The 144,179-nt window shown below is 42.9% G+C and overlaps 1 protein-coding gene and 1 pseudogene across 2 annotated transcripts; one reads left to right on the top strand and one right to left on the bottom strand.

Annotated features, from left to right (window-relative positions):
- Positions 1-16,349: 16,349 nt before the first annotated feature.
- MTR (5-methyltetrahydrofolate-homocysteine methyltransferase) lies at positions 16,350-117,055 on the top strand. Of its 2 annotated transcripts, XM_035008527.1 has the most exons (33): positions 16,350-17,308; positions 20,759-20,973; positions 25,130-25,219; positions 27,389-27,458; positions 29,221-29,313; positions 30,712-30,818; positions 32,289-32,348; positions 33,109-33,203; positions 43,115-43,215; positions 44,552-44,613; positions 45,855-45,922; positions 48,044-48,123; positions 51,147-51,259; positions 54,532-54,672; positions 57,126-57,311; positions 69,491-69,670; positions 71,615-71,731; positions 72,010-72,150; positions 77,914-78,003; positions 79,256-79,408; positions 81,181-81,288; positions 82,421-82,521; positions 88,784-88,851; positions 89,434-89,554; positions 96,914-96,995; positions 101,201-101,299; positions 102,356-102,431; positions 105,498-105,653; positions 106,888-107,084; positions 109,783-109,983; positions 110,729-110,921; positions 111,984-112,096; positions 112,537-117,055. In XM_035008527.1, the coding sequence occupies exons 1-33, from the start codon at positions 17,275-17,277 to the stop codon at positions 112,621-112,623; spliced, it is 3,798 nt and encodes a 1,265-aa protein (XP_034864418.1). In that variant the 5' UTR covers positions 16,350-17,274; the 3' UTR covers positions 112,624-117,055. The 2 variants fall into 2 exon arrangements, with proteins under 2 accessions (XP_034864418.1, XP_034864417.1); XM_035008526.1 differs by lacking the exons at positions 16,350-17,308; positions 20,759-20,973; positions 25,130-25,219; ... (4 more) ...; positions 33,109-33,203; positions 51,147-51,259 and having other exon boundaries at positions 43,179-43,215.
- Positions 37,399-37,519, bottom strand: LOC118013037 (annotated as a pseudogene).
- Positions 117,056-144,179: the final 27,124 nt, after the last annotated feature.

Here is a 144,179-nt window from a genome sequence, read left to right on the forward strand (position 1 = left end):
GACATCTGAAATTTTTTTTTTAAAAGCTCCATGGAGTATTCTAATAGCACTTAATTGAAAACCACTGGATTAGGGGCTCCTGGCTGGCTCAGTCAGTAGAGCGTGTGACTCTGGAACTTGGTTGGGGTCATGAGTTCGAGCCCCATGTTGGGTGTAGAGATTACTTAAAAATAAAATCTTTTTAAAAATAAAGAATAATGAAATGCACTGGATTAGAGGTAAAGGAAAGGATCGGCAGAATAAAAAAATTTAAAAGATTTAGAGAGGCTCTTACTGGGAAGGTAAAGGGGACAAATGGCCAAACTCCGGCACCATCTGGTTGGTGACCTAGAAATGCCAGGTAAGGACTTAGTTTGAGATGGGTACATTTGGCCTGGTATTCTGCCTTGTTGCGTACCTGACTCATGCATGTTCATGAGTGAAAAAGCTGGGGATGAGCTCCCTCTGGCCCTTAAGTGAAAAGACCAAATCTAAATGCTACAAAGTTAAAAACTTGTACTTTAAGGTGAAGTTGCTAATTGTTACCACAAGCTGACAAAAATTCACCCCCAACCCACAGTTTCCCAGCATTATTTGATAAGAAGGCACTGAGTGTGCCCAGCTGTGTCCTTGAGCTTTCTTAAATACCCAGCAGCCTGGGCAGGGATTATACTGTCCTGTCTGGGACATTTTCATGGAACCAGCAGAGAAGGAGATGTTACGCATTCATTAATAACTCCATCCTTGAGAAACTGACAGACCATCATTCTTTTGAAACTGGGAGCTGGAGGTGGTTGTGAGTTGTCAATGGGAACCCCTAGCCAAGGCATGATGTGTCTTTACGGGACAAGCTACCAGAGATGGAGAAAGATTAGCTATGTAAACTAACTGTAAAGAGAAAATGACTTTTTGAATACTCAGTGTGAACAATGAGATGGTATGATGGTCAGCATTTCAGTGTATAGTTTCAAAATTACCTAGGTGACCAGTGCCCAAAACCAAGGAGGGCAGCCCTCATCAAAATCACCTCCCTCATCACAATTACCTTACTGATGCCTGGACCCCACCGTAGAGCACTCAGATCAGAATATTTGATCGCAGTGGAGGTGGGAGAAGCCAGTCAACGGTACTAGTCTTTTCCCTCGATCAATCCAATGTCCCATTGAGGCTGAGCACCCCAGCTTTTTCGGAACCTCGGGACTCTGGTCTGCTCCATGACTGTTGCCAATGGGATATGCAGACAAATACAAGGAAATCCATGCATGGGAGTAACAGTGAGTGCCCGTAGGGAACCAGCCTTCTCTCTAGCCACCGTTCCCCCACACACCTCATACGCACCCAACCCTGAGCAGTGTTACCATTACATTCAGGTGTATGATTCATTGAACCAAATTTTGTACTACCAATAGTTACTTGGTAAAAATTTAAAATGACATAAATAAATAGAAAGATATATTCATGGGGTAAAAAAGGAAAATCAGAGCATCAGTAAGAAAGATTAACCATCTAAATGGTGCTTTTTTGGTCCTGTATTTAAGCAAAAGCAATTCTTTTCAGCTATGCTCAAGAATAATCGTTAGAATGAGTTAGCTTGTTAGAAAAGCACCGCCCAACAACCAAAGCATCAGAGGCCAGCACAGGAGTGTTTTCTGAGACAACCACAGTTTGCAAATTTCACCAGATGAAGCCTGTGGTCATTTTTTACATGACTTCTCTAAGCTGTGGTGTGTATTACACAAAACGGTATTTAAAAATATAATTATCCAGGCATATAAAATATTCTAGTGGCAGTCTTGAACTTGCTTCATCTTAGAAAATATTTAGGGGCGCCTGGGTGGCTCAGTCATTAAGCGTCTGCCTTTGACTCAGGTCCTGATCCCAGGGTCCTGGGATCGAGCCCTGCATCGGGCTCCCTGCTCTGCGGGAAGCCTGCTCCTCCCTCTCCCACTCCCCCTGCTTGTGTTCCCTCTCTTGCTGTCTCTCTCTCTGTCAAATAAATAAATAGAATCTTAAAAAAAAAAAAAATTAGTATGTAATTTCATGTTAGCAATAAATAATAAACAAATAAAACCTATCCTAGCTACCAGACCAATTAATTTTTAGCAGTCCATCCTTACTCTTTCACTAAATACTTGGAAAAAGTTTGATCAGTATGTCTAACAAAATCAATGGAATTACTTCTTAATTTTATACATGATTTGTATTTGTTTCCAAACACCAGACTTCAGGATACAGATGTATCAAAGGAGTATCATTCCTTTTAGCTTTTGGAATAATTTAAAATTGTAGCTACCTATTATGTTGCATAAGTAAATGAGAAAAATTTACATAATGAACAATTTCTATTAGCACCACAGCATTTTAATCTTGACTTAACTGCTTTTACAGGATTTGTTGCATCCTTTATCTCTCAGTGGTTTTTATTCTATTGCTCAAAATGTGTTAACAGTTTATTTGAATGGAAGAATAAAGTCTGATTTTTTTTTTTTTTTTAATGACAGGAAGTAAGACTGATGTAGTTAACCATTTAGCCTGAATTTGGTAATTGGGTTCCATGGAGACATTTTCCATTTTTTCAATTATCTAAAGCTGCAGCTCCGATGTTTTGATGGAAATACAATTAAAGCACATGATAAAATAAAAGCATTTCATTTTCAAAGAGATACTGGCAAAAGTGTGTTGAACAATTGCCCCCAACCCTTCCTGAGTATAATGGACTAAACAAGGAGTCTGTAAGAGAAAGACAGCAAGTGTCACCAAGAGTCGGTTTTTAAGGCCAAGGGGTGGAACGCTACAGGCGAGAAGACATCTGGGTTCCTGTGTGACAGATTCGCCCCAGTGATGTGGGCTGCTCGCCTCAAGACTGCCATAGGGAAAGAAACACACTTGTACATTTGACCCTTAAACATACCCGTTTGAACTGCGTGGGTCCATTTATATGCAGGGTTTTTAAAAATATATATAAATATGGTACAGTACTATAAATGTGTTTTCCTTATGATTTCCTTAACATTTTTTCTCTGGCTTACTTTATTGTAAGAATACAGTTCATAATGCATGTAACGTACAAATACGTATTAATCGACTGTTATTGGTATGGCTTCCAGTAGACAGTAGGCTATTCGTAGTAACGTTTGGGGGGAGTCAAAAGTTCTATGCAGGTTTTCAACTGCACTGGGTGGGGGGTTGGCGCCCTTAATCGCCATGTTGTTCAAGGGTCAACTGTATATGCTTTAAGCCACTGTATTTAGGAACTCTATTTTAGCGGCTTAGCTTTACCCAAATAATACAATAGGAACCTTGACAGTTTCCTGACCTGGTTGCACAGCTATATTTATGGTATTTTATTTTATTTTATTTTATTTTATTTTATTTTTAAAGATTTTATTTATTAGAGGATGCATGATCATGAGTAGGGGGAGGGGCAGAGGGGGAACAAACAGACTCACCACTGAGCTGGGAGCCCGACTTGGGGCTCAATCCCACGACCCTGAGATCATGACCTGAGTCAAAGGCAGACACTTAACCAACTGAGCCACCCAAGTGCCCCTAGTTATGGTGTTTTAGATTCTACTAAACATTTTCACATTTTTTTCTGTCAACTCATCTTTATACATATTTAATAATGGAAGATAGTGACATTTTGTACCAAATTCAGCATGTCCATTCATTCAATCCATCCATTTACTCGTTCATTTTACAACCATGGCATATAATTTTAAGCACAATTTTCAGACATTCTTTGTTTTCACATGCTTTTTTCCTCTCTTTTCTACATGGTTTTACCATCCAACACCCCTCTAACTCTTTCCCATCAGAGTGAATGTAAGCAGTTTTGCTGACACAGGATACTTTTATTTCTGGGGCTAAGGTTCTTTGTCTTTCTCCTGTCCCCACCCATCCATTTATTCTGTTCCAAATAATAATCTCTCTTCTCTTTCGAGAACGTTGTTTTATCAAAAGAGACTATGTGATATGGATCTTTTTTTTTTTTTAGAGATTTTATTTATTTGAGAGAGAGAGAATGAGAGCGAGCGAGTACATGAGAGGGGGGAGGGTCAGAGGGAGAAGCAGACTCCCTGCCGAGCAGGGAGCCCGATGCGGGACTCGATCCGGGGACTCCAGGATCATGACCTGAGCCGAAGGCAGTCGCTTAACCAACTGAGCCACCCAGGCGCCCCATATGTGATATGGATCTTGAAGGATAAGCGTGCCAAATGTCTTATCTTCCACTTGGATCTTCCATTAATGACGTCACTTTCTTATGGGAAGATGGCATCAGTGGGGAAAGGCTGCTGGTCAACCTTGCCTCACTCCTCGCCATCTTATTTTTTTGGTCCCTGATCACTCAGTGTGTTTGGGATGCTGGTTATATTGGCACATCATACCACATACACCTCGGCCTGCCATTCTGTTGTACTCTTGCTTATCGCAGTGCTCCTGAACCAAAGACATCAGCCACAAGTGTTAAGGCTACTGCCTGTTCCCTCCTTAAACTGCAGTGGGCCTCGGGCCTGGGGTCCACATGGTAGTCCCAGCCCCAGGTCTCTCTCCTCTCCAGCTGAGAGGTTTACTTTAGGATTCCTCCAGAAGCTCACATGCTGAAGGGAATCTACACATCTGAATCCCAGTGGGGAGCTCTATGGGCACCAAGTTTTTGCCATGGAATTAAACTTTTATTGCTGCTTCTTCCGATATCTGATGGCCCCCAAGTGGTTATCATAAAGCCAACCATTCATCACCCCCACTTACTTTTGATACTCATGGAAGGCTGTGGGTAGAGTCTGGATAGGCAGCTGAGGATTTGTGAGGCCCAGCAAATCTGACAGCAGGCGTCAGGCATATACCCTGAACAGTGCTGGCCCTTTGGTCAACTCTTCCTTGTCTGCCACCATAACTAATAAAATAAGGACTGTTCTGTCACATACCTAAAATCCTCTTGTGAAACATGCTTTGGGAAGTACCAATTTAAAGATATAAACAAGATTTCAGGAAATTATGGCCCAGAGATAATCTCATCCAAATCCCTTCATTTGGTAGAAACGAGTCTCAGAGAAGAAAGGTGACACCCATTTTCACAGCTGCTCCTCACAGCAGTCCCGTTGAATTGACTATTATCCTCATTCTGCAGAAAATTGAGCCCATCATGGTTAAGTGACTGTGATTGCCCAGCTAGCAGAGTTGGGACTTCCAGAACTATTCTTATCCATTACCCCAAGATGAATTTTGAAGGTAGGCAATTCTGAATCTGATTCTAATACCGCACATAGGGCCACATTCCATTTCCTGCTGGGGTGGACTGTAAGAGCCATTCTTCTTTTACAAAAAATCCACACTTTTTCCCCACCAGGCCGGGTGTCCGAATCACCCAAATCCGTGTGATGCATGAGATGTTCCATACTGAGCGGTTCAGGGAAAGATAAATAGATAAAATATTAAATGGAAATATGTGTGAGATTTGCAAAACCAGATGAATCCCCGGCCTACTGGAGTATTCATTTAAGCAATAAACATATAAGAAGCAGACTGTTTGCTTCAGATGTATGAAAGCCCTTAAGACTCTAGATTTAAACACTAAACTTAATTTAATATTTACATTTATGTCCTAACATATGTACACATTCAAGATTATTATGAGGTTAAAAACGAAACAGGTTACTTAGAGCTTGGAGATCAGGACCAACCAGGTCTCTCAGACAATGCAACCCAGTAGTCTTTCATTAAAAGTCCAGTGTCCAATAAGATCACTGAATTGGAAGTTCTTTATCCCCAGCAGACCGACCACAAGTTTTTAAAAACAGGGGCCATGCCTTATTTCTCTTAATCCCTACTGCTTATCACAATGCTTGCATAAAATAGGCATTCAATACATCTTCATTGAATGAATAATGTCTAAGCTTCTTCTAAGTATGTTTTCTTTGGCACAGGATACATGGCCACAGTCCGTGCTTGCACCTGCTTTATGCCAATGCCCACCACTATTCAAGACTTGACTGCCTCCCTCTGTTCTGGGGCTTGGGCCGCCAGGTATTTCCCAGAGACCATGGCTCCTGGCTGATGGCTGTCTCCAGGGCAGCTCATTGGTGGAACAGAAAGGATATATACTCCAGAGCTCACTGCTCACTGCCAATTTCCTCAAGGTTCGTTGTGGCCAGAAATGAGGAGGGCCGACTAGTGAATGAAGGAGGGGCCTGCTGAGAGGGGGTGTTAAGAGGATTGGTCAGTGAGCAGTGTGTAGATGGAGTGACTGGGAGAGAGCCTGAGAAAGGCCAGCAGCACCCACCTCCACCCCCCATAGAGTGCTAGGCAGTTTTAAGACAGAAAATTCTTTCATGTATGCTAGTAACAATCATTCCAAGATCTGCTGACATTAAAATGAAGACATATTTTGAGAAGGTTGTTGTAAGAGCCCAAGTGTGACATAAAGGCCTGGCCTAAGGCAGAGAGGCAGAAGAGCAGAGACACCTCCACAGAGTTATCCAATCCTAATTTGAAACCTCTCAGTTTAGGGTCCCTGCCTAGTTTTATCTTTTTTGTCTAATGTGCACAAAGAAGGGGGGAAAAAAACCAAACCCATGATTATCTGAATTGAGACTGAAAAAGAATATGGTAATATTTAACACCCTTACACGATAAAAACACTCATTAAAATAGAAACAGTAGGGTACTTCCTCAAGATGATAAAGACCATACGAAATAAAAAACTCACAGCTAACATCATATTCAATGGTGAAAGGCTGAAAGATTTTCCTCCAAGATCAGAAACAAGGCAAGGATGTCTGCTTTCATCCCTGCTATTCAATGAAGTACTGGAAGTTCTAGCCAGAGCAACTAGGCAAGAAAAAGAAAGAAAACACATCTAAACTGGAAAGAAAGTAAGATGATCTCTGTTCACAGATGACACAATCTTCTATGTTGAAAACCCTAAAGAATTCACACACGCAAAAATAGAGCCAATAAATGAATTCAGTAAAGATTCAAATACAAAATCAACACCCCCAAATCAGTTGTATTCCTATACATTTGCGGTGAACAATCTAAAAAGGAACTTATGAAATGATTGTATTTGCCATAGCATTAAACAGAATAAAATACTTAAGAATCGATTTACTCAAGGAGGCAAAAGGCTTGCACACTGAAAACTATAAGACACTGCTGTAAGAAATGGAAAGATATCACACACCCATGAATTGAAATATTGTTAAATGTCAATACTACCTAAAACTATGTACAGATTCAATGTAATCCGTATTAAAATCCCAATGGCATTTTTATAGAAATAGAAAAACTCACCCTAAAATTCATCTGAAATCTCAAGGAAACTCAAATAACCAAACTATCTTGAGAAAAAAAGAACAAGGTTGAAGGACTCACACTTCCTGATTTCAAAATGTACTACAAAGCTAAACGGTGTGGTACTGGCATAAGGATAAACATTTAGGCCAATAGAATAAACTACAGAACCCAAGAATAGACCCTCACATGTATGGTTAATTGATTTTTGACAAGGATGCCAAGACCATTCAATAGGGAAAGAAAAGTTTTCAACAAATTGTGGTGGGAAAATTTGGATTTCACATGCAAAAAATAAATTTGGACCCTTATGTCACACCATATGCAAAAATTAACTCAAAATGAATGAGAGGCCTAATCTGTATAGCTAAAACTACAAAAATTTTGGAATAAAACATAGGGAACATAGGGGAAAATGTTCATGCCATTGCATTTAGCAATGATTTCATGGATATGGCACCAAGAGCACAAGTCATAAAATGAAAACATATGTGAATTGGACTTCAACAAAACTGAAAACTTTTGTGCCTCAAGGGACACTATCAAGAGAGTGAAAACCCACACAAATGGCGCATCTGATAAGGGATTAATATCCAGAATATATAAATATAAATAATACAACAACAAAAAATAAACAGCCCAGTTCAAAAATGGGCAAAGGATTTAAGTAGACATTTCTCCAAAGAAGATAGATGAATGGCCAATAAGCAGGAAGGTTGTTCAGCATTACTAATCTTTAGAGAAATGCAAACCCAAACCACAATGAGATAACATGTTATTCCTATTAAGATGGCTGTTACCAATAAGATGAAAAATGACAAGTGTTGGCAAGGATGCAGAGAATTTAGAACCTTTCTACATTGCTGGTCGAAATGTAAAATGTGGCAGCCGCTATGGAAAACGGTTGGGAAGTTCCTCAAAAAGCTAAACGTAGAATTACCATATGATCCAGCATTTCCAGTTCCCAACTATATACCCAAAAGGTTGAAAGCAGGGCCTGGAGCAAATACTTGTCTGCCGGTGTTCATTGTAGCATTAGTCATAACAGTTAAAAGGTGGAAACTATCCACGTGTCCATGAACAAATGAATGGATAAACAATGTGTGGTGTATTCGTACAATGGAATACTATTTAGCCTTAAAAAGGAACAAAGCTCTGATATATGCTACAATGTGGGTGAACCTTGAAAATATTATGCTAAATGAAATAACTCAGATACATAAAGGACAAATATAATTCCATTTACATGAGGTACCTAGAGTAGTCAACTTCATAGAGACAGAAAGCAGATTATAGATTACCAGGGACTGGGATGAGGAGGAATGGGGAGTTAGTGCTTAATTGTTACAAACTTTCTGTTTGGGATGGTGAAAAAGTTTTGGAAGTATATAATGGTGATGGTTGCACAATACTGTGACTGTAATCCATGCCACTACTTTGTACACTTAAAAAAAGGTTAAATGGCAAATTTTATGTTATATATTATAACACAATTTTAAAAAATTATTAATGTAATATACCAAAAACCATTGAATTGTATGCCTTAAATAAGTGAATTGCATGGTATGTGAATTATATATCTCAGTATAGCTGTTTAAAAAAAAGAAAGAAGAGACAGCACAGCAATCAGTTTTGAGGGGAAGAGGTTGTGATTCAAGAATTTCATAGGTAATCAGCCAGCCGTTCAAGCATATGAGCAGTCAAACATATGGCAGAGTTTAGAACATCTGTGTGCCCTTCTTCAATTTCTTGTGACCAAGGAATACCCTTTTCCAAGGAAGCTGCCTTGGGCCTTTTTTATAATAGCCCTATCCCATTCACGAGGGTTCTACTCTTATAACCTAAGCACCGTCCAAAGGCTGCCCAACTCCCAATACCATCACATCAGGCATCGGTTCTTTGTATTTTGAATGTACATCTTTCTTTCCTCTAGTCAGGAGCTTTTCATTTCTATTTCCCTTATTCCATTTCTGCTTTGTCTTATTCATTTATAATCTGTCTTCATCTGTACTGCAGGATCTTTGGGGTAAAAATCCTATTTTGAAGATTTTATTTATTTATTTGAGAGAGCGAGCCAGCAGAGGGAGAGGGAGAAGCAGGCTTCCCACGGAGCAGGGAGCCCGATGCGGGGCTCGATCCCACGACCCTGGGGATCATGACCTGAGCTGAAGGCAGACGTTTAACTGACTGAGCCACATAAGCGCCCCTAGAAATCCTATTTTGAACATCTCTGTATTCCCCCAAAGCCCCTGACATAGTACCTATCTACTTCCAGCACTTAATTAGTACTTGTTTTATTGAATTTTCTAAGGCTCTGCTGTCAACATTAATTATACATTTTGATAGTCTGAATAATGCCATAGGTTTCAATTTCTTTGAAATTAAATTAGCTCCTAGAAAAAAAAATTCCAAGATTTAACACACTACAGAATTAACCCTGCAATGTAAATTGAAATGTTTGACACATAGAATGAATAAGTGATTCTTGATTAAATATTTACTTGAAGAAAAACATAGATTGTGTAACGCTGTCAGGCAATATTTCATTTTTGAGAGGCGTCCAAATTAATGGCTTTAATAAGGACTTTATATCAAGGTCCTTGACACCAAAGGGTCATCCAAGTGGAAAGCTACCCCAAATATTATTAGAAGTACATGATACTTACACATGGGTATTCTCAATCACCTACCAGGTATACTATTGTTCTACTTTATTATTTTATTATTATTTTTAAGATTTTATTTATTTATTTGACAGAGAGAGAGAGAGCACAAGCAGGGGGAGCAGCAGCAGAGGGAGAGGGAGAAGCAGGCTCCCTGCTGGGTGGGGAGCCCGATGCAGGGCTCGATCCCAGAACTCTGGGACCATGACCGGAGCAGAAGACAGACGCTTAACGACTGAGCCATGCAGGTGCCCTTATTGTCCTACTTTAAACGGAAAGAACTATCCCAGCATGGTTATCTGTCTGCAGAGAAGGACTAGTTGGTCACCAGGCAATAGTTAGATGACTCTGAAGGTTAGTGTTGTCAGACCATGACAGCCGGAGGTATGCTCTCTAGTATACATACCCACTGCACCAGAAACAAGGGTAAAGAGCCCACTAGCAAGATGGACGTTCCCGAGTCCCTTCTCTGTGCCTCCATTCCTCACCCACACTCAGCCACACCCAGTCCCCCCCATTTTCTGAGGAACACGGTGTTTCTCTACCAGGATTATCACCTTCCATTAAATTATAGTCACCTTCATCTGGGGATTATTTTGCTTTATTTAGTATTAACCCTGTGAGATTTATCTTACCATTGGAAAACAAAAGAATCATATCTCCAGTTTTAGAGAATGATTATAGCTTTCAAGTGATATCCTGGTAAAAACAAAAACAAGCACACAAAATTCTCTCTGTGCCTTTTCTAGAGTCTGCTGTGAAATCTGAGCTAGCAGTGTTCATTTGATAAGGTCTGAAAAATGGCGACTGCCATGTTTCTCCAGGAATTCATTCTTTTTTTTTTTAAGATTTTATTTTTAAGGAATCTCTATACTCAATGTGGGGCTCAAATTTACAACCCCGAGATCGAGAGTCTCATGCTCTACCAACTGACCCAGCCAGGCGTGCCCCAGTAATGTATTCTTGCAAACATGTATTCACTTACCACTGTATGCCCAGGTACTAGATGTTGCTGTAGATGTAGTTAGGACAGAACCAGAAAAAGTCTGTACTTAAATAAGACTTTCTTGGGGCCCCTGGGTTGCTCAGTTGGCTAAGCGTCTGCCTTCAGCTCAGGTCATGATCCCAGAGTCCCAGGAATACGGCTTCCTGCTTGATCCTGCTTCTCCCTCTCCTTCTGACCCTCTCCCCACTCGTGCTCTCTGTCTCTCAAATAGATAAAATCTAAAAAAAAAAAAAAAAAAAAGACTTTCTTAAACTGAATAAAAGACTTAAGTATGCAAGGCAAAAGGGCAGACAGGGTAGCAGGCAAGGTACCTGACCTACCGGAACTCATGAAGGTCTTGTACTAACACTCTGGGGATGATGTTTGTGATCTTCCTTTGAACGTTACATTTTTATCTGGCCCTAAAAGCCACGTACGAGTATCTCCCATTGAAAAGGTAGCATATTTAAAATTTCAGGGTTTCGGGAATGAGGATGGCATTTATTTAACTAAGAAAGCGGTAACATTTTATAAACCCATGTTATATTTATTGTAAATGAGGGCCAGGGCATCTGAGTGACAGCTGAAATTATAAGCAATTTGGGACATCCAGTTTTCTGGGGAAAAGGCTGCCCACAGGGAAGTCTTGGCTTAGTGACAAAGTGTACGAACGCTGAAACCAGTTTTTCCAGGTTTGAGGACCAGCTGCGTGCACTGGAAATGTGACCTTGGGCAACTTGTTTAAGTTCTCTCTCTTCTGTCCTTTTCTTTTGGGTTAATCAGTAAAGCAAGGCAAGTGGAGAAGGTACAAAGAAATCTGTAACTGGTGATCAATTACGGCTGCACTCAGACCAGTCAAATTCTTTCCCTTGGTTTTTTCATCCTGAAACAAGGGTAGTAAGAGCACCTAGCTTATGGAGATCCTCTTCCATGGCACTAATCTTGCTTTATAATGATACATGTGATTATCATTCTTCCTAGGCTCTAGGCTGGAGGGCCTGGGTCTGTCTCATTATTTTAGCTCCAGTGCCTGGCCAGTGTCAACAAATATTTGTTAAACAAAACAAATAATAACGCCAACAATTCATAGGATTTCAACAATTGGATCTTTTAAAAAATTATATCTATATTTTAATATTTATCTGAGAGAGTGAGAGAGCGAGCGAGAGAGAGAGCATGAACAGGGAGAGCGGCAGACGGAGGGAGAAGCAGACTCCCTGCTAAGCAGGGAGCCCGATGCTATGTGGGGCTCAATCCCAGGACCTTGGGATCATGACCTGAGCTGAAGGCAGACGCCCACCCAACTGAGCCACCCAGGCACACGCAATCAGATCTTTATATGCCAGTACACATCTGAATTGGAACTTGCGTCCCTGCTTCCCAAGTATGGCCAGAAAATAATATTTTAAATCACCTCTATTTTAAAATTTGCCCTTTAAAGGAAAACAAGAACAAAATATTAACTTGGCTAAAATTGCCGAACTTTTTCAGCACTGAACCCTAACCAATTTCTTTTTGTAGTTATGAGAAAAGAGTTGGTTCCCAATGAAGTCTTTTCAATTTAAAAATTATTTTCTGATTTCACTCCAGGTCTATACAATAAGTTTCGACTTCAAAGATAAGACTTCAAAAAGTGTTTGTCAGGTGCCTCCTTATATCTCATTTATAAAAGTGAAAGTTTAGCAGTTAGCTAAAAGTTTAGCTCTCAGTTCATCATCTTAAACTGATTAAATACCACCTTCCTGTCTATTAAACAAAAATGATTTGCTGTACTCCTAGGCAAAACCAAACCAAACCAAACCAAACCAAATCAGCCATCCCCCCCAAAGCCCAAAACTAAAAATCCAAGACAAAGCAAATTTTAAAAAGCCAGAATCTGGGGTGACTGGTGGCTCAGTAGGTTGAGCATCTGCCTTTAGCTCAGGTCATGATCTCGGGGGTCCTGGAATGGAGCCTCATGTGGGGCTCCCTGCTCAGCAGGGAGTCTGCTTCTCCCTCTCCCTCTGCTCCTCCCCCTTTCCCCCCAATTGTAAAAGCAAAACCCTCCACACTTTGCTTGGATTTTCTGAAAAAGTTTTAAATATCCTCTCAATTAAATCCACAAATGTTCTCCTCTTTGTCTTCTGAATGCTGATATTTTCAGTATTTGGAATTAAGTTTTTGTTCAACCTATAATTTACTGTGTTGGGCTCTGGCATGGGGCTGCCTGGGTCCCCACTCTACTGCTCTCTAGTTGTACGAGCCCTTGGATATTTCCTTCTTGCTTAATTTCTGCCTCTCTAAAATAGGAGCAAATATATGAATCCTATTTTATAAGAATGAAGATTAAAATAAGAGATGGCACGTAAGAACTTAAGAGTTCCATACACAAGAGCCAGTATAACCATGTAACCAGATCAAGCCCATTTTTTTGTATTTCCTTTTAGTCAAACGTGATGTCTACATACGGTGCTGGCGTAATTAGCCAGGTCGAAGATGAGCTACCTTTTGATGACTAAGAATGCTTTTGGAGGGGCGCCTGGGTGGCTCAGTGGGTTAAGTGTCTGCTTTCGACTCAGGTCATGATCCCAGAGTCCTGGGATCGAGCCCCGCGTTGGGCTCCCTGCTCAGCGGGGAGTCTGCTTCTCCCTCTCCCTCTGCCCCTCCTCCCCACTAAAGCGTGCTCTCTCTCTCAAATAAATAAAATAAAATAAAAAAGAATGGGGTGCCTGGGTGGCTCAGTTGGTTAAGCCACTGCCTTCGGCTCAGGTCATGATCCTGGAGTCCCAGGATCGAGTCCCGCATCGGGCTCCCTCCTTGGCGGGGAGTCTGCTTCTCCCTCTGACCCTCCCCCCTCTCATGTGCTTTCTCTCTCTCATTCTCTCTCTCTCAAATAAATAAATAAAACCTTTAAAAAAAAAAAAGAATGCTTTTGGAGTTAGTGCAGCAGGTGGAACGAATTGAGCCAACTGACCTCCCCAGGTGCCAAAGTCCTACAGATAGAGAGATGGTAATTCTCTTCATTCAGGAGAAAAGGGGGAGCAAGGCCTCTGTAGGGCTATTGGTGACAATAAAATAACTTCAAATTTCCTTTGTATTCTTTTTTACTACCTTGTACTTGGCAACAATACTGTATATCACAGACTCCATAAATTCAGTTCAATTACTACAATCCAGGTGGGTTATCAAAGTGCTTGTTGACCTATGTGACTCTGGGAGTGGGTCATAATCTTGAGATTATGAAAGGATTTGAGGGAAGAAGGACAAGGTCAAGAGTCTTCTGGGGAAAGCCATGGTCACCTTGACACCCTCCAGGGGTAGCAATCCCTTATTCCAGAACTGACTCTCAGTTGACATTCTTAAGACTCTGACTAGCAGGACACCAAAGCAACCCAATGGGCTTCACACACACAATCAAGCCCATAGAATTTTTTTTTTAAGATTTTATTTATTTATTTGAGACAGAGAGAGAGAGTGAATGTGCACAAGTAGGGAGGAGGTCAGAGGGAGAGGGAGAAGCAGACTCTCCTCTGAGCAGGGAGCCTGATGTGGGCCTTGATCCCAGGACCCTGAGATCATGACCTGAGCCAAAGGCAGATGCTTAACCAACTGAGCCACCCAAAGCCACAGAATAATGTATAAAGCTAGAATACAGTTTACTTACTGGCGTACAGTAAGAGTTGGAGATTGAGGTTCATCAATCAGAGCTTCTTTCTATGAAGACAAACCCGCTGGGAGAGAACCCCAGAACAACCAAAAAACAACCGAGGGGTTTTTGGAGTTGTACCTCTACATACTGGATGTGTGATGGATGAGCCTAATGAGATGGTGAAGATGAGGGTGGGGGGTGGGCTAGCAGATTTTCATCAAAATAAGATAATAGATGCTTTACTACAGAAATAGAGAAATTGAGGCTTTGTCTCAGTGGTCCTACCTCATCTACAGATGCAATTGTATTAGTTTCTTAGGCCTAGTGTAACGAAGTACCACAAGATGGGTGGCCTAAAACATCAGAAATGTACTGGGTCGCAGTTCTGGAAACTACAGGTCTAAAACCAAGGTGTCAGCAGGGCCATCCTGACCTCTATTTTTGCTGTCACATGGCTGTTTTTTCCTTGTGAATCTCTTTCGTCTTCCAACAAGGACACCACTCATGTTGGACTAAGGGTCCATTCTCCTTGGACCTCATCTTAACTAGTTACATGTGCACCAACTCTATTTCCAAGTAAGTTCCATTCTGAAGTACTAGGGTTTAGGCCTTCAATTGCATCTGTTGGGGGACACATTTCAACCCATAACAGTATTCTTGGAACTTTTCTTTAAGTTGTGCAAGTTTCTGTACTAGGAATTCACGGCCCCTTTAGTCTTACTTGCTACTCTTTTAAGACTAAGAAAACCCTAGGTCTGGTCAGTTTTAGCTGACAAAGCAAATATCTGATGGCTTGTTAAACACAGAGTCTGATCCACAATTCCTGCAATTTCTGCTAAGATAGAGGATACTAAGTAACTAGGTACCCAAAAGACTTTTTTTTTCTCTCCCCCTAAGGGACACCTCAACAAACAGTGAGATAGGTGATAATTTAAAACCTTACAACCTTAACAAGATCCTCAGCTCTTTAGGGCCATTCTATCCCTCCCACGCTCTTCTTTGTTCCATTCTCCCCCACTCCGCTTTTTCCATCTCCGAGTATCACCATTTTTGGCAAAGATGCTATACACATTATTATTATACTATTTTAGATATAAAAAATTGAGTTAGAATTACATACAGTAAAATGAGAGTGGCATGCAAATTTGTACTTTAAAATAAAAAGATCAGTAAACCTCGCAATTTGGTCTCAATTTTATTTTTCTAGATTCATTTGCTTTCCTCCCCTCTACCATGCTCATCCTTACAGAGCTGTCCTTTATTTCAAATTCTTTCAAATGCTGTGTTCTACTCAGGGAGTTTCTTCCCCCTGGAGAGCTCTTACTTCAAGTCCCAGTTACTTCCTTGAAGCTTTCCCCCAAAACCCTTAGAGTAATGCAGTTCCTTTTTTTTTTTTTTTTTAAGATGTAATTTATTTATTTGACAGAGAGAGAGACAGCGAGAGAGGGAACACAACCAAGGGGAGTGGGAGAGGGAGAAGCAGGCTCCCCACCGAACAAGGAGCCCATTGCGGGGCTCGATCCCAGAATCCTGGGATCATGACCAGAGCTGAAGGCAGACGCTTAACAACTAAGCCACCCAGGCGCCCCTAATGCAGCTCTTTTGGCACACTGTATGTGGTTCTCATTTTTTTCCTGTTCAATTGTTAGTTTTAACTAGTTTGTGAGTTCTTTCTCCAAGACAGCAGCCCCGGGGGGTGAGATGTAGATTGTCTTTCTTTGCATTCCAAGTGCGTAGCCCAATGCATGATACATAGTTATACTGTCAGTAAGTGACAATTAACACGCACATATGCACTTAAGAGTTTTCATAGAGCGTTCGCGCGATCTCATTTTCTCCCTCCTACAATCTTATAAAATAGCAGTTACTGCCACCCTATCATTTCCTGCTTGTAGTGGTGAGACTCAGGTTAATTATCTTGCCCCGCACCAGTCTGTAGCAAAACGTGACTAGAACTTGGTCTTGACTCCAAATTCCCCGCTCTGGACACCACAACAGGTTGAAACCAGCGCCCACTTCGCACCACGACTTAAACTTGGAGAGGCCACGAAGGCCGCACTGCCGGATATCGGGCTTGGAGATGCGCCCAGCCTCCGCAGCACTTAACAGTTTTGGGCTCCGGCAACACTGACTGCGTGGGACCTTGGACTACATCTCCCAGAGAGCCCTGGGGCAAACCCTCAGGTGATTGGTTAAAATGGATCCGTCAATACCCGCGACGTGCTCGTACAGACCAATCATAGGCCGGAAGGGGCAGGACCTCCCACGCAGAGGCTAGATTGAGCGGAGAAACTAACGTTGTAAGGTGTCCCAAAGCCCTAGGGGCTGAGATCCTCGGTCCCGCGCCCCGGGCGCCACGTCGTCCTCCTCTTCGGGTCCAGTCTGCGCCTTTCCCGCGACCCGACTTCGGGTCGCGCGTGTGTGGCCGCCAGCCCCGCGCCGAGGACAAGCCGGGTGACCGGGAAGAAAGCACGTGTTCGAGCGTTGTAGCGGCCGAGGGCGCGCCTGTCATCCCCACGCCGCGCCCAGGTCCCGCGGGAGGTCCCCCGCGCGGCGTGCGGTGCGCGGAAGGCCCCGGGCGCCGCGGGCTCCGGGGCCCTCGGTGCCCCCAGCGACCTGGGCCTCTGAGGCCGGTGCTGCCCGGCGTCGCTCTTGGCCCTGTCCTCCTGTGCAGAGTGCGACTTCCCGGCTTCGCCCCTGGCCTGCGGAGGAGGAGACTCGGCGGCATGTCACCCGCGCTGCCAGAGCTGACGCCTTCCGGTAACGCTGCCACCCGCTCTCCGCGGTTGGGTTGTTTATTGACTCCTGTTGTGGGCTCCTAATCCCTGGGGTCATTTTCCTCGCCACCTGGAGAGGCGCGCCAGGTTTCCTCGCGGGCGGGAGGGCGGCACCTTTGAACTGGCGGAGGAGCCGGGAGGTTCCACGTTGTTCTGCTGGATTCCTTCCCCACCTGCACCCCTTCCTCCCCAGACAGACAGACAGACAGACCATCAGCAGCCACGAGGCACTGCTCTCTCCCCGCGCGCCCGAAACACCTCTTCATGTCAAAGTAACTTTGCAGTTCGGTGCAGCGTATTCCAGCGGGGCGCGATGAAAGTTTTGCCCGAGTTAACGTTCTCAATTCAATACATATTTATTGAGCACCTGCTGTGCTCATACAAAAAAAGTTCACGTGTTGAGGGACGGATAAGGAAACCCAGAGAACTATTTAAAACTTACAGGAAACGATTCTTTTCCGGGGTTAGAGCAGTCGTTCTGCAAACTCCAGTGGCATAGAATCACTGTGTAAAATGAGCAGTGAGTCGTGATGCGGAGTAGCAATCTCAAGTGATTCTGATGTGGATGGCTCTGAGATTAATGAGAAAAAACGAGTTTGGCTTAAGAACTGACAATAATTTCAGCTTTATAATGAGATCTGGGCCTCTAAGGTCATCCCTGGTTAAAATCTGTGGTCAAACATACCCATAAAAACATGTGAGGTATGAGGTAGGAAAAGTAGAAAGAAGAGAACCAGTCCTAAGTAGACAGAGTATAGCTGGCTGTGGGGGAATGAGGGTGTTCAGCTTGGCGGGGGGTGAATATTGAATTCATAACTCAGAAGGAAATTTATCAGAGGTGAGCCAGTGACCCTGTTGATTCTAGGGTTCTGATGTGGGACTGGTAAAATTGTTCTTGAAACCAGTGGAAAGGTGACTGTGAAACATTTTATCACTGTTGCTATAAAAGAAGAGGTAGAGAGGCAGATCATATAGTTCTTTGAATAATATCTCTGCTTCATGACTTCTTGCCTTTCCATTTAATTAAAAAAGGAAATACGCGATTTCCCTTTCATCTAAATTTATCAGCAGCAGAATGCCTTGGCTAAATGGGGGAAATGCAGAGCTATATATTTTTGTTTTCACTGTGAGAGATGTTGGGGAGAATCTGCTCTGTTAAGAACCTGATTAGTCAGGAGTAAAGTGTACAGAATGTTCGGTATGCGATGAACCGAATATAGATAAATATGAGGGTGTTTAGGTTATCATTGTTCTTCATGGAAGATCTCAGTGACTGCTCACCTTACCAAGGGAAAGGAGAATTGCTAAGGTGGCTTACCCTTATGAGAAGGTTCTGGAGGGGCAGCAGTGATTAGAAGCCAGTGAATGATAACCCCCTACTGGAAAAGCTTGGGGAATACATGAGGATAAGAACAGTGAACACTTAAACCAACAAATCCGGCAGGAAGACCTCTTAGTTTCTCTAGAAGGGAAATCTTATCCCCTAAAGGATAAATAAGCATGTGGATGATGTAGAAGCAGGGGATTTTTAAGGGCCTCAGTTGGAGGGGAGTTTTGTATCCAATGCATGCAATTCCCATTTTATTATGTATCCCATTTAATCTCATTTTCTTTCTTTTTTTTTTTAAGATTTTATTTATTTGACAGAGAGAGAGAGAGCGAGAGCAGGAACACAAGCAGGGGGAGTGGGAGAGGGAGAAGCAGGCTTCCCGCGGAGCAGGGAGCCCGATGTGGGACTCGATCCCAGGACCCTGGGATCATGACCTGAGCTGAAGGCAGACGCTTAACGACTGAGCCACCCAGGCGCCCTTAATCTCATTTTCTGTTCACAGTTCTCTTGCTCCCACAGGTGGCCTGTTTCCCATATTGCTATGTATTCATACGTTTCCTTGTACTCTAGTCTGTGTATTTTTAATTTATGTAAATAGTATCTTGGTAAGTTGACGATTTCTGACCCTTTCGCTCAGCATTCCATCGTTATCGTATAGCAGTGCAAGTGTTCCCCACCAGTATCCACCACATTTTACTTGGCCATTTCCCAACATTGTCTCCAACGTGCCACTCCTACAAACATCCTCTTCAGTGTTACTGACGGATCAATCTGAGATTTTGTTTGGGAAATACACCTGGGATTGAGATTGCTGGGTTTTCTGCATACTTAATTTTTACCAAGTTCTGCTAGGCTGCTCTCCAGAATGGCTCTGTCCAGCAAGCATCCTGGAGGGTTCAGGTTTTCTTTGGCATTATCCAGTTTTCTAATTATTGTCCATCTACTGGGTGCAAATGCGTATCATCTTGTTTTAATTCATATCTTCACTCATGAGTTTGAGCATCTCTTCATATAGTTGCTGGGTATTATTTTCTTCTTCCTTGACTATTCGTATCTTTGTAGGGGTTCCTTGTGCATTATAGCTGTTAGTCCCTTTGAGTTTTAGACATTGCAAAATCTTCCCCCAATCCATAATCTGTTTATTATTTTTGTTTATGGTAACTTTCATTTCATAGGAATCCTTAGTTTTTATGGAATCAAATTCATCTTTTTTTTTTTAATATTATAGTTGGGCTTTTTGAGACTTAATTCTTTCTCTATTCTAAGTAATGAAGATATACTATATTTTATTTTTCCTTTTTCATGGGAATATAGTTTTATGGTATGTTATAATATTTAGTGGGTCAAATAACCTCTTTCTACTTTTTCAAAGTTAACTTAGCCTTTTCTGGACTTTTAGTCTTCCACATAAATTATAGAATATGTTTGTCAAATTTCTAATAAAAAATCAGATGTTTTGTTTAGAGTTTAAAAAAAAAAGCTTTGATTTCTTGCATATATGATGACTCCTTTCACAAGATCTCAGAACTTGTATATGTAGGGGCGAGGTTGTTTTATGGTAAATACTAAACTGTCTTAAAGACCAAAAATAGTTTATATTTCTGGATTGAGAAGTGAATACCATAGGGACCCCATGGGAAAGTGCTTAGATTTTTTATGAAAATGGGAGGAGGAATAGAGGCATGCTTTTCACCCTCAGACCTGCAGTGGGTACAGACAGACCTGCAGTGGGTACAGACGTGCGAATCTTCCCTAAGTGCAGAGAGAAGGAAAGTAGCGTAAGCCAAGCTGTAAGAGGATTATGAGGTGGAGGGTGGGGTGAATTTTGGAGCTCCCAATAGAAGACTTCTTTGAATGGGATTAGGTAGAATCTCCTACAGAGGGAGAAGGATTTGGAGCTAAAAGAGAGCAGGTCTGGGACAGTAGATGTGGGCTGTGTTGAGGGTAGCCAAGAAAAGCTGACCAAGGAGGAGGCTCCATGTTAGGAATTTTCAGGGACTCCAGTCACCATAGTTTCTGTGGCTTTCCAGTAGTTCTTAGAAACCTTTTCCACACATCTTTTCCCCCTGGTTTTGAAAGTCAGATTTTTCACTTTCTTTGAAGCAGGTGTGAAGAAAAGCCTGCAGGATGAGATTGAAGCCATTCTGCGGGAGAGGATCATGGTGCTGGATGGAGGGATGGGGACCATGATCCAGCGGCATAAGCTAAGTGAAGAAGACTTCCGAGGTCACGAATTTCAAGATCACGCCAGGCCGCTGAAAGGCAACAATGACATTTTAAGTATAACGCAACCCAATGTCATTTACCAAATCCATAAGGTATAGTATCCGCCGTGTCTCCTGTTCTCAGTCCATTATCCTATAAGCCGCTCCGCATATTGAGGGCTCTAGAAGGTACAGAAGAAAGGGGTGATTTGTTCACAAAGAAGGCGTTGGGCACAAGATAAAGGTCTTGCACTGCGATGAGCATTCAGGATAAGGAGATGAGAAAGGTAGTTTGTCTGCCTTCGAGACAGTTAAACTCCAGTGAAAGACCATAAAAATCTTGGGCAAATTGGGCTTTTCACATACACTACTTTACCTAAGTCACCACAACAGTCCCGATAAAAACCAAAAGGTGGTGGTTATTCTCATTTTGAAGATTTGGAAGTTGAGGCTCCCAGAGCCTAATGTTAGGGAGACTTCCTCACTTGAAATCCTACGTTCTTTCATTCCATTTTTCTGTCTCCAATAAAAACGGTTAGCCGGCATAAAGAAATGAGGAACTGGGGGCGGTAGGTTTTTAAAATTTAGAAATAAACACAGAACGAAATTGTTTGATAGGTTATCATCATAATTTCATAGAATTAAAACCAGAAGAGATATTGAGGTGATTGAATCTGTTTTCCTGGTCTGGATTCAGTTAGGACAAAGTGTATTTACCAGTGAAGTGAGAAAGTTTTATTTTCTGGAGAAGGGCATTGCTGTAGGTGTGTTCAGGCTCTTCTTAAGGAAAAAAAAAAAGTCATTTAAACAAATCACTTTGTGATTAAATGATCCATCGGGAATGGAAGGGATCATTCTCTTGCGTGGTCAAGACTTTGTTTTAGGTTACATGCAGAATGGCGTTCATTTGAAGAAAAGCTAAGAATGCCTTTCCTTTGCTCATAATGGGAATTCTAGGTCCTAGAAGATTGAAAATTGGTCTTGAAAAGGTGTGGTTCTGCCAAAAGAATGGTAACTGTTTCTGCTAGGCCTTGAGAATATGTAGTTAAATCCTATTATAAAATCCTAGTCGATTGGGAATGTCATCATGGGTATGAATTGCTTGGTATGGTTACAAATACGCTTTTTTTATTAAAAAAAAATTATTTATTAGAGAGAGCACAAACAGGGAGTGGCAGGCAGAGGCAGAGGGAGAGGGAGAAGCAGAAGCAGGCTCCCCGATGAGCAAGGAGCCTGACAGAGGGCTCGATCTGAGGACCCTGGGATCATGACCTGGGCCGTAGGCAGATGCTTAATGACTGAGCCACCCGGGTGCCTCCCATATAGGAGGCACTCAATAGAGAAAAGAATCCTTGCCCTGTGTATTAGGTAGGCATCTAGATGGAACAATGAGGTTCCCATGATAGGTACATGAAACAAAAATGGCTGTAAATACAATAAAGTATACCTGGGTGACCCATTTCTGGGGGCGCATTTACTAGCTGGAGATATGGAGAGCATGTCGTGTTCATGGATGAAGAAGGTAAACAGACTGTTTTTTTCACACGTGGCTATTTCTAGTGGAGCTAGTGACCACAGATCAGATCCCCTGGTGTTTAATTTTAATGGAATGTCCAAGTTATATTTGTAATGTAGGTGCCTGACAGTAAGCTGCTTTGGTGGTAATGTAAATGCCTGACATCAGGCTTTGGGTTGCCAAGATATCCATTTCAGAGACATCTCTCTTGTATTAAACATGACGCTGCTACTCGCTGAACAACTAGATAGCAGGCTGCTCCCACCCATGAGTTCCACTCTTGGAGAGACCTGGATGACCCAGACAACTGACTGTTCTCATTTTTCCCTTTCCACACCCTGATCCCCACTCTTCCGTTTTAAATTCAGTAAAGAGTGAAACTGTGAAACCCTAGGTGCCCCATCCTTGTACCCCCCAAGAAGGCAGAACCCCATGTCTGTGCTCAGCACCCCCACTGCCCATCTGCCCCTCGCCCTTTGAAGCATGGCCCTGGGCATACCTGTACCCTCCAGGACTTGTGAGTAATACACCTTTTTCTCCCAAAAGTTCCCATGGTTGTTGCTGACATACCACAAGGGCTGGTGTCACCACACCTTGGGCTCTGCCCAGGGAAACGTGTGTGGGAGCTGTCCTCAGGGAGTGTGGGTGAGCACCTCAGGCATTGCTAGCCCATAGCGGCTCTCTCAGGAGACAGAAGTCAGAGCCTCTGTTAGCATCTACAAATGCTGTCCTTCACATCCTCCTTGACTCCTGACAGCGTTCTCCATGAGAGAAGTGAGGAGTAGAGAAATTCAGTAGCGTGCCTCAGATCACACGTTTTTTAAACTGGCAGGAATAGGTTTGGAAATTGGCAAGAATAGGTTTGGAATAGGTTTGGGATAGAGGGACGTCCTGCCTGGAGTCCACAAGTGAGGATATTGAGCCAGGAGAACAGGCACAGAGAGAGGATGAAGAGCTAGAAGAAATCCCTACATACTTACCTGTAGAAAACTATACAGTATGGAAATTTTCAAATCTACACAAAATTGGAGAAAACTGTGAACTTAGAAATTTTTTTCCCTAATTTTAAGACAATACGTGTTTATTGCTTAAAAAAAAAGTAGATAATAAAAGAGGGATGCCTGGGTGGCTCAGATGGTTAAACATCTGCCTTCGGCTCAAGTCATGATCTCAGTGTCCTGGGATCAAGCCCCACATCGGGCTCCCTGCTGAGCGGGGAGCCTGCTTCTCCCTCTCCCTCTGCCCTGCTGCTCCCCCTGCTTGTGCTCTCTCTATCTCTCTGACAAATAAATAAATAAAATCTTAACAAAAAAAAAAAAGAAAATCATAAAAGAGAAAATCAAAACCAGGACATATCAATACCAAGACATAACTACTATCCATTCACATATTTTAACTTACATTTTAATCTAGTATTTATACTGGGATTTTAAAAATTAAATTTTAATTATATTCCTTTGTACTGTTTTATAATTTGCATTTTTATCTGTATACATGAGCATTAAATATTCTGAAACATGGTTTAATAACTTCATAATGTATTCTATGTATATATTATTAATTACTTAACTAATTCACTTATTCCTAAGCATTAATGTTTCCAGTTTTTCTTGTTTTTTTTTTAATTTAATTTGCTGTCATAAAACAAAACCCATAGATGAGAATAAATTCACTTTTGACCACTACTCCAAATTTCTATTTTTTCTCCTGAGATAACCATTTACATTAATTGCTGTATGTCTTTCCAGATTTCTTTGTTACGCATTTACATATATATGCGTACATATATATGCGTACATATATATGTACATATGTATATGTGTATACATACTTACCTGTAGAAAACTCATACTGTTGTATACATGCATGCTTTACACTTAATGGTGTCCCATTTTACATATCAATCAATTTTGGTTTCTACTCAATATTTTTGGAGATCTTTCCATGTCAGTATATGTAGCTATACACAATGTTTTTAACTGCCACAAAGCATGTTATAAAATGGATACATTCTAGCTTATTTAGTTTTTTCCAGTGGTGGATGTTTAGGATGTTTGTGACTTATTATAAATATGTGTAAATCTTGGTTTTCATTTCCCAGCTATTTTGTAAACAGGTGTTCATCAGTTGGGGAGGGGTTGGGTTTAGTCACTATTGGAAAATCAAGAGAGTTGAGGGATTCCAGAGTGTTCATCGCATTGAGGTTGTGGAGGTGTCGTCCAAAGAGCGAAATGAGGAAGATGGGTTTCGAACAGGGAGGATAGGAAGGCACCGAGATCCTCAGGGTTCTAGAAGGTGTGCCGATCTGGCTCAGAGGGACCCGCAGAGAGAGAGACTGAAACGATTACGGGCAGGACTGGGCTCTCAGACGTAGAGCCGTTGCCAGTGGGGATCAAACTGTGCTGAGGCTGGAGAGCGCCATCCTGGGTCAGAACCTGTGTCATCACACAGCCATGCCATGGAGCTGGGTTCTAGTACTTTCCATGAGAAACTGGAACTCAGGGTTTAAGGAACTTGATTCCATTCACCCAGCTTAGCATGTGAACTGTGTCTGAATTCAAGCTCTGCGTTTGTTTATTTATACCACATTCCTCTCTCTGAAAGCCTTGTATCATTTTGCATCTCTGGCCTCTAGTGCAGGGCCTGCACTTAGGGAGCAGTCACAATGTGTTTGGTGGGGATGAACAGATGTGTTTATTGCTGGGCGACAGGGGCTTTGAAACTCCGAGCACTGACATTGCTATCTCGTTGCAGGATTACTTGCTGGCTGGGGCAGATATCATCGAAACAAACACTTTTAGCAGCACTCACATTGCCCAAGCAGACTATGGCCTTGAACACTTGGTAAGAATGCCCTTGTTCTCAAACTAAGATGTTTCTGGGCATTTACTGCCTTGATAGTTGCTGGTGAGAAAACCATCAGCCGCTGCAGCGTCAAGCTGATGCCTGTGGTCAGACTGGGAAAGCGCTTTGAATCTCTCTGCTTATGAACACAGCAGACCATTCATTTCTAACTGATTTCTTTTATGGGCAAGTAATCAGGTAAAAATGATACTTATTAAGCAGTGGCTGCTGATAAAGGCGCAATGATCAGCTGTGTGTGCACCCTTTTTATGACCTGGGTGGCAGGTTTTTTTTTTTTTAATTGTGGCAAAACACGTGCAACATAAAATTGACCATCTTAGCCATTTTTAAGTGTATGGTTCAGTGGGATTAAATATATTCATGTTGCTATGCAGCCAGCACCACCATCCATCTCCAGAACTCTTGTCATCTTGTAAAACTGAAGCTCTGTACCCATTACATTCAGTAACCCCCGTCCTCCCCTCACCCCCCTGGGCCCCAGAAACCACCCCTGTACTTTCTTTCTCTATGAATTTGACTCCTCTAGGTACCCCACGTAAATGGACTCGTACAGTTTTTGTCCTTTTATGACTCTTAGCTTAATGTTTTCAAAGTTCACTCATGTTGTAGCAAGTGTCAGAATTTCCTTTTTAAGGCTGCATAATGCTCCCCTGTATGTATGTGTGTGTGTGTGTGTGTGTGTATTACATTTTGTTTATCCATTCGTTTGTTAGGGACACTTGGGTTGATTCCACCTTTTGGTGATTGTGAACAGTGTGGCTGTGAATATGGGTGTACAGAAAATGTTTGCATCCCTGCTTTCATTTCCTTTGAATATATACTCAGAAGTGGTAATTCTGTTGCCTTTTTTGAGAAACCACCATACTGTTTTCCACATTGGCTGCACCATTTTATATTCCCACCAGCAGTATGCAAGGATTCCAAGTTTTGTACGGCTTTATTGACACTTGTTATCTTCTGTTTTTTCATTTTGTTTTTGTTTTTTTTTTTTTTGATAGTAGCCATCCTAGTGGGTGTGGGGTGAAGGATCTGGTTTCTTTTTAATCAATATGATGCTCCTTTTTCAAATTTTGTAAAATGTGGATGATGGGAGTACATAGTAGATGCTGCCGTACCCACGTCTGTGTGGGATTTTTCCAGACGCATGCCTCTGTTTTCATGCAACACTGATTTCTCTCATGATGTTGGGACTTTGTGAGATCTCGCGTCTTTTGGGTTATCAAGGGAAAATGATTAGTTTTGTGTGATTTAGGGCAGGAGTTGGCAAACTTTTTCTGTAAAGGGCCAGATAAGTGAATATTTTAGGCTTTGTGGGCCATATACAGCAACCACTCAACTCTGTTATTATAGTGCAAGAGCAACAGTAAACAATATGCAAACGAATGAGCTTGATTGTATCCCAGTAAAACTTTATTTATAAAACTGGCCTAGGCTAGATTTGCCCTGGGACCTATAGAGTTTGCCAACCCCTATTTTAGGATATTCTGGTTTCTTAATTACCACGGTGCATAGGATCTGAGAAGGGCTCATGAAGACCACAAGTCTAGCACCTTCTAATCTGTTCTGGGAAAGGGTTTCAGGAGGCCTATGGACCTCTTTAAATTGTAGGCATTATTTTGTGTGTATGTGCATACTTTTTATTTCCTAGTGAGGGGGTTCATGGCCCTTTACCAAATTCTAAAGAGGCTAATAATCTGCGAAAAGTTCGGAACCCCTGAGTACAACCACTGTACAGAGAAGGAAGTCAGGGCCTGGAGAAGTGGCTAAGGGAACTGCCCAGGCAGGCCCTGAGAGAGCTGGTCTTCGAACCCCCGTCTCCTGTCTCTGAAGCCTGTGCTTTTTCCATTCCTGTGCTTTCTGTGATTCGCAGAGGATTTAACTGCATCAGCTTACTCTTTGACATACCAGATGTCCAAGAGATTGCCCTTTTTCTAATAGTTAGCTCATGGCTAAGGGGAAGAAGCTCAGAGTGGTTCTCAAGGACTCTTGGCTCTCCTGCTTCCTTCTTGGCTAAGATTTCGCTCAGACCTCCTATTAATTCACTCGACATTTCCTTACTGAATAAAACTGGGTTTTATAAGGTCACGAATCCCTAATTTATTGGGTGGAGGGAGAGAAGTGCTAGCTAATGTTTGTGTTGATGTGTAGGCCTACCAGATGAACAAGTGCTCTGCGGGGGTGGCCAGAAAGGCAGCCGAGGAGGTGTCTCTCCAGACAGGTAAGGCACGGCTGCAAGGATGGCTCCTTTGAGAGTCGCAGCTGTCATGCGCTGTCGTCATTGCGCTTTTCCCTTCCATGACAAGTGGCCCACCAGCAACACTTCAGATGCTGTTTCGTACCTGTGGGTAGGTGACTTCTTTGCAGTTTCATAATCAAGCCCTCCCCGGTCTCTCTGAATTGATTCTGTCACCCTGGGTTTTGGGCTCGGGGTTTCCTCTACTGCGGGTTCCAGCTTCACTTTGTAGCTATAGCTACTTTTTCTTTTCATAGTTAGAGCTTCTTCGCATGTTTACAGCGAAGGTGATTTTTCTCCTTTTGGAAGCACATTCAGGTGACAGTTGCCTGCTCTAGTTTTGTCGGTTAACATTAAGATATTTGATGTTCTCAAATATCTTTGAAGCTACCATCGTCCTTGTGATTGGCTTCTGTAGGTGAGGAGCCATTGCCTTTTGAGCATGTTCTGTGTCCTATCCCTCATGTCCTTGAAGGCTCTGTGCAGCACACAGGAGTGTGGCATGAGACTCAGCCTTGCTGGAACACGAAAAGCGGCCTCTTGAAATAACTACCCTCCTGGCTGGCTGCCATAACATGACTTGGGCGCCAGCTGGTGGGGAGGCTCTGAGGGAGGGAAAGGAATAGGAGAAATATATGGAGCCCCTTAAGATTTGGAAATGTAAAATTATTGCCAACAGGGGAAAATATAAAGCAAAATTGCTAGGAAGTGAGGCACAGCATACTAATGAAGAAAGACCGAAGCAATTTATGGGAACTCTGCCTCTGGGAGATAGTGTTTAAATCCACGGATGTGCATAGACTGTTACCCCAACAGAGTCGCGGGTCAGAGAATGTGAAACCAGCGAAAGCAGGGAAAGATAAGGACATTTTTCTTATACGCACATTATTGTTCAGCTTGGGGCAAGGTAACCTGTTCAAAGGCTGGGTTATCAACTCGTTGGTAATCTTCACCACTTAAGTTGTAAAGCGTAACCCAGGTTACTGAGTGGTTACCATCACCAAAGGTGATGAGCCGTGTACCCCCGGCTTCAGTTATGACATGTAGATGAACCTAACTTTTGAGGCTCTTTTAGAAGCACCTGGACTCTAGCCCGGAGGAAAGGTTATTAAAGAATTATTAAAAGAGTGCTTACAGTAAGATTTGACCAGCTTCATATTTTAATTTTAGGCTTTATAATTGTTAATCCTGATCTAATAGTCTCCCCCCCAGTGAAGGGCCTGCAGCCCAATACTGGAGAGCATTTCAAGTTGAACACTACTGTGAGGAGCTTTTGTAGAATCTGTGTTAGGTTCAGGACCTTCAAGATTCCTTAAGAGTAAGGGGAGGTAATTTATCCAAACATGGCTGTGGAGATAAAAAAGAGTTACTGAAACGCTTTGAAGCCCGACAGGCGAGAATTCAGAGTCTTTTGGATTGGCTTGGCAATCAGCTGTACACATCCCTGTATTTCATAATTTTCCCGGTGGGGTCCAGGATAGCTCCTATCCTCGGATACACATTTGCAGTCAAATCTGTGCATTGTCTCACTGAGTGTGATAAAGACTTTAAAGAGCCTCTTGTTGGTCCAGGAGAAGTCGTTTTCTTGTCAAATGAATTAAGAAAATAATCTGTGCTCTTGTATTTCCGAGTTGTGGATAAAGGATTATAGACCTATGTTCTAGGGGAAAATCTTATAGCCTATTGAGTCACAACAAAAAGGTCAAGCTCTTTAGAGATTTTTACATTTGTTTTTCTTTTCCCAAAGGAATTAAGAGGTTTGTGGCAGGAGCTCTGGGTCCAACTAATAAGACACTGTCTGTGTCCCCGTCTGTGGAGAGACCAGATTACAGGAACATTAGTGAGTATTGTAAATAATCTTTGACCTCCTGCAAGTACGTCTGTGTTTCAGTGATCTTAAAATCTGTAAAATGGGACCAATAATAGGCTCTTCCTCAGGGTTATTGTGACTTAATGGACATAAAGGGCTTATAATGGTCCCTGGAATGTAGTAAACATCTAAATAAAAAGATGTTGTTATTATTACTACTTTTATTATTTCAAATGTACATGGTATTGTGATCATGCTTCTTTATCACCTGAGGAAAGGAAACTAATCAAGAGAAAGCTTTAAACTGAGAAGTTGAGCAAATATGGACACTAGGCCTTGGTCTATTATGGGATAACCCACTGGGCCCCCATTTTATGTCAGAAATCACTCCAAACTATATAAACATACTAGCATTGTTGACATTATAAACTAACGTATAGAAACATACTTACATTGAGATTTCATGAAGAAAATCTAGATATCTAGATCAATTTCTTAAGCATCAAGACAATGAAATACAAAAAGAATTAAACTTAGCTGAATAGTACTGATACTTTGTATGGTGAAGAATTTTGTGTAGATGACAAGTTCAGGCAAGTATGGTTTGTAGGTTTTTGGTTATAGAACTTTCCATGTGGTGATATCATAGTTCTTCACTAGGGGTTGCTCATACTGGGCTTATGCGTGGTCGATGCCCTCTTTGATCCAGGCATGACCACGAGGGGCTAAGTTTTCCTTTCTCTTGTGCTATATACAGCAAGCATAAAGGTACTACTTGGGTTTTCCTATTGAATATCCAAGTCTTTGTCTTTTTTTCATTGGGAGGTAAATGGGGAGAGGGATGACCTCTCAAATGGAAATGGACAACTCAAGATGTTTCTAACAAAAATTGTACCCAGGAATGATTGAACACTTTGGTTTCAGACTGAAATTGCTCTTCAGGGCAGGTTTTCTTTCAGGCAGGAGTGAAGTCCACAGGACTGAAGCCTTTTACCACAGCCAGTGTGAGAGAATGTGACTAGACCTGCCATCTTTCCAAGTCAGGGTGATGTGTTTCTCTACTTATTCCTCGCACTCATCCCTTAACTGGACTGATTAAAACCATTCCTAGGAAGAATGATGTACCTTGAAGGTGTTGAAAATAAGGTGCAGGGCTCATTAAACCATGTACCTGCTCACTCACTCATTCTTGGCTCATACGTGGGATGTGGAGGTTGTGTGGTAAGTGTTTAGGAGTGACTGTGTTCAGTCTACAGGTTTCATTAACATCAATGCTCCATTTCTTTATTTGGTTTCTCACAAAAGGTGATGTCCTTAAATTAAGCATTAGAAACCAGCGATAGTTAGCTGACAGGTGCCAGGCCTGAACATAGCATGTCCTGATCATTGAGAGGATATTTATGACTGGATGCGATTTATTTTTTGCAGCATTTGATGAGCTCGTTGAAGCATACAAAGAGCAGGCCAAAGGGCTTCTGGATGGTGGGGTTGATATCTTACTCATTGAAACTATTTTTGATACTGCTAATGCCAAGGTGAGTTAAGGGAGATGAAAGGGACAGCTGGGGTGGGGGCTGTGATGAGTCCCCCAGTGGGGCGAGAAGCCATTGTCAAAGTTAAATAAAAGTCTTCTGTTCCATTCTATTTTTGAGCATTTCTAGTTGAGGCCAGTGGGATGAGAAAAACCTCAAAAGATTATCTTTTTAACTTTCAAAAGCATTTTTTTTTAATTATGAAAGTAAATACACATATAGCTATTAATTAGGTGCACATATGCAGATGTAGTAAATATATATACATGGTTCTAAATTTAAAATGTACATAAATGTGTGGAGTGAAAACTAAATATCCTTCCTTCTCCTATTCCCTGGGCATCAACGTCTTTCCTGGGTCAGCTATTACCGGCGTGGGGGTCCTGATAGAGATGCTACGCAGGTAGAGGAAAGTGTGACATTACATTCTTTCGATTATTGAGGGACAGGTTGTCCCCATGACGCGTCAAATTTAGTTTGGAGTGAGGAATGTGGTAGAGATCTAACTAGGTACTCTTTTTCTCTAAGGTTTACCTAGTTTTCTTAACACCATCTATTAAATATCCTACCATTTCCTAGTGATAGGAATCGTGTACCACCCTAAATTCAGAAGTGCATCTGGGTAGAATCTATTCCAGTCATCTGTCTGATGTCACACTCCTATCCTGCTATTTTCCGTACCATTGCGATTAAAATACCTCTTGAATAACTGGTAGGCTTTCATTAACTTCCCTCACCCTCGGTTTTTCCCCCAGAATTTTCCTGGTTATTCTTCCTCATTTACTTTTCCATAAGATCTTTAGGATCACCTTGGCTAGTTCTTAAAACAAAACAACAACAACAACTCATATTGTTGATTTAATACCTTTCTATGCGAAAGAAACCCACCATCCCCATGAAAGGAATACATTATAGACAGGTTGCATTCTGACTTCAGCAAATGATGAAAATGTGCACGTCTTGGAATCAGGAAGTACAGTGATCAAAAGAGGGAGAAGATGTTCCCTGGAACTTAATGCATCATGGACATGCACTGAGTTACTTAGCATTAGTACCTACACAGCCCATTCTGAGCTCACGCTAATTTGCACGGGGACAGCGTGTGCTGTTCATTTCTGTACCTCCCGTGTATCTGTGAGGATGTGGATGGTGGAGGCATTCTTATTCATCTATTTTTGATTTTGACTGGGAGAAGGAAGAAAGAGCATAGCTCTTGAGCTCCTCTTTGGAGAAAATATTAGTTTGTAGGTAAACTCTGAGCCAGCATCTGTTCTGTTTCGGTAGGTGCTGTGTTCTCCTCGAGAAAGGGGTATCAGTATCGTACCTTACAGAGAGGATGCGTGTCTGTCCCAGAGTGTGCAATGTTGATCACATCTAGAGAGGTTTTGGAAAAGGGAGCATTCTCATCAGCCAGTTAGACTGACCGGGGACACAGTCTCTCAGAAATAAAGATGTTCTTTTTCCCACTGACAGGCTGCCTTGTTTGCACTCCAAACACTTTTTGAAGAGGAGTATCGCCCCCGGCCTATCTTTGTAAGTTCTAAAATTTGCATGATGATTTTTGTCTTTTATTATTAATACTGTCAACTCGAGGGTAGGGTTTTTGTTTTCCTGGCATAGGAGAACTAGCTGCAGTATCTTTAAGGAACCACCCACTTCAGCTTCCTCTGTTCACCTTCCTCCTACTGGCAGCTGTAAACCAGTAGCTGTCTCAGCTCTGGAAATGCAAAGAAGGTGAACCCAGAAGTGGCTGGTGGAAGGCAGGCTATTCGAAAGAAGCCTGGCTGAATTGGTCCCCTGAAGTCAAAGGCTTCGGGACTCCCTCTGATAGGGGCCCCAGGAGAGGCGGGCTTGCTTGCTGACTGAAGTTCCCAGATTGGATGACACCAGCCTGCAAGTAGACAGACCCCCGGGAGAGTCCCAAGATTGCTTGGTGGGAAAAGACTAGAATCAAATCAAGGGGTGTTAGACGAACCAGGGGAAATAGCCAGGACAGCCTGAGGTCTCTGGTAAAGCCTTCTGCGATGGGACTGGATGTGTGAATTCTAAAGCTTTGTTGGTCATTGCTTTTGCCTCAGTGACTTTCCCTGTTTTCTGTGTTTATGGCTTCCTGACTCCTCCCCACAATCCCTTTGCCCGTGTCCTTTCTGACCATGATGAAAAGTGCTTTCTGTGGGAGAGTTCCACACTCCCCTTCCTCGTAAAAGAACAGTTTTCTGTTTTTATTTCATCTTTGTGTCCGTGTTCTTAATTTGAGCCTCTGTTGTTGACTGAGTTTACTTTGTTAATTCAGATTTCAGGAACAATTATTGATAAAAGTGGGCGAACTCTTTCAGGACAGACAGGAGAGGCATTTGTCATCAGTGTGTCTCACGCAGACCCGCTCTGGTAAGTGATCATTCTTTCCTTGACCCCATTCCTTTTAGAGGGATCTTTTCTCATGGCAACAAAAATCGCTCCTGCATATTTCCACTGAACCACCCGCATTCGATGTTGGATTTCTGGGAAGTACATTCAGACTTTTCTTAAGGGTGTCAGAAGCCCCCTGCCTGAATGAGTCAGTTTGAGGGGCTGGGCAAGTGCTCCTGCCCCTTGGATCAGGCACACGTTTGGCTGTTTGTAAGTGCGCCCCTCACAATTTAAGGCTGTGCTTGGTTCAGTCGTAATGCTGCAAAAACAGTGCTTACGTTCCTAGGGCAGGGCTTTGCAAAGTGTTTTATCTCCATGCTTATGGAGCAAACAGAAGCAGTCCAGCTTGGAATAAGGTGGGAATTCTAAAGCTCAGATTTTTATCTTTAAAATTAACCTGGCTTTGGGGCGCCTGGGTGGCACAGTCAGTTAAGTGTCCGACTCTTGGTTTCTGCTCAAGTCCTGATCTCAGGGTCCTGGAATCAAGCCCCGCGTCAGGCTCCACACTCAGCAGGGAGTCTGCTTGAGATTCTCGCTTTCCCTCCCGTTCATGCTCTCTCTTTAAAATAAATAAATCTTAAAAAAAAAATTCACTTGGCTTTTACATTCTATTTTTCTTGTCAGAAATGTTTTAAATTACATACCATGAATGAAACAGAACCTCCAAGAGTATACACTGTTGTCATCTGTGCCTTTTCCACACATGTACTGATCTTCCTGCCTGAAAGCTGTGCCTGCCTCCCCCACCCCCCCAACACACACACACACACACACACACGGAGTCATGCTCTGTCGGATCCTGGCTCCTTCCTTCCTGGAAGCTGTGCCTGTCCTTGCCCAACACACTCACACTCACTCACACACACACACACACACACACACACAGAGTCATACTCTGCCGGCTCCTTCCTTCCTGGAAGCTGTGCCTGTCCCCGCCCAGCACACACACACACACACACACACACCTTGTTAGCTTTTAAGAATCCTCTCCAGGGTCTTTTCCAGGGAACTCTCCCTCTCTGACTAGCCCAGGTTGATGTCCTCAGAGCACTCTGTTTACTTTATTATAGTCTTTGCCGTAAAAATAATAGTAATAGGCATTTATTGAGAGTTTGCTGATTTAAGTGGTTTATGTGACTGAGTTCTTTTAATTCCAGCAACAACACCTTGAGCTGGGCCCTGCTGTTCATGTCCTCATTTTGATGAGAAGGGGACAGAGATGCTCGGAGGTTGTGACTTGCCCAGCGTGCAGTCAGTAGTGGGTCTAGCATAGGGGCATGCTCACAGCCATGGGCTCTACCACTCTTTATCAGTTATTTGATACTGGTTTTTTTTCATGTTCTAATGTTTCTAATTTCATGACATGCCTTACAGTTGAGTTAGTGTGGTTGTGTGATTTCTTTTTTTTTTTTTTTTAAAGATTTTATTTATTTATTTGACAGAGAGAGACACAGCGAGAGAGGGAACACAAGCAGGGGGAGTGGGAGAGGGAGAAGCAGGCTTCCCGCCGAGCAGGGAGCCCCATGTGGGGCTCGATCCCAGGACCCTGGGATCATGACCTGAGCCGAAGGCAGATGCTTAACGACTGAGCCGCCCAGGTGCCCCAGTTGTGTGATTTCTTAAAAGCTGCTGTTAATTTAGAGTGCATTGTTATCCAGTTGACTGGGCCTGATAATTAAGAAAGTAACTGTATTGAACTGGACTGTGATTGACCCCTTAACAGCTTATGAGCTTTTCCAAAGCAATCTCTTCATCATCTTTATGTCTCTAGTGCTTAACAGAGTCCTTGGCATGTAGGATGGCTACAGTAAATGTTTAACAGGAAAACTGGGGATAGGAAAATGTAGGGGTCTCTGAGGACAAACCTTATCTAGTTTACTTTCGATTTTTTTTGTCTTTCCTCATATATTTTGAGCATTCCTCCTTTTATTCTCTTGCTCTCTTCCCCACCCCCTTTACTGAGTCTTAATTCGTGATCTGGTTGGAACCCCTAGATGTGTAGATGAAACCCCCTGCATTGCCCCAAGTATCATGTTGCTCTTTAGTCTGCTTGACTGTTCCCAGAGGACATCCTTAGAGGATGTTCTCCCACTCCCTGCCTCACCGGCGGGAATCCAAGGATGATATTTTAATGGAGTTTCAAAAATTTATATTTCTGTTCCTTAAGCAAACATGCAATGAATTCTAACTTTTGACCCACTCAGTGGTTTCATTTTTTTTTTTTATTATTGTTATCCTGTAATTCTTTATGTGTCTTCAACATTCATCTGTAGGCCATTCACAGAGAGAATATATTTGGTCTCTGATTTGTTAGGAATCTTACAGACCGAAGGGGCAGATAGGTGGATGGAAGGCAGCCCAGGAATTGGAGAATTGTATCAGGTCCTATTTATATTGTTCCAGGTTCAGAACTCTGAGTAGTGCCTACTGGTTTTCTTTCTAGTTCAGTACTAAGGGTCGATCTCAGTATAGAGGAGTCCTGTTAACAAATATATGATAATTTTAAAATAATGTGTATATGCACATTATTGTGTATATGTGTATATGTGTATAATGTGTATATGTAAACAGTATGTAACAAAGTGTGTAAGAAACTATCGCTTACTGATTTGTGATTCTCGCAAACTGTACATATGTTCACAAAGTACAATGGGACAGAGCTTTTATATTATTATTATTATTATTATTATTATTAATTCATTGAACATTAATTGAAATCCTACTCTGTGCCTTGGAATACAGGCAAATGTGAAATAGTCCACACTAGGAGAAATACATAAGTAAATTAAAATATAAAATATCAACTGCTGTACAGAAGTATGAACACAAATCTGGCCGGACAGAGGACGGATTAATGGTGTCCTTGCGAGATTCAAGGATGGCTTTGTCGAGAAGGTGACACTTGAGCTGGTTTTTGAAGCATGAGCCAGAGTTCGCTAGGCAGAGGCAGATGGATGTGTCAGAATGAGCAAAGAGCAGGAGAAGGACTGCATTTTTCTGAAACGTTTTCGTATTACTGATGTTACTTTCACTTGACCCTCACTGCTGTTTGGGCATTGTTTTCTCATGCCGCAAATGAGGACGTGAAGCCACCCTACTATTGAACCAGATGAGTTAGGATCAGACCGAAGTTTAGAAAAAGTCTAGGATCCTTTCTAATGATAATGTGATGATTTAAAAAAAATTTAGTTTATTACCTGGTGTTGAGTGTGGATGACAGTAGCACAAGATTAAAAAAAAAAAAAGAGTAAAAGCATTCCAAATGGAGACTGGTGCAACCGAACAGGTCTATTCAAGGCTTGTAACTTAGCTGTGCAGTCTTTTTTTTTTTCTTTAAATGGAGGTATAACTGCCTTAAAATATTATACTAGTTTCAGGTGTACAACATAGTGGCTTGACATTTGTGTATATTGCAAAATGATTGCTACAATAAATCTAGTTATCGTCTGTCCGCATACAAAGTTAACACTGTATTACTGACTATATTCCCCATGATGTACATGACATCCCAGTGACTTACTCTTTTGTAACTGCCATTTTGTGCTTCTTGATTTGCACCCATATTACCTCCACCCCCAAACTCCCTCCCCTCTGGCAGCTATCGGTCTGTTCTCTGTATCTGTGAGTCTGGGTTTCATTTTGTTTGTTTTGTTTTTTAAATTCTACGTGCAAGTCAAATCATGTGATGTTTGTCTCTCTCTGTCTGACTTATTTCACTTAGCATCATACCCTCATTGGCTATTGTAAGTAATGCTGCAATGAACATAGGGATACATGTATTTTTTTTGAATTAGTGTTTTTATTTTCTTTGGATAGATACCCAGTAGTGGAACTGCTGGGTCATATGGTATTTCTGTCTTTAATTTTTTGAGGAACCTTCCTGCTCTTTCCTATAGTGCCTGCACCAGTTTGCATTCCCACCAACAGTGCACAAGGGTTCCCTTTTCTCCACATCCTCCCCAGCATTTGTTGTTTCTTGTCGTTTTGATACCGGCCAATCTGACAGGTATCAGGTGATCTATCATTGGGGTTTGATTTGGATTTCCCTGATGATGAGTGATGTTGAGCATCTTTTCATGGGCCTGTTGAGTATCTTCTTTGGAAAAATATCTATTCAGATCTTCTGTCCATTTCTTAATTGGATTTTTTTGTTATGGAGTTGCATGAGTTCTTAATATATTTGGGATATCAGCCCCTTATCAGATAGATGATTTGCATGTCATCCCTGCGCAGGGGCCCTGCTGATCTTCTCTGTATCATTCTGTTTTTAGTACATGTGCTGCCAAAGCGAGCACCAGATGTATGATTTGCAGATATCTTCTCCTATTCTGTAGGCTGCCTTTTAGTTTTGTTGATTGTTTTCTTTACTGTGCAGAAGCTTTTTAGTTTGATGTGGTCTCAATTGTTTATTTTCGTTTTTGTTTCCCTTGTCTTTGGAATCAGATCCCCCCCCAAAAAACATTACTAAGATGGATATCAGGGAGCTTGCTGCCTATGTTTTCTCTCGGGAGTTTTATGGTTTCCGTTCTTACATTCAAGTCTTTACTCCATTTTGAGTTTGTTTCTGTGTCTGGTGTAAGACAGGGATCCAGTTTCACTCTTTTGCATGTGGCTGTCCAATTTTCCCAGCACCATTTATTGAAGAGACTGTCCTTTCCCCAGTGCATATTCTTGCCTCTCCTATTGTAAATTAATTGACTGTATATGCATGGATTTATTTCTGGGCTCTCTTTTCTTCCATTGACCTGTGTGTCTGTTTTTAGGCCAACACCATACTATTTTGATGACTATAGCTTTGTAGTATGGTCTGAAATCCAGGCATGTGATATCTCCAGTTTTCTTTTTTTTCTCAGAATTGTTTTGGCTTTGAGGGTCTTTTGTGGCTCCATATACATTTTAGAATTATTTGTTCTAGTTCTATGAAAAATGCATTGGAATTTTGATACGGATTGTGCTGTAGATTGCTGTAGAATCTGTACATTGCTTTGGGTACTATGGACATTTTCACAGGATTCTTTTATTCCATGAGAATGGTTATCTTTCCATTTCTTTGTGTCATCTTCAGTTTTTTTCATCAGTGTCTTACAGTTTTCAGTATACTGGTTTTTCACCTCTTGGTTAAATTTATTACTAGGTATTTTATTCTTTTTGATGCAATTGTATGGGATTGCATTCTTAATTTCTCTTTCTGATAGTTTGCTATTAGTGTATAGACATGCAATGGATTTTTTTTGTATATGAATTTTGTGTCCTGCAACTTTACTGAATTCATTTATTAGTTCTAGCAATTTTTTTTAGTGGAGTCTTTAGGGTTTTCTATATAGTTCATATTATCTGCAAATAGTGTGTTTTACTTCTTTCTAATTAGAATGCCTTTTATTTCTTTTGGCCTAGTTGCTGTGGCTAGAACTTCTGATACCGTGTTGAATAAAGTGGAGAGAGTGGGCATCCTTTTCTTTTCTGGTTTTAGAAGAAAAGCTTTAGCTTTTCACTGTTGAGTATGATGTTAGCTGTAGGTTTGCCATATATGGTTTTTATAATCTTGAGGTATGTTCCCTCTATACTCTCTTTGTTGAGAGTTTTTAACATAAGTGGATGTTGAATTTCGGCAGATGCTTTTTCTACATCTTTTGAGATGATCGTGTGGTTTTTAAGGTTTCATTCTGCTCACATATTGGCTGACTTGCAGATGTTGGACCATCGCTGCATCCCTGGAATAAATCCCACTTGATCATGGTATGATCCTTTTAATGTATTGTTGAATTTGGTTTGCTAATATTTTGTTGAGGATTTTTGCATCTGTGTTCATCAGGGATATTGGCCAGTAATTTTCTTTTTTGGGGCTGTCCTTGTCTGGTTTTGGTATCAGGGTAATACTGACCTCTTAAGGAGGTTTGGAAGCATTTCCTCCTCTTCAATTTTTTGAAAGAGTTTGAGAAGGATATGTATGACATTTTCTTTGAATGTTTTGGTAGAATTCACGAGTGAAGGCTTCTCTGGTCCTGGACTTTTGTTTTTTGGGAGGTTCTTGATTACTGCTTCAGGCTCCTTACTATTGAGATTTTCTATTTCTTTGTGATTCAGTCTTGGAAGGTTGTAAGTTTCTGGGAATTTCTCCACTTCTTGAAGTTTCAACTTGTTGGCATATAATTGTTCATAATAGTCTCTTATGATTCTTTTGTATTTCGGTGGTGTCGATTGTAAGTTCTCTGCTTTCATTTCTGATTTTATTTATTTGAGGGTTCTCCTTTTTTCTCAGTTTAGCTGAAGGTTTGTCAATTTTGTTTTATCTTTCAAAGAATCAGCTCTGAGTTTCATTGATCTTTTCTATTTGTCTTTTTAGTCTGTATTTTATTTTTTTATTATATATTTTTTTAAGATTTATTTGTTTTAGAGAGCGCACACATGCAGGGGGAGGGGCAGAGGGAGAGGGAGAGAGAGAAATAGAGAACCTCAAGCAGGCTCCAACTCCGGGCTGAATGCAGAGCCTGATGTGGGGCTTGATCTCACCACCCTGAGATCATGAACTGAGCCGAAATCAAGAGTTGGCTTCTTAACCGACTGAGCCACTCAGGTGCCCTGTCTATTTCATTTATTTTGACTCTGAACTTCATTATTCCCTTCCTTTTGCTAACTTTGGGCCTCATTTATTCTTATTCTAGTTCCTGTCGTGTAAAGTGAAATTGTTCATTTGAGATTTCTCTTGTTTCTTGAGGTTGACCTCTGTTGCTCTGAACTTTCCCCTTAGAGAGTCACTTTTGCTGCCTCCCATAGATTTTTTTTTTTTTAAAGATTTTATTTATTTATTTGAGAGAGAATGAGATAGAGAGAGAGCATGAGAGGGGGGAGGGTCAGAGGGAGAAGCAGACTCGCTGCTGAGCAGGGAGCCCAATGCGGGACTCGATCCTGGGACTCCAGGATCATGACCTGAGCCGAAGGGAGTCTGCTTAACTAACTGAGCCACCCAGGTGCCCCGCCTCCCATAGATTTTGATGTGTCGTATTTCTGTTTTCACTTGTCTCTAGGTATTTTTAAATTTCTCCTTTGATTTCTTCTATGACTCAGTAGTTGTTCAGTAACATGTTTAATCTCCACATATTTGTAGTTTTTCCAATTTTATTCCTGTAATTGATTTCTAGTTTTCTACCATTGTGGTTTGAAAAGATGCTTGGTATGATTTCTCTTTAATTTGAGACTTGTTTTGTGGCCTAACATGTGCTGTAGGGAATGTTCGGTGTACACTTGAGAAGAATGTGTATTCTGCTGCTTTTGGATAGAAGGTTCTGTATATCATTTAAGTTCGTTGGTCTAATGTGTCTTATTAAGGCCAGTGTTTCCTTATTGATTTTCTGTCTGGATGATCATGATTGATGGAAGTGGTGTACTAAAGTCCCCTGTTGGTGTGTTGCTGTCAGTTTCTCCCTTTAAGTCTGTTAATAATTGTTTATATGTTTTGTTGCTCCTACGTTAGGTGCATATATTTATCGTTGAATTTTAAGAATTTTTTATCTTTTGGTTACCACTTATTTTATCAAATATGTGTTTTGCAAATATTTTTTCCCAATCTGTGGCTTGTCTTCCCATGCTTTTAACAGCATGGTGTCTTTCACTGAGCAGAAGTTGTTGATATTAGTGAAGTCCAGCTTATCAGCTTTTTCATTCATTGATCCTCCTTTCAGTGTTTTATCTAAAAACTCATGGCCAAACTCATGGCCACCTAAGTCTTCTCCCGTGTTACCTTTTTTTTTCTTCCAAGTTTTTATTTAAATTCCAGTTAGTTAACATACAGTATAATATTAGTTTCAGGCTACGTTATCTTTTTATGTATCTTTATATCTTTAATAGTTCTGCAGTTTATATTTAGGTCTCTGATCCATTTTGAGTTAATTTTTGTGAAAGGTGTAAGGTCTGTCTCTCATCGAATTTTTTCACATGTGAATGTCCATTTGTTCCAGCACTGTTTGCTGAAAAGGAAGTCCTTTGTCCGTTGGCTCGCCTTTGCTCCTTTATCAAAGATCAGTTGACTGTGTGTGTTTCTTTCTCTGGACTCTCTGTTTCATTCCATTGATCTATTTGTCTCTTCTTTCACCAATATCGTTGATTACTTTAGCTTTTAGTGTCAGTCCTTCAACTTTGTTCTTTTCCTTCAATACTGTATTAGCTACTCTGAGTTGTTTGTCTGTCCATATACATGTTAGAGTCATTTTGTTGATAGCTACAAAATACGTGGCTAGAATTTTCACTGGGTTTGTGTGAATGAATATATGTATATGTGTATATATATGTAAAATTGAGAAGAGCTGGCATCTTAATAATACTGAGTCTTCCTGTTCATGTCCATGGAATATCTTTTCACCTACTTAGATTTGCTTTGATTTCTTTCTTCTGAGTCTTGTCATTTTGTAGTTTTCTTCATGTAGATCTTGTACATACTTTGTTAGAATTATACCCCACTATTTCATCTGTTTTGGTGCCGATGCAAATGGTATTGTGTTTTTAATTTCTAATTTCAATAGCTCATGGCTGGGATATAGGTAAACAATTGACTTTTGTATATTAACCTTGTGTTTTGCAACCTTGATATCAGTGCTTATTGATTCCAAGAAATTTTTAGTTGATTCTTTGGGATTTTCTACATCCTATCTGTGAATAAAGATGGTTTTATGTCTTCCTTTCCAATCTGTATACCTTGTATTTTCCTTCTCTTTTTGCATTAGCCAGGACTTCCAGTATAATGTCAAGTAGGAGTTGAAAATGGACATTCTCTGTTTTGTTCCCAATCTTAGGGGAAAAGCGTCTAGTTTTACATCAAATTATGATGTCAGCTATAGGTTTTTTTGTAGATGTTCTTTATCAAGTTGAGGAAGTTCCCCGCTATTCCTAGTTTGCTGAGAGTTTTTATCATGGGTGTTGTATTTGGTAAATAAACTTTTTATTTTGGGGTAATTTCTGATTTACAGAAAAGTTGCAAAGGTAGTAGAGAGAATTTCCATGTACTCTTCATCTAGTTTTCCCTAACGTTAGCGTCTTCCATAACTATGGTCCTTTTGTCAAAACTAAGAATAGTATTATTATTAACTAAATTCCACACTTTATTCAGATTTCAAGTTTTTCCACAATTGCCCTTTTTTTCTGCCTCAGGATCTAATCTAGTGTATCACATTGCAGTTAGGAATCATAGTAAAAGAAAACAATTGAAATAGTCTAGTAGCTTCCTAGTTAATTTTTGAATTCCTGAGGGCCCCAGGGGCCCCACTGAGAGTGGTATTGGAGGGGTTTCAGGCCCTCCACCATGAAAACTTCAGTTAGGGCAGCTCTGCTTGGATCTGTTTCATTTGAGACAGTAAGTTTCATATGCAAAATTAAACTTGGTTTTATAGATAAACCAATTTAATTTATAAGAGGACAAACTGTAAGGCCAAGGTCACCTTGCAAGTCAGTTACAGAGCAACGACTACTCAGTCTTGGTCTTCTGGACTCGCACAGTGGCTTCCATGTATCATTACTGTGCCTTCTCTTCTACCTCCATGATTTTCCTTTCTGTTTCTCATAAGTATTGCTTTCAGATCAGACGTGTGTTAGCACTGGTAGTTTGCTGGCATTTCTGTTTTCGGTATACCAGTAACCAAACTGTCAAATTCTTCAAGGAGCTACCATAGCAGGGTCCTTTAGCTGTAAGATCATCTGACATTGGAGACATGGACAGAAACATTCAGAGGGACTTCAGTGAAATGGCTTTGACTATATATGAATAAAGGTGCTAAAGCTAACATGGAGATTTATTATCTGCTTGGTTTTAAATATAGTCCTTACTTTATCGTAATGTTTTATATACATAAACACCTTGCATACAAGATGATGCTCCTGATACCTTCTTTTTGTTTTTACAGCATTGGATTAAACTGTGCTCTGGGTGCAGCTGAAATGAGACCTTTTATTGAAACAATTGGAAAATGTACAACAGCCTATGTACTCTGTTATCCCAATGCAGGTGTGTATTTCTAGGGAGTTGCACATGGGGAAATCCAAATACACACGACGGGGTAGGTAGGGTTAAAAGAGTTTGGCCAAAAGAATTTGTTTTGCAGGTCTTGGTACGTAGTTGAAATTCAGTGGCCATTTTCTAAATGAAGAGTATTTGGGTCTAGACCACCGCTTGCCTCTAGACCTGAAGGAACAATTTGACTCAGCCTGCAAGCTTCAGGATTGGACAGAACTTTGGGGGATGAAGTCTAGTTACAGAGCCTTGCTTTAGGTGACAGTGCTGGCCATGGGAACACAGCCAAAGAGATGAGTGCAAAGAAGAGGAGAGGGAGCCCTCCTCTCTGTTCTGTGTTAACAATCTTTGTCAGCTTTTTCCTTTCTAAAAGTTAGCACTTCTAGCTTACTATATATAGATATAGATACAGATATTTTTTACTGTTCTAAAACTATTCAATTAGAAATTAGTAACCCATTCTGCATTAACCAGATTTTCTGGTGAATGTTTTTGAGTATTTGCTTAGCTCCTTAGGGCTAACAATCATTTTCCAGCTTTCTTTCTCCAAATATGTATATCTTAATGCTCACCAAATTTTATTTCCCCAGAAGGAGTAAGATAACTGGAAGGAGCTAATAAATAAAACAGGAAATTGGTTAATTCGATGCTAAAATTTTACTTGGGAAAATTTATTTGAGCATTTGGACTTGGAAAAATTTATTTGAGAACTGGTTGTGTTTTGAGTTTGTTTGTTTGTTTTGTTTTTTTTTTTAAAGATTTTATTTATTTATTTGAGAGAGAGAGCATGAGAGACAGAGAGCATGAGAGGGAGAAGCAGACTCCCCGCCGAGCAGGGAGCCCAATGCGGGACTCGATCCTGGGACTCCAGGATCATGACCTGAGCCGAAGGCAGTCGCCTAACCAACTGAGCCACCCAGGCACCCTTGAGTTTGTTTTTAATTCATATCGCCAGGTGCTCATTAGTTCAAAGGGTATGTAGTAGTCCCCAACTTCTACCCCCAAGCAGCTAGCTGACGAGATTGAGCTTCCTCTGTGGGAAGGGGATAGGGTTGGAGAAATTCTGTCCCATATAGTAGTGACTTTTTTCTTTCAAATGGAAGAGAAATAGCCTATGTTTATTTGCCTCTGTGATTTTTTTGGGGGGCGGGGAGAGGTGTGGTATCTCTGCATTTACCATGTTCGATATTAAGAACTATTATTTGTTTTTGCAAGTAATCACCATTTAATTATAAATATAAAATTTCCTAACTTTTAAACCTGCAGCCTCACAAACACTAGGCTATTTGTTAAGATGGTTTTCAGTAATGCTTGAAATGTGCTTTCTTAGGTCTTCCCAACACATTTGGTGACTACGATGAAACTCCACATATGATGGCCACGCAACTAAAGGTTAAGGATGGTCTTTCATTTGGTTTTTTAAGAGTTGGAGTAATGGAAATCTTAGATTTAGAATATTTAAAAGTAGAATTTTCTCCTAAAGAAATCCCAGTGTCTATATAACAAAAGCTTACCCACTCTGAATTACGATGGTAGAGGCAGAGGGATGGGCTCGCCGGCAGCATTTTTCTCCCCATCTGGCCCTGGGGCTGTTGGAAAATCCCCAGTCAGGTTGGACCCAGACTAAATGAAACTTCGCTGTCTTCTGCAGTCCTCTCATGTGGTGGCTTCCCTCCCCCACTCCACCCCAACCAAACTTCTGGGTGGAGTAGGTGTCCTCCTTGCTCCCTGTTGTCGCCTGCACACCTTATCACCCACACACCTCCCATCTTTGAATCCCAGGTCATGGGACCATACTGCCCACTAACCCCTGGGTCTGGTCTCTTCCTCATTCCTTGAACTTTCAGCTTCTGGCTCACTAACATTTTCTCCTAAATGATTTCTGACTTGATTCTTGTGATTTCAGTTCCTTATCTAGTAGATGATCTTTCCAATACTCTGACTTCTCAGTTTCTTGACTTCCTGTCTCAGTTACTGTCTTTCGCTAACTAGCGTATGGTTAAACTCTAGACCCACACTGCCCAGTATGTAGCCACTACCATGTGGTTATTGGAGAACTTGAAATGTGACTGAGGAACTGAATTTTTAGCACACAGGCGCACATGAGCAGGAGGAGGAGCAGAGGGAGAGGGAGAAGTAGGCTCCCTGCTGAGCAGGGAGCCCGATGCGGGACTCAGTCCCAGGACCCTGGGATCATGACCTGAGCTGAAGGCAGATGCTTAACCGACTGAGCCACCCAGGCACCCCTGAATTTTTAGTTCATTAAGATTTAAAATTAACTTAAATATAAAAACTGACGCTCACTTTATGTGTTATTTGATACACTATCCAGCTCACAGTCATTCACCTCAGCATATGGGGAAAAAAAAAGTCTCTATTATGACCAAGTAGGCAAATGATTATGTCATTGTACTTATAAATGGTGTAAAGGATTTCATAGCATCTGGACTATTTTCTGCTTTTAAACTTAGATCCAGGGCGCGTGAAAGCTTTATATCTTGGATTAAGTATGTTTAACTCTCTTTACAATGAAAAATTCATTATTCGGGAAACATAGATCTCCTGCTGAATTGGTGGAAGCGAGTTTAGAATTCAGATGGGCTCTGTGAAACTTTTTCTTTTCCGAAATGCAGGCCTTTGCTGTGGATGGCTTGGTCAATATAGTGGGTGGTTGCTGTGGTACGACACCAGATCATATCAGGTAGGAATCACTTCTAAATACGCTCTTTTGTCATGGGACCAATCATGTCCTCCACCCCCCACCATTCATGTGTTGAAGTTCCAGCCGCCCAGTTCCTTTGAATGTGACTGTATTTGGAGATAGGATCTTTAAAGAGATAATGAAGGTACGATGAGATCCTGTGGGTGGACCCTAATCCAGTGTAACTGGTGTCTTTGTGAGACAGACACACAGAGGAAGGGATCGAGTGAACACATAGGGGGAAGACGGCTGTCTCCAAGCCGGAGAGGCCTGAGAGGAGACTGGCCCTGTCCACACGCCTTCGTCTCAATTTCTAGCTTCCGGAACCTTGAGAAATTGCTGCTCTTTAAGCTACTCAGCCTGTGGTGTTTTATTTTGGCAGCCCTAGCAAACTGAGATGCCTTTATATTGTGAAAAATTCCAATAAAAGTAGAAAAATAGTAAAATGAATTTCCATGTGCCTACCACAGAGTTTCGATAATTTTCTAGATTTTGCTATTCCTATTTTGTCTGTTTTCCAACTTTTTCCCCCTTAGAATGTTGTGAAGCAAATTCCAGATATCATGATATTCTATCACTTAAATACCTAACTAGTATTCAGAAAATTAAGGAGGAACGGTTCATATATCTTGTGGGCAAGTACATGTGTCCATTAGTTGTCTCATGGAAGGGGAAGACAGTAAGACAACCAGGTACCTTAAGGTCATTGCGTACTCCATGTTGTTGAGTGAACGTGTGAAACATGTGGTGTGGAAGAAGAGCCTGGTGGAGTATGTGTTCAAGTCCTTGCCATTTTGTGGCTAAGAGGAATAAGAAGTGGAATAAAATCCAGTTTCAGACTGTTTGTAATTTGTTTTTTCTCTCCTGTGACTGATGATCCTGTTTTGAGCCAGTCATCTCACTGTTCTGAGTCTGTTTTTGTGCACGCGATGTGTCCACCATCCTGAATTACCTAACAGTTCACTGCTTTTGTTGGCTTCTGTGATAGACTCTGTGAAGAGCCTATGGAATTTTTAAAATATCTTTTTTTTTTTTTTTTTAAGATTTTATTTATTTGACAGAGAGCGAGAGAGGGAACACAAGCAGGGGGAGTGGGAGAGGGAGCAGGGAGCCCGATATGGGGCTCGATCCTGGGACCCTGGGATCATGACCTGAGCCGAAGGCAGACACTTAACGACTGAGCCAACCAGGTGCCCCTGAAATATCTTTTAAATAGTATCTAAAAGCTATCAGTAGTTTAAGGTGGATCTCTTTTTGTTTTTAAATCTTTGGATCTCTTTTTGTTTTTAAGATTATCTCCTCCTTTTTAAAAAAAGTTGTTTTAAAAATACCTGTGTGTTTGTGTTTCTGTGTCTGTGTATCTGCATGCAGGTATATGTATGTCTGTATCTACTTACCTACCTACCTGTGTGTGTGTGTGTGTGTGTGTGTGTTTGCTGCTTTTACTTTGGCATACCAGTCTAGGGGGCAGCAGAGTGAGGAGTTCATACTGGCCCTGATAATTTAGTGGAGTAGACAGATTTTTCCAGGTTGATTAAAGACATAATTTACCAGAGCCAATAAGGTTAAAAAGTATATGCATAATCAAAGCAAATTTTGAAGACTAATCATCTTGGAGTTTTAGTGATTTATTACCATGGACCCTCCCTACTCTGTGCTTTCTGTGCTTGGGAAAAACTGACCTGAAACACGGGCCTCCACTCCTGGCACCTCTCCTGTATGCTCCTCCTTCTCAATGATGAAGCTTTTTTTTCTTTTAAACCACTAAGAAGCAAGCACCTATTTCATGGAGTAAAGGGCATCTATGGGTTTGGGAAAGAAAGGAGATTTGCTGTTTGCATTTGCGTAAACCATTACGTATGTCGGTTTCTATCTCTTGAGGGCAGAAACTGGTGCAGTCAGTACACAGCAGACTGGGAAAATACAGAAAAGTTAAAGTTGACACATTCATTTTCTGCATTGCTGAGAAAACTAAAAGGCATAACTGTTGCTGCACTTTTGGAATTAGGTATATAATTATGTGCATAATTATGTTAGACTTAATTTCATAGCTGGGAATTAGTTTAATTAAATTTATTTTATTTCGAATTAATGGAGATAGTGTTTTCTCTTTTAACTCAGGGAGATTGCTAAAGCTGTGGAAAACTGTAAGCCTAGAGTTCCACCTGCCACTGTTTTTGAAGAGCATATGTTACTATCTGGTAAGTGATAAAGTAATGATTTTTATCATTTCAGAAACCATTTGTGGGTTAATTTTGTGTTTATCCTAAGTGGTAGTGATGTGTGTGCCACGCAGCTTGTTTCTTAGGTCAAGGAAGCGTCCATATTTTTTCTTGCATTTAGATGAATTCTCGTGAAGATCAGGGGTGGGAAATGGGCAGAAGGTACAGGTGGTTTGCCCGGGTGGGGCCCTTGCTTGGATTTAGAACTCACGTGGCCCTGGCTCTGTGAGGCACTGCTTTGAAAACATACTCTCGGCCACAGGCTAACTGTTGTAATCATCAGACTTGCTCTTAGTTATTGAAAATTCCAAACTGTCGAGGCTCAGTGGTTTGTCACGACAGCAGCCTCTTCGTAGAAAATTGTGCTTGCTTCTACAACATGATTGTCGCCATCTGAGATTCACCACGTATTTAGGACTTTACAGAGAGGTGTGGTATTGACTGTTCTCTGGTGCTCGACAGTCCCATAAGGTGGGCAGCTTCCCTTTTTGAGAACGAGTGTTGATGTTCAAATAAGGAACGTTAATAAAAGAGTTTATCATGCCATCCATTAGAAACATAACTTTAAATTTTATGTTTTCCCCATAATACTTCAATGATGTATTGTTAGGTAGTATTTCTAAGGAAAATAATTGTGTGTGTGTGTCTATATATATATATATACACATATAGACACACACACACACACACAGATTCTTAGAGAACATACAAATAGCGCACATGGGAAATTAGGCACCCTAATAATTTAGAATTTAGCATTTCTCTGAATTGAAATATTTTTGTTCCTTATGTTCCTCTAAGAAAATTGAAATAAAATACAAGGGAAAGTAAAAGGAACACCTACTTTTCTCAGTTGGAATATAACTTCATCGAATTCATCCCAGTGAGTGAGTGTGAAGTTGGGTTAAAAACCCTCTTCAGTCTTCCTTGTTTTCTTTTTGTTCTCCAGAAAACAGAGAGAGGTGTGGTAGGATAGTTTATTTCATCCTTAGATCTTAAAACTTGTTTGCTTCAGCCAAGGACTAGCAGTTTAAATAGTCAGCCTTTCCCACAATTGAAACAAGAAGAGAACCACTTAGATATGATTTTTATTTTAATTTATTTTTTTAATTAAGATTTTATTTATTTGAGAGAGAGAGAGAGAGCACAAGCAGGGGGAGGGAAAGAGGGAGAAGCAGGCTCCCCGCTGAGCAGGGAGCCCGACATGGGGCTCCATTCCAGGACCCCCGGGATCATGCCCTGAGCCTGAAGCAGATGCTTAACTGACTGAGCCACCCAGGCTCTTCTAGATACGATTTTTAAAGAAGAATTTAGATGTAAGAATAAAAGAATCCTCTTCTTCTGATTTGAATTTCATGTGCTATTTCTAAATTGCTTTAAAAATCACCTTCAATCAGATTTTAAAGAATGACATCAAACATACTCTTTCATGGATTACAAACTTAAGAAAACCGTAGTTTTTATATCAGATACTTCACATGTGTAACTGATGAGAAGCCCTCTGTATGCGGCACTCATAGGGTGATGATGCAGGACCCCTTGAGCATTTACACGTCGGCCCAGCTGTCTGCCTGTCCTGCATGCCCCCGGGTCTGACTAAGGCCCGGGGCCACCCTGCGGCTCACTCGGAGGGTCACTCCCAGTGGGAAGAAATCATAGGACAAAACTGGGAAGGGATAGCTTCCCCAGTCCCTTAAACAGTCTGGAATACTTTTGTGATTGCTCATCTCATATTCGTTTTTTTCCTTTCCCTGATATTTTGTTCTTTCTCAACCAGTGCTTTGACGAAGGACACAAAAGCCATTTTCTTTTATTGACAACAACGGCTATGACTGCTGGTGCTAATTTTATGCTTATCAGTGTTCTCTAGTCTCATTTTTACAATAGTGCCATGAAATGTATGAAACAAGTATGAAAAACCATCCTTTTACATCTCTCTTTTATACGATCAGAAGCTATGAAAGAAGTGTCCCTGGGCTTTGAACCCGCGGCTGGCTGTCCCTCCATCCTTCCTGTAACCACCCTGCAAGCCCCCCTCGCCTCACACTTTCAGTAGAACAAGTAGAGCAAAAACAGTTAAGGGCTGTTTCTATAGTGATGCTTTACGCCTCATCTCGCTTTTTACCTCCGTGAATGTGTTCATAATTAGAAAGCCGGTATTTGCCCCTCAATTGGCCTGTAACAGGAGAGATACAAGGAGAGAGGTGCAGAGAGCCCCAGTTTTCCCAGCGTCAGCTCATGAGTGGGGGATGTGCTGCGGCAAATCCTGTCTCCCGGGGCTCAGCATGGGTCCTTCCTTGTGATCCCATTCGTCCTTGCTGGTTATAGGTTCATGGCCTCTGGATCAAAGACATAAGGTAAAGCGCTCAGCTCACAGCTGGTGTGATTATGAAAGCTTACTCCATCCGGCTTCAAGCTGATGTCTGGGTGGACGGCTGCAGAGTGATCCTTCTGATTCTAACTTCATGGCTTCCACCCCCCACTCTTGGTGAAATAGGGGTATGATGATAATGTTTCCTTGTTTCTCAGAGCTGGTATGAAGCAGTTCTTTTTTTTTAAAGATTTTATTTATTTATTCATGAGAGAGAGAGAGAGGCAGAGGCAGAGGGAGAAGCAGGCTCCCCGTGGAGCAGGGAGCCCAATGTGGGACTCGATCCCAGGACCCTGGGATCATGACCTGAGCCGAAGGCAGACGCTTAACTGACTGAGCCACCCAGGCGTCCCTGGTATGAAGCAGTTCTTTAGAAACATTTTGCATCTCCACTCCTAAAATACTTCCTTTGGGAGTTCTGGGTGTCCACGTAGCTGTAACATGTAGCCTTTGTTGTGTTTAAATATCCCTGGGGGAGGAGGCCATGGTCCTAATCCCACATCAGGGATCCTGTCTAGTCCTGTGGGCTGTGCCGCCGAAGCTTCTTTCTCAATGAAAACATTTGTTTTCTGTCTGTCTCATGTCATCCTATGAATTTTCAGAAAATTTTCAAAATGCTTCTCCTTTTAAGGTCTAGAGCCCTTCAGGATCGGACCGTACACCAACTTTGTTAACATTGGAGAGCGCTGTAACGTGGCAGGATCCAGGAAGTTTGCTAAACTCATCATGGCAGGAAACTATGAAGTGAGCATCTCATTAAGACCCTTGAGGCATCTGCCATGTTTTTGGCTAGACAGCATGTAAATGAGACAGCTCTGCCTTCGAGAGTGTTATTAGCAGAGCTTCTGGGGACCGTGAGGAGAACGGTCACGTGTGTCTGCAGCAGGTGGGCAGGTGGGAGCCTGCGGCTTCGGGAGACTGAAGCTGCTGTTATTAATATTTGTCAAAAAGAACTGCCTCTGGGATCTGAAGTGGGGTGAGGTGGGAGGGATCCAGGTTCTGGCTGTTTCTATTAACTGTGAAGTAAGTTTAAGAATTTGAGAATACTCTTCATGTTGGCTTCTCACAAATCCTTCCAGGGAAAGGAGAAGCCAAGAGCATTCCTAGTCACTTCCTCGTGACCACATCCAACAGCTGACTAGTGCGGTGGTCTTGATTCTGCTGGCTCTAGACTAAAATAAACAAGCACACAGAAAAGAAGGAATAGGCCCCTGCCGTGGAGAGTCTACATGACGGGTTAGCCATAGTATTTCTCAGCTTGGTCACTCTGTGGGTCTGCAAACTCTGATCCCCATAGAGCCTACCCTACACAGCCGGATAGATTTTTTTTTTTTCTTACTAAAATAGTAAGTTAAACATTGGAGGAATTTAGTCTGGGCTTTCGTGATGATTTATTTTATCATCAACTGTCACTTGGAGGTTTTGCAAGCTTTAGGAAATAGATTTTCCAGAAATCAGTATCAAAGCAGACTTCATTTTAATCACCAAGAAAGGAGCCATTTATCAGCCTTCATGGACTTATTAGTTACTGCTCCACGGTAGCACTCGGTGGCGCCCCTCTGTGGCACACCGACACGGCCTGCTTAGCTGCTTTGCTGGTTCCTGGCAGGTTCCGTCTGCCCTCTGCCCTGCATTCCTGCTGCTGCTGCCGTGAGCTCTTGTCACAGCCCTCCCCCAGATCAGAAGCTTTCACAAGGTCACATTTTGTGCAGATGGGAGAAAATCCAAGCTCTTTAGGCCACCATTCATTTCGCTCACTTAGACACCAGACTGTCTTCCCATCCCGACCTGTCACCCGAACATTCCAGAAGGCTTGCTTCTGTACCCATGCCTTTTTTTTCTTGTTTGTTCCTCTCTGAAGTCCTGATGACCCTTAGTAGTTACATAGCATTCTTCAGTTGGCCATGTTTCTATTTACTTTTTGATTCTTATGGCCATTCTGTGGTGTCCCTTTGAGCTGTCAGATTTGATAGATTTGATACTGAGGACAGAGGGCAACTTAGGAACATGAAAGCGGATGGGAGTAATAATATCTAGCCTTCAGTAGGGTCTTACTATGTGCCAGTCATGGTGCGAGGTGCTTTCCATCATTACTCACCGAATCCTCACAGACCCATGAGATAGGTTCTATTGTTACCCCCATTTTTCCCACGTACATCTGGGGGAAGGCAAACTACTCACCTGTTGTTCACAGCAAGTGAATGATAGACCCCAAGGCCACTCTGCTGTCCCTGCCTGCAGGACACAGGAGGAGGCAGTGGGATCTGTCAGGGGGCCGCTAGGGCTGACTCCTCATTTGATTCTACTTTTCCCTGAGTTAGCGATCCCTCAAGCCTTTGTGGTTTAACGGAAGGAGCACTGACCTTGAAAGAAGCTCCAGGGCTGATTTTTGCTCACCTTGTACAAATGACGTCATCGTAGCGAGCCCATTTGGGAGGGTTGGATCTCCAAGATTTTACTCCGTGACTTTTCTGGAATAGAAAGGTCAGGTATTGGCATCTCTGCTTTCCAGCTCTTTCGATCTCTGGTCTCACCAGTTTGCTGGCTGTCTCCGCTCTGCTTCCTCCAGTCTGTCTCCCAGCGGCCAGCTGAAGACTGTTCCTCTGAGGTGGCTTCCTCCATTTCAGTCCGCAGAGACTGGCCCTCTCCTGCTTTGCAGGCCGTCTCGCACTTGACTCACACCTCACATGGCAACACTGCTGGCTCTTTGTGTGACTATGTCATATGTCCCCAGCTAGATGTAAGCCCTCCAGGAACAGGGATTGGGACGCATGCTTTCGATTCTTTATAATATTTCACACATTGCCAATACTGAAAAAACATTTTTTGATGTGCTGAATTTTATTGTGATCCTTTTCCTGTGTAACCTTGGGTCATTACGAATGGTCTTTCCTTGTGGCATATGCAAAAGGTCTCATGCCTGCTCTGTCACAATGATTAAAATTTCGATGTCGTTTTCTTAAGCTAAAGAAAAAATAAGACAACATCAGAAGCTACTATTGATTTTATCCTTATTTATTTTATTACATTACAAAGTGTACGATGAAGACCTAAAATAAACCCTGTTTTATCAGTTAGTTAGAAAGCATTATGGAACGTGTATATTTTGCCCAGCATTGTTCAAAGGAGAGCAGGAGAAACCTAAGACCTTTCCAGAGTTCCAAACACTTACACTCTATTTTGAGGAATAAGCTAATACTCATGAAATCCTGGGGAAACGATGATCTCATAGACCACGATGATGTAATGATCACAGTCATTGCAGAAGTTACAGAGGCAGCACGTCATTGTGGAATAAGCCATGTTTCCCACCCAAAGTATGTTTTCTGGAGCACTGAGCCTACAAGATACTCCTTCAGTGGTCACAAGTTGGGAAATGCTGCGTATTCTGTTCTTGGATATTTACAGTGGGTGACAGTGTATTAAAGGATTTGAAAAGCCTTCCAGTATAAAAATCTGTTGGATTTTATTTAACTCCTATTTCATGTAACTCTTACCAACAGTCTGCAACACACTTTGCATGTCTTGGCAAACACTGAAGAGTCACAGAAGTTGTGGATGGTTTCTCTGAGGACTTTTTTGGAGGAGCTGGGGCTTGAGCTGGGTCCTAAACAGTATAGAAGGGAAAGGGATTGTATCCCAAGCAGAGGAGACAACTTGATCTGTGACCCTGAAGTGGAAACAGATGTGGTTGGGTGAAGGGAACCAGGAGAGGAAGAGTGGGGCCGGGTCACAGAAGGCCTGGAACGCCAGGCTGAGGGAGTTGAGCTTCTTTATGGCAGGAGGACAGAGCCTTGGTGGATTCTGAGTCGTGAACTGAAATGAGGGAGGAGATGTGGAGGAAAGGCCAGTCATCAGATTGTGATGATGGATGGGAGGAGAGCAGGCCGGGACTTGGGGAGGCTGGTTCATCCTGTCTGATTTGAAAGGACTGCTGGGGTGGTAGGGATGACTTTTGTAGCCTTCTCTTGAGTCACCTTCTCCTAATGCTGCCTCCTCTGGCATTCTTCCTTCAGGAAGCACTGAGTGTTGCCAAAATGCAGGTGGAAATGGGAGCGCAGGTGTTGGATATCAACATGGATGATGGCATGCTGGATGGTCCGAGTGCAATGACCAGATTTTGCAACTTCATTGCTTCCGAGCCCGACATCGCCAAGGTTGTACAAAATGAGGGGATTTACCTGCCCTCATCTGTCACTCATTTAACTTTGTCACTTGTCCCAGGGATCCGTCATCGCACGCCCTGGTGTTCTCTTTTCCTACAGTGAAAGTGAACGGTTTCTGTTTGTCACTTTCTTCCCTAATGGTAGTCTTTCGATATAAACCAGAGAGAGTTGTGACTTCAGCTCAGCTGTTTCCAAGGCTTCTGGAATTGCTCACAAGAATTGAGTTTCCTCTGATGTCTGGATGGACTAAGAACCTCCTTCCCACGTCTCTGAAGGACATTAGTTGCCTGTTCCTACCAAGACATTAGTTCTGTTCTGAGCACAGGGTCACTCAGGCAGTTCTTCCTTATTGCGGGAGGAAGAGACCTTCTGGGGCTTATCAGAGTAAACAAAACTATAAAACAAGATTAAATCAAAATAGCATATGTCAGCTTTTACATTTGTTCTTTAAAAGATGAAAACTAATTTGTGTGTCCAGTTCTTTAAAACATTTTTTAGGTGGATCCTAAAATCTTTAAAGTTTTTACTTCATTTCTCTACCATTGAATTTGTGATGGAGAAGTGATTTGTGAAGTTCTTTTTTAAAGAAACTTCCTAGTGCTTTGAGAGACGGGGCTGTCAGTGTTTCGTTAGGCCTTCAGCCAGTGCTTAAGTCAGGCGTCTTGCGGTAAGCAGTGGATTACATTAACCCATCTTTCATTTGTGTCTTTAAACTCCTCAGTAAAAAGCCTCATCACTCCTCTGGGAGTAAATATTTTGAGAATTTAAGGTACGGAGAAGGGGGAGCAGCTGTTCATCAGCTGAGGGGTAGGAAGGGGGCTCTGCTGGGAGTCGGAAGACTCTTACGGTCCCAGGCAAGCCAACTGACCATTGACCCGAGTTTCCTTCCTCTGCCCTGAAGTGGGAGCAGTCATACCTGCTGTGTCTGACTCTCGAACCCTGAAGATAAAAGTGCCTTCACTATGAACAGCCTTGTGTAACTTAAGACATTGTTAATTAATTACTGTTCTGATTGCTCCAGTAATTGTTCTTCCTTATCTTTCCTGGATTGGACCTCCTACCACAATTTATTTGAGACCAAATTATGAACAGCTGGAGTCGAGCATAAAAAGGTGCGACTAGCACATTTTCACCAGCGGAGTTGGGACACCACACTCAACCAGCACTTTAAAACATTGGCCTGGTATTGGCACTAGTACTTGACCACAAACCTGTCATTACCAGCGTGCTGGGAAAGGGTAGAAGCGAGAATCCCTTGTTCCGTTGTGCTCTCTCTCCTTTGGAGGTGGGCCTGAGGAAGAGCCGATTGCCCTGGGAACCTTTCCGTGATTCTCCTGCCCGCCCCCCATGCACAGGTGGGGTCTGGTGCCCCTGAAGCAGGCTTTCATGACAGCTATGCCCCTCTCCTGCCCTCACGTCCCCCACACTTTATGTCGTTACTTGTTAAATTGTTTATCTTTATAAAGCTCGGGGAAGCCAGGGAGCCACCAACTCTGTCATTGCCCCCAAGGCTAGCGTGCGGCCTAATGTGGTTGTCGCTTAATTATATACTTATTGAGTGACTTAAGCAAAGGAGCCTAGATCAGCTGCCCTGTTTCATTTCTGTGCTTGACTCTAGTCCTGCCTCGAAACCCTTACTTTCACCTTTCCCGGAACAGAGGCATGAATGCATGGAGACTAGTAAAATTGGCCCTGTTCTCATCTGTGCCTTCCAACTTCGTCCTTTCTCGTAGTTATATACATTTATTAAATATTACGTTTTTCCTTTCTAAGAGTAAAATTTTGTCTTATCCAGTCAGGAACTTGATTTTCTTTCTTTTTTAAAGATTTTTTATTTATTTATTTGAGAGAGAGAGAATGAGAGACAGAGAGCATGAGAGGGAGGAGGGTCAGAGGCAGAAGCAGACTCCCTGCCGAGCAGGGAGCCCGATGCGGGACTCGATCCAGGGACTCTGGGATCATGACCTGAGCCGAAGGCAGTCGCTTAACCAACTGAGCTACCCAGGCGCCCAGGAACTTGATTTTCTAAAGGGAAGATTGGATGTGAATAACTTGGCTGGAGGGCTGTTCCCGAGGATGTGAGGCCAAACCTTAATCCCAGAGTCAGATCAGGGATACCGGAATCCTGTTTGAGCTGTAGGCACTGGAAGGTGTAAACTGGGAATGAAGCAGATGAGCTGAGCTCTGTGATTTCGTCCTGGTATTTAGCTGGGATCTTTGATGTGTGTAAATTTTGGACTCATGCATGGGGTCGCCTGTAGGACCGGAATCACTCCAAGTGTTATGGGCTTTAAAAGAACAAGTACATTAAAATCCTTTTTCTGCCACACTGTTATTGGTGTACTGTTTCCCTACATACTAAATGAGGACTGGGAGCTGGCCCTCAGAAGGGAATCTGTGTGACCTGTGATTTTTCCCTGATTCTTCCTGCCCCTCTGGTCTAGGTGCCCTTGTGCATCGACTCTTCCAATTTTGCTGTGATTGAAGCCGGCTTGAAGTGCTGCCAGGGCAAGTGCATTGTCAACAGCATTAGCCTGAAGGAGGGAGAGGATGACTTCTTGGCGAAGGCTAGAAAGATTAAGAAGTTTGGAGCTGCTGCGGTGGTCATGGCTTTTGATGAAGAAGGGCAGGTGAGTGATTTCTTTGGACCTCGCTCCATGGCGTTCCCTGGGCGAGACAGAGCAGTGGAAGAGAACAGAGTCTGAAACAGCTGTGTAAACACCACAAATGTATATGTATACACATAGGCACACACACGCGCATCATACACACGTACAGACACTTGTATCGTGTGTGTGTGAAAATTGGATGTGTAGTAGTCGCTGTATCGATGGAGAAAGGAATTATTCAGTAAAAGCTATTAGACCTACTGGCTGTGCACTTGGGAGAAAATAAAGTACAGACCTATTTCCCACCATCTACTAAAATAAAGTCTGCGTCAATGAACGATCTAAACATATAAAGCAAAATTCTAAAGAGTGTATGGGCAAATCCTCACCTAAAGTTGGGAAGCCAGAAGGAAAATTAATAGAGCTATCCGCATGGGAATGTAACACTTTCTCTGGTGAAGGGCATGGTATTATCTGCAACATGAGTAGTAACAGCGGGTTAATAGCCCCAATATGCAGCGTTTCCGTAAATCAGAAAATAAAACACCCAAATCAACCCAAAAGAAGATAAAGGAAATGAATAAGCAGCTTATAGGAAAAAATGCAAATAGCCAATAAACCTATGAGAAGATACTATATGTTACAATGATTAAAGATAGGAAAAAGGAAGCATTAATGAGATATTTGTTTCTTTTAGCAAAGAGAAAAAAAGTAAAAGATTGACACATGGCACCTCTCATAATGTCTCTGCTGTGGAGTCAGGGAGGGGCAATGGGAAACTTCAAACATAATGATAGTTCATCCGAGGGAGGGCGTGCAGTGATTATATTGTATTGTTGCTTTATTATTTTTTTAAAGATTTATTTATTTTAAAGAGTGAAAATATGAGTGGGGGGTGGGGCAGAGGGAGAGAATCCTCACGCAGATCCCCACTGAGTGCAGAGCCCGACCGGCTGATCTCATGACCCTGAGATCATGACCTGAGCTGAAACCAAGAGTCGGATGCTCAACTGACTGAGCCACCCAGGCACCCCTGTTGTTGCTATATACCTCACATGACTTTTACAACTATTTTTGTGTCTATTCAATATTTTTTAAAAAACAATGAAAAAAACTCCATTCCTTATGAATCAGCCCCCTCTTGGAATTTAATAATAAGCTGATATGTAAGGGTATATGTTCACACTTATTGTGGCTCTGTGGTAGCGAAAAATGGGAAATACTCTGAAAGTTCTTCAGTAGTGGAATACCTTGGTTCTTACTACATGCCATAAGGAATACTGTGTACCAGGTAAAAAGAATGAGGTGATGGAAGCCATGGAAACAATATATCGGAAAATGGAAAAAAAAACCTAACAGGTGACATGATTCTGGTTTTATTTAATAAAGAATTAATATGGGTATATGTGTGTCTGTATAAGCAGAGAAAAAAATTGCTAGGTAACTGGAGGGTAGGGATGGTTTCAGATGGGGACATACTGACTTCTTTTATATAATTGACAAACGGGATTATATGTTGTTTTTCTTTCTCTGCTTTGTGTATTTTTAGAATAAAATTATTTTTAACTAAAGGGTTATTGTATTTGTACAAAAGATGTATTTTCATCAGGAGAGAAATTCAAATAATTCAGAAGAGTGCAGAGGAGATCATTTTGATAATGAACGGGTATTGAACCTTTACTCTTACCACGCAGGCACACCTCACACGTTAAATCAGCTTTTCCTCCCAACGTATAAATGTTGGGTATATATGATTATTATTTTTGTATTCCATGCACTTGAGTCCCTGTTATCACAGGTAGCATGTAGTAGTACTAGGATTTGAGCCGAGATCTGCTATTATTCAGCAGAGTGAAATGATAGTTGTTTCTTGATTTTTTAGTGGAATGAGTGTGGTCAGCGAATACCCTAATTCATTCAGTCCTTTACCCCTGTGCCCTGGTTTTCCTCGTCCGTTCGTGGAAGTGGGGCTGCTAGGTCAAAGCGCATGCGCATGCAGCATTTGGACACACGCAGTTAACTCCTGCGTCTGCGAAGTTGTTACCCAGTCCTCTTCCACTACTAGTTCCGTGTGGTGGGACCCTCGGACATAATTTTTAGTTCCAGAGACAAATGGTTCTGTGTGGCTCTTTATGGAAAACAGAAGCCCGCAGCCCTCTAGACGCCCAGAGGCACCGGTTGTCAGCTTTCTTATCTGCTCCTTGTAGCATTTACCTCCTTATCTCCAAGTCCCCGTTTCCGCTGTTATTCATTGCCTCTCTGTAGTGCCCACAGATTTGGCATTTTTACTCTCCTCTACCCCCTCCTTCCCACATCTTTCCTTTCTCCCCACACCCTCCCAGTACAGTTAATTTTAGTTGTAACTATTTTCGGCGCTCACATCAGTAAGCAGTGCACAGGCTGAGACAGGGTGCGAGAGCTCCAGTCCTTTCCTGCACCCCGAGATCAGGACTTTCTGTCTGCTTTGTTTCTTACAGATTGTATGTTCAGAATACCCCTGGTCGTGTACACTTCCAATATCCAGTGTATCCGGGCACACTCAGTAGACGGTCATTTTGATTTCTTGAAGAATTCTCCCTCCCAGTCTCCTGACATGGTCTGGAAGGTCGTAGGCTGGCTGCCCAACTGGCCCCTGAGCCACCATCCCAGGGATTCTTCTCGCCCCTCTCTCGGGCTTTTCCATCTCATAATGTCTGAGTTCTTGGCTTAATCTCTCATTTGGTGGAGTGCGTCCTCTGTCAGCTGCCTAGGAAAGAAAACATGGCAGTAAATATTTTTGAAGCCTTACATGTCTGAAAGTGGCCCTATTCTACTTTGACACTTCTGGGACAATTGTATGGGTATCGGAGTACAAGCTTGACATCATTTTGAATCGTTTTCCACACTGGTGCTCTTCTAACCCTTGGTTCTTTTTTGCAAAACCTATTTATCTTCCTGCTTTCTGGATGCTTCTTGGACCTTCTGTGTCCATGATGTTCTGAAATCGCTTGACGATGAGCCATCCATTATGTTGGGCCCTATTGGGCCCTTTCATTTGGAAAACTTGAGGCCACGGTTGTAGCAAGTTTTCTTGAATGGTTTTATCTTCTCTTTTGGCATGTGGGGCATTCAGATACTAGATGTTTTGGAAAGATTGCCTAATTTTCTTGTCCTTCCTGTTTTTTTCAGCTCTAGCATTTTGCTCTGCTCAGTGTGAGATTTCTACCCTTATATTTATTCTCCAAACCCGCTGTTAAGTCTTTATCTCTTCTTTTTCTAGGAGCTCTTTGTTGTTGTTGTTGTTGCTGTTATCTAAGTGTTCTTTTAAGAATTGATATGGAAATCTGTTATTGTTTGATGGAGGCAGATACCGGCCTTAATCCTTTCAAATCTATCTTGAGCACCTAGTGTGTGCCAGGCCCTGGGGAGATTGCAGGGAAAAACCTAGTCTCTGTCCTTGTGCAATTTATATTCTTAGAGGGCAAAGGGAGTAAGAAACAAAAACACAGATCACATACGTCATCTAACATATATAGACATATGTGGATAAACTTGGGAATAATTTGTACATGGATGGGATTTAAAGCAGGGAGACTATTCTGTCACCAAAGGAATGACTGTCGAGCAGAGGTCCTAGGACCAAGTGCATCTTGGAGCTGCAGTGCTCAGGGCTGGGGAGAAGAGGAGACACCATCATCATCAGAAGAATTTGAGGAGGAGCATCCTATTTGGTAGGAGAGGAACCAAAAGACAGGGTTCACTTGGAAGCCAAGAGAAGAACAAGCTTCAAGAAAGGCATGATGAGCTATTTTAAAAGAGCTGTGGTGGATTGAGTTGGATGAAACAAAGAATTTGTCATTGGATTTAGAAATGGGGTAGTTTATGATCTTGCTGTACTGTTTCTAAGGAAATGAAAGCCCGATTGGAGTGGGTTCAAGAGAGAATAAGGAGAATTGGAGGCAGCAGGTGTAAACAGCCTTTTTTGAGGAGTTTTGCTGTAAAAGGGAACAGAGACATAGTGTGGAAACCAGACATGGATAGGAGGTTAAGGAAGGGTGTGTGTGTGTGTGTGTGTGTGTGTGTGTGTGAGAGAGAGAGAGAGAGAGAGAGAGAGAGAAGATGGGTGATGTGACAGTATGTGTCCGGATATCTGGAAGCTGATGATGTGAATGGTCTGGTAGAGAGGGAAGAACTGATGCACCAGAAAAAGGGGGCATTTGCTGGGTCCGTGACCTTGTAAGTGGAGAGGGAGGGCAATCAGCGTGCTAGTGGAGGGGAAGCCTGGCTCACGCGGCGGGAGAGGAAGCCGAGTGTAAGAGTGCGGATCCAGAGGCACGCTGGGCGGTGTGCTGGTGGGAGTCTATAATTGCTTCTGTTTTCTCAGTGAAGGTAGGAAGCAAGGTCAGCTCTGAGAATGAGAATGAGAATGCAGTGTTGTGTGCTTTGCGTGTCTGTGGTGCTTAACCAGGAATGTGAGGCAGAAACACTCCCGTGGGGAAGGGTAGTCTCTATGGGTGCTTTTAAAAACCACGTACGGGGGCACCTGGGTGGCTCAGTCATTAAGCGTCTGCCTTCGGCTCAGGTCATGATCCCAGGGTCCTGGGATCGAGCCCCGCATTGGGCTCCCTGCTCGGCGGGAAGCCTGCTTCTCTCTCTCCCACTCCCCCTGCTTGTGTTCCCTCTCTCACTGTGTCTCTCTGTCAAATAAATAAATAAAATCTAAAAAAAAAAAAAAAAAAAAAAACCATGTACGTCCCTGGGCTCCACCCCTGGAGTTCCTGACTCAGTGGGTCGGGAGTGAGAGCTGGCTTCAGTAATTTTTTCATTTTTTTTCAAATTTTAAGTTCCAGTATAGTTAACACAGTGTGACATTAATTTCAGGTGTACAGTATAGAGGATTCAGCAGTTCTCTGCATCACCTGGTGCTTGTCACGACCCCATCACCTGTTTCACTCATCCCCCCGCCCCCGCCCCTCAGGTGACCATCAGTTGATTATCTAGTCAAGGGTCTGTTTTTTGGTTTGCCTCTCTCTTTTCTTCCTTTGCTCATTTGTTTTGTTTTTAAAATCTGGCTTCAGGAATTTTAAAGCCGCAGAGGTGATGTGTAACTCTGGTTGAAAACCACCAGCAGAGTGGATCTCAGTCCTCATAGCAACCACCTGGGGTAGCTGTCGTCCCATTTTACAGTGAGCCAAGGTCAGCTAGGACAAGCTGGAGCCAAGTTTGGATCCCTGCTCTGCCAGTCTGCAGACTGATGCATGTTTCCAAGCCCTGTGTAATCCCCATGCTTTATCTGTTAGCATTGCATAGTGTTTGATTCTGTCTGAGAACAAGCCTTCCCAATTTAGATCTGAATGTGACTACAAAGAAAAAGCAAGTGTAGGGCAAAAAATTTTTTAACTTGCTAGTTATGAAAGAATGCAAATTAGAGCAATATTAAGGTAGTGTTTTATCCATACTAAGTTAGTAAAAGTAAACTTAAAAATGATCAAGATCTGTGCTGGTCCAGCAGTAGTAAACAGAAAGCCTTATTCATTCTAGAGCATAGCATCAACTGGGACGGTCCTTTTGAAAAACACCATAATACCTGCCAAGGGACATAAAAATGTTCCTACCCTTTGAGCTAATGATCTCATTTCTGGGAAATTATCCCAATAAAAGAATTCAACAGCATAAGAACGCTATATATGCAAGAATTTTTCACTAGCTTTATTGAAGAAAAAAACAACCTAAATGCCCAACTGGAGAGAAATGCTAACTTAGATTACATCATTCTGTTGGAATATTATTCAGAGTATTCAGATAATAATTATGAAGATTATGGAGCAGGATGACAGTGCTTATAAAAAATGTAAATAAAAAATGTAAAACTGAAAATTAGACACTGTATATGACTATGTAAAAACTACATTTGATAAAGATGGGCAGAAAATGCTGTTAAGGGAAGTAATTACTAGAGTAAGGTGGTAGAACTAAAGATTCCGTTTATTTATTTATTTATTTTTAAAGATTTTATTTATTTATTTGAGAGAGAGAATGAGAGAGAGAGAGCACATGAGGGGGGGAGGGTCAGAGGGAGAAGCAGGCCCCCCGCTGAGCAGGGAGCCCGATGCGGGACTCGATCCAGGGACTCGATCCAGGGACTCCAGGATCATGACCTGAGCCTAAGGCAGTCGCTCAACCAACTGAGCCACCCAGGCGCCCCTAAAGATTCCTTTTAAATACTGCTTTTCCTATTACAAAGTAATTTTTCTATATGACTATAGACGTAAATGCTCACTGAAGGATTGTGGTAAGCAGTTATAAAGAGCAAAACAAAAAATTCATGTATTTGCAAAGCTCAGAAACCAACAATCCAGATATTTTGGTATAAAGCATGTCTGTCGACGAGTTCTCATCACGCTTTTGGGTGTAACGGTCAGTTAACCAGAATCCGCTTTGCGTGCATGACACGGTTGCTTCTAAGGAGAATGCGGCTCTCTCAGATGGAAAACCACTGTTGCAACTGGACAGAGCAGAGGAACTCACACCTGCTTTTGTTGCAGTATCTGCCTGCGATTTCAGTTTACGTTTATGATTCATGTTACAATGAAGACTGCCAAGTCAAAGCCATCTGTGGCAGAGGGGACTGGCCCTGAAACTTCTGGAATAAAAGGCGAATAAGGAAGCATTTCTCTGTCTTCTGTTGATGTCAGTAGTTTTGATCGCCTGTTTTTTTTTTTTAAGATTTTATTTATTTATTTCAGAGAGAGAGAGAACACAAGAGGGAGGAGGGGCAGAGGGAGAGGGAGGATTCCAAGCTGACTCTGTGCCGAGCGCAGAGCCCAGTGCAGGGCTCGCTCTCACAACCCTGAGATCATGACCTGAACCAAAATCAAGAGCCGGATGATTAACTGACTGAGCCACCCAGGGGCCCCTGCCTGTTATTTTAACTCTAACAAAATACTAAACACCTTTATCATTGAAATTTCTATGGGAAAGTAACTTTATTCCTACTCACTTCTAGATTTAATTTTCCTTTTCTAATTGAAATGATTATTTTAAATGATAATTTTTGGTAAGGTCGGTTTCTTAGAAATATAATTATCACATGATAGAATGGGCTGTATCATTTTTGTTTGCACCCATGCAAACTATATAAAAGAAGAATCAGTATTCTATAAATGCATCCATTATATTCAACACATTTTCCTATGTTAAACTGATGTGAAAAATAATTTTCCAGTTTATGGAGTAATAAAGCCCCATTGGGATAGTGATTAAAATTTAATTAACCCTAACCTAAAAATAGTGCTATTTTGGCAATATTCAGCGTTGTCATTCAGGAGCATGGTATGTCTTTCCAGTTACTTTTAATCAAGTTTTATAGCTGTTCTTAAATAGGAAATCTCAAGAACGTTCCTAGGTATTTTGTGTTGCTTTGTTGTTGTTGTGATCGGCGTATTTTTCCTTTCGTAAATATTTTTCCTTTGGTAGTGATTTTTTGGATTTTTATTTGGTAATGGCCTCTTTATTGAATTTAGATAAATTGATACTGTTTTTCAGTTGTATTTTCCAGGAAAATACGCACTATGGTATTATAACTAGTTCTAGGAAACGGAAGTAATAGTTCTTAACATTCCCTTTATTTTCCCTCTCTGAAGGTAGTTGGCCCACACCTAGGAACTGATTCTCACATGTTCTCCTCTGACCTTCTGAAAATCCGACCTATATTTCTGCATTTTAAGTGCCTCCTTTTCAGTGGCTCTACAGAGGTCCCTACTCCCTGGCTAAGCTTACATGATTATTTCCATTCTTGGGCCTTTCCTTATAAGATGGACTATAGATCTTAAATTATTTTTTTAAGTTTATTTATTTATTTATTTAAGTATCTCTTCACCCAATGTGGGCTCGAACTCACAACCCCAAGATCAAGAGCTGCATGCTCCTCTGACTGAGCCAGCCAGGCACCCCAGATCTTAAATTCTTAGTAAGAAAGAGACTTCTCTAGATTACCTTCAGAGGTGGGAGTTCATGGCAGGGATGTGAGGAATAGGGGGCCTCCAAGCACTCAGTCCTAAGACATCCACAGAGCCTGGGATGTTCATTGACTTCACAAGAGTAACAGCACAGCATATAGCTGGCGTCTCCCTCAGCTCAGGCCCTCCGGCTTCCCAGCACACACACCTGGCATTCTTGTTTGTGAAAGAGAAGATTGGAACCAGGTCGTGTGCCCCCTGTTAGGATATGGTGCTGCTTCACCTGGGCACTTCCGAGTAGGATTTTTCCAGCAACAACCTCTGCCTGTGGTTTCTAGAAAAAAAGCCATGGGTGGGCATTGGATCATGATGATGACAGGCAGATGAGTCTGGTTTCTGATTTCCTCATTTGCTTTGTCAGCAGTGGTCCCAGATGAGACCCTTTTCTCCTCCCTGGTGTTGGCACACTGGAGATCGCCTCTCAGTCTCGTTCCCTGTCTGACATCGGGTCTGTTTCCTGCTCAGTCCCGAGTCCCTGGCTTCCGGATTCCCTGATGGAACATGAGCTGTGCTGGGGGCACCACGTTCCAGGTTGGCCTTGCATTTCCAGTGACTCCAGCTCACTCTTCTACTCTGCTCTTCAGCCACGAGCAGGATCTCCCCCGTCTTCACCCCGTGCCTTCGCTTCTGACCTCGAGATGCTGCTTCTGCATCCCTAACTCCTGCCCACAGTGGACAGTCCACCCAGAAAATTTCTGAACTAAGCCGACGCCCTCAGTGGTTCTGAAAAGCCAGAGCGTTTGTCCTCGTAAACTTTTTAAGTAAACGTAAAACCTTTCTTTGGCTTTTTTCCTTCTGACTTGTCAGTGCCCTCCTGATGGTGGCACAGATGTCCCTTTCCATTGCTGCTGTTGGGGACTTGGTGGCAGCAGGATGGGCCTCCTGCCGCATTCCCTGGCCCATGTGAAGCTCATTCCGTGGGGAACCTTTGACCTACCTCAGCAGTTGGTCTTGTTCCTTCCCTGTTCCTTGTCTGGCTGCATTCTTATAGATTCTAGGTATCTTCCACCTTTTCTATCTCTTCCTCCCAGCATCCACCTTGATGAGTCAATCAAAAATTGTTTTATCTCCTTTTTCCCCGAGAGTGATATTCTAGCAAAGCCTGACTGTTGGATTTCTTAACTAAATCTTCTACCTACTGATGGCTGTCTAGCTTTCTGAAGCTCAAGAGTAAACTGGGTAACTCATAAAATCATTAAAAGTATTTATTCCTTCTTGACCCCTAGATTTGTGGTATTGTCACTCAGGTTTTCTCATAGCTTGACCGGAGAAGATGGCGCCTCACCAACCTGGGGCCCCATCCTGTCTGTATGTTAGAATCACTAGGGGCTCCTAAAAATACTGTTGCTTTAGGTCTCTTCTCAAGATCCTGATCTAACGGGTCTAGGGTGCAGTCCAGGTATTAGCACACGAATAAGAAGCCTCCAGCGATAATATGCAACCAGAGTTGAGAGCCCTTGCAAATAGAGGAAGGTTCCCATTCCGTTCTTTCCTGGGCCTCTCTTCTGGGTCTCTTGGACCTCTCTTCTGGGTCTCCTGGACCTCTCTTCCAGGTCTGTGAGATCCTCAGGCATGACTGAGACTGACTGATGTGCATATTTCATAACCCTGGCTGAGGAACACGACAAAGAAAACCTTGGCGAATCTAACGTGATATGACCTGCTCCTGGCAAAGGCCCGTACCCTGAAAGCCTGGTCATTTTGAGATTCTTTTGTTTATCCAGCAGATAGGAGTTGTCTGTTAAGGTGATAGGCACTCTGCTGGGTGCTACAGGAACAATTTGACAAGGCCCCATCCTTCTGGGGCTGATAGTTGGTGATTCTGTTCCGGCCCTATAAGAGGATTCCTGTCCTGGGAAGACCTTCCTCCTTGTTGCTTGTGTGGTGGCTGGACTTCCTGCTCCCCTGTGAGGAGCATACTTAGCCTGCCAGATAAGGCCAGGTGTCCTTTGAGGCTTGGAGAAATGAGCAGGACCTTGATTTCTTGACCTACCAACCAAACTAGGTTCTAAGAAGCTCTAGCTTCTAGCTTTGGAGCCCCAAACCCCTGTACCTTCTTTCTTAGGGAGCTTAGCTGGGCCATGAACCTGGAACCTCGAATTCTCATTTGGCTCGCTGGTAAAGGATGAACCAAAGTCTAAAACTAAAGGCTTCCCTGGGTGACCTGCTCCTGACTCCTTTCTTCTGGGCCCACATCTTGCTCTTAACCTTGTCACTCTCACTGAAGGAGTAAGTAAGTTGTTGAAGAACTTCAGCTAAGGAAGATGAGAGCTTGCCACCTTCCCTAAAGCCTGGAGCAGTGAGGCCACAGAGCCCACTCCTGTCTCCCTCTCCCAGGGCCCCTTGGTCTTCTTCGTCATGGGTGCCTTGAGGCAGCCAGAGGTGAAATCTAACCCCACCAGCTGCAGGAAGCAGGGAGACATTCGAGACTGAAGGGAATAGTTGAATGGATACCAAAGTAGGTAAGCTATTGAAAGCCTAGGTGTAAGCGCGAGCTCTTTGTGTAATTAGACTACCATGTCTTTCTCTAGAAGGTGGGGATTCCCTGAATACCCTGGAGCTACAACAGTGTCCCCACCCTCATCTGTGTGCTTGCCTGGAGAGCCCTCTCCAGAGGTCAGAATGTGTGTGATCAGGACCTGAGTCTTCACCATGCTTAGTGTCCGCATCTAGCCAAGGGCGCCCTGCCTCAAAGTAGGTAGCTTGGAGACTCAACATGCGGTTCATTGGTGTTGGCCACTTTCCAGGAGCATTTTGCACATCTCTTCAGAATTGTATGTGACTTAGTTTTTTGGAACTACTCTAGTGCTAGCAAATGTTCAGCTTTTCTTCAGAGCGGATTTGATATATTTTTTTTAAGATTATTTATTTATTTGAGAGAGAGCAGAGCAAGGGAGGACACGGGGAAGTGGGGGCAGGCAGGGGTAAAGGGGGAGGGAGAAGCAGACCCCCCACAAAGCAGGGAGCCCAATGCAGGACTTGATCCCAGGACCCTGGGATCATGATCTGAGCCAAAGGTGGACATTTAACCAACTGAGCCACCCAGGCAGCCCAGACTTGATTTTTTATATAAGAAATCACTCAGAATGTACTTTGTGGCATAAGCTCTGTGTTGAGGTTGTAAATTAGATGGGAAGAGAGTCTCCATGACAAAGTTCGGAAAGGCTTTGAGTAAAAGCAGCATACATTCATTCAGTGAACAGTATTGAGTACATACTCTGGGCGGGCACTGCTGTAGACTTGGGGGGTATAGCAAGATTGGCATTCTGGCTCAACAAGTTAATAATAAATAATAAAGCAGATAAAGAAGTTGCCAAATAAATACAAGTTCTAGAAAGAGGTACCATAAAGAAGACAAAGGAAGCAGGCAAGATGGCGGAGGGGCTGGTTTGGAGCCGGTGAGTGAGGAAGGCCTTACTGGGAAGAGACTCGAGTGACGTGAGGCACACGGCCACGTCCTGGTGTGTCCTGAGCTACACACCAGTGGCATTGATAAATGGAAAGGCCCGAAGGTAGGAGGAGCTTGGCAAGTTTCAGGACTGTCAGAGGAACTGAGGGGAGAGTAGAGTAGAGGAGGGGCAGTTGGTAGGAATTCAAACCGGAGATGTGGGCCCTGATTCTGAGGATGAGGGGAAGTGACTGGGAGTTTGAGTCTTTGCTGGAGTCACTCCTTTGCCTTCCAATGTCATTATTTTGAAGAGCAATACTAATTTATATTGATGGCTTAAGGCCTACATTAATTAGCCAGTGTTTGGGGGGTTGGGAAGAAGCTGGGGACATATCCTTGAATCTTTGTGGAATGTCAGAGCAGGAAGCTTGTGGTAGCGTTGCCTGGATGATGCATTAAGGTACTGCGGGCAGTTCGGGACAGGAGGGATGCTTATTTTTTCATTGTTCCTTAGGAGCATTTGAATCTTTATCGCATGTGTGTATTTTGTATGAAGCCTGTTTATTAATCTACCATCTCTGTGTGTGTAAGATGTGATTTTCACAGAAGCAGTGTAGCTGTTGTGCGGATGAAAACACAAAGTGACTTTAAACCATCTCCTCCTCTGAGATAATTTGATAAATGCTTGGCATTTGGATTTCTATGAAATCCAAGCATTGATAGTTAAGTGCTTTGAAAAGTAAAATGTGCTTCTGTTTTCGTAGATACCACTTCATTTTTCTATTTTAAATTACATCTTTTGCTCCTTTCCCCAGGCGACAGAAACAGACACCAAAATCAGAGTGTGCATGCGGGCCTACCATCTACTTGTGAAAAAACTGGGCTTTAATCCAAATGACATCATCTTTGACCCTAACATCCTCACCATTGGTACCGGGATGGAAGAGCACAACTTGTATGCTGTTAATTTTATCCAGGCAACAAAAATCATTAAAGTAAGTATGGGTATTTTCTCTCTTCTACTCAGGACATCACTCAAATTTATGTCATGGCTCCAGTGAATAGTTTGAGCTAACATATCTGTTTATTGGCTGGGAATGTTGACAGTTTACTCTTAGGTAGTAAATTGGTTTTCTGAAACTTAGGGCCCTTTATTATTTTTCTTTGATGTGATGTTTTACGCTATGAAGTAGAATGTACATACTGGAGAAAATATATAAAAAATACAGGGTATAATAAATAATTAGGAAGCACATAATAGCTTTTACTTAGGTCATGAAACAGACCATGTGCGCCCCTGTGACTCTCCCTTTCAGATTACACCCTCAACTTTTGAATTTTGTGATGCAGCCGTCATCCTGTTTTATGATACCACTTTGTTGCTTTTCTTTATCATTTTATCGCTTATGTACAGTCTGAATTATCCATGGATTTTGTGTTTGCAGATTCACCTACTTGCTAAAGTTTATTTGTGACCCCAAAATCAATTCTCTTGGTGCTTTTGCAATCATTCTGCAGAGAGGTGAACAATTCGAGTGGCCCAACCCACGTGTTCCCAGATGAGGTCCACAAACTCTGCTACTTGTTTCAGCTCTCATTCTGTAAACAAGTGTCCAATGCACAGTCTATGTAGTGCCATGTTTTTCACCGTTTTGACCTTTCTCAGGGTAATTTATTTCTCTGTCTAAATGGCCCCCAAGTATAGTGTTAAAGTGCTTTCTAATGTTCCTGGTTGCAGGAAGGCCGAGACGAGCCTTACGGAGAAAATGCTTGTGTTTAGATAAGCTTTGTTTAGACGTGAGTCGTTGAGAGCCAGTTGGCCACGAGCTCAGTGTTAGTGAATCAATAGTATTCGTTAAACAAGATGTCTTTACACAGAAACACACATAAAACGGGTTTTTGTATTGATGAGTAGATGAAAATTGTGTGACCAGGGGTTCATGGAAGCATAACTCTACTTTTCCCCCGAGGAGCAGTGGTTCTCAATATTCCCGAATTCGTTGTTCACAGTGACTTTATACAACATAACTCCTGCAAATACCAAGAATCGGCTGTATAAACAATGCAGTTTAGTTTGGCCAATTTTTGAGCTTCATATAAATAGAGTCTTAAGATTCTTAGGTCTTTTTGGCTTACCCAAACTTACTTAAAAAATTCATCTATGTTGTTGTAGCTTGGACTTTGTTCATTTTCATGAAGGTATAACATTTCATCGTGTAACTATTCCACAATTAACTGTTCTAGTGTTGATAGACATTTGGTTTGTTTCCCATTTTGGACAGTATGAGCAATGCTGCCATGATCATTCTTGTATGTGTAACTTGAGTGCACATGTGTTTTTCTATAGCGTATACCCCAGAAGTGGGATGGTCGGGTCACAGCAGTAGGTACGGTGAGCTGTCTCCCTAAACACTTGAGCTGGTTTGCACTTTAGCCGATAGGGAGTAAGAGTTCCTGTTGTTCCCACATGCGTGCTGATGCTGGACATCGTCCTAAGGTGTGCTGGGAACCTCAGTTTCATTCTGTCCTGTTAGAATTAGTCAAGTTTATGGTGAATTAGGGAGTTGGTTCATTCAGGCTCCAGAAGCCTTTGAGTGAATGACACTCTCTGTCTCTGTTACCGATTCAGGAACTATTTTATGGCACACTCACTAGGTACCGCGGCCTCATCAGGCCCACTGAGGAGACCTACAGAGATAAGGCAGAATTTTTTATTTTCTCTCAGGGATATTAGAGCCTAGTAGGAGAAACTCTATGAGGCAGTGCTTTCGCGATGCCATAATATGGCAAGTTTTGGTCTCTTTCTGGCTACAAGAAGCTCTGGATTATGTCGAACTTCATGTTTTTTACTTTCCACTCTTACATATAAAGCTTGAGGGCTGTGATTCCTGCTTTTGGCGAAATAGGGAAATCTTTTCACATTTTAAAATATTTGCCAGGAAACCCTACCTGGAGCCCGAGTAAGTGGAGGTCTTTCCAACTTGTCCTTCTCCTTCCGCGGAATGGAAGCCATTCGAGAAGCAATGCATGGGGTTTTCCTTTACCACGCAATCAAGGTACGGTAGAACACCTGTTTGCCCTTTGAAAGCAACTCAGGGCAGGGGTTTTGTCCCCTTTGGCCCACAGACTGGCTCTGGCCTGCTTCCAGTCTCTGTGAATAACGTCCTATTCGTGCTATATATGTTGTCCATGGCAGCTTTTCTGGGACAGTTGCAGAGCTGAGTAGCTGTGACAGAGACTGTGACCTAAAAATATTTTCTACAGAAAATGTTTGCTGACCCCTGATGTCGAGTATCCCTGGAAATCCTCATTTTTTTCTTTTTCTTGCCCTTAGTTTGGTATGGACATGGGGATAGTGAATGCGGGAAGCCTCCCCCTATATGATGATATCCACAAGGAGCTTCTCCAGCTCTGTGAAGATCTCATCTGGAATAAAGACCCTGAAGCCACTGAGAAGCTCCTGCGCTATGCTCAGGTAGAGAGAAAAGTGTTCTGACGAGGGCTTTTCCTGCCTTCGAACTTGTCACCCACTTACAGTTATTTGACCTCTGTTGTAGACCAGGAGCAGGCATCTAATGATGTCTTTGGGTCACTGAAGATTTCTACAGAGAGTCCCAGAGAAGCCATTTTAGTTAAGGGTCTAGGTTTCTTTAAATCTGTTTTAAATTGTAAAACTAATTTTGTCCCATACTGAAGTAACACATAGTTATTCTAGAAAATTTATAAAGTATAGACAAGCAAAAGAAGGAAATAAAAATCCCTCAGAACCCTGTCACCCAAAGTTAACCACTGTTGAGATGTTATGACCTTCCAGTCATGGTTTTGGTTTTATTTTCGAAATGAATATGTCCTCACCGCTGTGTCCACACACACACATATATACACGCACACTCACACACATGCACACACACACACAGTTTTACAAAAACAGACCTCTATTCTAGATGCTTTTTGGTAACCTATTTGTTTAGCAGTATATTGGGAACATCTTTCCATTTTACGAGATATTTTTCCACCTCATAATTTAAATTCGCTCTTTTGGCTTTTCTTGTGTGACTGTGTTATTACTTGGTACTCATTGCAATGTGTTTACATTTGTTTATATCAGGATCTGGTCCATCTGTGGCAAGGTTCCGCAGTTTGAGGCTTGGGGTCTATACACATTTGATCTAAAGACATGAGAATATGATAATCAATCCAAAAATCGGTTTCTTGTTTCTCTCTCATTGTGTGCCAGGCAGTCGTAGGTACATTAAGCATCTATCATAGGTGCTGCTTCCTGGAATCCTGTTTAAGGAGAGATGACATCTTTACCTCAAAAAAAACTTTTTAGTTTATTTCAGAAAGCAATGGCAAGGAAGACATTTTTCTCACAAAGTACGTGGGGAAAGTGGTAGAACGCTTTCATGGATGCTGTCCCCTTTGTTAATGTTTTCCGTGTTAAAATCTGAATATAACTCTGGCAGCAGTGTTTACTTTTCCTCTTCCATTGCAGAGTGAGTACTAGAGTGTTCTGGAAGAAGGCTAGGATGGTTTAGGATTAACTGCATCCTTGATTTGTCAGCTTTATGGGTGGCAAGATTTAAATTTCTGAAATTGCTGTAGGCTCAGCAAAGCTGATGGAGATCAGACTGTGCCGGTGAGCACAGGACCCTCCTCCCAGTTCCTTAAAAACTTTGCTGATTTCTCTTGTGGACCCAGGACAGAATGTCTCAGGTCTTGATTATTGCAAATATAATCATGTTCTGCTTCTCAGCTCATTGCATAAGAAACAGTCTCTAGATTTTCCCCCCCATCTTTCCAGGGCTGTTTCTGCTCATCTAGACAAAGTACTTAGCCCCTGAGTGTGGAACACTACCCTGTTTTCTTCTTTGCCTGTCTTCCACCCAGTGGAATAATAACTGAGACAGTGTTCTGTTGAAGGCCAAAAGGGCATCATGGGTTCTATAAACATGAAGTTACACCAAAGAGTTCTTAACCCACTCAAGGATGCACTATTTCAATTTTTCCTCCACTCTGTCATGTAGGAAAGATCGGGCTCCTTCACTGAAATACTATTCTCATTTAAGGTGTTATTGACTTTGTATTTTATGTCAGTCATTCTTTTGGGTCTGTTTACTGTTAGCATTTGTTTACAAGTTTTTCTTTCTGCATGTTGTGCTGAGCTGTCAAGAGGTTTTGCCTCTGGGGCACAGCCAAACTGAGGGAAATCTTAATAGCAATTGTAAGATTTTAATAATCCATCATATAAGAAATTTCCTGCCTCTTAATGTAACCACAAGGACTTATTACAAGCCATTGACCCCTCTGTCAGGTAGGCTAACTGTCTATATTCAAGGTGACTTCTGTTACCATTAAGGGAATTAATAACCAAAACAGGTATACTTAATAAGTCCCAGGAGTTGCCAGCTCTGTAGCATTTCTCAGGATATACTGAGTGCAAATGGAGCATAAAAAGCAGTGAAATTAAGAGGCAAATAAGGGGCAAGGATTTTTTTTTTTTCTTTGTAAGAGAATGATTATCTCTTTTTGTTATTAAATGATGAAGTCTGTACCCAAGTTCCTGTGTGATACGTTATTGAAAAGGTGGAGAGGCGCCTGGGTGGCTCAGTTGGTTAAGCATCTGCCTTCGGCTCAGCTCATAATCTTAGGTCCTGGGATCGAGCCCCACGTCGGGCTCCCTGCTCAGCGGAGAGTCTGCTTCTCCCTCTCCCTCTGCCCCTCTGCTTGCTTGTTCTCTCTCTTTCTCTCTCTCTCTCAAATAAAATCTTAAAAGGTGGAAAGAGTCTTTTTTCTGATCTTGCTAAGCTCTCTAATCCCACTTTGGGGGAGTTAATGGGTTTATTGAAAAATAATTACTTAAATTTGGCACAGGCTGACCTGTGGTAAGTAAATTATTTTTGGTAATGAAAAGTTCCAGGTATCATGGTACCGTATGATTTCCGTGGAGTTTCTTTCTTTCCTTTTTTTCCCATGGAGTTTCTTTACTAAGCAGTACCCTAATAGAGGTCATGACCCCTTTGGCCTGGAAGGATCTCTGCTCTGAATACAGTGGCTCCTGAATGACCTTGGGTTGTGAGAATATTTTTGATGCTTTTCTGGGAAAAAAGTTATTGGATCCTTGGTCTGGCGTTCATCTTCCTCATTGCCACTGGAGGTCATGTTCTTCTTTGTCTTCCTCTCGAGCAGTTTACTCCCCTTGATGCCTGTCCAGCTTTTTTGTTTGTCAGAAACAAAGCACAGATCCCATGGGGAGCCTCTGACTCGGGATCTACTCTAGAGTAGTAGCAACAGAGACACGGATAGCCAGATGGACATGACCGTTGGTCGGTTTGCTGGGTAACCTCGTGTTTGATGAGCATCCACAGCGTGGCTGGTGTGTGGTCCCACCTGTGCGGATTTTGCACTTAGATTGTGGAGAGGGTTCTCTCGAATAACTAGTTGGAAAGCAAGGTGGGCTCAGCATGCCATGTTGTGCTCCTGAAATAGCAGCTTTCAAATGTGCCCTTTGTTTTAAGTTTTGATTTTCTGAAGCACAGTCATCAGGTGGGGTAGTTTTCATTCATTGCAGCCTCCGACACTTGGGTGAAATCTTCGTTGGCCTTCCCCGGATCCTCAGTAGCCGCTGTTCATCGTCACATAGGTCCTGACCGCTCCCCGCCCCATGGCGCTGCGCTCCGTGGGATCTTTCTGTGAACACGCCAGGTCCTTTCTCCAAGAGTGTTAGGAACCGTGTCCTGTTTTCACTCCTCAGACTCTGTCCCACCCGCAGGAATTGCCTGATGCCATGGCTAACAGAGCAAATGGTGCATCACACGTATCAAGTGAGAGGATTGTGAGCTTCAGAAGGACTTCCTTTTCTCTTCTCTTTTTGGTTTTCTTTTGGCAGTGCCACACAACTCTGGTTTGGGTTTTTCTCCTTTATGGCTGAATAGTATTACCTTGTATGTGTCTATGCCACATTTTGTGTGTCTGTTCATCCATCCATGCACATTTAGGTCACTTCTGTGCCTGGCTACTGGCAATAATGCTGCCAGTCATTCTTTTGGAGTCACCATCTTTAGTTTTTCTGGTAGGGGAGGAAGCCCTTGTGCCATCAGTCTTGCCGTTAGCACCCCAGCCCTGCGGTTCTGGGGGCTCTCCCTGGGTCCTTCCTTCCCTCTCTTCTAACATGTTGTCCGTTATGTAATGTCTTTATGCTTGTCTTCTTTCCTTCCTGTCACCACCGCTGTGGTCCAGGCCTTGATCACGGACTTTTAAAATCTCTTCCCCCTTCTGAGGTGCTTTTAAAAATACTGCTTTGCTATTCTGCAGCTTCAGAATTTTTTTTTTAAAGATTTTATTTATTTATTTGACAGAGGGAGAGACAGCGAGAGAGGGAACACAAGCAGGGGGAGTGGGAGAGGGAGAAGCAGGCTTCCCACCGAGCAGGGAGCCCAATGCGGGGCTCAATCCCAGGACCCTGGGATCATGACCTGAGCTAAAGGCAGACGCCCAACGACTGAGCCACCCAGGCACCCCAGCAGCTTCAGAATTTTGAATTTGGTCCTGCTCTCACCGCCTCCCCCCGCCCCAACTGCCTGGAAGGTTAAATCCAAACTCGATAGCATGGATTTCTGGTGCTCTGTGACTTGTCCTCTACTATCCTGCATAAACGTGGCTCCAGAAAATCTGGTTTTGTTCAGCATTAAATCACTCAGCTAATATTTACTGAGCTCTTGTTCTGTGCTGTGCACTTCACTGAGCATAGAGGATCTAACCAGTAAGAGAGATGGGCCCCTCCAGGGCCTACGGTTGAGTGAGGTGTACGAAAATGTGAGAGGCAGTTGTAACCCAGTCGGGTTGGTGCTGGGATAGGGCAAGTGCAGGAAGCTGTGAGAACGCACAGGAGGGCCCCTGATCCCAAAGGTAGAGGTGGTCCGGGCAGGCTTCCCAGGAGGCGCGGGTCAGGACTGACATGAAAGCTAAATGGGACTTAGCCAGGCTGGGCTCTGGCGTTGGAGTGCAGGGCTGGTGGTCCCTGCCAGGGCGGGGAATTTGCGTCTAGCCGGGGACCGGCATGAGGGTAGGTGCTGAATAAATGTGTGTCACGCGAATGAATGTGGAGGCCCAGAGGTGAAAGAGATGACAGAGAGTGTGAGGAACTGAAATGTTTGGGGTAGCTGAGCTTGCTGCGCAAGGCAGAAGATGAAGCAATCGGAGAAAGCCAGGTGGGGGCATTGCATGGCACAGAGAGCAGCCTTGAAAAGGAGTGCTTGGCATGGAAGCTACTCTATCCTGGGAGGAATGGGACACTTATGATGACTTTTGTCATGTGGGGTGGTTTGATGAGATTTGCAGTTTGGGAAGGCCCCTCTGGTTACAGTGCAGAAGATATACTGTAGACTGGGGGAATTCTGGGCTGCAGAGACCAGCTAGTGGCTTGGACCATGAAAATGTGGAAACGGGGCAGGAAGAAGTTTAGAGGAGGTGTAGTCATTAGGACTCGGTGAGTGACCGAACGAGAGGAATGAATATTAAAGAATGTTCTGTAGATTTTTGGTTGGGGCGAGTGATGCCACCAGTTGATGTGGAGAAAACAGATAATAAGGTCATGCAGTTCACCTGATGGGCCACGATCGTGGCACTTTTTGTCCCTTTGCTGAATCCATCCATTTCTTCGAGGTCTCTCTCCACCCTGGTTTGTGATGATGACTCATTGCTCAAAGTTCCCGGTCTAGTTTGTATCACACAGTTGTCTGTATTATCTGCTCATTCAGACCCCGGCACGTGCTTTCTCTGGTGGCTTGCCCTCTCTGCCTCCCCTAGGATGTGGCCAAGGCCTGGAGGGCGTAGGCCATGTCCTGTGGCTCTTGGCATGCCCACCTCCTGGATGCTGACTCCACCCATCAGCTCTCTGCACATATTTGTGGGTAATGATGCTCCTTGTGGAGGGCTCTGGAGGCCCCTCACATGTGGGGAAGAGCTTCTCTTTCTGCCCTGGAAATCCTTCGTTTGAAATTGTTACCTTGTAGGAAAGGAAGAATGGGGCCTCACTGTGTCCTTCTGCTATAGGATCAAATCCTGAAAGACCTCTCCTTATCTCTTCTTCCTGCAAACATTTATTGAGACCTTAATTCATGCTGGATACTCAGCTAAGCGCTGGTAGTATATGAGAAGAATGAAGCACAGTTTTTTGCTCCTACGTAGTTCAAGGAGGGCCTGTTATCCTCATCTGTCTGTCCTAATTTCAACTCAGACTCATGGCAAAGGAGGGAAGAAAGTCATCCAGACTGATGAGTGGAGGAATGGCCCCATCGAAGAACGCCTGGAGTACGCCCTCGTGAAGGTGAGTTGTAGGAGCCTGGAGTGAGCATGAAATGGACGGCTGGAGGGGAGAGTCCCTAGACCAGCCCCAAGGGAGTGTGCCCCCCCCCCCAACCACCTCCAGGACCGTTGGTTCAGTCTGGAGATATTTTTGGTTGTCACAATAGGGGCTGGGAGGTGTTCCTGGCATCCAGTGGCCAGGGATGCTGTGGACATCCCATAGTGCACAGGATAGGCTCTACATGACAGTCGTTCAGCCCAGAATGTCCGTGGTGCCAAGGTTGAGAAACACTCTCCTAGACCAAATTGCTGTCTTTTGATCAACAGGCAAGTCTGGGCTCTTCTGCTGATAATTGGAATTTTTTTTTAAGATTTTATTTATTTATTTGTCAGAGTGAGAGAGAGTGAGCCCAATGAGGGGGAGCGGCAGAGGGAGAGGGAGAAGCAGACTCCCTGCTGAACAGGGAGGCTGATGCAGGACTCGATCCCAGGACCCTGGGATCATGACCTGAGCCAAAGGCAGACACTTAGCCGACTAAGCCACATAGGCATCCTGATAATTGGAATTTTAGACAACATAATCTCTTGGCTTCATTGTCCTCATTGTGGTCTGGAGAATTTCAGGTTTTTTTTTTGGCTCTCAAATTTAACTTTTAACTTCTTGAAGCTTTTGAGATTCGCATATTTGAAGTTGTACAATCAGTCAGCTACATCCAAGGGACCTCAAACTGTGGACACGGAGGATTAGGGCTTGATCAGTGACGGCTAGAGAAGCCTGCGGAAGCCTCATGGATTTGAACTTCACCTCAGGGTCCTGCCCATTGTCATTCCTCCGCCAGCCCCAGAGCTTCATAGGGACAAAACATGCTGATTTCACAGGAGATCTTTAGTAATGGATACTCTGCTGAACCACTAGGATGCAAAGTGTATTTTATGATGAATTTGAACTTACTAGTATTTCTTCTCTCACTAGGAACTCACTTTTACTGAGTACTTACATTGTGTCAGTCCAGTCGGCTAAGCACTTTACATAGGTATTTCATTTAATCCTCAAAATAACCACCTGAGGCAGGTACTATACGACAATTTTATTTAGGAAACTGAGGCTTGGTAAATTGCTAAGATTAGTGATAGGAGTCAGGATTTGAACCCATGCAATCTGATTCCAAAACCTGAACTCTTAAGCATTTCCATGATTCATTCTTTATTGGGTATTTGGACTTAAGCCAATTTTTAATGTGATTTTTTTCCCTAATTTTTTTTTTTTTTAATAGGGTATTGAAAAATATATTATTGAGGACACTGAGGAAGCCAGGTTAAACCAGGAAAAATATCCCCGGCCTCTGAATATAATCGAAGGGCCTCTGATGAACGGCATGAAAGTTGTTGGTGACCTTTTTGGAGCTGGAAAAATGTTTCTACCTCAGGTTGGCAAAAGATGGGGAAAGCGGACGGGGTGTAGTTTTTACAACTGGAAGAAAAAGACTTTGTCTTTTAATAAATAGTAAGTTCGGGTATATTTCTCAGGTTTGGGTTTTGATAAGAGCTTAGGGACATTTGAGATCGGGTCATTCTTTCTCTGAATGTGTTCAAGAGTAGTGTCTGGAAGGTCCATCTTTAGGGTGAGGTGCAGGTTAGAGGTCAATGGAAACTGTTAGCATTCTGATCTCCATGTTTGGATCTGTGTCCCATCTCTTACTCCCAACACCCATCTGCTCTTCCCCCAAGTTACAATAAAACCCAAGATGAATGTAAAGTTCATAGCATTCGTGTTTGATTTGCCAGCAAGTATTCATCTTTAAGGATGTGTATTTTGAACAAATCATTCCCATTTAAAATAGTGATATACATTACATTGTAACTTTCAAGAAAGCCAGAACTCTCATTTTGATTTATAGAAGCTGTTGACCATATCAGTGAACAAACTGTGTTGAGCCATCACGGTTAGGGCTGTGAGGCATTACACAAAACTTAAAGGCCCTGTTTTTGTTTCTGTTTTTTTTTATTACTCATTCTGTATTCAATTCATTGCCCATTTCCTTTATAACATTTACCCCCCTTTTTAAACAGCTTTATTGTTTTATAATTAACATACAACGAAGTGCACATATTTAGAGGATGCAGTTTGATGAGTTTTAACACATGCACTAGTGAAACTCTCGCTAACTTGAGCTAAGGAACGTTTCGTTGTCCTGTCCTCTTAATCTCCTCCAACCTGTGACAGTTCCTCGGTCTTGGTTCTTCATGTTGCTGACTTATTTTTCACTTTGCATTTTTGAGTAAACATTAGACATTTTGCAATGTAGTTTGAAAAATGTCTTGTATCCCTCCCCCAACTTCTTCCACTCATGTTAGCGTTTTTACTTGACCCTCGCGCAGTTAGCAGAACCCAGAAATTAACATCAATGTAATGCTGTTAAAGAAGGACCTCATTCAGATTTCACCATTTTCCACTACTGTTTTCTTTTTATTCCAAGATCCCACACTGCTTTTTTATCCTACCTTCCTCAGTACAGTACAGTTATTATGTAGACTGTTCCTCAGTTTGAGTTTGTCTGATGTTTGCTCATTCTTCAGCAAGAATAAGAGCGTTGCTGTGCCCCTCACAGTGGATCTTATCAGGATTTCCAGAATGTTGCTGGGTCTCATTAATGGTTATATGAACTCTGCTCATTTGGTTAATGGTGTCTGCTAGGTTTTCTGCGCTGTGAATTTACTTGTAGGGAGAAACTTGGAGACTGAGCAAATATCCTGTTTCCCATCATACTTCCAGCCATGAATTTTAGGATACATTGATGAATTTTGTAAAAGGTCCTGTTCTTGCTTAAGCATGAGCCTTAATTATAAGTGAATTGTAATGCTGGGGATCGAGAAGAGAAGGCTGAGAAAGGGCTCATGCTGGAAAAGGATGCCTAGAACCTGGAGAAGTGATAGACAGCCTTCTAGGCTGAGGAAAAAATACCGTGCAGAAGTTTGGAAGACAGAAATCACAGCATGTGGGTCCTAGCCTTGTTTTCCTTCTGCTATGCCTTGTTCATCATCTTTCCCCACAAGGAACTTGTTCCTTATCCTGTCTGCTGTCAAAAGTGGACTCCAGTGGTCAAAGCTTGCATTCTTGATTTAGGCTGAAATTCACAAGTGGCCATCAGCAACCATTCAGGATCAGGTAAAGACGCCTGACTCCATGTGTTTTTCCTAGGTTATAAAGTCAGCTCGAGTCATGAAGAAGGCTGTTGGCCACCTTATTCCCTTCATGGAAAAAGAAAGAGAAGAAAATAAAATGCATGCTGGCATAGAAGAAGAAGAGGCAAGTCATTTTGTCCAGGCCGCTGAGCCCTGTGAGCAATTGGCCTCAAAGACTCACTGGGGTGGGGTAGGGACCATGGGGCTTGGCTGTGCTTCTCATTGAAGATAAAATGGAGCAACGATCTCTTTAACCCAGTCTCAGAATACCCTGGGCTTTTCCTTTGAGTGTGGCTTTGTGAATTTTTAATATGAACGTAGTTTTTCAGATAGAGCCCATGATTTCAAATCAAAACCAGTTCGTTCATTCATCTGCTGACCATTTAACAGAGCTCCTACTATGTGCCCAGCACGGTGCTCCACACTGTAGCTACAGAACTTGGTCCCTGCCCTTGAGGCAACTGAGTGATGTTTGGCTTTGGAAAACCTCTTCACTGATCGTCTCTGTACCCTGGTAACGTTCCAGCACTGCTTCTGGATCCAATTTAACTCCTGTTGGCTGCACCACCAGAGTAAATCATTAAGCTTTGACCTTGTTTAGCGCCCTGTGACGCTCAGCCAGCTTTGGCCTGTGGGATTCTGAATTCTTATATTGATGTGAGTTTGTCAATGGCTCCGGCAGATGTAGAATCCCACTTGCCTTGCATGCCCTTTTCTTTTCTCTTTTTAAAAAATGATTTATTCATTCATTTAGTTACATATTTGGGAGAAGGGGTGCCCACAGTGCATAGCACGATGGTATTAAAGAAACAAAATATAATGAAATGCCCCTGCAGTGGGCTGTTGAGATGGTGATTCGGGTTCCGATGGGCCGTATGCACTCTCCAGCTTCTCCCTCTGGTCCCTCCTCCTCCCTTACTGCTCACAATAAATATTCATCAGACAGCATTTTTGGAGTTAAGGATATGTTCTTCAGCTATGGGACTGTTTTGTAGTTGCCCTTAACCTGTTCTTTGAGGTGATGGAACCCCTGGTTGAAGCTTCTTGGGCTGACCAACGAGGCAGGCCTCCTTCAGACAGCTCGGGCTTACAGCTTTCTACTGGCAGAGCACGTGATGTGGGTTCTAGGTCTGCTTTTGAGGTTGCCTTGGTTTTGTGAAAGTGCTTTCTGTGGCAACACCTGTCTGGCTCTAGGGAATTAGGTGATCTGCTCTAAGTGAGCACAGCAATGCTCAGCTGCATGGCTTACTCCCCAGGATCCTTACCAGGGCACCATTGTGTTGGCTACCGTGAAGGGCGACGTGCACGACATAGGCAAGAACATAGTTGGCGTGGTCCTTGGCTGCAATAATTTCAGGTAAGTTAAGACTCACCTCTTTCAACCCCTTTCTTATTTAAAAATAAAAGCGTTAACAGGATGATTCTTTATTGGTCAGGAGGAGGAGGGTATGGCCATGGATATTGTAGATGATTTTTCATTTCTGTTTCCTGACTCTGTTTTGTACATTCTCTACATTGAATACACCTTTTCAAATGAAGTAAGTTAGTAATTAATCTGTGATCTGTGTGGTAAGGACAAAAAGAACAGTAAAAGCTATTCCAGCAGGGTCAGAACAACCAAGAGGCTTCTTGAGAATTGACCTTGGGCCTAGGCTCTAATAACTAGGACACTGGGCTCCTGCCCATAGCCAGTGGCATGGGGCATATTCTGTTTTTCTTCTCAATAAATTGCCATGTTTTAGAACTGAGATCTTATAAGACTTTGGCTAAATGGGGTGTTGTAAGAAGGCTTTGACTGTACAATTTTCTCTTTCCCCTGCTTAGAACAGGACCATGCATCCCTCTTGGAAACAATGAAGCTAGATTTTGAAATGTTGTATAGAAGTAAAATCTCTGGCTGACATATCTCATTAGAGTGAATATTCAGCCCTCAGTTATTTCCATGTGAGAGCTGATGACCATAAGTGTACATTTTGCCCAGATTTGAACATATTCTTTATGATCAGAAGCCTAATATAACTAATGCCTTCTCTGGTCCATGTCCAACCACCAGTCCCTTTGAGTCATGGACTTCTTTCCAATGTGCTGTTTTCTCTGTGAAGTAGGGAGCCCCTCACAGGTGTCTCCTGCTGTCCCGTGACAATTCTCCGTTGATCCCCTCCCTCTCTCATCTTGGTTAACCATCTCTGCCTTCCAGGCAATTCAGTGCAACCAGGAAGCACTCAGGGAGGCTCCAGATGGAGGAGCCGCGTCAGGATGGCACCTTTCTGCCTCTGTCTTCACTGGTGTTTCTGTTTGCTGCCTACTCACTGTCAGAACACTTAGCACTTCCTTCTTGTCCTTGGAAATGAATATTGTTCTTGGGATGCATTCATTATTTTTTAAATGATAAATATATTGGAGATACTGCGGAGGTGGTTGTAATGAGATTTCCCCAGTAGAATAAGTATTTGGATAAGGTGTTTGCTTCCTGAAATCTATAAGACATCTCTGCTCTTGTCTCACCTTTTCAAGTCCCATGTTGTTGGCTTCTGTTGGCATTCATTGTAATTAGTTAAAATTGAATTCAGCTCGTAAATGTTTATAGATCATCTCCTATACACCACACATTGTACTAGTGACACCAGAAATGGTTTAGTTGGCGTTTCTCAAGAATTCAAGGAATTTATTGTTTACTAAATAGCCGGGTTACATAGTCAACCGTGATCATGGAACAGAAACTGTTGAAAAAAGCAGTTTGTAGGTAAACTTCCTAAAGCAATTCTTGAGATATAATTGTCAAGTGTTTATAATTTTTTATTTTGAAAAATGGATAAGTAGCCAAGAGAGTCGCACTAGGAATGTTTTTTCCTCCAGTAGAGACATTGTAAGAGGCCAGGGAGAACTGTGGCATTTCTCCAGGGTGCTCCTAGTGTGGAATGTCAGCATTTGTGAAAGCCTGCTTATTAAACCCAAAGCTTTCCTCCAGCACATCTAGTCCTTTGTCTTGTGCATTGAAAGTCTGCTTATCTTTGCTCATAAGTCTAACTGGAGAAATATCTCCTCCAGTGAAACTGTAATTATTCCTTTTATAAAAATATAAGTGAATGTGCAAACATTTTCTATCCCGTCAGACACCCTTTTGGGTCTTGTGTCTCTTAACACGTGGCCACCTGGTCAGTTTAATTTTATGGCGTCAGCTAGTAGACAAGTGCCCCGAAAATCTACCTTATGTAGTTAAACATGTACTTTTGCTGAGCATCAGGTTTCTAGGCTAGATTTGGGGTGAACCACCCAGCTAGTGAGTAAGTCTAACAAACCATCTGGTACCAAATCCTAATACAACTTTCTAGTTCCTGGCTGTTTGTCATTGATGCAGAAAATCTAATAAAAGGGAAAGAACTTCCTTCTTTGTGAAGGAAAAGGAAGTAAAGGGGACTAAAGACGATAGTCCTGTCTAGACAGAGAACATTTTTATGGGGATGACGCATTAGATTCTATGTTATAATAGAATGTATAAATTTGCGAATTTGAATAGACCTCAGGGATGTATCCACTGAGAGTCTACTAATACCTAACATTAGTTTACCACTTCACAAATTAGTGCTTTCATAGCACTGATTTTTTTCTGTCTCCTTTTCCTGATGTTTTACTTTTCCTTTCTTTTCTTTCATCCTTCCTTTCTTTTTATGGTTTTAATCCTGCTCTGCCTGCTTCAATTACTGTCTTTCTCACTTTCTCACAAGGAAACTGAGGCTTCGAGAGGTTAAGCAGTTTCTTCATGGTCACACAGCCAGCAAGAGGCAGGCCATATGCCCAGGGCTTCTGGTTCCAAAAGTCAGGACCCTGTGCTCTGTCAGTTTATCTTCCAGTATTGATTCTAGTTATAAAGTTAAGCAACTTTAACTGTACTGTTTAATGTTGATATTCTAGTTAAATTCCTCTTATGTAATTTGATTTTTGATCAGATAGTACATGAAAATGGATTTTAGATACACTCCTTACTAATTATTACATAGAAAATGTGGATTTTTCCCACTTAACAGGTAATGCACACTGTTTAATTATGTAAGAAAAAGCAGGATATGTCAAAAGAAAATTTAAAATTAGATATCCTGTATCTAGTACTTTAAAAATATGGATCTGGAGAAATGTAATAACAGAGGCCTGTTTATATTTTAACCAGTGCTTGCTAATCTACCTGTGGAGTATAAGTAAAAATTAAGCAGCAAAGAGTTATGAATGAACAGAATAATGGTAGAGTGTTCAACTATACTAAGTCAAGGGCACACTAATCCACCCTGTCCTGACCACACATGCTCACTTGATGATTATTCATAGACTTTCAACCTGATGTGTGTATATGAGTATGTGTGTGTATGGGTGTGTGTGTTACATGGTAAGTTTTTGTAAGTTTAAGGTGTACAGCGTACTGATTTGATACAGTTCCATATTGCAATATGATTACCACCGTAGTGTTAGCTAACACCACCATCCCTTCGCATAATTATCATTTCTTTTTTGTGGTGAGAACATTTTCTCCACGCCTTGGCCAACACTTGTTACCACTTGTCTTTTTGAAAACAGCCATTTTAACAGGTTTGAGGTGATATCTCATTATGGGTTTGATTGGCATTTCCCTGATGCTTAGTGATGCTGAGCATCTTCTCATATACATATTGGTCTTTTATAGGTCTTCTTTGGAAAAATAGCTATTCAGTTTGTCTGCCCAACTTATTATATTTGAAAGGGAGACTTTCCAGAATTTATTTTTTTTTAAAGGAGAAATTGAAACAGACTCTTAGCTCCGCTTAACCTCAGATTGGAAACGGGCCACGGGGACTGCAAAGTAGTAGGGTACTGCCATCTGGTGGTAGCACCTGTGAATTGCAAGATCAGAAAGGAAATTCTGTCTTTGTTCAGTTCACTTCTGGAGACTGCAGCAGATAGGAGGCACCCTGAATGAATGCAGATGCATGGCTCTGAGTTTCCTTTTTAATTCTTCCAGAGAGTACAAGGGACTTTATCTATTACAGTACTTTTTAAATTGTATGTATTCTTAGGTAGTATTGGATGCCTTTGCTAAAGCAGCGAGTGCAGCTTACATTTTTTTCTGAATTAGAAGCCCAAATTATTGCTTGCGTTTACAGCTGTTATAAGCACTTTAGAAAGATGATTTTAAAATCACCATTTTCCCATAACGTTAATTTTTTTTTTTTAAGATTTTATTCATTTATTTGACAGAGAGATACACAGCAAGAGAGGGAACACAAACAGGGGGATTGGGAGAGGGAGAAGCAGGCCTCCCGCTGAGCAGGGAGCCTGATGCGGGGCTCAATCCCAGGACCCTGGAATCATGACCCGAGCCGAAGGCAGACGCTTAACGACTGAGCCACCCAGGCGCCCCCATAACATTAATTTTTATTTTTAATCTCTCACGTGGCATAATACAAGACTGTGTATAAGAAGAGGCCTGTGGACATGGGGCATAGAGCTGCAGGTGGAGAAGGGAAACCAAGGGAAAACATGGGGGAATGGAGAATGGAGGTGTGGGGGAAACAGGACATGGCGGTGAAGATGAGGACAACGGCAAGGGGGCGGTGGGAAGTAGGGCGGGAGCTGCGGAAGGCAGGGCTGGGTTTGTAACCCACCCCTCCCCTCCAGGCTTCAGGTCCTTCCTTCAGCTGAAGTTCCCAGGGCTACCTGGTTCCTCATTCTGGACCTTTAGTGCTCGTCTCTTCCTGGCCTGCCCTCTTTTTTCCTTCATCTAGCTGATACCTACTTTTTCTTTGAAAATTCAGCTGAGGTATTGCCCTCCTGGGATGCTTCAAGTTCCATTTGGATAACTAAAGAAATGTCAAATTTAGGGGGTGCCTGGGTGGCTCAGTCGACTGGGTGTCCAACTCTTGACTTCGGCTCAAGTCATAGTCTCAGGGTCATGAGATTGAGCCCCACATTGGCTCTGCACTGGGCGGGGAGCCTGCTTAAAATTCTCTCCCTCTGCCACCCCCCCATCCTTAATTGCTCTCTCTCTTAAAAAAGGAAGAAAGAAATCTCAAACTTAGTATTTTGAAAATTGAACTAGTTGTGGCCCTTAAGATGCCCCCTCCTCCCCCCTGACCTCTCTGCCTCCAATTTCCTCTCCCCCATTCTGTTCAGTCACAAGGTCTCCTTACTGTCCTCAAACCAAGCAAGCATGCAAAGATGTTCCTGAAAGACACATTGCTTAAAACAAGAAAAAGACACGAGAGCAAGTTGATTCTTACTATCATACTGGCGATTTTTAGTTGAATTTTAAAAATACATATACAATGTTGAATACAGTCAGCTTTGAAATGTATGCCTTTTTGTCTTGATTTAAAGACAATTTACTAATTAATTGAATTTAAATTTAAAAAATAAAGGCAATATACTATTTTGCTTAGTTTTATATGCAACAGTCTATATTTAGTTATAGTTTAGCAAAAAATCCAATTACCAGACTTCTCAATATGCTAAAAAAAAAAAAAAAAAGGTGGTGTCCTCTGACTCTTGTTATACCCTGTGGCACCACAGAATTAAAATCTGCAGCATTTCCTCTACCAGGTTAGTGCTAACACCCTGAGTATAGTTATTATTGATTTGAAATTGTCTTGGTTTTTTACTGAGGAGTCTGTATGTGCTAGTTTATTTTTTAAAAAATTTTTAAGTGATATGGGAGCAAGCTGAAAAGTCAGTATAACACGTATATAGCAAGAAGCAAACTCCTTCCTGCCCGGCATCCACTGTTACCAGATGATACTGTGTCAAGTAGTAGTTCGTAGCATTGATTTTTTTTTTTTTATCTAAAATTATTTTGCGCCTGGGTGACTCAGTTGTTAAGCGTCTGCCTTCGGCTCAGGTCATGATCTCAGGGTCCTGGGATCGAGCCCCGCATTGGGCTCCCTGCTCCGCGGGAAGCCTGCTTCTCCCTCTCCCACTCCCCCTGCTTGTGTTCCTGCTCTCGCTGTCTCTCTCTCTCTCTGTCAAATAAATTAAATCTTTAAAAAAGAAAAAAAAATATTTTGCCTATTTTAATGACATTGTAAAAGAAGTGAAAGTGCATGCTGTGAAATGCATACTCATGATAAACTTAAATTGTAAAAATGACTGATGGTGGGTCCTTTCTCCATCTTGACAACGGGGGGAATGGGAAATTGTTACTGAATGATCCAAGTTTATATTTGGGATGATGACAGGGCATTGAAAATAGTGGTGATGGTTGCACAACATCAGGACTGACTGAAATTTGTGCCTCTGGGTAAACTTATTGGGTAACAGGGCAAACGATATTTTACATATTTTACCAGAGCTTAAAAAAAATAATAATGCCACATGACAAAAATGATTGAATCGTATTTTTGGAATGGGTGAATTTTATGCTGTGTGAATTCTGTATCAATAAAGCTGCTTTAAAAATCTTAGCATAGCACCTGGCATATGTGCTAAGTACTTCATAAGTGGTCATTGTAGTTGTGATGATTGTCGGTGCTTAGTGAGCATGTCCCTGTGACTCCAGTTGACATTAGAGGAGTGTTTGGTGGCTGAGTAAAAATGTTCATCTCGGCTTTGTCTCTGATGGGTTCTCATTAATTTTCTCACATCTCCTTTCTGTCCGCCAGAGTTATTGATTTAGGAGTCATGACTCCCTGTGACAAGATCCTGAAAGCTGCTCTTGACCATAAAGCAGGTACGGTTCACCTGTGCTTCTGGGCTTTCCACTGGATGTCCTCACCAGCAGGGTGTGTCTGTCGGTAACCGGTGACGCCCCAGCCCGCGTGGGACCAGTGGCACACTCAGGCAATTAGGGGCCAGTTCATGCGTGGGGGGCTTTCACTGTCGTTTATAGTGGGGTTTGGATTGGTGAATAGGGACCGGTGAAACTCCTCCCAGCTGGGAAGATGGGGAATGGGAACAGGATTATTATAGGGTCGTATCAGATTTTTCTCTGTGTATCATCGTTTTTATGTTTCTTGAGACACTGTGACACATTTAAGTCTGGGAAATCCTAAACAGTGTATTTTATTTGCATGGCTTCCCCAAACTGTGGCAAGCACATTATTGCAACTTGAAGCTACAAATCATATTTACTACCAAAAGCGAACAAATAAATTGAAACTCCCCAGAAAAGATGTCTTAGAATTAGAAGTTGGGAATTCATTTAAGGTCTTCTGGTCTTTATTACAAAGGTTTTAAAATGAGTCTTGCATACTTTTCTGTGTTTTCTCTCATCCTCCTCCTCACTGTCCTTTTTTCCTTTCTGAAATAATAGATATAATTGGCCTATCAGGACTCATCACTCCTTCCCTGGATGAAATGATTTTTGTTGCCAAAGAAATGGAGAGATTGGCTATAAAGATTCCACTGTTGATTGGAGGAGCAACCACATCCAGGTAAGTCATGCTAATGAACTTTTTGCTTTCCTTTAAATTCATCTAAATGCCAGTGTTTAAAAACAGTGATAAAACCTGTGGGGTTTTGGGGAGGGGGGTTTGTTTGTTGGTTTGGTTTTTTATGCTTAGTGCGTTGGCTCCTGTATAAGCCCATGAGCCTTCAGCCTTCCCTTGGACAAGAGCCAGCGTGCTTTTGGAGCATGGTCTAGGAAACTCCTTTGTGATCTCCCCACCCTTTGCCTTTTTTTGGATTCCTTTGGCTTGTCATTGTCTTTTCCTTAATCCCCTCACCTCCCATTCAGTTCCTGAGATTTCTGATAAACACTCCTCTTGAAATCAAACCAAGTGGAGAAAGGTGTATCTTTTGGCACAAAGACGTTGCTTTAACTTTAGCCCATTCTCTGTCTGGAAGCAGGTGTCTGATTGAGTAATTACAGGTTCCCTTGAAGAAACTCCAGCTTTGTAATAGTTGAGGCAGGAGGCCAAGCTAGCAAGAATAAACCAAAGGATCACCTTGGGAAGTTGTTTTTGAAAGGGGGAACCTTTTGAGAAACTTTCAGTTAAGCAATTTAAGGCAGAGAAAGTTATAAGTTGGTCCCATGACATTATTCAGTTTGTCAGATTTTTCCTGGGGTTGTGATCATAATGATATTTGGTGAGAAATATGTTAATTTATGGGTACTGTTAGACTTTTTCTGACATGTTCCTTATGCCCCGTGTTATTTACTTTGGCAGGGAATAATGCCCAGGTGGAACATTGAACTTGATGATCCTACTAGCACACAGTTTTTTTTCTAATACAAGAATACAATAGAGTCCAAAGATACTCCAAAGTTCCTTTCACACTAGAAACAACTGTATATTAAGCCAGTCGTATTAACCAAGTTTTCCAGAGAAACAGAATCAATAGGATGTATATGTATATATTTACTTTATGTATGTTATATATATTACTCTATATTATATTCTTAATATATACTATATATTATGTATACAGAGAGGTTAATTTTAAGGAGTTGGACCATGCCATTTTTGGGTCTGGTAAGACTGAAATCTGCAGGGAAGGTCAGCAGGCTGGAGACCAGGCAGGAGCTGATGTTGCAGTCTTGGTTCCAAAGGCTGTCTGGAGGTGGGATTCCTTCTTCCTTTGGGCACCTCAGTCTCTTCTCTTAAGGTCTTCAACTGATTTGACAAGGCCCACCCACACTAGGAAGAGTAATCTGCTTCACCCAGAGTCTACTGATTTAAATATTAAATCACATCTAAAAAAATACCTTCACAGAAACATCTAGACTGGTGTATGACCAAAACCTAGATCCCATGGTGTGGCCAAATGGACACATAAAATGAACCATCATACCATTTATAATCTGAGAGCATCATTTTCACAAGTAGTAACAGTGTTCTGTGTCATTTATTCACTAACTGCTTTTCATACTTGAAGGACTCCGTAATGTGGCCATTGTTGCTCACCTTAGAAAACTGGGTTTGTTTTTCCACCCAGGACTTACCCATTAGGATATGGGGCAGATTATTCTCTAGGGATATGACCATCCATCAAGAACTGGGGTTTCAGTGAGCAGGGTCTTGGGTAACTGATTTTTTTTTTTTTAAAGATTTTATTTATTTATTTGAGACAGAGAGAACGAGAGAGAGAGAGAGAGCACATGACGGGGGGAGGGTCAGAGGGAGAAGCAGACCCCCTGCTGAGCAGGGAGCCCAATGCGGGACTCGATCCCGGGACTCCAGGATCATGACCTGAGCCGAAGGCAGTCGCTTAACCAACTGAGCCACCCAGGCGCCCTAACTGATGATTTTAATGTGAATATTCATCAGCTTAGTAAAGAGAATGATCAGAATTTACAGACTGTTGTGAGGATGAAATACCTTTTAAGATCATGATTATAAAACAGAATAAATAGATGTGATGTGGTTTCCAAATAAACCATTTTATAAGGCACGACACCACACTGAGAAGTTCAATGTCAGGAAACCACGTATTGCTCTTATGCAAATTGGAACATTATAAATGGTCCATTCTGTTATATCTCTTACCAAGTAAGGGCCACCAGATTAAAGAGGATTTTAAAAAAACATTTGGAAGCGACATAACTAGCTTCCCAAGATATACCATATGCAAAATTAGCCACACGTGCCTCCTAACAGTTAGAACCTGGCATATCAAGTTAGAAGCAGGTCAGAAGTTACCCGCTGTCTCTCTGCGCTCCTGCAAAACTTCTGTTCTCTTGGTCTGGGCATGGGTGACGTGATCCTCCCCAAAGGTGGAAATCTAGGTCCTACGACCTCACAAAGTTCCTTCAGCTCTCCAGTGCTCTGTTTCTGTATGAACTCCGCCTTTTTTCATGCTGTTCTCTTCATGCCTCTTACAGTTTCTGGGAAAATAATTGGAAAATAAAAGCCAGTCGCCAGTTACACGTTCTCTTTTCCATTGTTCTGCTAGAACAGCCCTTGCAGGATAGATTCCTTAGATTCTAAGAACCTCAGTCTAAAAATCCCCGACTCTGACTCCGTTCTAAAGTAGTGACAGTGGGTGAAGCCTCACTCAGTCTTGCTTAATCCAGCCCTCTTCTTTAAGGAAGCCCTTTTCCTGAAATACATCGGTCATACAGAAAAGTACACAAGTCAGAGATCTATAACTCGATGAATTTTTACAAAACTGAACCCCCTACGTAAGCACCTCTAGATTAAGAAATAGAACGTTATTGGCACTCTGGGCGCTTGGCTGGTCCCCCACCTAGTCATCCTTTACAACAAAAGGACCACTGTGCTGTCTCCCATCACCATAGGTTGGGTTTGCCTGCATTTCAGCTTCATAGACGTGGAATCCTGTTGCATGTGTTCTTCTGTGTCCCGCTTATTTTGTGCACCGCTCTGCCTGTGAGGCCCAAACTGGTGGTTATAGTAGTTGTTTTTCCACCGTGGTGTATATAATATTCCATTGTATAATTGTATACTATACTGTGGCTTAATTATCCAGGCTACTGTTGGTGGACATTGGGTTTTTCCAGTTTGGGGCTATTGGGCAGAATGCCGCTGTGTTCGTATTTCTGCCCTGAAGCAAACTTGCTGGGTCCTGTGCGTACGATCATTGGCATAAGATGTTGCTGGGTAGTTTTCCAAAGTGATTGTATTAATTTACACTCCCACCAGCAACTACAAGAGTTCAGTTACTCCACACCCTTTTCAATTTTATCCATTTCAGTACATATGTTAATAGTATCTTGGTATGGTTTTCACTTGTCTTTCTTGCTGACTGATGATGTTGACTACCTTTTCATGTGTACGTTGACCATTTGGGTTTGCTTTCTAAGTCTGTTTTTTTTTAATTCGGTATTCTGCCTTTTTTCTTACCGATTGGTATGCATTCTTTATTTATATTGGATGCAAGCCCTTTATTAGAAATATATGGCAAATAGATTCTTCCATTATGGCTTGCCTTTTGCTGTCTTAGTTGTATTTTTGGATAACAAAGTTTTTAATCTTCAGGAAGTCTGATTTATCAGTCTCTTCCTTTACGGTTAGTGCTTTTTTGCATCTCTCTAAGAACGCCCTCTACTCCTGGAAGAGTCAGCTTTGCTAGAAGGCAAGGAGAGTTGGGATATCTCAGAAGCCCTCTGGGAGCTCTTACTCTTACCTCCTGCAGACCTGTTGAGAGAGCAGCCGTGTTCCATTTTTTGCCTTTGTGAACTGTTATTTGAGCAGATGGCGGCTCAGGATTTCCAAGTTGTCATGAAAGAAGATGAGGGGCTGTACCATGTCCATGGCTTTTCCAGATCTCAGTGGCCCGTGGTGGCATGATGGAATTAGAACCCTATTCCCAGGACACTCGCAATGAGCCTTACGGCTGATTGATGCATCCCGGGATGAGTTGAAAGGGCTCTACAGACTTGGGGTCATGTGCGCATGGAAACATGCCTGGAGTTCCCTTTTTAACCTGTAGCTCTGAGAGGATAGAAAACTGAATATTCTTCCGTCCGTAATGCATATTGTTTTGTATCACAAGCTAGAAATGACTTGCATGGAAATCTGGCCCTGTTAGCTGCACAGCTTCTCAAAGGCACAAGTCTGGTAGTTAGCACTCAATTTTTAAATGGTTCAAAACCCATAACTTCACAGTGTCTTTTTCAGTTATTTTTTTGTGAATAGTGGAGAATTCAGAAGGAAGTCACATTGCTCGAAGAGAGAGGTCATTTCCCGAGTTTTTGTTTTTGTTTTTGTTTTTAAAGATTTTATTTGTTTATTTGACAGAGAGAGACACAGTGAGAGAGGGAACACAAGCAGGGGGAGTGGGAGAGGGAGAAGCAGTCTTCCCGCTGAGCAGGGAGCCCCATGTGGGGCTCGCTCCTGGGACTCCAGGATCATGACCTGAGCCGAAGGCAGACGCTTAACGACTGAGCCACCCAGATGCCCCATGTTTTTGTTTTTTTTATGAATTCTTAGGAGGTAAGATGCTGAATCGCATAACTAGCATTGTTTTCCTCGTGGCGTTGGCTATGGGGAAGCTTGGAGCTCAGGTGCGGGGGGAGGATTTCACGGACCCGACTTCTGCGTCTGACCCCACTGCTGATTGCCTCCCATCTTCATTTCCCCTGACTCTCATTTTTCTCATCAAATTCTAAGGGTTTTTTTGGTCATGCTGCATTTATGTAAAACGTTTTAATTCTGGAAGGATAAGGCATTAAAAAAAATTCTTGAATTAACTTGTTCTTTTTCAGAGTTTTTAAAAAGACCTTCTGAAGTTAACACTGTCCTGCCCGTTGGGCAACCATGGGGGGCGACTCACTGAATCCCCAGCATTGCTGAGGGACTCAGCAGAGACGGAGCTGAGATTCAGCCTCAGGACCCAGCCCTGTGCTGTTGGTCTGTAGGAGCGGAGGAGAGATTCCAGTGTTTTCCATCTTTTCAGGCTTCGGAAAGAAGTCTGCTTCCCGCTGGAGACAGATGCGTAAATGGAAGCTTAGAAGAAAGTAGACTCAATGTCATACTATTTTATAAGGAAACCAGTGGTGCTCTTGATGGCTGAGCCAGCTCAAATTTCATGGCTGTGCTCCTTTAGCTTTGTTGTGTGTGTGTGTGTGTGTGTGTGCACGCGCTGGAAAACAGCACTTTGCTTTTATTTGTTGTTGCTGGTTTTAAATAGTGGGATCCATCCATTTCTTCCCGGTGCCCTTGTCCAGAAGATCATCAGTGAGAGAATGGCCAGAATTGCACTGGGAATCCTTGGATGCTTAATGAATATTGATTGTGTTGACTTTAAGATTTAAAACTGCGCTGGTTCCCTTTAAGAGAAGTAGCCAAGTCACATCAGGCCTAATGTTTCCCGGAGGAACTTCATGCAGAATATATATTGAGGGCTATTTGCGTGTTCGAAGAGCTGATCACCTGAGGAAGAGGAAGAAAGCATAGTCTCACTTGTGTTCTCTTGAGAAGCTGGAAACAGTTTCTTCTTTAAAACTATTCCCACTGTTTGAAAATCTTCTGCCTTGTAGAATACCAGGGATACTTTCAAATCTTTGTGCACACGGTTAGCACCAACAGCACACCCTGGGACGGCCGTGGAGGTGTTGGGTCTGACTCCCTCTGCCGCTGTACGCCCCAACCCCCCAGTCCAGCAGAGCCTCCTGTGCCCAGCACCTTGGGCCTGCACGTCTATTGTAGAGCTCAGTGCCTGTGACTTTGGGCTTTAGTCCTCTGCTTCCTGTCCGTGTGTGGAGAGACCTATACAAAGGGGACAGGTGAGGGGTACCTGGGGGGCTCAGTCATTGAGCGTCTGTCTTTGGCTCAGATCATGATCCCAGGGCCCTGGGATCGAGCCCCACGTCGGGCTCCCTGCTCCGCAGGAAGCCTGCTTCTCCCTCTCCCACTCCCCCTGCTTGTGTTCCCTCTCTCACTGTCTCTCTCTCTCTGGGTCAAATAAATAAATAAAATCTTAAAAAAAAAAAGGGGGGACAGGTGAAATGTCAGGCTCTTATCTGTCTTCTTGGGAATGAACTTTTAGTCATCCCTGAGAAGCCTATTAAAAACACACTCACCCATATATTGTGCCTTTAATATTCTCCTGGTTGTTAAAAGTTACCTCAGTAATCCACGCTTATTATTAGAACATGTCAAACCCTTCAGAGGAATGGAAAGTAAAATTTAGTCTCTCCCTTCCTGCCTTCCATTCCACCTCCAACCTCCGTGTAACCAGGGCTGACATCTGATGTGTGTCTCTCTGTTTTTTTCTAAATACACATACAAGGTTGGCAGGTGAGGGCAGGTTCAGGGCGGTAGTACTTGTTTATTTAAAAAGCAGAGTTGTATTAAACAGACTGTTCTGTTACTTTGGTTTTCCCCCACGTAGTAGCTTATTCTGGACATCTTTCCACAGGAAAATGCATGTTAGTTGAGGGGGAAGAATAGGAAAGCATCTGACCCCTGGAAGAGTGCTGCTACCTTAGGGGGACAAGATAGGGCGAGAAAAGACCGGGAAGGACAGTCCATCCTGGGGGAGCCACAGCAGCTGCCCTTTTAAATGCGCTTGTGGCAAAGTGCACACTCGGGTCCCACTTTCAGGGCCCTGGTGTAACCACTGTCGGGGAGGGTGTGCAACTGGGTCTCACTTTAGCCGCTGCAGAGCCTGTGCTATGAGATTCAGTGATCAGAGGGCAGCTTGCTGCGCACTTCAGTGAATTAGGCCCCTCCAAGGGTTAAAGGGTGTTTCTTCCTCACTGCTTCTGTTTCCCAGTCTGGCAGTAGGGGTTTGGGGCTGAATGTTGTTGCCACTTTTGCCTCTCTGTGTTACTTCGTGTCAAATTTATTCAGGGTCTGAGGTTCCTTACTGTAAGTCTGAGGTGGGCTTTTTGAAGACTGCGTCCTGAGCTAGCATGTGCGTCCTCTGCCTGGTGCCTGGTGCCCCAGGGGCCCTGGCTGCTCTTCCAGCCCATTTGAAGGAAGGAACTCAGCCTGACTTTTATGGCAGCAAAGCACAATTGTCCGGGCTGCTTAGCTCCCTCAGTTCAGACAGGCTGCTAATGAGTGCAAGGTCATGGTCGCATCCCTGTTGGCAGAGAGCTGAGGACAGTCTTCTGCATTTTGTCACAGATTTTTGTTTTTGTAGCGTGAGCCGACAAATCCATGTCTTCTCCCCTCAGTCTCCCCATCTTATGGGGGTGGGGGAGAGGAGGAAGTCCCCTTGTTTTACAAGGGAAATGTGAAGTTCAATATTTGAAGTACCTTACAATCTTTCCTTGGAAAGCACTCTGTAGAAACACATTATCTCTAATGGTTCCAAACACGTGTCATGGAGGAACTGTCAGCCCTGATGGATGTGTTTTTCTTCCCGACCCCTCTTTTTAGAACCCACACGGCGGTTAAAATAGCTCCAAGATACAGCGCGCCTGTAATCCACGTCCTGGACGCATCTAAGAGCGTGGTGGTGGTAAGTGTGGGGCCTTGCGTTCCTTCAGATATATTGTAAGGAGAAGAGAAGATGCAGAGTTCAGGGTATTTCCCAAGATCATCTTCTATTTTTGTCCAAGTCTACTAAAAAAAAATGTGGAAGAAGAGCCTACAGCTTGTCACAGTGTCACTGCGGGGGTCTGCATTGCCGGAAGGGGGGGCCAGGTGACGTGTCCTGTGCTTTCGAAGACCGCGTCCTGAGCTAGCAGCGGAACGCTGGTCTGAGCAACAGAGACATGGTACCAAGACACTCGTGACCTTGACACCAACCCAGAGGGAGAGAGGTTTCAGCCATTTACATGCATTTACAAATATGAATATATACTGTCTTAACTCCACACCAGAGCTAAAAGGAATGTGGAATTTTATTTATTTATTTATTTTTAAAGATTTTATTTATTTATTTGAGAGTGAGAAGGAGAGAGCATGAGAGGGGGAGGGTCAGAGGGAGAAGCAGGCTCCCCGCCGAGCAGGGAGCCCGATGCGGGACTTGATCCTGGGACTCCAGGATCATGACCTGAGCTGAAGGCAGTTGCTTAACCAACTGAGCCACCCAGGCGCCCCTGGAATGTGGAATTTTAAAAAATGACCTATGTCCAGATAAAAAGACCCTTAACTCAGAATGGGCCAGTTGACCCTACCCAAAGAGAGAAAAACATTCTCTAGATGTTCAAAACCCAGAATAATAGATGCTTTTTCTCAGTAAATGTAATAAACAACATACCTGAGTGTGTTTTTATGCTTCTCTCCATCAGTGAAGCCCAGTATCCTCTCTTGCTGTTACGTGTTTCATTTGTTTCATTGTATAATAGGAAATAATAGCTGGAGAGAATCTGAGGGACCGTGTGGTCCCGTGGTTTCCAGGTTTGTTTTAGCCACAGAAACATTGTCTGCAAGTACAGCCCGGTATGGATAAGAGCAGCCCCTTCCATCCTTCATCCCGCCCCTAGTTCTCGAAAGAGCACAATTTTAAAAACCGCTAATATAGTGCAGCCTTCTGATTTGTGGGCGAGGAGAGTGACCGAGGGGCTCTGATGATTCGTGAGACTGCCCAGTGACATCACGCGGCCTGAACTCGGGTGACCACATGTCCTAAGCCATTTTCCAAAGGCATCCTTCCAGATCTGTGAATTCATTTATATTGAAGTTGAACAATAATGACTAACATTACTGGAAATTGATAGGGTGCCAGACACTGTGCTAAGTGCTTTCCGTGGATTTTTTTTTTTAAACCCCCATGAAGCAGATACTTTGAGAGGTGAAGACACAGGAATGGAGAGGTTAGTACCCCTCTTGAAGCCAGACGTCCGTCACGCGGCAAGTGTGGGGTGTAGAGGCAGGCGGTCTTAACTCCATTGCCTCGTTAAACTTGCTGCCATTAATATTTAAGTGATCCTCCTTTATTCAGAAGGATACGATTAAATCAGACTGGAATCATAGAGTTGCAGTTTTTCATTTGCCATTGATGTAGACTAATGTGTAAATTACATTTCTACAATTTCAGAACAGTTTTTTGTATCTTATATTTGGATTGTGCTTCATATATCGAGCTTATATCGAGTTCATGATTGAGTAACCATTGGGCCTATTTTTAAGGCTTGTTGCTATTTTCAAATGCTAAGGAATGACTGAACATTTCCCGTTTGGAGACCAGGCTGTTGGCCCTTTTTAAGTCCATGGTGGTAGTGTTGCCCCCACAGGTAGGGGGATGACTCTGGGTGGGAAGGAACTGGCCTCTGGATTCTATCTTGAGGGCACTCCGTCACCGTCTTGAAGAGTAATGCAGCAGGGGCCGAGCCGAAAGCCCGGAGATGAGGCGTGGGTACTGGTGCTCTTGCCGGTCGGTCCGGCTGGACAGCCGGCAGTGGTTAGCTCTTCTCAGATACAAAGAGATGGCCCCCTTCTGAAATTACTCAGACATAAGTGCGATGATAAGTCATTTGGGTCATTGCTGGTGACACTTCTCAGGAGTCAGTGGTACAATTCATTTAGGCTGATTGTCGGTTCAGAGTCTTTTGATCCGACCCCAGTGAGCGTGGCCCAGGCCCGTGCTCTGGACCACTGGCTCCAGCATCTGAAAGATTCCGAAATGTGGCAACTATGGGATCATTGGAGCTTTAGACCTCAGGATGCCCCTGCTGTCTTTCCTTTCTTTTTAAATAAAAAACGAGGTGCCAATATTTAGTTCTTTCTAAATTATAAACTGTATTTTCAACTTCTCCCCTCTCACTGTGCTATTGCTGTTATGAAAAATGAAGAATAAAAGAATAAAACACGTGTGAATGGTTGGCCTGAAAACCCACGACGAGCTCTGATTTGTGGTGGAAAGATCACAAAGATAAGCCCGTATAATGGGCCATGAGCAAGTCAGACTGGGCAGGGAGGGGCTTGTCACTCTGGCTCTGGGAGCTGGGGCCCCCAGGGTATGGACAGTGCCAGCAAACTGGTGTGCCCTGTCTACCCGATGGGAGCCATGTCAGAGTCCTGTTAAAAGTCCTTTGGATGTTTAGAAAAATCAGGATTTTGCTTTCTCAGGGTCTAAAATCTCACAGAATGCAGAATTTTAAACAATATTTCAAACAATATTTAAAATCACCGATTTCATGTGCATGGCGGGCTCAACAGCAAGCATTCCCTTCCTGTCTCCATTTAGCTCTGCTGGCTTAAGTGAGGACCCCATTGAGTTAAGGTGGATGAAAGGCTGGGAGGTACTTTGTGGTGTGAATACCATTCAGGAGTCTATTGTCAGGCTTGTCACAGTGGTCTTTTCTGATTAGGTTCCTAAAAGTGATTTGGCTTTATACTAACTCTTAGGGGATTGGATTGCTGTTAGAGATACTTAGAAAATTCATGTAGAATTAAAGGCATTTCAAGCCGGTGGGCACCTCAGCCATCGTCCAGCCTAACTTGGTCAGTTTCACATAATGATACTGACCTTCCAGGCCCTTGTGTTGGAAGATCCAGCTGGAGGCTGAGAGATGAGATGGGGCAGCACAGGGTTTTGAGCTGATGGTGATCAGCAGCCATTTCCTCTTTCTGGATAATTGTATTTTGAGCTTTGGTGGTGGCTATTCTCCCATTACCTTGATAATCCCAGTCATAAACAATATATAGCTGATCCTAGTTTTAGAATTGACTAAGTCGCCTCACATTTCTCAGATGATGGGTTTCCTTTCTTTCCTTAGCACAAGCTCGTAGTTGACCATGAAGATCAGCCTCATTCCTTCAGCAGACATTTAGTGAGGAGACACCTTGTATGTGCCAGGTACAGAGCTAGAAACCAGGGACATGAAGGCAGTTAAGGTGCAGTCCTGCCCTCCAAGGGCTTGTCCTCTAGTGAGCCAAGTGGATACACAGATACTAAAAGCCTGTGGGAAATGCAATGAGGGAGAGAGGCACCGAGTACCTTTGAAACATAGATCGGTACCTGACCAATGTGTTGTGTGGGTCCCTGGGACCACCCTCAGTTTCAGTGATTTGCTAGAAGGACTCAAAGAACTCAGAAATACCGTTATACTCACAGTCACGCTGTATTGCAGTGAAAGAATACAGATTAAAATCCGCAGAGGCAAAAGATACAAAAGGTGGAATCCAAGAAAGGGCAGGCACCAGCTTCCAGGTGTCCTCCCCCGTGGAGTCCTACGGACAGTGCTTAATCCTTCCAAGAGTGAGGCGGGACACCACGGGCAGCGCATTGCCGACCAGGGAAGCTCAGCCAAGCCTTGGTATCCAGGGCTTCTCCTGGGAGTCAGTCCCGTAGGAATGGAATGCTTTAAGCACCTGACTCGCCTTAGTTACTCCAGAGTCAGACAGATACAACATAAGCCAGGTCTCCCCAAAATCACATTGTTAGCGTAAACTATGCAGGGTGGCCCAGGGCTCCAGGTGGACGAAGACTCTTATCAGGCAGGATATTGCAAGGGCTTAGAGCTTATCTCTCAGGATCCATCAAGAGCGAGGCGTTTCTCTGGAATGTGTGAGAGTTGGACATCCTAGGTCTACTGAGGTAGCCCTCGGCTGCACGCCCCGGCAGGAATTAGCGAAGCTGGCGAAGGGAGGGGGAATGACGTGAACGAGGGAAAGCTCCTTGAAGGAGGCGTCACCAGAACTGACCAGTGTTGCTCCTGTTTTGTTTGTCTCCTTTTGCTCCTCTGTGGTTCTTGAATTTCGATCTTGCATGTTCAGTGCTCGCAACTATTAGATGAGAATCTAAAGGATGAATATTTTGAGGAGATCATGGAAGAATATGAAGATATTAGACAGGACCATTATGAGTCTCTCAAGGTAAGTGACAAAAACAGGTCCCTGATGGTTGGGCATTAAAACGATCCTGCATTTTTGAATGTGACTTTATTGTTTTATGGAGGGCAAAGGTTTAGGATCATTTTAGAGAAGCCCTGTTTTCTAGTTCAAATCGGAATTCTCTGGTGTCTGAGTTCCCAGTAATTTGGGGTTATACTAAAATTAATTTCATTTATTCCACCAAACATTTATTGGGTACACAGTAGATGTTAGGTGCTGTGCCTGAGAGCAGAGTTATGAGAACGAATGAAACATATCCAGCAGGAGAACAAGAACTGAAACGGTGTGTGGACATGATTCCCCCGGATCCTTGTTCTTGAAATAATGGAAGAAAATGAAGACATCAGACAGGACCATTGCAGCCTCTCTCCCTACTGCCTAGTGCAGGCTGCAGAGCGGTGTTAAAGGAACTGTCCCTCTCTACATAAGCTTCAGGGAATCCTTGGGCAGCAGACGTAATCACTCGTTAGAAGTCACTGGGATATTTCTTCCCGGTTCATCTGCCTGTTGGACCTTGTCCGTGGTGGGGGGCACTTTGGGGGTGGTTAGGCGAGCGAAAGGAGACAACAAACGGCATGAAGAGAACAGGTGTTTCTGAGGTGTTGACTAGCCCAAGATTCTGTGGTTGGCTTTCTGCCTCTCCTCAGGTCTGCCCACAGTTGACAGTTTCCTAGCTCTGCCTTCTGGTCCTAGGGCCGGTCGACGGCAGGCCGGTTAGCCCTGGCCTCGGATGTTCTAAAAGGGTAGGCGGGATGCCGCTCCATTGCCGGGCTTACTGCAGGGTTGAGGGATCTACATATCAACATTTAATGGGTATTTACTGAATCTTTACTCTCTATTGTTCTGGTGCTAACATGGAGCCATATTGGGTGGAAAAGGAAGAGCTTCTTATGATATGAATTTTCATTAATAAAAGCATTTGTGTTTGTTTTGTTTTGTTTTTACACAAGTCATGTACTAGCTTTGGGGACATACTTCCATAGTAGCAGCTGGAGAGAGAAGAGTCTCCGACTAAAATAACTTTTCTTTTGTTCATAGGAGAGAAGATACTTAACCTTAAGTCAAGCTAGAAAAAACGGTTTCCGTATTGACTGGCTGTCGGAGCCCCCTCCAGGTCTGTCTGGCTGTCGGTTAGAGAAAGGCTGCGTGTGATAGTGAGGGCTGGAGAGGTGTTTGCACGTACTTGGCTACAGAATCAAATGTGCAGCTAGAGACTCTTACTTGTGTCTAATAATAGTGATGAAGCACAGTGATGATTTAAAAGAAAAGGAAATAGGTACCATTTACGGAGGACCAGACTGACTGCACTCTGTAGTGAATGTGCTGTTGTCCCCACTTACATGTGAAGATCCTGAGTTTCGGGTGAGAACATGAAAGGTTACTGGGATTCTCTCTCTGGTCTGTCTTCTGACCCCACACTCTTTTCTCTGTGTGGGGCTCGAGGGGCCCCCCGCAACTTGACATAAGTTCTGGAGACCTGCCTGGGTGGCCTGGGTCGTGGGGCAGGCCCAAGTGTAGACATGGAGTGCTTGAGATCAAAGATGCCCTCACCCTGAACAGACCTTTAGAACATTCCAGCAAAGCAAGAGCTCCTATTTCCTGTGCACTCTTTCCCATTCTCTCTCTGAATGCTTCCTTCTATTTCTTTTGTTTTTTCTTTTTTTTCCTTTCTTATTTCCAGCCATCTCTCTTGCCTTATGGAGTTGTTCATGAGGGAATAAAATATGGAAGATGTTTTGACACGCTTAGAAGGGCATGAGGTACAAATGCAGAACTGAGACAGGGTGAACAGGGGTTGTATTACTTGAATCCTTATTTCCAAGGTAATGCCTCAAATCCACTCTCCTGGCTCACAACATCAGTGTTACGCATATGATCGGCAGAGTGGAGAGCATTAAATTGGAAATGTAGGTGCACTTGGTTCTACTTTCAGTCCTGCTGAGTTCAGTGTGGGTGAGTAGGAGGAATGCCACATTGGGAGTCAGGAGGTCGGGTTCTACTCCCAGTTTGGCTCCTCGCTCCGAATCACTGAACGACCTTGAGCATCTCACTTCCATGGTTGACAGTTTCTAATGTGTAAAAAGGAGTTACCCTATGGAAGATGGTGAGGATAAAAGAAGATCAGCTTTTGAAAAATGTAAATCACTGGATAGTCCAACTACTGTTTTCCCTTTACCTTTCACTATGAAATTAGAAAAACATCACAGGGAAAGTCCCATTTTAGCCCAAATATCCAGCACGATTCAGCAGAGACAGTCCTCTGAAGGCAGCAGTGGGGATACTTTTCGAATGGCCCTCTGTCCCCAGGGTGGGGCTGCTGTGGGGCTCTGCACCTGTTACTTCAGAAGGGCAGAGGCCCCGAGGTATAGCCCAAAGAGATGTTTCTGAGGACAACCCAGTCTTCCAGTAGTCGCAGGAAGTCACTAAAGGGAAAAAGAGGAGCTCTTCTCTCAAGGTCCTTGGTGGTAAAATTCCAGAATAGCATCCTTCAGTGACTACAAGGCAAGAGGGAGCTTTCATCCAGAGGAAATCTAGCTTCTTCTTAACGGTCAAACACATCAACACAATTTAATGTTATGAAGAAGAGATTGTTCTGAATAGTAAAAAGATGACCAGCAACAAATGAGATAGAGCTACTGTGAGCATGTATGAAAAGATAGAGATTTCCAGGCAGAAGTAAGAAGCAGTGCCTACTCTCCCCGTACTTTTCTCCCTCTCACGTCTACCTCTGACTATCTGGTGACACAAAAATACTCCGGAGGCTCCGGTGTTATCCCACAGCACCTGAGATGAGTAGGAGAGCGTAAGTTCTCTGATCCCTATTTACAGAGCAGGGAACTGAGGACACGGAGGCCAGGAAGCTGGTGGGGTGGTCGTGGCATCTGACCCTGGCCTGATCCTGCCCCAGGCTTGGGGGGACAGGGTGCAGTAATGTCACTCCTGGTGTCCCAGAGGGCCCCGTGGCACCATCTGTCTCCAAATTCTTTGTCATTAATTCACTTATGATCTATTTTAGACTCGCAGGGAGGTGTAAAGAACAATATGTTGAACACCCATATATACCTGCTATATATATATTAGGTACATAAGACCTAAGAAATAACCCATTTTTTGACTTGATTATTTGTTTTTTGGGTGTTGAGTTTGAGAAATTCTATATAGATCTTGGATACCAGCCCTTAGGTACATAAGACCTAAGAAATAACCTGTAGGGGCACCCGGGTGGCTCAGTCGGTTAAGCGTCTGCCTTCGGCTCAGGTCATGATGCCAGGGTCCTGGGATCGGGTCTCGTGTTGGGCTCCCTACTTAGTGGGGAGCCTGCTTTTCCCTCTTCCTCTGCCTGCCGCCCCCCTGCTTGTGCTCTCTCTCTCTCTCTGACAAATAAAATCTTTAAGAAAACAAAAAAGAACCTGGTGCCCATTTAAAAAAAAACAAAAACAAAGCAGAACATACGTAGTGGAAGTCGCCCTAGCGCCCCTCCCTCCCCTGCAGGATCCTGAATTTGATGCCTTCTTTCCGTGCATTTCCTTATGTTTTGCCTGCGTACGTATATAGCAGTGGGCAGTAGAGATGATTGATTCAGGTTTCTAACGTTTTTCTAAGTGGCTTCCTGCGTGTGCCTTTCTACAGTGGCATTTATTGTAGTATTGTCTTCATTTGTGCAAGTGAAGAGAAACCCAAGTCTCTTCTCTTGGACCGAAGGGCTGAGGGAAGAATTTCCAAGGGCGGTGTAGACAGTCAGCCCCTCGGGAAGAGTGATTTGATTTAAATTCGCTGCGGAGTTACTCCTTCTCCGTGATCATTTAAAGTTCCACTCTTTGAGGGGCGCCTGGGTGGCTCAGTCGTTAAGCGTCTGTCTTCGGCTCAGGTCATGATCCCAGGGTCCTGGGATCGAGCCCCGCATCGGGCTCCCTGCTCCACGGGAAGCCTTCTTCTCCCTCTCCCACTCCCCCTGCTTGTGTTCCCTCTCTCGCTATGTCTCTCTCTGTCAAAAAAAAAAAAAAAAAAAAAAAAAAAAAATCTTTAAAGTTCCACTCTTTGTAAAACAAGTCCAACAGGCAACAGGAGGGAGAGAGAGGGGGAGCCCCAGAGCAGGGAAGAGGCTGCCAGGAGTGTCTGGTGCAGGCGACTCAGCCCCAGGCCCCGGCATTGGCCTTGACATAGGGGCTTCTTTTTACAGTGAAGCCCACGTTTCTTGGGACTCGGGTCTTCGAAGACTATGACCTGAGGAAGCTGGTGGCCTACATCGACTGGAAGCCCTTCTTCGATGTCTGGCAGCTCCGGGGCAAGTACCCGAATCGAAGCTTTCCCAAGATATTTAAGGACAAAACTGTAGGTTAGTTCAGTACGCCCTTCTTCCTTTCTGCTCTGCTATTCGAGACGTAGTGTCTGGACTTTGAAGAGGAGAAAGGGTGGCGAGCAGAGGGTTTGGATTCTGCCAGATAGTTTATTGCTATAATCGTTCACCTATTCAGCTCTTCTGTGGTTTTTAAACTGCTAGATCGGTCCTTATTTATGGGATAATTGGGTATTTTGTTGGTCTGTTCTTTGATAAATGCTTATCGACGTCAGTTACGAGGCAGGCTCTGTGGCGGGCGCTGGGGATGAACAGAAGGTAACAGGGGTAACCCCTGCCCTCCAGTGCAGGGCTCACAGCTGGTGCGGCCACCAATGATGGGCAGTTCCTGCGCGGCCCTCCAAGCTCCTGCCTCGGGGCTGAGTCCAGGGCGTTCGTGAACACACGATAACAAGACAGATCTGGGGGAGGTGGTATGTGAAGTACTTTTTGAAGATGAAATGGGAGGGACTGGGATTGGGGATATGAGATGTTCCTGGAGAAAAGGATGTCCCCAGCAGAGGAGACAGGATGGGAAGGCACAGTCACATGTGCCCACTGGGGGAAATGCCAGGAGCCCATTGTGCCGGGATCACTGGTGGGGGGAGGGGGTGAGAAGCTGGAGGTGTGGGTGAGCTGGTAAACCGCTGGCCCCACTTCTCAGGCCCAGCCCCACCCCCAGAATCTACCCCCAGGGGCATGGGATCACAATGCCAAGCCTCTAGAGGATTAGGAGAGAGCCAGAGAGCAAGGTGGAGGGGTGTTCTGCTAGGAGGTTGGGGTGAGGGTCAAGGGGAGCCAGGTGCCCATTGTGCAGGGACAACCACCCAAGTGCAGTGCTGGAGCCCCTGCAGAGGGGCTGGGCCCACACCTCCCTCCTCCACCTGGTCCACGGCCCCAGAGGCCACTGTGAGGTCACTGGAGTGATGGGTGCACGAGGAAGGTCGGTGATGGAAGGCTCTGGCTGGCTTTGTTTCACTCGCTGTCTGAGACTGCGTTGGGGAGCCCCAGATTGGGCTCTCTCTGCCTCTTACTGAACAGAGGCATTTAGGGGCACTGCAGTCAGCCCGAACCGCTAACCCTCAGCCACTGACAGGCACCAGTGAAGTATTTGGGGGGATAAAGGGAGGATGGGAGAGGCTGGCTGAGGAGGGGGAGTGGCTTTAAAAAGAAGTATTTTTTGCTGGCTATCACTGGCATTTTTAAGTGAATTCTGACTATGTTTTCCTAATAGGTGAAGAGGCCAAAAAGGTCTATGACGATGCCCAGGACATGCTGGAAGTGCTGATCAGTGAGAAGAAGCTCCAAGCCAGGGGCGTGGTGGGGTTCTGGCCGGCGCAGAGCGTGGAAGACGACATCCACCTGTACGCGGAGGACGCAGCGCCACAGGCTGCGGAGCCCATAGCCACCTTCCACGGGCTAAGGCAGCAGGTATGGGGAACCGCGGTGCTAAAAAAAAAATCATAAATAGGAATTAAGCAAGCCTGAGCTGTGTATACATGATACACCTCACCCCAAATGACCACTCATAGGCCCAGGCCGAGACATTCGGGAGGACAGTGGACAGAAGGAGCCGGTGTGGGTTGAGAGGCTGGCCCCTTGGCACCAGCAGGAGAGGGGTGTTGGATGTGGTGTTGGACAGGCTGCCGGGACACACTGTTGCTGCCTCGGTGGTCACACACAGACGGATGTTTCCTTGATCAAAAACATCGGTTTGCATGCATGCATATTATTAAAACAGGCCGGTGGCTCCCTTTCTCAAGGGGAAGACAGGCGGAAGCACACATTTGCTGAATGTCTGTGACGTGCCAGGTGCTTAGTCGGGTGCTGGATGGACCGTCTTAATTCATTTCCACGCCGCCTTGTAGACAGTTTATGTTTCCATTCTACAGGGGGAGGGGGATGAGGGCCGATGGAGATGGTGCTAAGTCCACAGCTTTAGAGGGGAGAGCCCAGCTCGTCCACACGTGGTGGCTTCCCTCAGTGTGGCAAGAACTGGCATTTCTCAACACGGTTGCCTCTCCTGTGTCCCCACCTGGAAGAATGCAGATACCACGTGCGTGTCCCTGTGGCCGTGATGAAAGTTGTCCTCATCCAGAGTTGGAGCCAGAACTCACCAGAGCCATTAACAGAGGGTTGCAGTAAATCATCCTGCAAAGTTCCACTACCATTGTCAGTCATTCAGAAGCGATAGTATTGCTTTTAATCATAACCACCACGTAATTCATAATGACAGATAGTTTCACTGTAACAGCATCTGAAGGGATTCTTTTTTTTTTTAAAGATTTTATTTTTATTTAGTAGGTAGAGAGAGGAAGCACAAGCAGGGGGAGTGGCAGGCAGAGGGAGAAGCAGGCTCCTCACTGAGCAGGCAGCCCGATGTGGGACTCGATCCCAGGACCCTGAGATCATGACCTGAGCCGAAGGCAGACGCTTAACCAACTGAGCCACCCAGGCGTCCCGAAGGGATTCTTAAACTTGGGACACTGATACCGTAATAAGATCGGGGAGGGCAGCTACATCACTCCTGTCTGCACCCAGGCTCCGACACCACAGAACAGGAGGCCGCCGGTTGTAATGTTATGTATGGTCCCACCCCTCCTCACTAGCCAACTGGTGATTTTTCTTCTGCAGGTGTAATTTGGGTCACAAACCTCTGCCCTAGCCCTGTTTACGTCCAACACCATTCGTGACCGGGCAGGCTATGGCAGACCGTGTTAGGGCATTTAACAGCAGGACTTCTCGATGTGCACGTATGACGCATTCAGATAGCTCTTGCTGAGGAGGTGCTCTCTTCCAGTGCTCCGGAAGATGATTCTGGCTACAGCCACTTACTGCTGTGGGAGGCTTCTGTCTCAGACTGTAGTGGCCGTCTCTTCCGCGCTGTGAAGGGGCTCTGTGACCTGTCTCTGCTTGTGGTGCTGGGAAGCTCTGTGTCTGCCTCTGGCTTTTGTTAGTGAAGAATGGTTGATGGACAGAGTACATCATTTGATAACGGCCCCGCATCGTGGTCCCTGCGCTCTGTGACATTTCTGCGGGCCATTACCAAACACCTTCTGGCCATTTAACCATTTTCTGCCCAGTGTTGGTTAGGCTGTGCTTGTTTCCAGAGCTGGCAAGCAAATAATAGCTCTGAAGCCTCTGGCTTGCTGCTCACCGATTAATTGATCAGTCTTACGTGCCGTACAGCGGTCAAGAGCGTGGGTTGTGGTATCAGACCCCCGGACCTAGCACCGTCTGACACTGGGCTTGCTGATCAAGCTCTGTCTGCCTCAGGTTTCCTGTCTGTGCAATGGGGCTGATGGTATCACTTCCTTACGTCACACGGTCGTTGACAGCGTGACATTAGCGAGTTCCTGTACAGCAGCAAGAGTAGCGCCTGACGTACAGCGAGCACTCGGTGAACACTAGTTACTAGCTCTTTATCTTCTCGGCAAGTGTTTGTTGATTGTGAGATATGTATACGACCTTATTTGTCTGCTTGGTGGCAGGGGGGAGTCCATCACCATTTGGGCATGAGAAATGGGCAAGGGCGGGCACCTGGCCTTGAGGAGAGACTCCCGAAGCTGGGCTGCTGAATTCTGGGTTTGGTGTCAGGCCGGCCCAGGCACAGCCTCGCGGTCTCCTGAGCCACCACTGTGGCGGGCAGCACGGGGCCCTGGGCTGCTGACCAGAGGTTTGCTGAACTGCATCTGTTGATGCTAAGTAGAGGCTTAGGCATTTGTGGATCCCTTTTGGATGTAACTTCTGGATTTAATGTTGATCTTGAATTGAAAACACTTTTGGGGGAAATTTGTTTTATATGAATGTTTAGGGTTCCAGTTCCCAGCACAGTGCCTGGAGGCATGCAATAAATGTGGGAAGGAGCAAATTCATTGGTTTCTTGACTGTCTGTCACGTCATGTCATGTATTTTTTTAGAATCTTCTTTCACTTGTTGATTCCACAAATATTTATCAAATACTCGCTACGTATCAGGCCGTCTTCTAAGTACTGGGGATGTAACAGGGAACGAAACGGGCATCGCTGTGTGAAGCTTAGATCCGTCTGAAGAGACGAGATTGCTGTCTGTTGCGCATCGCTCCCACATCCGTGCTGACGGTCCGTCTGTCCGTCTGTTGGGTTTGAAGGCCGAGAAGGACCCTGCCAGCGCGGACCCGTACCAGTGCCTCTCGGACTTCATTGCTCCGCTGCATTCCGGCGTCCGCGACTACCTGGGTCTGTTTGCCGTCGCCTGCTTCGGGGTGGAGGAGCTGAGCAAGGCCTATGAGCAGGAGTGTGACGACTATAGCAGCATCATGGTCAAGGCTCTGGGAGACCGGCTGGCTGAGGTAGAGTGGCGGCGCTGGGGACAGACTGGGTGGGGAGCGCATGACGGTGCCGGGTGCGAAGCAGCCCTTAGCATCCATGTCCTGCCGTTTTGTTTTCACCGAGTCAGATGAGGCTGGCCTTAGCATCACATGCAATTTTAAAAAATCAGCTCTTCTCGAATTGCTCTCATACATCATCTTTTGGGCAAAGGAATGCCTCCAGCGATGCCGTAGTTTGTAGCCGTCCTTAGAACCGCGACCTCTTTGCTGTAGTTCTGATGTCTCTCTTTGCTTGTTGTGTGACGTTTTCCTGAGGAGCCTGAAAAATTCAGGACAAATTTCTACGCCAGGACTCCTTGTTCTCGTGTTGCGATCCTCTGTAGATTCATCTTCCTGTACGTGGCCGGGGTCCCCTCTGCTTCCCCTGAGGCTGGCAGGGGAGAAACTGGTAGCTGTAGTGGTCCCTGCTTCTCCTTGTGGCCACTGTCAGGGAAGTGTTTCAGTTCAAGGCCCTCGAATCCTCAGATCACTGAAGAGGATACGTCAGAGCCCAGGCTGAGGCCAGAACTGGGCAGAGAGCAGCTGATGAAGCGACAAGCGAGCTGAGAATGCAGTCGGCCCCTCTTGCCCAGTTCCTCCCGCCTGTGGTGCAGGCAAGGGCGGGGGTTGCCCCGGTCAGCTTTGATGGGGGGGGTGGCGGGGCGGGGGGCGCCGGTGCAGGGGACTCCTGCCTCTGCCCACACGCACGCCTTGCTCCCCGCTGCAGGCCTTTGCGGAGGAGCTCCACGAGCGGGTCCGCAGGGAGCTGTGGGCCTACTGCAGGTGCGAAGAGCTGGACGTTGCCGACCTGCGGCGGCTGCGCTACGAGGGCATCCGGCCGGCGCCCGGCTACCCCAGCCAGCCTGACCACAGCGAGAAGCTCACCATGTGGAAGCTCGCCGACGTGGAGCGGTGCACGGGTGTGTGCGGGGAGCGGGGGGCGCCCTCCTTCCCCGTGCGGGTCACGGGCCTGCTCCGGTCACACACAGCAGTGCACACGTGGGAACGCTCGGAATGAACCCCCCCTTCCTCCCATCTAGCTCTTGATCCCACTGTTTTACAACTACATTATTGAATAGTCGTCTCAGACCCCTCGCTTTTAGATGGATCAATTCCCATTACTTTCTCTTAGGCTGTAACGGATGAGAATTTAGCTTATCATAGTGCCCGCCCATCTCCCGCCCTGATTTCCTGCTACAGGGCTCTCACTGCTTCTAATCTCACCATTAGCGACCTTCAAAGCCTTCAGTGAAGTAGTTCCCGTCAGCTCCTCCTCCTCTGGATGCTGCCCCTGCCCCTCAGCTTTTCCCCTTTATTAACACAACTAACAGTGTCAGTGGAATGAATCAGAAGCGTGCCATCAGTGCCGATCAGGTGAAAGGGACTTGGGTTCAGGTGAGGGACTGAGGCTTTTGGACACTGGCAGGAATGGCGTGGACTCCCTGAACCGTAAGATATGGGTTCGAGTCCTTCCCTGCCGTGAGCTACCTAGTGATCTCTGGCAAAGTGTTGAAACTTTGTGCTGCTCTGTTCCTTGTCCATAAGATGAGAGGCTTAGACGGGACAGCCCGGTGCTCCCTCTGTGTCCTGTGGGCTCGTTCCCAGGGCCCGACTGTTGTCATCCCAAGGGGCAGGAGCCTGGGGGTCCAGATGGTGCCTTTCTCCCAGGGCTGGCACTCCTTCTCTGAGAGGCCCAGGTTTAGGACCAAGTGGAGGCCTCTGTCCCTGAGATTGGAGGAATGGCGGGGGGCGGGGGGGTACAGACGGTCTTTTCAAGGTCTGTCCCCCTGGGTTAGAGGAGATCGGCCTGAATTTCATGCTGTGTCATGTGTCCACTTAGAAGGCATAAGCTCACTTTCATTCACCTGTTCCTTCTTAAACAAGAGCTTATTGGGTGCTGCCAACCGCCAGGCCCTATGCTGGGCACTGGAGAAATCAGCATTTTCCCCCCCCACCCCCTGCCCCCGTGTTGCTCTCTGCAGGCATTAGGTTAACGGAATCCCTAGCAATGGCACCTGCTTCAGCAGTATCCGGCCTTTACTTCTCCAATTTGAAGTCCAAATACTTTGCAGTGGGGAAAATTTCTAAGGATCAGGTAAGTTAGCCGTTTCTTTGTGTATGGCTTCCCTAGATGCCTGTCTTGTCTTAAATGGAACTGAAGAACCTGTTTTATTTTACATGTGAATGAGAATAAAAAGGGAGGGAAAGCGTGACAAAATTTACCCCCAGTTAATGTCTTAATTTGATATCAGCTTGTTACCCCGAAGCTCGCCCTCCCCATTTGCACACCTACACCCCCAACGCTCACACACTCTAGCCAGCATCTTGGCACCGGAAACTTACTGCATATTGTTTTCTGCCCAGAGGATAAGGCGACTTGGTGAACAGATAAATATCCATCTCCATCTAACTCAGTAGATTGCTATTATGACAAGAAATGGAAGGCATTTCGGGTTTCCTAGCAAATCCTGTGGGAACCTCACTTCAGAAAGTCTTATCATTTTGGTTTGATATGCTGCTTCTAATCTTTTGCAGATTGAGGATTATGCTCTTCGGAAGAACATGTCTGTGGCTGAGGTTGAGAAATGGCTGGGACCCATTTTGGGATACGACACAGAGTAACTTGTTTATTTATTTACTTTTTAAATCCTTTTCTCTGCTTGAGGATCCTCAAGGAAATAGAGTCCAGAGTGCCTTTAAAATGAACAGCAGTAGTAGCAACGTAAAAGCCCGGCCGCCTCACTCTGCTCCAGGCTTCGGAAGGCTGTTTGGTGGAACCTTGTAGAGGAGCAGGGCCTTCCTGTGTCCTTGGGAAGCAAGCGGCTCCTTTCCGGGGGACCTTGAACGAAGAGCAGCAAGCACAGCTCTGGTGGTTTTCCTGGTCCCCGCGGACGGGACAAGCTGGAGTTAGAGGTCTTTTGCCTTTCAAAGCAAGTCAGCTTGCTTTTTTTTTTTTTTTTTCATTTTTACCTTGCGTCTAGGAGGCCACTTATTTTTTTTTTTTTTTCTCTTGCTCTCTTAGAAAAAGGCCCGAGACTTAGCTGAGTAGAGAAATGTATAGAAAAACGTGACCCCGTGGCAAAATCACCCTGTGCGAAATGGGGCATTTTAATCTAAAACGGTTGCAACAGCACTCTGACAGGGAAGAAAGTACAACTCTGCTCTCCCTCTGGAAGACCTCGTTTTCATTTTCTGAAGTCCTGATTACATGGGTGCGGAAGTCCCTTTGGCAGAAGGTCCTCTCTCACCGCTGACTGCTTAGAAATGCTCAGGCTGTTTGCCCTAGGGTGGTCAGACACAGGGGTGTTCTCTTAGCATTTATGTCCTCTTCTAGTTTCATATTCTCTGCCCTGAGGGCGAAGAAGGAGGTGGGGTGAGGAAGTGGCTGCTCAGGGGAGTTAGCATCTTGTCGCTGTTTTCTGGAGTTGAGCAGGCTCTTGGCTGAGCCGCGGTGTCCTGTGCAGGGTTGGACCGACGAGCAGCGAGATTGCACTCAATTCCCCCATTTCTGTGCCGACCCGACTGTGGACTCCTGCAGTGTAGGACAGCACATTGACGTGTTCTCAGTTATTTTGGGGGAAATGGCTAAGAACATGGACTTCGACGTCAGACATACCTGGATTCACATTTCACCTTTGCCGCTGGCTGTGCAACGCGGGCAAATTACTTCCATTCTCCAACACTGTCTTCTCATCTGTACAGTGGGGACACCAGTTCCTCTGTCATGGGCCTGAGGGGTGGATAAATGAGGTGACACACGTAGGGCACGGAGCAGGGCATCTGACACACAGTAGCTTCTGTAGAGCTCAGTGAGTAGTGCCTCCAGCTCAGCACACGGTTAGTCTTCCTGGGAAGGGAATAGATTAACAGGTGAAAAGATACCAGGGGATCGCAGGTGATAAAGACTGGACCGCCTGCACGAGGTGCCCTTTCTGCGATTAGAGCCCCATTTACACTATGACTGGGACAGGGAAGCTGCCTTCATGTCCCATGAACCGTTAGGACTCATATTCTGTGTGACAGCCCTCTCCCTCAGCTCTCGTGATTTAAGCCTTGCTTCCCAAAGCAGTTCTAGCAAATGTACATTCATTCAAGTATATCAGAGGCGAAAGGAAAAAATCTTCGGAGAAGGAGAACCCTCCACATCTGCAGTGTACCCACGTGGACTTACAGAGGAACGGACCTTTCGGCCACCACTTGCCCTTGAAGCAAACACAGCTTTGTGCTTCTTGAGGTACAGTCGGTCTGTGCGTGAGTGAGAACGGGACTCAGTTTCCCGAGACACTTAGTCGGGAGACTTATCTTCTGTTCTGTAACAGGTGTGTTATTCTTGGTACCTTCTTCTGTGAGAAAGAGTAACCTCCTCCGAATATTTGACTGTGTTTCGTCAGAATTAGAGTTGCTAAGAGTCTCCTGATTTCGTTAAGTATTTTCCATCTCTTCCCTCAGCTGGTTATGTGACAGAATGGCTTCCTTAAATGTACTGTTCATCTCATCCCACGAGGGATGCCTTTTTTCCCAAAGACAGAAACAGTTCATGGAAGTTCGAGCCCCTATATATTCATGGAAGAATATAAAGTGCCAGTTGAAGCCCCCTCCCTTGTTTATGTCATACACTTGGAAGGCAGGTAGGTGGCCGTTCTGAATGCGGGGTCCCTTCTGTGTCAGTGCCTGTCCATGCAGAACCTCTTCTGGTCGTCACCGTCTGTGGCTGTCATTCGAACCCACTCATAGTCATCATCTTCACTGAAGATCCCACATTATTTTTCCCTCTAAAGAGGCGCTTGTTTGGCATCTTCCTCTCTCTGCTGCTTGCTCTGCTGTCCACACTGAGGAGTCTGGTTGGCGGGATGGTGGGGAGATCGGGTGTATGACAACCCATTTCTCCTTTGAGATATTCTCCTATGTCCTCACTGCACTCACAACTGAACTCACGTAAGAATAGTCCGCCTTCTTTCTGTTTCTCTCCGGCACGCCCTCAGCAGATACTGACTGACTGCTGTGTGCCCCCCACCTGCTCCCCCTTTCTCTCTTGAACCCAGTGAGGTTAGGTTTTTACCTGCCTCTTCTGGCATCAGTGACCCCTCAGAGGTTAGACCCAGTGGCCTTCCCGGAGATTTGTCATCTGCGTGGGCCTGGACAATGCAGACCCACTTCTTCAAAACTCTCCTTTCCCTGCTTCCCCCTTGGCATCACTCTCTGCTTATCCTTCTGTGTTTCTGATCATTTCTCAGCCATTTTCATAGTTTTTTTTCCTTCCTCTGCCCATTTGAATCCTGGTGTCCTCAAGGGCCTGGCATTAGTGACCTCCTTGGCATGTGTAGTTCCAGTGGGTGATCTCACTGAGTTAGTATCCCCATCTAAGCTCTGTCCTGAAGAGCACAGGGTACATCCAACAGCCCCTTCCAGGCAGACAGACAGACACCTCAGTGTGTCTCGTCTCATTCCTCTCCAATCGTGAAATTCAGTCATGAAGAATGGTGCCACCACTCCAACATGAAACCTCACACTTAGCCTATATCATCTTTGGCTTAGACTATTGCAGGTATCTGAAAAAGTCAGCACATGAAAGACACACTTAGCCTATTTTAGTCAGGATGGCGGCAGAGATATTTTGGGAAGGCAATGCTTAGATGAAGGCCTGACTTGGGATGTGAGGGATGAAGATGAAGAAACAAGGTAGGAACAAGCTGTCTTTGTTCATGAACAGGAGTATGAAGGGTTGGAAAGGTATCACATCTTCCCGAATTGATCTATAGGTTCAGTGCCATTTCCAACAGAAATTATAGTAGAGGCTATGTTCAATATGACAAGCAGGTGTTTAAATTTATATGGAAAAGCAAAGGACCAAGAATGGCTGAGTGCTACCAAATGTGAAGAAGAGGTTACGAGGTAGTAGGTTTCGTTGTATGTGGTGCAGAGGTGACCATTCCAAGCAGGGCCATGAAATGAGGAGCCTGCAGGGTAACCTGTGCATGTGTTGACCTTGACAACATGACGGAGGTGGCTTGGCGCATCCAGGAGGACAGGCAGGGTGACTCCACACGGGGTGCTGCAACAATGCTTATCTGAAGGGAAAAGGTGAAATTTGGTTTCTGCCTCACGTGTTATCCAACCGTCAATTCCAAATATATTAAGGTCTTAAATACAAAAAATATATATTTCAGTGTTTGCGTGGACAAGCCTAAGGGCAGGAAAGAATCCCTCGAGACATAAAGCACTAACCACAAAAATAAAAGATGATTAAATCAACTGGTTTTTTCTTTAAGATTGATGTTAAGCTAATAAACAATTTAAAGTAGCGAAAAGACAAACCATGACTTGAGATATTTGTATTACACTTGACTGACAAAGGATTGGTAGGCAGAATAGATAGAGGGTTCCTATTTAATAAAAAAAGAAACTTGGCAGAATTAGACTTGAAGAGGCATTTCCCAGAAGAGGAAATACACATGGCTTATAAAAAGTGTTCCACAGCCTCGGAGATCAGAAATATGAATTAAGACCACAACGAGATCCCATTTTACATCCATATTTTGCAGAAGTTAAGGAGCCTGATGATACGGGGTGCTGAAGAAGCTCTGTGAGAACTCTCAGGGTGCGGGCACGTGACCAGGCATCTCTGCTTCAGAAAACCATGCTATCTCCCAAAGTTGAACTCTTGCATGCGTTAGGATCTGGCTTACGACTCGGACTCCCCCTTGGGTATCCAACAGACTTGCACACATGTGCCCGGAGGTGTGGGCAATAACGTTCATAGCAACATCTTCATGATAGTCAAGAACCGAAACACCCAAAATGTCCATCTGTCTGTAGGGGGATGGGTAAATAAATTAGGTATATTCATACTAAGGGGTTATTATTCAGTAGTGGAAATGAATGAACTGCAGCTGTACGGGACAGTAAGAATGAATATCAGGAAATAAGAAGAACAAAAGCAGACCCCAGGAGATCATGGGCTATGATGCTATTTTTATGGAGCTCAAAAACAAGCAAAAACCAAAGAATATGTTGTCTAACCACATGTATCTGGTAAAACTATGTTGTAAAAAAAGAAGAAGTAACAGTGATAAACCAAAATTGAGCAGAGGAATTAACCCTGAGAGGGGGATCCTGAGCGGATCGCAGAGGGACACCTAGGTGGATGCAGGTCATTAGTAATATTCTAGTTCTCGGGTTGTATGATAGGTTTATGGCTGTTTGTTACATTATTCTTTATTAACAGAGTTTTGTATGTATTAAATGTTGTATTTAATGCATGTATCAAGTCTATTTTAAATAAAGATAGAATAAGCAAAAATCTGGGATGGTGACTTTGCATATAATGTTGTGTATGTGTCAGATAGATTTTTTTTCAGAAAGGAAGGACGTGTCGGCCAGAGTGAACAGCAGTGCAAAGGCGGGGGCAGAGGGGTGCTTTGTGCGTGGGCTTTGGTGAATGAGTGCACACAGTGCCGTTTGCTGCAGCACAGGATGTAGGAGGGGAGAAGAGATGAGTCTGGGACAAGGTTGACTTGACTGAATACGGGCAGTAGGATACGTGACTTTGGAATTTAGGAAGACTGGCCTTAGGATTGGGAAGCTTCAGTGTGGAGATGGAGGTCAGGCCACAAGTGTGGACAGGACAGCTTGTGGAGGATGTGAGGAGGAGGGAGCCCAAGACAGAACTGGATTCCAGGAATGGGGTGGGAGGGCAGCCCTCTGGGAGAGTCCACATCCGGAGGTCCAGGAGAGAGGGAGCAGCTGTGGCATCATCAGGGGCTGTGGGGACACATTGGTGGACTGTGGCGGGGTTGAAGATTGAATGGGAGGTGAGAAAGCTGTTATTTAAAGAACATTGGGTGTTGGGTTTGATTAGTTTGCTACAGATTTTGGATACTAACCCCTTTATCAGATATGTTATTTGCAAATACCTTCTCCCATTCCAAAGTTTGCCTTTTAATTTTGTTGGTTGTTTCCTTCGCCGTGCGGAAGCTTTTTATTTTGCTGTAGTCCCAAAAGTTTGTTTTTGCTTTTGTTTCCCTTACTTCAGGAGACATAACCCTTAGTAAGAAGTTGCTATGACCAATGTCAGAGAGGTTGCAGCCTGTGTTCTCTAGGATTTTGATGGATTCCTGTCTCACATTGAGGTCTTTCACCCATTTTGAATTTATCTTTGTGTATAGTGTGAGAAAGTGGTCCAGTTTCATTCTTTTGCATGTTGCTCTCCTGTTTTCCCAACACCATTTTTTGAAACTCAGCACCCAAAAAACAAGTAATCCAGTTAAAAAATGGGCAGAAGACAGGAATAGACATTTTTCCAAAGAAGACATCCAGATGGCCAACACATGCAAAGATGTTCAACATCACTCATCATCAGGGAAATACAAATCAAAAACCACAGTAAGACACAATGAGACACAAATCAGTGAGACACAACCACAATGAGACACAAATCAAAACCTAACACCTGTCACAATGGCTAAAATTAACACAGGAAACAACAGATGTTGGTGAGGATGCAGAGAAAGGGGAACCTTCTTACACTGTTGGTGGGAATGCAAGCTGGTGCAGCCACTCTGGAAAACAGTATGGAGGTTCCTCAAAAAGTTGAAAATAGAGCTATCCTATGATCCCGCAAGTGCACTGCTAGGTATTTACCCAAAGGGTACAAAAGTACTGATTTGAAGGGGTACCTGCACCCCAATATTTATAGCAATTTTATCAACAAGAGCCAAATTATGGAAAGAGCCCAAATGTCCATCGATAAGTGAATAGGTAAAGATGTGGTATATATATATACAATGGGATATTACCCAACCATCAGAAAGAATGAAATCTTGCCATTTGCAACGATGTGGATGGAGCTAGAGTGTATTATGCTAAGCAAAATAAGTCAGTCAGAGAAAGATAAATACCATATGATTTCACTCATATGTGGAATTTAAGAAAGGAAACGGGTGAACATGGCGGGGAGAGAGGCAACCAAGAAACAGACTTTTAACTATAGAGAACAAACTGAGGGTTGCTGGAGGGGAGGGTGGTGGGGGGATGGGTTGAATGGGTGATGGCTATTAAGGAGGGCACTTGCTGTGATGAGCACTGGGTGTTGTATGTAAGTGGTGACTCACTAAATTCTGAAACTAATGTACACTATATGTTAACTAACTAGAATCTAAATAAAAACCTGAAACAAACAGAAATAATGTTGGAGTGGTAGGTAGAATGGAGAGAGTATTTTAAGATAGAAAAGGAGTTTTATGCCAAGGGGAAATATAAGAGGGTTACAGATAATGCAAAAGTAAAAAATATATATATATATTTTCACCTAAGTCCAGAGAGACTGGACTTCCATCTACCAGTCCCCCACATTTTATTTTATTTTATTTTTATTTTATTTATTTTTTTATTTTTTTATTTTATTATTTTATTTTTTTAAAGATTTTATTTATTTATTTGAGACAGAGAGAACGAGAGAGAGAGAGAGCACATGAGGTGGGGAGGGTCAGAGGGAGAAGCAGGCTCCCTGCCGAGCAGGGAGCTCGATGCGGGACTCGATCCCGGGACTCCAGGATCATGACCTGAGCCGAAGGCAGTCGCTTAACCAACTGAGCCACCCAGGCACCCAGTCCCCCACATTTTAAACCTGGGAGTTGTCCCTACCCTCCCTTTTTCTGAAACATCACATCCAGTTGGGGGCCATACTCTGACCATTTTACACACTAAATACGTCTCTCTCTCCTACCCTGCCTAGGCTTAGATTCTCATTTCTCCTCTGGCCTCAGTCCGCTGGGTGGGTTTTCTGGCTCCTACAGCTGTTACTAGTGAGCTCTCTGAACCTTCACGCCCACCTCTATCCTGCTGCCCAGATCAGTATGCCCGTCTTGCCTAGGATCTGTCCAAAGTCCTTACACACTTGTGAAGCTTTCCACGTTCTCCTGTGCGTGCTCTGAAGGAGGTACCTGCTCACCTTGTCTCCTTCCCCCCTGACATAACCCCACCCCAACTCTACCCACGGGCTTCAGGAAACCTTCCCAACAACCCTCCAGTCCCCAAAAAGCTATGTGACCCCTTTTCCTGTCTGGCAATAGAACCGTGCATGTTTCCCATCGCTCCCATGGTGACAGAATAATCTATTTCCCCATTAGACTGGGATTCTTAAGGACAGGTTTGAAACCTTGTTCATCTTTGTATTAACATGCTTAAAATAGAGCTCGGTTCCTGATAGGTGCTCAGTAAAGGTTGGCTTGAGTAGATGAGCAGGTTCTCTCGGGGACAGTGGTTTATAGGGAGAGCATTCTGTGAAGCTCCATGAGGGCAGGGCCAAAGCTCGCTGACTAGGCTCAGAACCCCCAGAGTCTAGCCCACCAGCTGCCATGTAACTCACTACATAAAGTGTTTTCTAAGTGAGCAGGAGTAGAACCATGATGATTTTCTCTTGCTCAGAAGGAGACTGGGACATAAATAAACCCTAGCACCCTAAACACCCATCTTCAGGATTTCATATTAGAAGAAACAGCCCTGTCCATGTTCTCTATACTGCCCCATGAAGACAGCACATTGACAGTCCTGCAGAAAAGCTACCTCACTTCATAGCTTAATTGCTACAGATCATCTGGATGTATGGTCAGATTATAGGACACAGAGTATTTTTTTTAAGATTTTATTTATTTTTGAGAGAGAGCACAAGCAGGGGGAGGAGCAGAGGGAGAGGGAGAAGCAGACTCCCCGCTGAGCAAGGAGCCCGATGCGGGACTGGATCGCAGGACCCTGGGATCATGACCTGAGCCAAGGGCAGACGCTTAACCAACTGAGCCACGCAGGCCTCCCGAGGACACAGAGTATGTCTTAATTCCATATGTGTATGTGAAAACACGCTAGTACATGCAGTGAAAATGGAAGGGTACACAAATTCTGGGGAATGGGACTGGGGGACCAGGGGTGAGGGACTCATGGTTGGGGCATGGCTTGTTCTTTTCTGCACTGCTTCAGAGTTCTACAACAAGCATCTATTGCTGTACTTTAAAAAAAGATCAGCTTGGCAACAAACTCAGCTTGAAATAGATGCTATTTTGAATAATCTGAGTGAAAAGTTAGGATTTAAATCAATTAAGCCCCAAACTTGGTCCCATTTCTCAACACGTGGAGTATCTAATTCCACTTACATTCTCCCTTCTTCAAATGTGATTTTCAAGGCTATCTTTTGCCTCGTCCTTTGCTTTTAAGTATTAATATAGCCTTTTGGAGACTCACAAAACAAGTGATTTCTGTAATTGTTGCCTAGAAAAGGATTGGATTAAATGATTTTTGAGGACCTTAAAATTAGATATCGCACGAAATGGAAGAAACAAAAAGCAGACAGACTGATGAGTGATGTTTCTCACAGCCTCTGCCTTCCATAATGGGATATGTATGGCAGCCTGCAGCCGATGAAGCTCGTGGCTGCTGAGAAAGGAACTTTGAACTTTTTGTAATCCTGTTTGTTCTTTTACCCAGAGAGAAAGAAGAGAGAAAAGTGACATTTTCTCCCAAGTTCTCTGAAGGATTTCAGTGCTTACCTGTGTTCAATCATGTGGCATTGTTTATCCTATTATAGAAAAGAAGAGCCATTTATTTTGTGCATGTCTTCAGTAAAACCCTGTGAAATCCAGCTGTCCTGGTGGATAGTGCTAAATATCACTAATTAAAAACATTTTTACCTGATGTGATAGATTGCTTTTTAATTCTGTTGAAATGAGCACATCAAGAAAATGCAAAGAATTTCAGTGAAAAACATCTGAGTGTCAAAAGTGCTTGGTTATTTTTTAAATATTGCAACTCTTTTGAGAAAAGGCAGCAGTTAGCTCCAAGACATTTTTCAGTGGCTTGTCTTATATAAAGCCTTCTGTTCAGTCATCTGCTTGCTCTTGCATTGCTCTGGGCAGGTTATAACGTACCTGCTTTAAAACTGTTCAGGAAGTTGTGCAGAAAAGCCAAGTTAGAGCTTGGTCACTAGCAGAGCCAATGTTGGTCCCTGGTTTGCAGAATCCTATTTCCCTCCAATGTGCCTTCAAATTAATTAAATTTTGAATAAAATTAAGCATCAAATATCAGTGAGTGAATATATTCCTTGTTCCCCCACCCTCAAATCGGTGAGTTATGATAAAAGGAAGGAGACGGGTACAGTTATAAGTTTTTGGGTGCATCTCAGCTTGACATAGGGATGAGTTTGGGTACAGTTCTTTTTTATAATTAGAAAAGTGGGGGTGTCTGGCTGGCTCAGTCAGTTGAGCATCTGCCTGTGGCTCAGGTCATGATCTCAGGGTCCTGGGATCGAGTCCCGCATCAGGCTCCCTGCTCAATAGGGAGTCTGCTTCTCCCTCTGCCTCTCCCCGCTCATGCTGTCTCTCTCTCAAATAAATAATCTTTTTTAAAAATTAGAAAAATGGTCAATAAACAAAATAATTTAAAAACCTCTTCATATTTCACACTGTGTGCCTTCTTACCCACCAGACCAGATGAGCCAAGAGAAGAGCCCTATGAAACTTCTCTGTCTACCATAATTGACCATCATGAAGAATATGGGCAAAGACAAACCTTTACCAGAAAGTTGGAGGCAAGGAGGCATGGCATCTATTCTATTTGATGAGGTACTCAAGGAAGGAGCGCATTTGCAATAGGTAATGCCAGAACCAAAAATTTAGAAATTCTGTCAGTCATGTAGACAGAACTTAAATATTTGTTGGATGGATGAAATCATACTAGAGGCTCAAACACCAAGAAACCAGCTAGGAAGGGAGAGAAGTCAGAGAAAGATAAGTACTATATGATCTCACTTGTATGTAGAATCTGAAAAAAACCTGAACTTGTAAAAACAGTAGAATGGTGGTTCTCAGGAACAGGAGAATGGTGGGTGGGCCTGGGGAGATGTTGCTTAAGGGTATAAGCTTACAACTAGTAGACAAATAAGTTATGGAGACTTAATACACAGCATAGTGATTATAGTCAACAACACTGTATTATAAACTCCTAAGTTGCTAAGAGACCACGTTGTAACTGTTCTCACATAAAAAAGAAATGATATGTGACATGGTAAAGGTACTAGCTAAGCTCCTGTAATAATCGTATTGTAATATATAAATGTATCAAACCAACACATTGTGGGTCTTAAGCTTACACAATGTTATATGTCAGTTATATTTCAATAATAATAATAGTAATAATAAAAACAGCTAGGACTCCCTAGGGCTTTTCCAGGCACATTCAGAGATTTGCTGCACCTGTTCAATGCAAAGAAACAATTGAGCCGAAACCAATCTGAAGCATCGGTCAGTGGCCTTTCCAAAACCTACTCCTCCGTTGATTACTGATATTCAGAACGATGAGTCACAAGTATTGCAGTATGCCCGCAGTGCCTTCTGAATCATCAAAGACTCGTTAAAATTCAGGATAACTCCAGCATGCAGTACATTTTCCCGTGCGAATTACTATATTTGAAGGCTAGCCACCCAACAAGTATGAGCAGCATGATCCCTCTCCCTTAACCAGAATACAGACTGAGAAGGATTCTTCCTTCCCCCAGCAAGTCAGCTACCAGAGTATCTTCCGCCATTATCACTGTGTGGCTAAAGCCCCCAGCCTGATGGTGTTTAAACCAGACCAAGCGATGCTGAAGGGCAGGGGGTTCATCAGGGTGAGTGTGAAGATGCAGACAGAATGCAGTTACAGGATGAGGGAGTGTGTCGTGATAAGGATGTCAGCACATACCCTGGGAGCTTTAGGGACTGATGCATGGCGGGGTTGAGTCATTTAGTGCCGTTGGCACGGAGGGGGAGGGAAGATGCTAATTTTGGATGGTTTTGTATCCGATTAGCAGAAGTATCTGACTTTAGAAAGCAGACTAATTATTGGGTTTTGTTTAGTGATGACTTTACTGGGTTTGGATGCCACCTGTAAATTTTTACTCATAAAGTGTGCAGGGTCCGAGGGATTGTGGAAAGTTGAGATTTCTGGATGATGGGAAGCGAGGGTAAATTTTTCAAAGGGTCTGGTAATGTAAGTAGCAAACATTTGTGGGCATATTTGGGAGGGGGCAGGAGGGACTTTACCCAAATATTTTCTTACCAGCATTAGAGGGATAAAGCCTGCCTTTCATAGGGAAAAAGATGTGTGTATGCCGTTGCCAATGGCTTTGGTATTATGAATACAGTAATTTCTCTTACTCCTTTCAGGTGAAAATCCGAAAAACTTTTACTATTTTGTAGATTTGGTTGGTACCTTGCGATCAGAGCCATGAGATTTGCAGCCATAGAGGAAAAACTGTTGATGTCTACTTTTTTCTTTTATCATGAGCTCAAACAGGGCTCATGATATGAAATGCTGGCTGGGAAAGTTACCTCTCTTTTGCTCTGGCTGAGATCCCCAAGAGGGGGAATGCATGCCGTAAGATGACATTTGTGCATTCATTCATATTCATTCAATTCATTCATTTCAGTGCTCATTCATCGATTATTTATTGGGTGGGGTCCCGTTCTAGGGCTGGGTATGCAAGGATAGCAAGTGAGTCAGATTCTCTGGGCTCAGGGAGAGTAACATTCTCTGCAGAGTTTCTAGCCAGCTGACTCTCTCCAGTACCTTGTGTCATTCAAGCCTTAAACCATCCTCCACTGCAGATTTAAAAGCAGAGGAGGCATCCCTCCCCTCTCCTGTATCTTAGCAGGAGAGGTCTGCGATCAGCTATGAGCAGAAACACGGCTCTGCGTCGCTTCGTGAACACAGATCCAAGAGCAGCTGTCAAGCTTCCCTCCGCCTTATCTCACTCTGGCCTCTGGGGGACAAAAGTGCCCAGAAATCTCCCCCTGCAGATTAACAAACTGTGCTTCCGATGAGTATTTACTGATAAACATCTGCCTTCCAGAGAGAAACCATTTATTTAACAAACTGCTCTTTAGAGATTTATCGATGCAGCTTGCCTTCCTGCCATTGCTCTAAATCATGATTCCCTCTTTTTTTCCTCCTAATGTCTTTCCTAAAAATTTGCTTTTGGAGCCTTGGTACATGAGGAGATAGGAGTTTGATGGTAACATAAATTTTAAAAAGCCCCACCTTACCTTACAACATCTTTTCTGTTGTCAGTAAGGATATTTATGGTGAGCAAAACCTCTAGAACCCTGGTTTATCGCATTAAACCAGTCTGCCCTCAAGTGCCTAGTAAAGATAAATGGCCTTAACCAGTCAATACCCTTCTATGATGAACGCCAGCCTCATGGCTCCCTCAGTTTGTAAGTCTTAGCCCTTCATCTGTCACTTGCGCGAGGCTCTCTTGAGATTACGTATTGCTTTGTAACTCTATTTACATCATAGGCTATAATGTATTAGCTCCCAAATTAGACTGTAGGGCATTTAAAAGAGCAAAAACTATCTCTTCTGCTTTCTTTGTATGTTTTGAAACTTTGAAGGAGCAGATACTTAGGCATTTGCTAATGAAGAATCTGACCTAAGGTGACCAGTTGTGTGAGGGGACTTGGGTCAGACTGTTTATCTTCTCAGGTGTGTGATCAGCCATAGTATCCTGTGTTGCTTCACAGATGCCCCCCGCCCCCCACTCATGCCTCCAGCAGTTACTAGCTTGGCTGCCTTTGGTCAAGTTACATGGCTTCTGTAAGCTGCAGTTTCTCCACCTATAGAAAGACCATTATACTAGTGTAAGAACTTGAACGTGGTACTCTACAGAAAGCGCCCCGCTACATGGTATGTGCTGGAAGGGTGGCTTGTGCAAGCACACCCTGAATGCCCATTAATCACTATCTTGGGAAAGTAGAGATCCCATTCTCCCTCTGTATTCCCTCAAGCAGAGTATGTGGAAGGGCATGTGGTTCAGCGTTCAAGGTCAAGGGCTCCAGGGGTGGTCAACCTGAAGCATCTCCTTTGTAATGAAGAGTGTCTGGATGGCAAGCCTTGATCGCCTTGGAATGCTGGCTGTTTAAGGAGGGAGAAGCTACAGATAGTTGCTGGACTAGTTGTTACACCATAAAAGCTTGCTGCTTGTAGATCCCAGAGCAGATGCTTTGTCCATTAGGCTGCTCCTAGACTCCCTGTATATCAGTTTCCCCAGTACACTGATGTCTTGATCGCGGTCTTGTCTTCGCTCTCTCTGGACCATCACCCACCTTTGGCTGAGAGTCCGCTGGGATGTGGCTGCACACTTGGCACGGTGCTTTGCTTAAAAAAAAATCACTAACTGAAGGATGGTAGTGAAGATCCTTGGGAGATACTTAATTTTCTCACTATTTCACCATGCTACCAAAATAATGAATGCAACACCACGTCAAATATACCTCATTTATAGACAACGTGTATAAATCTAATTATGAATGCTAGTGGCACAAGAGTTTAGGGACAAGAGACCTAACTGTGGGGAGACTGGAAAATTTCCAAAAGGAGCCATAAATATTACAGATGAGCCAACTGGGTGCAAACCAAGGCCATGCTGGGAATTAAGAGCTCGGTTTTATGAAATGACTTCTAACTGTAGCATCACATTTTTTTAAAAAATTAACTTTCTCTATATAGGAAATTCATTTTAATTTTGACTGGATTCATTCCTGAACAAAGTCATAAGTGGGTAACTTATTTTGGTTCTACATTATAGACAACGATCCTGTTAGAGGATTGACAACTACAGATAGATTACTGTGGTCATCAGGAGAGTTATACGAGCTTTAGTTAAATCCATCCCACACCTGGAAAAGCACCCCCAATACACTGAGCTATATTTGCATTTTAAGTAGTATTTTTTTTATTATAAAGCTTGTTTATTGCAAAAAGCTTATAAGCTATATAAAAGTATATAGAGGAAAACAATTCATGATTCTAGAATACACATTTAGCTACTGTTAATATTTCATGACCTTTCCTTCTGTTACCTTTCCTTCTTTCTTTCCATCCATATGTGAGTAGGCTGAATAATGGCCCCCAAATATAGCCATGTCTTAATCCCCAGAACCTATGAATATTACTTTCTATGGCAAAAGGATGACTGTTATCTTCTGTGATGAAAGATGGCCTTAAATTAAGAATCTTGAAATGGGGAGATTATTCTGGATAATCCAATGGGGCCTAAATGCAGTTACAGGTGTCCTTAGAAGAGAGAAGCAAGGGGGGATTTGACACAGAAGAAGAAGACAAAGTCACCATTAAAGCAAGATGCCACTGGCTTTGAAGAGGGAGGAGAGGGCCATAAGCCAAAGAATGCAGGCAGCTTCTAGAAGCTGCAAAAGCAAGGAAATGGATTCTCCCTTAGAGCCTTCTGGAAAGAGCCCAGCATTGCTGACACCTTGATTTTGGCCCAGCGATATGGAATTCTGATTTCCAACCCCCAGAACTGTAAGAGACTAACTAAACATCAGATTTATGGTAATTTGTTATAGCAGTGATAGGAAATGAATATACCATGAATCTTACCAGTTTTTTATACCTACTAACTCATTTACCACATGATGTCTTTCTTTATATGACTTATATGTTACTAGATACATATATACATAATTATATGTACAATATGTATATGTACATTGTTAACATGTATCATATATTTTATACATATTGTATATATTCACGTATATATTTATTGTGATAAAATTTACCATTTAAGTGTATAGTTCTGTGGCATTAAGTCCGTCCACATTGTGCAACTATCAGCACCACCCATCTCTAGAACTTTTTCATCTTCCCCAACTGAAACTCTGTCCTCATTAAACACTAAGTCCCTATTTCTTCTCCTCCCACTCCCAGCCCTTGGTAACCATGATTCCACTTTCTGTGTTTATGAATTTGACTCCTCTAGGGACCTCATATATTTGGAACTATATGGTATTTATCCTTTTGTGATGGGCTTATTTCACCGAGCGTAATGTCTTCAAGATTCATTCGTTTGGTAGCAGCTGTCAGAATTCCCTTCCTTTTTAAGGCTGAATAATATTCCATTGTATGGATGTCCCACATTTTGTTTATCCATTCATTTGTTGACAGACATTTGGATTGCTTCCACATTTTGGCCATTTTGCATAAAGTTGCTAACAACATGGTTGTACAAATACCTACTGACATCCCTGCTTTCATTTCTTTTGGGGTATATACCCAGAAATGGAATTGCTGGATCATATGGTAATTCAATGTCTGATTTTTTGAGGAATTGCCATACTGCTTTCCACAGCGCCTGTATCATTTTACATTATAATCAGCAGAGCACAAGAACTTTAGTTTCTCTACATCTTTGCCAACATTTACTATTTTCTTACTTTTTTTGTAACAGCCATCCTAGTGGTGGTTTATACATGTATATTTTCATATTACGTTTTTTCCACTCAGTTTTGTATCAAAGTCTTTAAAGATTTTGTTTTAAAGGCTATATAACAATCTATTCTAGGGATGCCTGGGTGGCTCAATTGGTTAAGCATCTGACTCTTGATTTTGGCTCAGGTCAGGATCTCAGGGTCATGAGACTGAGCCCCGCATTGGGCTCTGCGCTGGGCGTGGAGCCTGCTTGAGATTCTCTCTCTGTCCCCCCAACTCACTCTCTCTCACTCTCTCTCAAAAACAAAACAAAACCCCTATTCTAAGTATGTTCTATACTTTATGTAACTATTCCTCCTTGTGGAACATTAGGCTGTTTCTAATTTTTTGTCATTGTAGATTACAAAAGTGTGAACATAATTGAGCACTAAACCTTTGTTCACATCTCTGAGAATGTCCTAAGAATGATTTACTCCAAGGAACATTACACTGAAAACTGTTGGTGTGTTTAACAAAATTACGTTCCAAAAGGATGTTCTGCTCAGCAGATGATGAGAGTGCTGAGTAGCACATTTTAAAATATATTTTTTCAGGGGCTCCTGGGTGGCTCAGTTGGTTAAGCGACTGCCTTCGGCTCAGGTCATGATCCTGGAGTCCTGGGATCGAGTCCCACATCGGGCTCCCAGCTCAGTGGGGAGCCTGCTTCTCCCTCTGACCCTATCCCCTCTCATGCTGTTTCTCTCTCTCTCTCTCTCTCAAATAAATAAATAAATAAATAATCTTTAAAATATATTTTTTCAGGTGCAGAGTATTTCTAGAATACAGATCAGAATACCTGTGAACTTGAAGAATCATACTGGCATAATCCACTTGTTTATTTGAGGGCAGAAGGCTCATTTTTCAATATTGGAATGTTGAATTTAAAGACAATTAGACTTGGTTTTACCCTTAGATTCTCAAGAGAGAGAAGTTCCATACGAAAAAAAGACATATTTCTGAAGAAAAATATATATATAATTTGCAAGCAGTTCATAAGACCTGCGCTCTGGTCTGGCTCAGCCACTAAAAAACCATGTGACTTTGGCAAGTCATTAAAATATCTGGGTTTCAGATGGTTCAGTTATGTATGAGTGGGTTAAATCCTCACATTTTCTTAAGTATCATATAATTATGGGTTGTGTGCTCATGTTTGGTGTAATTTTATCTGCTGGAGTCCTGTAGGCTTGAGTAAAGGTGTGTCCCTCTAGATAGTTCTTTCTTTCAGGTATACCAGGGGTATTATCAGCCTGAGATGGCTTTTTTATGTGAATCTTTCAATGTAGAAAACCCTACACAGGGGCGCCTGGGTGGCTCAGTCGTTAAGCGTCTGCGTTCGGCTCAGGTCATGATCCCAGGGTTCTGGGATTGAGCCCCACATCGGGCTCCCTGCTCGGCAGGAAGCCTGCTTCTCCCTCTCCTACTCCCCCTGCTTGTGTTCCCTCTCTCGCTGTCTCTCTCTCTGTCAAATAAATAAATAAAATCTTTAAAAAAAGAAAACCCTACACAAAGGTAGTACAAATGTGAACTGCAAACACAGGAGATAAAAAGGTCTACGGATAAGACTCTCAGAGTAGTATTGATTTTAAAGACAATTAGACTCAAAGCACAGGATGAAACCAGAAAGCTGTCTTCTTATATCACTGCTGATGGGTGATATTCTTAATTCATAGTTTTACTGAAGATGTCAGTCTTGAGGGTCCTGACTCTTGAGAACTTCTTTTTTTTTTTTTTTTTTAGATTTTAAAAATTTATTTGAGAGAGAGAGCATGAGCAGGGTGAGGGGCAGAGGGAGAGGCAGACTCCCCACTGAGCAGGGAGCCTGATGTGGGGCTTGATCTCAGGGCTCCAGGATCATGATCTGAGCTGAAGGCAGATGCTTAACCGACTGAGCCACCCAGGTGCCCCTTGTTAAGAACATCAGCTCCATTTTCCTACCATGGATCCAAGGCTATTTTTTTGGTCCTTACATGGCTATTAAAATGATAGCTTCTTGGCCATAGAGGGGCCAAGGATAGGCTTCCCAAGTGTGCCCTTTTGGCATATGGATGATTTTAAATTAAGAGTTACTTAAGAAACAATGCAAAAGAGGATTCTGAACCCCCCTTTTCTCCAGAAAGCAGGAAATAAATCTCCCATGTAAAAGGTACTTTTCCCTCATACCAGAAGGTATAAAGATATCCTTATTACTAGAGATAGAGAATTCAGAGTGGAGATGGCTGTATAAACAACTCTTGTTACTTTACTTACTACCCCAGCCCTGTTTAGAATTTCTTACTAATTAAATCTCCTGAATGTAAGTTTTGTCTTGTCAATTCTTCACAGATTTATTGTCTATCTGTCTAAAAGGTAGAAAAACTGCCTGCCTCAGCCATTTCTTTAGGTGTCAGTTTTATCATTGGGTTGCCAAGCACACTTAATTAAACTGGGTTTTTTTCCCCTGTTAATAGGTCTCATGCCAATTTATTATTTTTTAAAGATTTTATTTATTTGAGAGAGAGAGCATGAAAGGAAGGAGGGTCAGAGGGAGAAGCAGGGAGCCTGATGCAGGCCTTGATCCTGGGACTCTAGGATCACGACCTGAGCTGAAGGCAGTCGCTTAACCAACTGAGCCACCCAGGCGCACTCTCATGCCAATTTAATTCTTAGACCAGCTGGAACAACTTTGAAGAGTAGATAAAAAGTTTTCCTCCCCAACAGTTGTTAAGTCCAGCAAAATTCATGAGGGCTATCTGAACTGCTTTTTTATTTTGTTTCTGGGTTTGCCCTTAGGGATTTCCCTTACTTTCTTGCATGTTTTTTTTTTTTTTAAGATTTTATTTATTTATTTGAGAGAGAGAGAATGAGAGACAGAGAGCATGAGAGGGAGGGTCAGAGGGAGAAGCAGACTCCCTGCTGAGCAGGGAGCCCGATGCGGGACTCGATCCCGGGACTCCAGGATCATGACCTGAGCCGAAGGCAGTCGCTTAACCAACTGAGCCACCCAGGCGCCCCTCTTGCATGTTTTGTTATGTATTTAAAAGGATGTTTACTATATTTTGTGCATCATTTCCAGGTGGGAAGTTTCTCAGTTATCATGATCTATCATATTGCCAGAAATGGAAGTCAGCTGTCTAAACTCTATGTGGGTATTAACCACTCTCTCCCATTTTGCTAATTTGGATATTTATCTTATTTCATCTTCATGAATTGGGTCTTCTGAATCCATGATGTGTTGGAACTGTCCTGACTCAGTTCTCTTGGAAGCATCTTGGTAAGAGATGGCATAAATGAACTAAAAGAGCTGAGAGCTAAGGACTTGAACTTTGGTACCTAAGTGCAGTGGCTGAACCTAGCATGAAGAGATGCAGTTGTCTTCCCTCAAACATTTCAGTGTGTGCCACGATATAGGCCATCAAGGTCACTTTTATTTGCTGTGCTAAGCAAGCAAGTATGCTATATTATGAAGGAATAAATAGCAGCATTGTGTGTCAGCAAAGTCAGTCAGTGGTGAACTAAGGAGACTCTAGTTCTCTCTGTGCCTGGCACTGGAGGAGGTCTCACTGCACTTTGGATTGGATATACCCCTGGTTTTCTTAGACACTGGGAATGGACACACCTCAAGAACATAAAAAGGTGATCTGCTAGTAGGCCTACAGATTATCAAGCCAGTAATTGGAAAAATAAAAGATAAGTGATTAGGTTGCTACCTAGATTAGGTGGAGTAGTTCACACTAGCTAAACTTTATTTTTCTCTTCCACTGATTTTCTCATTTAAAAAAAATGTTAAAACTTTCTATTATGGAAAATTTCAAACTTAAACAAAAGTAGAGTGAATAGTAGAGTGAACACATTGTCATGACTTCCCAGTGTTACAGGCTGATTTGCGTTCCCTCCAAATTCATATGTTGAAGACCTAACCCTCAGTACCTCAGAACGTGAATGTATTTGGAGAAAGGGCCTTTAAAGAGGTAATTAAACTAAAATGAAATCATATTTGTGGGCTTTAATCCAGCATGACTGGTGTCCTTGTAAGAAGAGGAGATTAGGATATATATGCTCACAGTGGAAAGACCATGTGAGGGCATGGTGGGAAGGCAGCCATCTGCAAGCCAAGGAGAGAGGCCTCAGAAGAAACAAAACATGCCAATATCTTGATCTCAGACTTCCAGCCTCCAGAACTGTGAGAAATAAATTTCTGTTGTTTAAGTCACTCAGTCTGTGTTATTTCATTATGGCAGGCCTAGCAAACAGTTATGCTCAGCTTTAGCAATTGTTAAAACATGGCCAATCATTCTTCATCTAAATCCCTCTGACTTCCTATTGTAGCAAATCCCAGACATTATTTTGTCTGTAAATTTTTTAGTATGTACCTCTAAAAGGACTTTTTTCCCCATAAAAATATGACTATAATACTATTTTGATGCCTAAAATTTAACAATACTTTAATATCTAGTCAGTGTTTACATTTTCCTGATTACGTCTTGCTATTTATTTTCTTATGGTTTGTTTGTTGAATTGGGATACAGATAAGGCCCGTGTATTGCGATTGACTTATGACTCTTAAATCTCTTTAAGTCTATAGGTTCTCCTTCCATTTCTTGTGTGTGTTTATGTGTTTAATTGTAATTTTCTTTGAAGAAAGTAAGTTGTTTGTCTTGTAGATTTTCCTTGGTCTAGATTTGGTCTGGGTCCCCATACTGCTGTTTAATGTGTTCCTCTGTCCCTTACGTTTCGTGTAAATTGGCAGAATACCTGTGTATTCAAAGTTTTTGTTTGTTGTTTTAGTTTTGCCCAACTACTGCATAGGTGGTGTTGGGAATGTCCATCAGGAGGGATATCATATCTGGAATGTCTCTTTTTGTGATGTTACCTGCTGTTGATGATCATTGCCTGGATCTGTTAATTCATTAGGAGCTGCAAAATGGTGATATTCTCATTCTGCCAGCCCTTCATTTTTTAACTCAAGTACTTACATAAATAGAAACTTGTTCTCTTCAATTATTCGGTTACAGTGCAGATAATACAGCAAAAATTGATGCTTGATTCTTTTCCCTATTTATACTCAAAATAATGTTTCCATCCTCCAAAGTTGACCAGTGAGGCTTATTTGATGACACTATGAGCTAACTCATAGATATTAACATATTTGAAGTGTTTAAATGTTTAAATGAAGTGTTTAAATTTGAAGTGTTAAATGCTCAAATTTTCCTACCTTTGACCGGTGTGGTATTACTCAGATTCACTCCTGAGTCCCTGTGCTGTAAGTATAGTGATCTTTAATAGTGTCCTTGCTCTTGGTGTGATCCAGACTTATCTTTTACATTTCCTTCCCCTTAGAATCAGCCATATCTGTAAAATTCCTTGTCCTTTTAATGAGAAATAGTATTTCAAAACTACAGTCTTAGCTCAGGGGTGATTACTACTGTGTTGATACATTGGTTCTTGTTTTATTCAGTGGAAAGAGCAGGGAAATGTGATTTTTTAAAAGTTTTTCCATTGAAATACAACTATATACAGAAAAATGCACAAATCACCAGTGAGCAGCTTAGAGAATTTTTACAAATGTCAACCCCAGTGTAACCATCATTCAAATCAAGACACAGTACATTGCCAGCATCTGAGGAGCCTCCCTTTTGTTCCTTCCCAGTTACTATCACTCCCAGATGTAAACATTCCAAGTTCTATCACCACAGATTGTTTTTTGTACATTATATAAATAGAATCCTATTATATGGACTCTTGGGTCTTGCATTTTTTACTTAGCATTATATTTCTGAGATTATAGCATGTTGTGTATCATAGTAGTCTTTAATTTTTCATTGATGTATTCTGTTGTTTGAATATACTACTATTTATTTTTTCTACTATTGGTAGACATTTGGGTTTCCAGTTTTTACTGTTACAGTGAAGCATCTATGAACATTCTTGTGCCTATTTTTTGGTGTACATGCACACTCATTTACATTGGGTATATTCCCAAGAGTAGTTATAGGGTGTTTTCAGCTTTAGCAGATGGTTCCAAAAACATTTTTCAAAGTAGTTGTACCAGTTTACACCCCCACTAGTAGTTTATGAGTTCCAGTTACTCCATTTAGTAGTCATTTTGGGTTATTGGGTATACCCCCTGCCAAGATCTGCATCTTTCTTTGCCCAGGGGCTTTCCCTGAAGGCTGGAGCCTACTCTGCCCATGCAGATGGCATACTGGAAAATACTCTTAAGGGTACTGCCTACAGGAGGTGCTCTCAACCAATAATTGACAGGAGTTGGTACATAAACCCTTAGTTCCCTCACTCTGCAAGTAGGATAACTCTTAAGGCAAGTGTTCTACAGTGTCTCTCAGAGTTCCCATGGGATTAAGCTTCAACTATCCCCACTGCTAATTTGCTTGATAAAGCATAATTTATTTTCTGCCTTTCATTCCCTATCTCCCTTCTGCACTTCTCTACCTTGGGATCACATCCCAAATAAATTACCTGCACTTGAAAATTTGTCTCAGCATCAGCCTTTGGGGGAACTCAAATCTTAATCTTTTTTTTTTTTTTAAGATTTTATTTATGTATTTGACAGAGAGAGAAAGTCTGCAAGAGAGGGAACACAAGCAGGGGGAGTGGGAGAGGGAGAAGCAGGCTTCCCGCCGAACAGGGAGCCCAATATGGGGCTAGATCCCAGGACCCTGGGATCATGACCTGAGCTGAAGACAGACGCTTAATGGCTGAGCCACCCAGGTGCCCTGGGGGAACTCAAATCTGATGTCCCACATTCTTGCTACACTTATGCTGCCAGGCCTTTAACATTTTAGCCTTTTGTGTATGATAATAAGTCACACTGTGACTTCAATTTGCTTTTCCCTTATGACCATTGCTGTTGAGAACCTTTTCATATTTATTTAATGATTTTCTTTAAGGTCATTTCCTCAACACGCATAAGTAAAACTGTTCTTTAACTTTCTTCTTACAACAGTCTTTATCAGAATGTTGTACCATTGTTATTCTTGCTTCATAAAGCAAATTTGGTTTTTGTTCCATAATTGTCTAATTGGGAATATCTGACCTTTGAAGTTGGTGGAAGTCCCCTGAGAAATCATCTAAGTTTGGTTTGTTTGTTTACTTTGTGTGTTCACATGTGTGTATATGCTAATAACCACTTTATTTTTTCTGTGGCAGGTAGTCTGTTAAGACTTTCTGTATCTACTGGGATCAATTTTTTAAAACTGTACCTTAAAAAATTATTCTTTTCATCTAGATTTTAAAATTATTTGTAGAGAGTTGTGCAAAGCAGTCTCATAGGTTTTTCCTCACCTTTCTCTTTGTTGGTTATTCCCATTTGTCATAGATACTTTTGCATATTTATGCTTTATTAGTTTTTGTCTTAATTAGGCTGGTTATTGTTTTGCCTCTTTTGTTGAATCAGCTTTTTGATTTGTTTTTTCTGTTATTTCTGTTGTTTTCTGTTTTCTGAATCATTACTTTTTTGTTTGTAGATTTCTTCTGTCCTCTGCTTTGTTTTCCTTCCTTTTTTACTTGGGTGTTTAATTCATCTTATTTTAAAATATTTATTGGTGTGACATTTAATGCTCTGATAACTGCCTTAGTTTTATCCCACAGTTTCTGATATATACTGTTCTCATTATTCTTATTTTTTAAAGAATTTGCAATTTAATTTTGTTTCACCTTTTACCCAAAAGTTAATAGCATTTTTTGCTTGTGACCTAAACTCTGATTAATGTTCTTGACTATTCCATGAACACTTGAAATGGATGTGTGTCCTTTATTATTAGAGTTCAGAGTTTGATATAGTTCTATAAAATCTATCTTACTGATTGTATTGTTTATGTCTTCTAGTTTTACTAATTTTTTAATCCATTTTATTGGTCTTGGACTGATAGAAGTAATTAAATTCTATTATTGTATTTTTGACATTTTCTACTTGCATCTCTTTTCTGAAAATTGTTGTTAGATATTTTGTGCATTAAACTAATAGTTATTATATCTTACTATTAATCAGTAGTTTTCAAGATAATGTGGTACTATCATAACTATAAACACACAGATCAATGGAATAGAATTGAGAGTTCAGAAATAAACCCTAACACTTGCAGTTAGTTGATTTTCAACAAGGGTGCCGAGACAATTCAGTGGGGGGAAGAATAGTCTCTTTAAGACCTGATACTGGGACAACTGGATATCCCCAAGCAAAAGAGTGAAGCTGAACCCCTACCTCACTCCATATACAAAAATTAAGTCAAGATGTATCAAAAGACTATTTTTTGAAAGACCATGTGAAAGTGTTAGAAGAAAACAGGCATAAATCCTGTTAATGATTTATGTCTAATGGATTAGACAATGGTTACTTAGACACGACATCAAAGAACAAGCACAAAAGGAAAAAAAACCAAATGAATTCAGCAAAATAAGCATTTACAACTTTGCTGCCTTAAAGGAGGTATCTTTCAAGAGAATGAAAAGACAATTCACAGAATGGGAATTTTTTTTTTTTTCTGCAAATCACAGATCTGATAAGTGACTTGCATGTACAATATGGAAAGACAATTACAACTCAGTAATAAAAAAAAACCCAATTTAAAAGTTGGCAAAAATATTTGAATAGATAGTTCTCCAAAGAAGATATACAAATGGACAATAAGTACATAAAAAGATGCTCAACATCATTAGCCATCAGAGAAATGCAAATCAAAAGCATAATGAAATGCTACTTCATGGGGCACCTGGGTGGCTTAGTTGGTTAAGCGTTTGACTCTTGATTTTGGCTCAGGTCATGATCTCAGGGTCATGAGATCAAGCCCCATGTCGGGCTCTGAGTTCCGTGGAGTATCTGCTTTGGGATTCTCCCTCTCCCTCGCCCCCCCACCCCCACCCACTCACTCTCGTACTCTCTCTCTCAAATCTTAAAAAAAAAAGAAAAAAAAGAAATGCTACTTCATATCTACTAGGATGGCTATGCTCAAAAAGACAGATAAAATGAGACTGAAACTATAAAATTCCTAGAAGAAAGCATGGAAGAAAATCGTGACATTGGTCTTGCTAATGATTTCTTGGAAATGACACCAAAAACAGGGGCAATAAAAGCAAAACTAGACAAGTGGGACTATATCAAACTAAAAATCTTCTGCACAGCAAAGGAAACAACCAACAAAATGAAAAGGCAACCTACAGAATGGGAGAAAATATTTGCAAACCATGTATCTGATAAAGGGTTAATTTCCAAAATATATAAGAAACACCTAAAACTCAATAGCAAAAAAAAAAAAAAACCCTTTTTTAAAAATGGGCAAAGGACTTGAGTAAACATTTCTCCAAAGAAATTGAAGCATGCTATTGTAAGCTTTCTATGTTATTTGTGAAGTGATATACTATCACTTGAAGGTAGACTGTGATAAAATGTGTACTATAAACCCTAAAATCAGCACTAAACACAACAAGATGTTATAGCTAATAAGACAACAGAGGAGATAACATTGAATAATAAAAAACCCTCAATCAAAAAAAGGCATAAAAAGAGTAAAAAGAACAAAGAACAGATGGAACGTACAGAAAACAATAGCTATATGAAGATTTAAATCAAACCGTAACAGTAATCACATTATATGTAAATTGTCTAAATATCCAATTCTAATGTAGAGATTTTATCAGATTTGATAAAACAGCAGTACCCAACTACATGCTGCCAACAAGAAACCCACTATAAATGTAAAGAAGTAATTCAGTTAAAAAAAAAAGACAACTCAGTTAAAAAAACAAACCTACGCAACCACCATTGCCATCTTTTAAGAATCTCCTCAATCTTATTTTTAAATCCTTTTTTTTTTTTAAGATTTTATTTATTTGACAGAGAGAGACACAGCGAGAGAGGGAACACAAGCAGGGGGAATGGGAGAGGGAGAAGCAGGCTTCCCGCTGAGCAGGGAGCCCGATGCGGGGCTCGATCCCAGGACCCTGAGCTGAAGGCAGATGCTTAACGACTGAGCCACCCAGGCGCCCCTAAATCTTGTACTATATGCCTCTTTACAAATCTTTTCTCAAATGAGGCAAGATATAAATGTTAAAATATTTATGACTGATACTTAGGATGAAATATATAGCCTTAAATGCTTACTTTAAAAAGGAAGGAAGGGATGCCTGTGTGGCTCAGTCAGTTAGGCAGCTGACTTCTGGTTTCGGCTCCAGTCGTGACCCTCAGGGTCGTGAGACTGAGCCCAGTGTCGGGCTCCATGCTTAGCTCAGTCTGCTTGGGACACCCTCTCCTTCTGCCCCTTCTCCTTTCCCTTGCGCGCGCGTGTGCACACACACACACACACACACTCTCTCTCTCAAACAAATAAATCTTTAAATGCTGAAGTTCTTCCTGCCTTAGAAAAAAATAAAAAGAAAGGTTGTCAATATAAAGAAATTGAGGAAGATAAAACAATAGAATACATCCAAAGAATGTGGAGAGAGAATATTAAAAATAAGAGCAGAAATCAATAGTAATTTTAAAAAATACTCTAGAAATCATCAATAAAGCCAAAATTTTGTCCTCAAAAGACTCTAATAAAATCGTTTCATCTCTGGTGAGATTAATGGAGTAAAAATAGTAATATTGAGAGTGGCAAAAATGATATAAATACAGATCCAAGCAAAATTCAAAACAAAATAAGGAATATTACAAACAGGTTTATGCTGATAAATTTGGAAGTTTAGACAGACCAGACAAGTTCATAGAAAAATATGACATACTGAATTCATCTTAAAACAGAGACAGAAAGCCGAATGGCCCAATATCTGCAAGGGAAGGAAATCAAAATAATAGTTTAAAATTTTCACACAAAGAAAACTCCAAAACCAGAGAATGTTTACAGGCAAATTCCAACAAATTGTCAAAGGACAAATAATTCTAATCTTAGAGATACTCTTCTAGAGAATAATAAAACATCAAATACTCCCCAGTTGTTTCTATGACCCTAGCTTAATCTTGATGGCAAAAGCAGACAGTCTGTTGAGCAGAAGCACCCAGGCATAGACGAACACATAGTTTGATGATTCCATTTATATGACATTCAAGAATAGGCTGAAGTAATCTTCGGTGATAGGCTTGAGAGCAGTGGTGTCTGGGGTGCTGGGACTGACTGGAAGAGGGCACAAGGGCAATTTCTTGGATAATACAAATGTTCTTTATGTCTTGGTTGGAGCAATGATTCTTTATATCCTGGTTGGAGTATGGGTTTATCAAACCTCAGTGAATTGTACATCTAAGACATCTGCATTGCACTTCATGCAAATTTTACCTCAAGGGGAAATAAATTTAACAAATATTGAACTCTAGGCTTGCTTTTTGCGGTGGTCTGGGCTAACAATTCCTTTTCTTTTTAAAGATTTTATTTATTTATTTGAGAGAGAGAAGGGGCAGAGGGAGGGGGAGAAGCGGACTCCCCACTGTGCAGGGAGCCTAACGTCAGGCTTGATCCCAGGACTCCGGGGTCATGACCTGAGCCGAAGGCAGATGCTTTACCAACTAAGCCACCCAGGTGCCCTGGGCTAACAATTCTAAAACTACTTCTATTTATTTATTTGACAGAGAGAGACACAGCGAGAGAGGGAACAGAAGCAGGGGGAGTGGGACAGGGAGAAGCAGGCTTCCTGCAGAGCAGGGAGCCCGATGCGGGGCTCGATCCCAGGACCCTGGGATCATGACCTGAGCAGAAGGCAGGCGTTTAACGACTGAGCCACCCAGGCGTGCCTAAAACTACTTCTATTCAGAGCAAAGGAAGCCAACAAAATGAAAAGGCAACAAACAGAATGGGAAAAAATATTTGCAAGCCACCTATTTGATAGGGGGTAAATATCCAAAATATACAAGGAATTCATACACCTCACTAGCAAAAAACCAAATAACCCAATTTTTAAAAATGGGCACCAAATCTGAATAGACAAATTTCCACAGAAACCATACAGATATGCAAGAGGTACATGAAAAACTGGTCAATAACACTAACCATCAGGGAAATGCAGATCAAAGCCACAGTGAGATATCGCCTCAGACCTGTTAGGATATCTATTAGCAAAGAGATAAGAGATTGCAAGCGGTGAGATTGCTAGGTGAAATAAGCCAGACAGAGAAAGACAAATTCTGTATGGTTATCACTTATATGTAGAATCTTAAAAAAAAAAAAAAAAAAAATCAAACTCCTAGAAACAGGGATACAAACTTTCAGTTACAACACGAATAAGGTCTGAGGATCTAATCTACAACATGGTGACTATAGTTGATAATAGTGTATTACGTAATTGAAATTTGCTAAGAGAGTAGAACTTAACAGTTCTCACCTCCCCCAAAAAAGGCAAATATGTGAGGTGACAAATGTGTTAATTAACACAATGGTGGGAATTTTTGACAGTGTATATGTCTATCAAATGATCATGTGTACACTTTTAATGTATCACAGTTTTATCTATTATACTTCAATAAAGCTGAAAGAAAACTACTTTTATTAATAAAAGGCATGTTTCTCCCTGCTGGAGAAAGCAGTCACAAATATGGAAAGAAGGAAAGTCCATTGCCAAAGCCAGCACTCTGGTATCTCTTTTCTAATATGAATTTTAAAAAATAACCCAGGAGTGCCTGGGTGGCTCAGTTGGTTAAGCGTCTGCCTTCGGCTCAGGTCATGATCCCAGAGTCCTGGGATCAAGCCCCAGGTCAGGCTCCTTGCTCAGCGGGGAGCCTGCTTCTGTGTCTCCCCCCTGCTCATGCTCACTCTCACTCCCTCTCTCAAATACATAAATAAAATATTAAAAAATAAAAATAAAAAATATCCCAGAATGTAACTTGATAGTTACAGGTTTTGGATATGTATTGATCGGAGTTTAGGATTATTCTAAGACCACATCTCAGATATCTAATAGATTTTGCTTTGCTTTGGAGTTTCCAAAGGAAATTCCTTTTATTTATTTATTTTTTTAAACATTTTATTTATTTATTTGAGAGAGAGAATGAGAGAGCATGAGAGGGGGAGGGTCAGAGGGAGAAGCAGACTCCCTGCCGAGCAGGGAGCCTGATGCGGGACTCGATCCCGGGACTCCAGGATCATGACCTGAGCCGAAGGCAGTCGCTTAACCAACTGAGCCACCCAGGCACCCAAAGGAAATTCCTTTTAAAAATGATTTTCTGTAAAAAAAAATCTTTCTTGCAAAAAGATACAGTGGTTTTAAAAAATGGAATTGACCCTTGAACGATGGGTTTGAACTGCACGGGTCCACTTTAATACCTAGATTTTTCAGTAAATACAGTATAATCCTATAAATGTATTTCCTCTTCCTTATGATTTTCTTAATAACATTATCTTTGCTCTAGCTCACTTTATGTAAGAATACAGTGTATAATACATACACAAAATATGTGTTCATTGACTGTGTATGTATCAGTAAGGCTTCTGGTCGAGAGTACGCTATTGATAAAGTTTTTCGGGGAGTCAGAAGTTCTATGCACAGGTGCAGGAGTCCTGCACCCCTAACCTCTGCATTGTCCAAGGGTTGACTATATATGTGCAGGACTCGAGGAATTTCCTCTCAAAAATCAGCATCGCCCTTGGTGAAGCCTGAATTGTCTGGTGTTTCTACTTTAAGCCTCTTAGCTGCATTTCTGTTCCTGTAGAGCAAAAGCAGAGTCCAGAAAAGCAACTTATCCTTCTTTTGTAGGAACTTCTTTATCTGGCAGAAAATGGTCACTTATCAAACCTGCATCAGAAGGCTACTTCTCAACTCTCGGTCAATATGATCAACATTAAGCATCCATCAAATGAAGGATTGCAAGCAATAACCTTAAAAAATCCGGCTAGGCAACTAGTTATTGATTCTGTGTTCAGTCTGATGGATGAATGTGTGAAGGCAACAGGTGATTGCAGAAAGCACAGATCTGGCTGCCTGCCAACTTCTGGCAGGACCTCTGGCCAGAAAAGCACTGTTTTTGGCTTTACCAGAAACATGGTGCCCTCATCAAGATCCATCAGGATTCGATCCTAGCTGGGGTCTGCTCTTCCTTGCCTTTCCTTGGGATTTGCAGAAAAACCCAGAGAACAATTTACAATCAAACTTAATTACCTTTTAGCCTGGCTGGTTGCATGATTGAGACTATCTGGGGGATGAAATTTGTGATTTATACCAAGAAGAAAAAAATCAGTGTGTTACTAGTATGAAGGCACTTGTAGGAAGGGCTTAATTCATTTTGGAGATTAAATTCATTTCAGGAACTTTAGAAGCATTGATTCATATTAAGGTAATAAATGTGCTAATTACAGTTTAATCGTTTCACCTCATTAAACCACGACCACAAGACCTCTCATTAGTCATACCACCTTAGTGGGTAAGAATGATTTTAGGTGTCGTCCAAGGACTCCCAGAGTCAGCTGCATATGTCTGAGCTGCCCTTGAACAGAATCAGAAAGTAAGTGATCTTTCTGGCAGCATCCTTCTCCCAAAGCCCACTCCTACAGGCATTCAATGCCCTTAAGTTTTCTGCCTTAACACTTCTGAAAGCTTTCCCTGACCAATTACCTTAAGAAGGATCAATTGTGAACTGTGCTTTATTAAGGCACTTGTAACTTGTACGTGGCACTTGCAATAATTTACTTAGGACTCTCTCCCTACCAGACTGTAACTTGTAGTCAATGCATTTTTATTGAATAAATTAATGTATATTTGATGAAACTTACAAAAAAAGACGAATTCTATTTTGCCAACTTGAAAGTAATTAAAACTTAACTAGATGGTCAGCTCCTGGGAGACAAAGAGTAGGTCTTATTTAAGTTGCATCCTGAAGGACCACACAATATCTGGCAAAGAATTGTTGCTTAATAAATAATAATGGAAAATAATGGTGATGATCTCTTAAACTCAGAGGTGCAAGTAGTAGTGGGAGAATTCTGACCTTGGATGAGAGCCGACTTGGATGGACATCTTTCCAGGTGCCCTTTGGGGTCACATGTCTCCTGGGACCCCCAAAGGGGAAAATACCTGTGTGAACAACTTCCTTTGACTCATACCCACCAGAACCCCAGCAAACATCTGCCTGGCACTGGTGAGTTGGCTGTCACTGGATGTGTTCAGGGAGAATCTGGGATGTGTCAAAGTTGGGGGGCCAGAGTCCCTTCACTGGGAGGATTGCATGATCCCCAAGGTTCTGTGGACCATGAACTTACTCCAGCATTCACAGAGTGACAACAGTGAACTGTCATTACTCTCTAACCAGGGCTCAGCATTACCAAGGAAGCAACGAGAATGTTTTCCAATACCAGTGTGAAATGCTTTGTTGCAGCTAGCTGGGATGCTCAAGCACATAAATCATTCCTGTCTTAATTAGTCAGTGTCTCCTGAATACCTTGAAAATGGAAAGAGCCATATAACGGAAGTTATATAACAAACCTCCAGCTGCAGCCCATCCCTTGAAAATCCTTGTAGTAACTCTGTTCTGATGATCCATCGTCCCTGTCCCAGAAATTGTGAACAAACGGATTAAGGTGAACAATTAACAAGAAAACATTTCAGAACCTCTCCTCCTGCTAGAGGATGTAATTTGGCTGAGTGTTGTATATTTACTTGAGTTGATTGAAAGAGGGAAAAAGAAAATCATCTGGCACCATGCAAATCAGCCACTGAAGTGTCGAGAGGGTGTGATATTTTTACAAAACAGTCCAGCTGGTTTACACTGTTGGCTTAGGAAAAAAAAAATATCCTTTCATCTTCATTCCTAAGTTAAAGGTTTGTTTTGGAAGTGGAAGGAAGCTTCGTGACTCGCTTTTGTTTCCGGCTAACACTGACATGAGTGATAACGGTAAATTGAGAGACTTGTGTCTTGTGGGTGGGGGAAGGAGAGTTTGATGATGAGTAGTCCCACTTCTTCCCCCATGGCCCCCAAATTC

Source organism: Mirounga leonina, unplaced genomic scaffold, assembly GCF_011800145.1.
Source record: "Mirounga leonina isolate KUSES-001 unplaced genomic scaffold, KU_Mleo_1.0 Mir_152, whole genome shotgun sequence".
Taxonomy (NCBI): domain Eukaryota; kingdom Metazoa; phylum Chordata; class Mammalia; order Carnivora; family Phocidae; genus Mirounga; species Mirounga leonina.

Excerpts from the sequence above, each read along its gene's own strand:
- MTR (XM_035008527.1), top strand. The coding sequence starts at position 17,275 with ATGTCACCCGCGCTGCCAGAGCTGACGCCTTCCG. Across the intron at positions 71,732-72,009 it reads TCCTTTACCACGCAATCAAG|TTTGGTATGGACATGGGGAT; the intron begins GTACGGTAGAAC and ends TCTTGCCCTTAG. Across the intron at positions 107,085-109,782 it reads TCCACGGGCTAAGGCAGCAG|GCCGAGAAGGACCCTGCCAG; the intron begins GTATGGGGAACC and ends TTGGGTTTGAAG.